This window comes from Hippocampus guttulatus, chromosome 11 (assembly GCF_054856545.1).
Source record: "Hippocampus guttulatus isolate MCC_2025c chromosome 11, RoL_Hgut_1.0, whole genome shotgun sequence".
Classification (NCBI taxonomy): domain Eukaryota; kingdom Metazoa; phylum Chordata; class Actinopteri; order Syngnathiformes; family Syngnathidae; genus Hippocampus; species Hippocampus guttulatus.
In genome coordinates this window covers 6,724,076-6,868,254 of record NC_141271.1, presented here as the reverse complement: position 1 = coordinate 6,868,254, position 144,179 = coordinate 6,724,076, and the positions used below count along the sequence as shown (strand labels likewise).

At 41.5% G+C, this 144,179-nt stretch overlaps 4 protein-coding genes and 2 long non-coding RNA genes across 13 annotated transcripts in view; 4 read left to right on the top strand and 2 right to left on the bottom strand.

Annotated features, from left to right (window-relative positions):
* LOC147197920 (uncharacterized) overlaps positions 1-14,314 on the top strand; it is a 40,130-nt gene extending 25,816 nt beyond the window's left edge. For 3 of the 4 annotated variants that reach the window (XR_015102347.1, XR_015102349.1, XR_015102348.1), the window contains one exon: positions 5,262-5,493. This is a non-coding gene — a long non-coding RNA (uncharacterized LOC147197920). Of the gene's footprint in view, positions 1-5,261; positions 5,494-7,935; positions 8,018-12,696 lie in introns of those variants that run through there. The other variant, XR_015102346.1, reaches the window with a different exon arrangement.
* A 23,214-nt stretch (positions 14,315-37,528) lies between these two features.
* kdm6a (lysine (K)-specific demethylase 6A) lies at positions 37,529-86,785 on the bottom strand. 4 transcript variants are annotated; one of them, XM_086123127.1, is made up of 30 exons: positions 86,312-86,785; positions 86,092-86,155; positions 76,388-76,496; positions 76,255-76,304; positions 75,812-75,870; positions 70,463-70,583; positions 63,820-63,874; positions 63,366-63,400; positions 60,217-60,310; positions 57,514-57,640; positions 56,687-56,785; positions 56,059-56,278; positions 55,696-55,836; positions 54,925-55,017; positions 54,748-54,825; positions 52,189-52,296; positions 51,727-52,104; positions 49,541-50,376; positions 46,083-46,212; positions 45,845-45,950; positions 43,614-43,819; positions 43,432-43,484; positions 43,283-43,351; positions 41,740-41,888; positions 41,540-41,654; positions 41,273-41,460; positions 41,037-41,178; positions 39,448-39,574; positions 39,192-39,362; positions 37,529-38,358 (listed from the first exon to the last, which is right to left on the bottom strand). In XM_086123127.1, the coding sequence occupies exons 1-30, from the start codon at positions 86,491-86,493 to the stop codon at positions 38,332-38,334; spliced, it is 4,332 nt and encodes a 1,443-aa protein (XP_085979253.1). In that variant the 5' UTR covers positions 86,494-86,785; the 3' UTR covers positions 37,529-38,331. The 4 variants fall into 4 exon arrangements, with proteins under 4 accessions (XP_085979253.1, XP_085979254.1, XP_085979255.1 ...); XM_086123128.1 differs by lacking the exon at positions 54,925-55,017; XM_086123129.1 differs by lacking the exon at positions 55,696-55,836.
* fundc1 (FUN14 domain containing 1) lies at positions 86,405-91,378 on the top strand. 2 transcript variants are annotated; one of them, XM_086123131.1, is made up of 6 exons: positions 86,405-86,494; positions 87,536-87,597; positions 88,052-88,205; positions 88,785-88,860; positions 89,722-89,850; positions 90,707-91,378. In XM_086123131.1, exons 2-6 carry the CDS (start codon positions 87,579-87,581, stop codon positions 90,782-90,784), a joined length of 456 nt encoding a protein of 151 aa, XP_085979257.1. In that variant the 5' UTR covers positions 86,405-86,494; positions 87,536-87,578; the 3' UTR covers positions 90,785-91,378. The 2 variants fall into 2 exon arrangements, with proteins under 2 accessions (XP_085979257.1, XP_085979258.1); XM_086123132.1 differs by having other exon boundaries at positions 86,477-86,494; positions 87,539-87,597.
* A 227-nt stretch (positions 91,379-91,605) lies between these two features.
* Positions 91,606-106,080, top strand: efhc2 (EF-hand domain (C-terminal) containing 2). The gene is made up of 15 exons (XM_086123824.1): positions 91,606-91,703; positions 93,349-93,537; positions 93,613-93,763; positions 94,252-94,475; positions 94,583-94,834; positions 97,593-97,700; positions 97,813-97,951; positions 99,444-99,609; positions 100,199-100,341; positions 100,454-100,650; positions 100,741-100,874; positions 101,240-101,434; positions 104,041-104,133; positions 104,323-104,422; positions 105,418-106,080. Exons 1-15 carry the CDS (start codon positions 91,662-91,664, stop codon positions 105,538-105,540), a joined length of 2,256 nt encoding a protein of 751 aa, XP_085979950.1. The 5' UTR covers positions 91,606-91,661; the 3' UTR covers positions 105,541-106,080.
* On the bottom strand, positions 103,845-112,244 carry LOC147197916 (uncharacterized). The gene is made up of 4 exons (XR_015102275.1): positions 112,176-112,244; positions 111,645-111,713; positions 110,092-110,183; positions 103,845-104,416 (listed from the first exon to the last, which is right to left on the bottom strand). It is a non-coding gene; the product is annotated as an uncharacterized LOC147197916 (long non-coding RNA).
* A 2,150-nt stretch (positions 112,245-114,394) lies between these two features.
* ndp (norrin cystine knot growth factor NDP) lies at positions 114,395-137,550 on the top strand. Its single transcript, XM_086122909.1, has 3 exons — positions 114,395-114,562; positions 130,730-131,175; positions 136,678-137,550. Exons 2-3 carry the CDS (start codon positions 130,966-130,968, stop codon positions 136,900-136,902), a joined length of 435 nt encoding a protein of 144 aa, XP_085979035.1. The 5' UTR covers positions 114,395-114,562; positions 130,730-130,965; the 3' UTR covers positions 136,903-137,550.
* Positions 137,551-144,179: the final 6,629 nt, after the last annotated feature.

The window sequence follows — 144,179 nt, the reverse complement described above, 5'->3', positions numbered from 1 at the left end:
ATCTCCAAATATGGGCAGGTTTTCACCCAGGTACTGTGCACGCTGCCTCACAGCAAATGCCAAGAAAACCAAGTGCAGTTTGAAAAGGACTTAAGACATTTATGTTGTTAGAGCGCGACCGAAATATTTATGTTGAAGACATTTACCCGGACGCAGATTGGTTAAGCCAATAATGTTGTCACAGCGTGACTAACATGTTTACGTTGAAGACACCTATTGTTTTCATAACTAAGATATTTACGTATTCGGAACTCGAGATTCACGTTGCCGTAGCGCAAATAGATTAAAAAATACATTCATTCGCCGTGTTGTAGATCACCTCGGGAAACCATGTTGTCATAGCTTGACGAAAATATTTGTAGCTCATTTGACGTATTGATGTCAATGTAGCTCACCAAAGATTCACATGCTCAACTGAGACATTCACTTTGTGCTTGTGCGGAACTAGACAATGGTCGTAGTTCGACAAAAGCGTCCATGTCAGCTTACTGACTGTCCAGGTTCTCTGTGGTGCATTTCGACACCATCGACATGGTGTTAACATTCTGGATGGAGGCAGGTCAGGCTAGGGCAGCCAGGTTGCACTGCAAACAGAGTGTGCATTATGGCATTGTAGCCTCCACATCGCCTTTTGTTGAGCCTAATGAAGCAGATTTATGGCTGTCAGGGTGCACCTCTGGTCCGAGCGTAAAATAGCATGACCTCCAAAAGCTGACGGATGACAAGAGGGATTTTTTCTGATTGTGAATCTATCCATTTCTCGTCTCAATATCTGTTTCCATCCCGTTTCTTTTTGCCAGGCCTTAAGAAGCAAAAATCAGCTTAAGGAAGAAGTTTACTTTTTCTTGGTCAATGTGCCAGCTCCTTCCCATCAGTCCAGCCCGCTGGAGGGGCCCGGGAAGGGGTGTCTGTAGGCCGGGGTACGAGGAAAGGGGCTCCCTCTGGAGACTCCCCTTGGCTCTGGGCTGATGTGAGTGTCTCATGACCACCACTTGGAGCCGTTCTGGGTTTAGTTTTACAGCGAGGGATTTAATATAAGCGACAAAGAAAGAAAACAGATTTCGCCAGCCTGTGTGGCATCGACCATCTGCTTGATCTACTATTCTGGGATAGTAAAAACCTTTGGACGGGGAACAGAAAAGGATTCTGTCATCCTTCTTCCACCAGTCAGCCTCGAGTGGACCTGAATATCTAATTGCTGATGTCTCTTTCTGGCTGCTGGCCTGGTGGCAATCCTTGAGAGCACTTTGTAGATTGACTCCCAATTTAACCAACATTAACGCTGACATGTCACGGTATAACACCACGATACGTTTTCATTTTGAAATACAGCCTGTTTTGTTGAGCGTCTGTGTTAGCATATGCTGTATTGTTTTGGTTAATAATGCGACTCTTGAGGCACATGAGATGCGTAGTAAATGTTGTGAAGCGTTAGCACAAAAGTGTGGACACGCTGCGTTCCAACGTGACTGTCATGTCCTTCAAGAAACAACTCACATTAATGAACGCCGAAGGCTTTAATTATCGGACTGTATGTACTTGACCCCAAAACAGTCTTTTGCGACAAATGTGTCGATGATACCACCCTAATAATAAATAATTGTACAACTTCAGATATAATGATGTGAGGTACACAATGGTACATTACACTGAGGTTTCCTTCATATGTGGATTGGTATAGCCTTGCTAATACATAGACCTGTCCTATCTAGCCTAACATGTTGTTTTTCGTCTACTACAGTACTTCATCTTCAATTATCCCGAACCACTTTGGTCCAAATAATAGCGAGAAATCATATTTTTTCATTGTTATTACATCCCTACAGCTGTCTGCAGCAAATCATTGGTAGCGGTTTAATGATTGATTAATTAATCTTTGCAAATTTAGTCGATGGCGTGAAATTGCTCTCCAATTAATCGCGTCGTGAATCAGTCCAATCAAAATGGGAAGCATCTTTTGACCATAATTTCCAGAGGTACCGTTGGATTCCACTCATATATACAACATTGGCATAGAACTAAGAACAATCCTTGAAAGCAAGGACAAATGACCAATTAGTCCCTCAAGGAAATGTGGTCATCTCCTAGTGGCTGCCACACAATTGTGGACATGGATCTGTAAGAGCACGTGTTATTTTCAACGCATTTCACATTTAATAGGATAACGCGTGGTATTATTGTAACCCCGCAATGTCCGTCGTAGTGTCCCCCCACTGCCACTACCTCCTATTTGATGAAACAGTGGAGCGCTTTGGAGATGAAGTGTACCACATGCAGTCGAGAGAAAGGGAAGGCATCCACACCCAGCTCACGCATCCTCCTACACACCCACACACACACACACACACACACACTCACTAACCAGTGTCGCTTGCAACAAAAATCCAATGTACGTTTGCACGCACACATTTTTGACCAGTGGTCACCCCCTACTTTGAGGCTTAGGCAGGGTAATAATTCACTTCCTCTTTGCTTCCCCCACAATGTGCTCTCCTGTGTGTGTGTGTGTGTGTGTGTGTGTTTGCAGCAGTTGCAGTTGTCACTTTGTGAATGCGTGTGTCTGTGTGTGTGTGAATGTGGATGTGGTCAGGCCCAGTCATCTTCCAGGCAGCTCAGAGGAAACCCACATCAACTGCCATTCACCACACTCTAGGAATAGACCTGCCCAGTGCAGGCAGGAATGGAATGGCATGCTTGGCCCCGCCCCTCTCCAGTGTGCAACTTGCAGTGCATCACAAAAGTTGTTATTGTTGTATTATTTTGGACCGTCTCATGGAGCTTCTTGAAAACAACCTGGGTTGTAATATCGTCGGTGTCCGATGCAAATATCCAAATTATTGCAAGGCTGTTTTAAACTGAAAAAAAATCTTTATTTTTCAGGGTTTTTTTAAAGCGATTTTCGAAAATGTTCTGACATCATTTCTTTTCTTGCATAATAGCTTACATTGAAGGAATTCTTGTTTCACAAGAAGTGACTGCCCAGTACAGTAAAATCTTGGGATGTAGTTTTTTTCCTTTTTTTAAACAAGGAAACAGGAAACAAAATGTAAAGTCAAAATTGGTCAATTTTGTTGTCTTTATATCCCCAAATATTATATAATTTTATAGTATATGAGTCTCTTGGTTTTACAACAGTAAAGTTGACATTAGAAGCACAAAAATAAGAATATATGGATGGATGGATGATAGATAGATAGATAGATAGATAGATAGATAGATAGATAGATAGATAGATGGATAGATTGATTGATTGATAGAATGTATACATTGTATATACAATGTATACTATTTTTGTTTTGTTTTATTTAAAAAATAAACGTTTTTTTTACGTTTCCCCTAAATATTATTTTTTTAATTTGTGACAAAACAAGACATTTTTTTCAATGATAAATGTAATTTTTGAATACATCAAGCCTTCATTTTTCCTGTCATGAAGAAATTCAGTTTTTTCAGCAGAAAATTAAACAGAAGCAGCACATTATGGAAGTATGAAAAAAAATTCTCCCCGTTGCCTGCGTAGGTTTCCTCCCACATTCCGAAAAAATGCATGGCAGGTTAATGGGACACTCTAAATTTTCCCAAGGTGTGAGTGTGAGTGTGAATAGTTTTTAATTTGTATCCTTAAACTACAAAGATTGTGTGTCTTTGCATTTCAGCTAAAAAAAAAAAAAAGTATTTAGAAATACATGTTTGTATTAGTCTTTTTTTTCCCCTGTTGAACCTCGACCTCAAGCCACTATCACAACTCCACTCGGCACTTCCAGTGGAAAAAAACGGGATTGTTTCATGTGCCGATACGGCGGAGGTGTCACCATCACCAAAGCATGGAAAGAAAAGTCCGAGATAAGACGTAACTAAGAGATTAGAACCTTTATCTCTCTCATTCCTGAGAGCAAACTCAACCTCGACGATCTGGTCGAGTTAATATCACACCTGAACCTGCAGTGCTGACGATATCTTTAACACAACATGATTGTAAGGCATATTTTCTTTCTTCATCTTATATATCTCCGTATCTTGTGATTTTTGTTCTTTCTCTTGGGGATGAGGGCGGGTGCAAACAATATTTGAGAATTTTCTGGGTGAAAAACACCACTTTAAAATGCAGTAAGACAGCCCTGCAATGAGAAAATGCTTTTACAGCAGCGATTATGATTAGTATCAAAATTTTTTCAACCAAGTAAAAGACCACTTGAGACAAAATATCTCTTTTAGAATGGTGACCTGGCCAGCAAAGTGAATAGCAGCAGCAAAAATACACAAACATGATATAGAAAAAAAAAAGCATATATTTTTACAACAACTGTCATGAATATTAGATAGACTTATGTAGACCAAAGAAAAAGTGACTCATGCTTTTCATTAGACAGTGACAATTTGTAAATGTTTGATGCTAATAAAAGAAACAGACTAGCACCAAGCCCCGCTGAATCCCATTCAGTATTCATTTCCCACTTCTTGGGAAGGACAAGTGGCCACGTTGGTCATGTTGGAAACTCCTGAATTGGCATCAGATTTTTGTAGATTCGTCTCTTTTGGCGCAATCCTGCTCACAAATGCTAACACACTGGGTCCGATCTTTGGAGACAGCATTGCAAAAAAAACAGTGGATCCCGGTGTTTGTGCGAACACAAGGCTCGCCGCGCGTGTTTGCCAATTCGGCAGACCGGTCCCCACCAAACTGGGCGGGCCGGTGCAGTAGAAAGAGTGTCTTGGAGGTGCGCCTGATGGGATGACAGTTTGGTGGTAGAAGTCAATCTAAACCTTATGCCTGCTCAGACAATAACTAATTTGACAGCTGCTTGCTAGACAGCTGGTCTAATGTGACATTTTTCATTCATAAACATCTGAACAGCCGGCACCAAACACTCTAAATCATTGCACTGGGTGGTACATGGTGGTGATGAGGAGATGGCAAGGCTTTGGGGCTGGCCGTCACAAACAAACAAATATGGGTGGTGGGCGGTGTCCAAGTGCCCACTTCATGGCGTAAATGCTCTTCCGCTCTGTCAAAACTCTAGAGTGTAACTAGCACGCCGCATTTAAAGGGAATGAAAGAAGCCATTTTGATTGACCATAACTGACTTTGTGGTAACCACTCCCACAGTAGTGTAGCCCTCCTTCTCATGGATCCGCCGACCTGAGCATGTCTGCAATATTACCAATATTGGATCTCCATGTGGAGTCATGCCACGATTGTGATTACACTGTCTGCCGGTAACATTTCGGATGCTGACCGATCTTTTTGTGCTTTGTTTCAGCTCAAACATGGTCAAGCATTTCCCAGGAGTTCCAAAAGAAACCCTTTTGGACACAGCCTTTAAGAGAGGTAAATATTCACCTGCATCCTCCTTTTTTCCGTTAAGAAAAATATTTGTTGTTGCTTTTAAGGTACAAATAAAACTATGTATGTTCTATTTTTTATCAATTTTTTTTCCATTTCATATACTAAGAAGTATAATGAAATTTTGGAGATTCTTAAGTAGCATTATTGTTTAAATACCATGTCTTCCAAATTTTGTGATTAAAAAGTTTTTTTTAATCCAAAAACCTGAAGAAAAAATTTTGATGGTAACATTTCTTTCATTGTACACCCCTGTAATGGATAATATCCAACGTTAAAAAAAACGTGTCATAATCTTTCTTTTTTTCCATACAATAAAAACAAGTGGGTTTTTTTCAGGCTAAAAACAATAAAAATATTTAGACAACATTTGACAGCAACAGAATAGATGACAACCTACATAGTAAGAAGCAAATACCTCCAAAGGTTTTTTCTTTATTTAAAATTTTTAAAAAGTAACATTTTGGAGACAGCAATTATTCGAAAAGCAACCAAAATAAGAAACAAAACAGTGACTTCCAAGGGTCCACCGTTGAAGGTGTTCGCTTCGAGTCTTTTGGCATTCCACATTAGCCACGAAATCTTCTTTCTGGTATTCCTACATTTGGCATTAGCGTGGCGCAACAGTGCAGCGTGACAATGACAACGTGACAGAAGGAGAGCCTTAATGGCTGGAATGTGTGTCATTTGAGGAGAAGGCCAGGCACATTTCGTCCTTAATAAAAGCAACATTGGAATCAAGTGACCGTCAGCTGGCTGCCATCTATTTGATCAACGTGGCAGTCACGAGCTCTCAGGTATGCGGCGTCGGGCTCCTCACCTATGTGTACGGGTGGTATTTTATTAAGGCCGGCTCAGTGCTTCCATTATGTGTTGTAGCTGGAGCCGGCACGGCCTCGGGGCTAATGGGAAAGAATGACAGGAATCTGCGACTGATAAAGCCATGCTTGGAGATGTTCGTCAGCGGATAATCTCCCATATCCTTCCGTGCCCTCGGGCAGCGCTCCATGACTTGTATTAAAGGGATGTTCCGTGCTCTTCTCCTGCAGACGGACTCGGCCCCCGGATGTCTTTGCGCACGGCCGCCGTCACTTGCTCAGTAGGCAGTGTAGATCCTGTGTAGCAATCAGCAGCTACATCTGGCTACTGGGTCTCTGGCGGCTCGCCCTACTTCCCGCTACGTTCCGAGCCTCCCGATTGGCCGCGCCATTGGAGAGGTGGGGCGGCGGGGGGTAGTCTCCATCTTGTGACCCCCGCAGACAGGATGTTCTCTGTCACAACTTTTCCACCATCCTTCTTTGAAGGCTTCCTGTTTGGCCTCCAGAAGCTCATCGATTTGCTTTGTCCTGAACCTGGCATACAATGTAGATTTCTGTGTGCTACAATTCTACAGCTACATTGTCTGCTGGGTTTCTGGCTAGCAATATAGTCAACAACCGATTCATGGACCTCGGTAGCATCGTAAATGAGCAGAATGTAAGCTATCTGTGATGTCACAAAATAAAATCATTCCACTAATAAAATGAAATATTGAACATAAATTCAGGGTGCTGGTTTAATTTGTTCAAGTGCAGGTCTTGTTTGGAATCCATTAAAAATGAAAACTTACACACGACAGCTCGGTTTGAGGTCCGCATGGTTCTACGTGGCAAAATTACATCATTTCAGCAAACACAATGCTTCGTGTGGTGTCCACATTGCCGACGTTTTTTGCATGGCGCACCCACGGACATTTTTGTTCAACTTCTCTTGGTAGGGCTACAGACCCAAAAAGGTCAAAAACGCCATTTTTTTGCAGAGAAGAATAACAATTCTGACAGAAACATTGGGGCCCTTGCAGCAGTCACTGCTCGATCCTAATAACATTCATAAACAGCAATTTTTAATCAGAGATGGCTTTATGCATCCCGAAACTTATTTTTAACGATTATTTAAAAATGCCTTTTTTTCTAACACATCATAAGATATTTTTATTTTTGGTTCAAGTTTGACCTATAAATGATTGTACAATACTGATTTTACCATTTTACACAAATTTATAGCAAAACATTTCAGAATGTTGCTGAACCTCACCTTAAAAGTGGATTCAACCCCAAATTTGTCTTGACAGTACTTTCTCTGAAGCATTCGGGTTAATATTGCATTTGCGGAATATGAATGAAGCAAAATCCACGCATTTTTGTCCATCGTAGGGTGCAGCCATTTTGCCATTTGCTGTCGACTGAAATGACATCACAGTTGCTCAGAGCTCAGGTAACAACCACTCATGGCTCATTTTGCCAATGTCACATGACCAAACTCAGAATATGGATGGGCTGCAAATGGCCACTGACTCTGGTGTCATTTTCAGTCGACAGCAAGTGGCAAAATGGCTGCCGCCTGCAAACGAGTGAATTTTGCTTTTTAATTCATATTCCACAAATATTAATATACATATTAATCCGCATGATCTGTTTAGACTTGTGGCGGCACATCCAACATATTGTAAAGAACATTTTTGGGGTGCCCTCCCCTTTAATTCAATTATGAATTATGAAAATATTGCGTAAAAAGACATTAACCAGTGTAATGTATGGGTTTTTGGATTTCAGAAATAAACTTCAGTGGTAATTGGACTACAACTATAACGTTGCTTCATCCAGGAGAGCAAGCCAATTTCAACACTGCAGACTGGTCAGTAATTTGTAAAAATATCACCCGCGTGTGGATCAATGTGTCGATTTGTGACAACATGTAAAATGCACAAAATTGTGACAGTTTCACATCATCTCATCATATATACCTACTGTATATAAAACTTTTTTTTTCTTCCGACATTTGCTTTTAAAAGGAACATGTCCAATTATTGGATTGGATTGGATACAACTTTATTGTCAGCACATTTTGCTCGAAGTTCGTTTTCCCACCAAAAATGCGGCCTTTGATGCTGACAAATGTGTTATGTAATTTAGAGTCCTCTCAGGGTCATTCAAAATAACATATGAGATAAAACACTTTTTTTCTTTTTTTTCTTTTTTTTTGCTGATACAGTGTTTAATACATTATTCGACCGCTGTCATCAAAATAAGAAGAAACCATCCAGCATTTTAAAGTCTTTTCATGCGTACTCTTTTAGTTTCAGTGAGCACTCTACATTTTACCATCTTGAATAGGAATGAGGGATTTCAAGGTGAGCATATTTTTCTATTTAGGAAAAATGCATTTTAAAATTGATTGACAACATTCATCCGGTCATGATATTTTAGCATTGTTTAAAGAGCTCCTACCTATTAATAAATGAATGACACTGGTCAACATTTTTTTTTTTACTTCTACATATATATATAATTATATATATATATACTGTATGTATGTATATATATATATATATATATATATATATATAATAATAATTACTGAAACAAAAAATTGTGGCAATTGTCAAAGCTTTTTTATTCAGGATACCTGTGACACAAATCATAATTTGAGCTTTTGGAGGTTTTATTTGGATTCTTTTTAATTGCATTGTTGCCAAACACACACACACACACACACACACACACACACACACACACACACACACACTCCAAAGATTGCCCACCCCAGATCTTAAAATGGATTCACGTGCCTTCCCAAGATGACAGAAGGAATAGAACCAAGCGTGGAGAGGAATGAGCACAAAGACGAGCGGTTGTCTGTCAGGAGGTTGCCAGACGGCGGTCATGTTGGCTCCTATTACCACCGCGACGTCTTTCTTGCACACACGTACACACACATGCAATAAATCAGTAGTTTTTGGTCACATATTTCCTGGAAAAAAAATTATAGAAGTTTGCCTTTTTTCCCCTCTTAAAAATAGCTCATTTTAATTTCACTTACATGCCAATATAATCTGGTGCTTGTTTCATTGTATTGCACTGATGTTTACAGCTGACGGTGGCTTTCGCTCTCACAACTCCCAGAAAACAAAACAAAACCAAAAAAATAAAAATAAAACTACAAGACAGCAAGCCAAGACCTCGTGCGCTGTTGGCCACTGAGCAATAAAAGCGAGCGAAAAAAACAACAGCAGATGAAAATGAGTCAATTCAGCGGGGAGTCAAGTCAGCACTCTGTAACAAAATATATATATTGCGACACAGGCAAGGGAAGAAAATAAGGACGACAATTTTGAGATGTGGAAGTTTGTCAGGTTTTTGTCAGACTCAAATTATTCGGAGGAAAGGAAAGGTTCAAGAAGTTCATTTCCCAAAAGGGAACCCACCTGAAAACTCTGTTTCGAAAAAACATGCAGTCCAGTGAAACACATCTTTTTAATATTAGGTAGGGGAATCATGTTTTTATCACGATATACAGCGATTAAAAAAAGAATGGATGAATTGGAGGGCAGCTTGTGGCATCAAGAGGTGCTGCGTTTGCATCTCAGTTCAGGCCCTTGCCTATCCAGTTATCATGTTCTCTCTGCCGTCCTGTCACATTTCAAACACATGCACGTTAGGTTCATTGCATTTGCAACTGGCCATTGTATTGAGTGTGAATGGTTGTTGGTGTAAAATAAGCCTGGCAACCAGTCTGAGATGCCCACCGCCTCTCTCCCAAAGTCAGCTGGCCAGCTCACCCGCCACCTTGACCAACTAAAGAAGATGGAGGGATGGAGCTTCTATATTCTTGGTTTAATATTGCGCATCTTGTATGTTTCTGACCAGACCTGGCGCACCCAAAAAAAAAAAAAAAAACGGTCATGCCCACCAAAAGCCACTCATATTCATCAAAAAAGACCCACTCATCAAAAAAAAAAAAAAAAAAACTCTCACAAGTACAAAAAATGTCTCATTCACCCCAAAAAGAACATTTCACTGACCCCCAAAGCTCTCACATTCACACACACACACAAAAAACCCCACACAAATTCCTACCTCTCATGCTAACATAAAAGTCTCACACACACACAAAAAAAATGTAGCCCAAAAACTTCTCATACTCATTGAAAATGGGAATTGGGAATTTCTCCATTGTGAGACAAATAAAGGTTTTATTATCTTATTCTTATCTTAAAAATAAAAATTAAAAAGCAAGCACCAAAAGAATGTCATGCAATTATCAAACTCTCCCACTCATTGTTGAAGTCGTTCTCCACTATTTTGATGATGATGATGATTAAATTGGTCAGTGAACTGACCTGATCAGGATCAGGATCAGGTCAGTGAACACTTTAAGGTGTGTTGTTTATTTTTGGGACGCGTGTGTGAAGTGTGCATGTGTTTGGAGGATATTTTGTTTTAGACGTACGCCAACGTCAAGGCGACACGCCGAAACAACACAAGCATGTTGGCGTTAATGTCCGCACACTCACGCTCCTTTGACAAAAGGTCACTTTTACACCGTGACGTTGTTGCGATGCTTGCGTGGCACTTGCTTTCTGTCATCTATGACTGAAATCGAAATAAATCTCAATTATTGTATAGTATTCTGGTATTTTGGAATAGAAATATATGCATGTAATGAAATTATAGTCGGAAAGAAGGGAAAAAGTAAAGAACCCAGTAAATCTTCGAATTACATACCGTATCTATGTTTGCATCACTATGTGGTTTTATATACGGTAATAAATAAAACATATATCATTCTTCAAGCCGATGCAATTTTAAAAACCTGGCTATCTGAATAAATATTAAATGTACTTTCTTTCTGTAAAGTCGATAGTTGTGCTTTCCACTCAATAAATTCTTATTACAAATTACGCTCCTGAGGATACAGTGGAAAAAAGAATCCATTAATTGTCGCGGGCGTACTATCCCAACTGTCTCCGGGCAGTAGGTGGGGGTGCACCCTGAACTGGTTGCCAGCCAATCGCGGGGAAAGAAGAAGAAATCATAACAAATAAACAAATAAATACCTCTGTGTCATTGTTCATCAAACCTGAGCATTATTGTGTTTGTCAAGGCCGAAGTTGGGTTGTATTGTATTGGAGTGCAATAATAATGTGAAAAAATAATAATAATAATCTCGATCGAGATCCAGGTGACGACGAGGTTATTATCGTTTATATTATTATTACTGATGTTCTATACTGTCATTTTGTTATATCATATTTCTGGTAAAAATGCCAATAATAATGTAGTGTATTTCAAATGATAGTATTTCACAGAGCCATAACTCAGGTCGTTTTTAGAAATTGCATACAAACTGTACAGCTGGTGAACTTTTTTTTTTTAATCAGTATTTCGGAACTGTTGAGCCAAAATGACCCATGTGAGTCCAAGCCAATAAATGAAAAGGTCTATTAAACTGGTATATCATTCCCGGTACTTGAAGGATAATTCAAATTTTGGGAGCAGGGCAGACTCGTGGTTTAGTACGCCTGCATTTACGCACATTGTGAAAAATGAATGCCCCTTTTCAAAGTGGCATTGCAGGGTTCAGATGGAAGGCTTGGTCCTGCCCCAGTCCTTAAATGGTTCTGCAAAGAAAGAGGGAGAAAAATGGTTTGTGTGATACTAAATAATCAACATAGTTGACCGCATCCTTGTCTAAACAATCATCCCTTTCGCTTAGTGAATGCGCTACCTTGATGACGCACAAATACACATCAAACGTTCACTTTGAGTGCGATTTCGCAGATAATCAGGCAACACATGGTGAGGAAGGTGGATCGCGGCACGTCTTCATACCCAACACGCTGACTCACCGCGCGGGCGTCAGGCAATCTTTACCCAAGATGACAAAAGCGCAACATTAAAATGAAACCGAATCTCAGTCTGAATCGGATTTTTGGGCTCTTGGTTGATTGCGTGCCTTGTTCTTGCTCGACAATTGGCAGTGGTAGATATGGGAGATATCGAACATATTATGACTGCTTACCTTTGGTCACTTTATTTTGAAATGACATTAAAATGAGAAATGCAACTAGGAGTCCTGCTCTACAAAATTATCAAATGTAAAAAGACGCACGATCCTGATTTTTGTACAAATGCACATGCCACATGTGAAGTGAAATTTCGTTGCACGAATGTGTAATGACAATAAAGCAATCCAATCCAATGTAAATAATGAGGCATATGTTTCTGAAAGAAATTGATTTTAAAAAATACATTGAAAAAAAGAGCTGCACTGCAGTGTAGTTTTGTTAACATTTATTGTTCAGATCTCAAACGTGAAAAACAAAACCCAGGACTGATTTTTGAAAACAAATCAAATTTGTAATATATACAGTATATACAGTATATATACATATATATATATATATACTGTACTGTACTGTATATATATATATATATGTATTATATATCTTATTGCTGTAGGTGAGTAGGCGGGCGTCAAATATCGATGGATAAGAAATGTCATGTCGTCATGTGTTCTACGACTAAACATAGCGTCCTTCATCACCGTGTGAGACTGGCCAGGTGACCTCTGGGTATCTCCGCGGAGTTTAAGCGTCACTTTTTTATGCCGCCTCCTCCCTGCCAAGCTTCCCAGCAGGAACGTGACCCCGCCACCGCCGAGGTCGACGCCACACTCTTCGGCTTGTGTTGTTGCTGATGCCGCAGTAAGTGAGAGCGCGAGATAGACAACTAGACTGCACGTCAGCAGTCACTGTTAGACAGATGGACTGACAGCCATGACCTCGTGTCATGTGACATGTGACCATCCGGTCGTCATGGGGACGCATCATATTGACTGCACAATGAGGAGATGGAAATGGAGAGCGCATGATACTCTTCCAGCAGGCCTGCACACACATTTTCAGCATGCGAGCTACTTAATATATATCAAGTCCAATGGATCTACCTGCTTTATTTATTTAATTCATGATAAACTTGGAATTCTTAATACGCATTTTGTGAGAGACAGAAAATATAATAGGGCCCTTAATACTACAGGAAGAAAATTGGGATTATGTGATCAGAATATTCCCAGTGAAAACGTTATAATAATGGCAGAATACAGTTGAAATGTAACATATTTTGTCAAGAAAATTCCTCATAGCATGATTTAAAAAAAGTCATCCTTTTATGGGAATGGATCCATCCATCCATTTTCTGAACCTCTTTATCCTCACAAGGGTCGCGGGGGTGCTGGAGCCTATCCCAGCGGTCTTTGGGCAGTAGGCGGAGGACACCCTGAACCGGTTGCCAGCCAATTGCAGGGCACACAGAGACGAACAACCATCCGCGCTCATCCTAGGGACAATTTAGAGTGTGGTTTTTGGAATTTGGGAGGAAATCGAGGTACCCGGAGAAAACCCACGCAGGCCCGGGGAGAACATGAAAATTCCACACAGGGAGGCCGGAGCTGGAATTGAACCCAGTACTGTCATGATTCGGTTTAGGGACCAACAGGTGGCACTGTAGGGCTCCCCCGGCAGCTGCACACCTGTTGGTCATTGGTAATTAGGGTTTTAAAAGGACTCCCAGCCCGAACACTCAGTCTCGGGTCATTGTTTGCTCTTGCTACTGTCATGTTTGTTTGTTTGCTGTTCCTTTGCTGCTGTCATATTTGTTCTAGTAGTGTTTTGGTTATTGATAGTTTTTGTTTAAGTCATGGTTTTTGTTTGTTACTAGTGATGGGTCCATGAGGCCTCATGAGGCGTGTCGACACAATGACACAATGTGTTGATACTGTGCTGATACTGTGTCGCTGACCACTGCCACCTGCTGGACCTTCAAAATCCCTGCAGCCAACCCACTTGACAGACTGAACAGACTGATTTGATGATGAAGTGTATACAATGCACTACCTCACTCTACCCACAATAGCCACAAGCGCCATTGTTTATGTTGTTGTTTATGCTGTTTATATTGTTTATATTGTCTATACTGTTCAGATTACATGTCTTTTTTATACAGTGTAGCTGCTATCCTTTCTTAGCTGTGTGTGTTTAATGCACAGCATGTTTGCATGCATATATGCACTGAGCATTGAGAGGAAGAAATTTCATCTATGCTGCATGTCATACATAAAGCATATTTGACAATAAAGATGACATTGACCCTTGACAATATCATTCACATCCATGCATTCATATTGTATCATTCAATGTGTTTCAATAATGTGAAAATTATGTGAATGAGGATGCTTGTGGGCTTTGTCTTCACAAATTTTGATTTAGAAAAATAAGATGCTCCAGTGTTTTAAATTTCAGCCTGTTGCGTTTAATGCATGCTATTTCCCCTGTTGTGGAGAACACACTCACAATGGAATAAGACATGTCAAAAATCCGAGAGGCACTTGGTGAGACAAGGAGATTTTAATAAATACCTTATTCTCCAAAAGGAGATCAAAATGGCTCTACACGGCGGACAATTTGTGTTTGTCCGGAAGCTGCTCCATAATATTCACGTACTGTAGCAACATCACTCGAGTGAAGCGCGTCTCAGCAGTCGATAGTCTGCTGCTCTCAGCTGTGCGCGCGTGAGCGCGAGCACGTACTCGCGGCGCCGACCCAACCCACGCCACATATTAAGCTTTGAACTAACTACGACAACAGCTAAGCTAGCCTAGCCGATGTAATGATGGTCAGCAGACAAGGTTTACGTTTTATGTGACTTTTAATAACAATGTGGCAGAGTCATCAAACATCACTCGCAGTCACTTTCTGGAACTCCCCCTTATAGGCGGGACTTCTCAATCAACTGGAGTATGACGTACAGTACAAACGTTCATAAAGCACTTCTCATATAATAATAGCCTATTATATGACAGCCGACATGACGCTCGAAGTCAGACGGACACATTTTTTCTGATAATCAGTGTGTTTTCCGTATTGCCCAAACATATATTTTTATTCGAGCGAGGGTGAGGTCTGGCTTGTTTCGGCAGTCGGCATCGTGTCGCCAGACGCATTTCCTTAGATACACTGTGCGGGCTTTTGCTGTGTCAACGCCCCCTGCACTGAGTCGACGCCCCCTGGACTAGGTGGCGCAGCCTGGACTGTGCCAAGCAGCCAATGAAGTCTAAACTGCGCCGGTGCAGTTCACGTGTCAATTAGCAGCCTGGACTGTGTCGACGCAGCCGATGCAGTCTAAACTGTGTCAATCACGTGACGTAATGAAGCAGCACATGCACCGACACGTGGTTTGCTCTGTGAGCCCGGCGCATGCGTCAACGCATCGGTGTCGCTGGACCCATCACTATTTGTTACTTTGGACTTTGTTTTGGATTTAGCTTTCTTGTTTTAAATACAATTCGTCAAGTACACCCTGCTCCTCCCTCGTGCCTGCTTTTTGGGGTCCATCACCACCTCGCAAACTTGACAGAATGACCCGACCACCACCTGGACCCTGCAGGTAGTAAGGACTGGTCCCTATTCCACCATGTGCCTGGCGAAGCGCGTTTGCGGCCGACACCCTTTTCCCTTTCAGGCAGCGCTGGTGATGCTGCTGTCCTGTTTTAGTCTCGTCAAGCCGCATCTACGGTGGGCCGAGCCCCGTCCGCGTCCACGTTGAGCCGAGGCTCGTCACGTGTCTGTTCGAGCTGAGTCACATTCACGTCGACGACGAGCCGTGCCACGCCCACGTCAGGCCGAGCCCCTGTTCACGTCCAGCTGTTCCATGTCCCCAGTTACGTCGAGCTCAGGCCACGCCCAGCCAAAGGATTGCCGTCGCTTTTGTTCTTGTTCCCTGGCGAGGTGAAGGTCACCGTCGCTTTTGTTCCTGTTCTCCGGCGAGGCGAAGGTCGCCGTCGCTTTTAGTTCCCGTTCCCCGGCGAGGCAAGCCTTCTGGACAACTTTGGGACGTCTGGGATCCGTCCCTTGAGGGAGGGGTACTGCCATGATTTGGTTTGGGACCAACAAGTGGCACTGTAGGGCTCCCCTAGCAGCTGCACACCTGTTGGTCATTATGTAATTCTTAGTTGTATAAAAGGACTCCCGCCCGAACACTCAGTGTCGGGTCATTGTTGCTTTTTGCTGCTGTCATGTTTGTTTGTGGCTGTCGGTATGCTGCTGTCATGTTTGTTTTGGTCATGTTTTTGTTATTGAGAGTTTTTAGTTTCTGCCATGCATTTGTTTGTTACTTTGGATTCGTTTTGTTTTCATGACTTTGTTTTGGATTTAGTTTTGTGTTTTATCAATACACTTCTTCAAATACACCCTACTCCTCCCTCCTGCCTGCTTTTTGGGGTCCACCACGCAATGTGACAAGTACCTCTGCACTGTGAGGTCGACGCGCTAACCACTGGACATACAGGCTGTCCTTTATGGGAATGAAAGTGTCATTTTGAAAATAAACAACAACAAAAAATCTAGTCACAACGTAACAAGGACAAAAGTAATCATATTTGAAGAATATTAACCCTTACCAATAACAATAATTTGTAACCTGATAACATGATAACTGTAGTAACCACAGTCCCTGAAAGGATTAAAACAATATTACGGTAGCGAACTAATTGGAATTTATGGTCGAAAACGAATTATAATTTTTCTCCAATGGTTTGGCTCATTACTTGAAACATAAATGACATTCTTAAAAATCAGCATGTATTGTATTGTATTGTATTAAAAGTTTAGATCATTTGGCCAAACAGTCTTCCAGTGTGCCGCAACAATACAGCTTGCGAGAAGAAGCTCATCTCTCTCCCAAAACTGTTCAAACATGCTTCAAAACTAGATCCTTTCCCATACCAGGAGTCAGTACCACCAACATTGCAAAGATCCTTCCTTCTCAGTTGCTTTTGCTCCTTCGCCTTTACGAAGTGCTTTTTGCCAACACAACCTAGATGGTTCAGCACAACCCCATAAATCACCTGCAAAAGTTCATATCTCTCCCAAAACAATTTACCCATGTGTCAAAACTAAATTCTTTCATCATATAAATAATAGTCAGTGCCAAAATGCAACACTCCTTTGGCTTGTCTCAGCACTGCAAGTCAGAATGCCATAATGTTTTGTCACTGTGGCAGACAGAATACAGTGATGTATAATAATGAAAAGGAAAAAAAAGGATTTCACAGTAAAAGCAGCTTCCAATGTTTGATGTCACACACATTGCACTCATCCTGCAAAAGGAAATTATAACCACAACTGTGGAGAAAATTAAAAGAAAAAAACGTATTTTGTACGCGTACAAAATATAAACACAAACAAAAAAATAAATGACCAACACAATAAAATCATGCTGACATGTTTTGGGGAGGTGAATCACAGAACTGAGAATCAACTCATAAGAAAACATTGATCTGTTTCAAAGAAATAAACCAATGGAGAACTGTAGGAGAATAAAACTGTAGTTTTCCAAAAATCAATTCCTATTTTCGACAGAGGAAAGTCAGGTAGCACATGAAAAGCCGTTTGTCATGTTTTGTAAGGTGGTAGTTGTTAGGAGGACCCCAAAAAGCAGGGAGGAGCAGGGTGGATTGACCAAAATGTATTTTACAAAAAGAGAAACCATAGTACGTGGGAGAAACAAACTCCAAAAACTCACTCAAATAAAGTCCAGCAAAATCGGAGTAGCAAAAAACCCAAGACAGAAAACAAAACATGACGCGTGCACACAGCAACAAACAAACAGCAACAATGACCCGACACAGAGTGGTCGGGTATCAAATCTTTAAAAGTTGCACTAATTACACCATGACCAACAGGTGTGCAGCTGCAGGCGGGGCCCTACAGTGCCACCTGTTGGTCACAAACAGATCCATGACGCTTAGTAAAATGTAAATCATAATATTGAAAGGAAAAAAAAATCATTTGGAGAAAATCATCCCAAGAAAATCACAGTCAATATTACAAGATTCATAATGTATTACCCATACATATGCTTGGAGCAGTTTTTGGCATAATAAGTTGTAATCGGCAAAAATGTTATGAGGAGTCTTCTGTAGTCTTGATATTTGACAGGGGTTTTTTTCAGCGTTGCCTTCATCTTTCATAGCATTTAGCTAATGTTAGCATGCCAATTACTTGATTTTAAGATTGTAACTTTTTCCTGTGAAAAAAGGTGATTGGCTGTTTTCAAATCCTCGGAACAGTGTGACTTTCTTTCGCAATTTAACTACCGGTAATTTTGTTTTCCTATTGTGTGTGGCCCAAACATTGGCATGTGGCTAAAAACACCACCAAAAACACATTCTGTGGCTCATCTAGCTAAAAACAAGTCAATAAAAACATGGCCCATTACACATCAGCCTCTGAGCAAGCTAATTTTGCTAACACACAACCATTTTACGGCAAAGAACCATTTCAATTCAAGAATGTTTTTCATTTTGGAACATGCTAAACATCCATTTCCATTTCTTTTTCGTAATATTTGGTTGAGGTCATTCACGCTGTGAGGACCAAAGCACTCCCTTTTATATCGTCGCCATTGCTTCACCTTAACCTCACCTTTTCTTTGAGAAAACACCAAACGAGGTGTGCAGCACCGTCTTTGTGTGTGCCCGTGCGGGTGTGCGCGTGCCCGTGTGTGTGTGTATCTGTGTGTGTGTGTGTGTGTGTGTGTGTGTCTCTTTGGTTTTGAATTTGTCACCTAGCAACAGCGTGGACAATGCAACATGCTTTTTGTATAAAGACACCGAAACAGTGAGAGCGATGTGCGCAAGTGTCTGAATGTGTGTATGTGTGTGTGGGTCCACTAATAAGCTGAGCACACTTTTTCCACTGTTTCCACATTTGCTTTACTTTCATGTGGAAACCTGTCACACGTACACAACTACACACACACACATACACAGTGTAAATTCTTCATTCACAGAGGACAGCACTTCCTGACGTTGCATCATTGCCGATGAAGACGAAGAAGCTGAATGGAAAGTGGTGATAAGCAGTTGGCTGTTGTGTCAGAAGGACACAGCGAGTGACCATGAAAGTTCCGTGAGTGTTAAAATGGGGAAAACAGATCCTGTTAGCACAACACCCTAACATTGAGGGTGGTGCAATCATTGGTGAGTTTGACCGAAACGCGATCAGAAGTACATTCAGTCTTGGTTACAATGGTTTCAGTAAAAAACAAACAAACAATCCAACTTATTTTCCGCACTTTAAGGCGCACCTAAAAGCATTCAATTTTCTCAAAAGCCAACAGTGCGCCCTATAATCCGATGTGCCTTATATAAGGGGTTTCAGTCTCTTTGTATTCCCCATGGAGTTGTTTCCCTGTTAGTGTTCCTTTGCCATCTAGTGGTGATTATTTTCAGGAATCAATTGTAACCCAAAGGCGTTCTGCCCGACACTATTTGACATGTGCATTCGCCAACATACACTCAGACAGACAACAATATTGTGAGCTCTGCGCAGCCATAATGAAACGAAGGTAATACCAAAAGCATCGTTAACTGCTTGCTAAACGAAGGAAGGAGTCAAGCAAGATATTTAGCTCCTTGTAGATATGAGCCCATGAGGTTTGTGTGCCTTTTTGTTGAATCAATTGTCTTCAGAACTTTTGTCTTTCATTTATTATTTTGTAATGCCATTTGTATTTATATGTTTCATGCCCGTGTTTGTGACCAGTTCTCATGGCTTTGTTACAGCTGCAGCGGTTGTGAAGGCTCGATATAAATAAGGCTGTATTGCATTGTATTCCCTTCAGCACAGTGCAATTGCAGCCACAATTGAAGCTTCTATTCAATGTGCCTTAGAATGCGGTACACCTGTCTGTGTCTTATGTAATGTGTTGTGTTATATTATTTTGTTATTTGATGTTAACTGTTCTGTAAAGCACTTTGTTACAGATGAAGCGAAAAATATTTATTGGGTTGTATTGTATTGTATAAAGTACATTTTTGTCAACCTCAAAGACAAAGGCTTTGATGAATAGAGCATAGATGTATTTGTAAAAATGTCGAAGACAATTCAGCTTTCAGTGAAGTGAACCTCATTTTATTTGATGTTATCATTCCATATTAAGATTTTCAAGGGAGAAAACTGCTTGAAGTAAGTGAGATGCTCTTAAAAGACAAATTTTGCCCTGATTTGCGATATTTAATGTCGCTTAGATTTTTGCAGCATGCATACCACGGAGATATAAAATCCAGGCTGCTAATGCCGCCTACTCGCCGTTGTGAGAGCAAAAGCCACCGGCGGCCATCTTGCATTGCCACACGCTTAGTGTGCATCACTCGAATACAATGATTTGTTGGCAGCATTTTTGCATTATTTTCTGTTTCCGTGGCTTCGGCCGCGAGAGGTCACTGGCAATCCAGGTTATTAAATAAATCCATGCGGTGCAAACCAACCTGACTAGAGGGGCTGTAAAACAGCGATAAGATTAAAGCTGTTTCTCCATTTTTGCGTTCTTTGATAAGCGTGTGACGGAAAGGAAAAGGTTAAATGTGAATTGCGAGAAGCGGCAAGCGAGGGGAAGGGGTAATCGGAAAAAGAGGAAGATCTGGAGGAGCATTTATCCCTTCTGCCCTCCCACTTCTGCGAGATGCCCATCTTTTGGCGCAACGCTTTTGCTCTCACTTCTCACTTCCTAAGAGTTGCTTTCATTCATGAGCGCACACGCTAGTGGGTGGTCCGTCTGGGCCCAGCGATGCCTTCTCTATTGGACTGTCAGAAGCACTGACTTACATTATTTATTTATTTATTCATTTTCATTTATTTTATTAACCTTCATTGATGTCGGTAAGGCAATTGAGAGCAAATTCCCATTTGCAATGCTGATCCTGCTGCTGATGAAATGAAAGCACTGGCAAGGAGCAGGGAGCCGGCTAAAAATGAACTAATGCAATAACAGACAAATACTTTAGTGTGTGTGTGTGTGTGTGTGTGTGTGTCATATGGCTTATTTACACTTTGAAACAGTTCATATCTCTACGTTGTCTCAAGTTGTTACATCAGTGTGTTTTTATGATCTTTTCAAATGTACAGTATATTTTCCATTACATTGCTATTTTTCTTCATTTAAAACTTGACAGAAATTGGGGGCTTTGGAGGCGCTGCAGATTAATTTCACTCCACTTCAACTCAATTCAGCGTGAAACATTTATTTGCTGTACCTGTAAATTGAGAACATCGCAAACTTGTACCACCATAATTGTTGTAAAGCAATGGTTCTGAACCTTGTCAGAGGTGTCGAACCCAACCAGTCTATGTGCCCATTCACCGAACCCTTCACTCCTGAAAAATAAAAATATGATTATTATTTTTACAAATTCAAGACATTAAAAAACACATTTATTAAAAACAGAAAAAAGTAAACACAATTAGTATAAATATAAAGTATACGTTTTTTAATCGTGCATAAAATTAACCACCCAGTGATCGCCAAGCGGGTGTGTAATAACTAATTGACACGTTGAATTGGGTGTGCCTTAAACTCCATCGCAGAGGCTCTGTCGAACCCCTGAGAATGATTCACCGAACCCCTGGGGTTCGATCGAACCTAGGTTAAGAACCACTGTTCTAAAGGGTTTATTCTCTTTAGTTGATCATTTTTCTCTTAGCTGCACTGCTTCGAGTACATGTATGAGGATATTGGACTTAAAAAAAAATTCACTCATATTTCAGACAGAAAGTGGCAATTTAACCTGTGTATGGCCTTCAGAATCAGCGGTGCTGACCGATGTAACTTAAACTATTAGTAATGGCACTGTTTCTTTAACCCATAAGATTTGTGTCACCGATGTAAATAATGTGCATATTTAATCTTCTTAGCAAGCCAAGTTGCATAAGCAAAACTGTAGCAATTAATGTGATGGGCCATTCCAGACAATTTTGACTCGATGTGATTGATACCGTGTTCTACTGCATGTTTCGCAAGCAGCTACTTTGTTACTAAAAATCCAGTTCTGCTTGTTTCTTAAACAGTCGGAGTGGCGCAGAGCTTGCTCGGCGCACATTTGCAAATGCTCCCTTCGTATTGATACTTGACGAGCAAATATGATACCCAATCGATGCTTGTGAGAGCATCGCTATATCGATACCATGGAATCGATACATCCATCACCACTGCACGCATGAATACATTTAATAATCAATGTCCCTGTTGAGCGTGCTGTATTTTATTTTATTGCACACAGTTGCATACTGTTACCAAATGCGTGCCAGCGCCAGCGTTCTGCTTTTTCTTGTTTGCCCAAGACTGATTTTACGGTTACACCGCTACCGCTACAGACGAGCTTCTTTCCCCTGCGCTGTTAAAGCCCAGGAGTAAGCGTTTCCCACTTCCTGCACCGCGCTGAATCAGCCACCAAGAATGTACGAGCACTGAGTCACACTTCCTCCTGGACATGACAGCGCTTCCTCTCGCTTGCCAACTGATTTAGACTCTCTCTCTCTTTCTCTCTCGCTCTCTCTCTCCCTTTCACTCCCCCGCCTGACTTCCTTCCTCAAACAGTTCACAAGGCGACCCAGAGTGGAACAAGTGACTCCCGCTTGTTTGCTGACGGGCCGCAGGCCGACGGAGCGGTGTGCCGTGGTTAAGGGGCGGGGGGTGGAATCAGTCACCCGTCGCGGTCATTGAGCGACTGAGTCATTTGAATTTAATTTGCGCCGACTATATTTAGCTGTCGTCTGACCTGATGATCATTCATAGGGCGGCAACAGATGGCTCTCTGTTGCGTCGCACAGGCAAACAAGCGACGAGCCGTCGACGTCCACCGGGTGAACTTGAGTGCGGCCTTCATTGGAAAGCACACAAACAGAGCACTCAAATAGTTAATGTACAATGAGGGCATTGATACGTTGATTGTGATACCATAAGATCCATTTACCTGGAAACATGGGCAGTATTCTAAATTGAAAGCCGTGTTTGTGGAAAACTGTGAAACAGTTTTGTGAAGTTCACGAAAACGCACGTCAGTTTCTTTGGAAACTGAGTTGTCTTCCGTGTAAAAGAGAACACATCCGTTGTATTTTATGCTAACTAAAGCATGGATGTCTTATTCCATGAAGCCCAAAATTGTCAGATTTTTACACACACACACACGTATGTTAGCTCCACTGAACTATTAATTGTCTGTTTACGTAAACATATATGGTGTATTCATTAAAGCATTAATTGCCGTCATATTTTAAGAAAATATGTATGATAGCTTAATTGCAGTTGTCTTGATCGAACCTAAGGTACATAATTGTCTTAACAAAAAAAACAAATTCTGTTCATCGATGACTAAATGTTCTTTGATATTCAACAAAACAACCTCTTTGGTTCACTGAAGCATGTAATTGTTTTCAGTAGTCACGGTAACATGTATGTTCGGTTCATAGTATATTGGAAATTTTCTTTGATGTTTACAAACATACATTGAAGACCACATTGTCTGTTTCAGAAAAGAAGGACAATCGAATCCTTGAGGCTCAAATGTGATGTTTTCGAAAACGTATATGCTGGGTTGATGAAATGTGAAAAATATGTGCAGTTGTTTCATTGAACTCGAAATTGTCTTTTGTGTTTACGAAAACAGAAGCTATACCCGAGCACCTGTTCGTGACAAAAAAAACACGTGACGTGATTATTACAGATCCATCCATCCATCCATTTTCTGATCCGCTTTATCCTCACAAGGGTCGCGGGTGTGCTGGAACCTATCCCAGCTGTCTTCGGGTCATAGGCGGGGGACACCCTGAACTGGTTGCCAGCCAGTCACAGGTGGGCTACATTAAGTTCACTGAATTCTGAAGATTTATGAAACCACTTTGCCATATTTGGTTCACTGAAAACTCAAAATTTTCTTTGATCTTCACAAATTACCTTAGTTTCTTTCAGTAGTACATTACAAAAATTTCAGGATGGTTAACAGAGGCCTTGTCTTTGGTGTGTACCAATGTACAGTACATAAACTAGGTCAGTGGTATATTCCCCATCAGGATACATATACTATACCTGACAGTATATTGATTTTGACAAAAAACATTTACGGTATAGATTCACGGAAAACTCTAAATTATCTGTGGTGTTACAACTCCATTAGGGTCACTGAGAAAGCTGACATTATCTTTGCCATTTATGAAAACATACCTCAGGTTCCTTGAAGATTCTAAATGGTCTTCCTTAAAGGGAAGAAGAATTTCTTTCCATTTTTCTTTCCAATGTTCTTTCTTTGCGAACATCACATGACCAAACTAAAAAAAAAAAACAAACAAGTGAATTGTGTTTGGTCTACCTGAACCATGAGCATCTGTGATGTCATTTTCAGTCGACAGCGAGTGTCAAAATGGCCGCCCCGAGATGTGTAAAAACCTGTGGATTTTGCTGCTTAATTAATATTCCACAAACGCTATATTAATCTGAATGCTGTGTTTAGATTAGTTTTGGGTGTACTGAACATATTATAAAGAAAATTTGGGGTTTGACTTCTCCTTTAATGTTTATGTAATACATACACTGATAAAAAAAATAAAAGCTCTCCCCTCTCTCAAATAAAAAGTGGACCATGTTCCGGACAAGCTTTTTTGTGTGAGGTCAGTGGAAAGTTTACTTTGTGACAAAGGTGTGCTGCTGTGCTGATTATGCAAACAGACCACAGCCAGTGCGCGCGCGCACACACACACACACACACACACACGGATGCATGTACCTGACTCCCAGGTGACGTCACGTGTGACAGGTGCTCGTGTAGATAGAGCGAGACATGAGCTAAACAGGATTCTTGCATGTGCATGTGTGTTGTTTATTTACACAAAACACTGTGGTTGTTGGAGAGTGCATCACGGGTAGCTCCTGATGATGTCACGCCACCATGAGTGAGGAAAATGTTGTGCAACACTTGCGTCAGAGAGGACAACAACAGGTCAGCGGTGAGGGTCTGGCTAAACCCTGACGACCAAACAACATCTGTCAGAAGTAGACGACAGATCACACAAGGCTTAGCCGCTCCATGATAGGTGGAAAGTGCAGAACCGTCGCTGGAAGTTGGCCTTCAGGGGAGCACATAAAATGCACAGGGGGGGCATTTATAAATACAGTATTACCCTCCAGACAGTACTAACATTGCTTCATGTGTTTGATGATCCTATAATGTATTCACACAGAAACTGATCCACATGGTCAATCGTCTTATTTTGTAAATGGTGCCCGTTACGACAACCGCCGGAAGCATGATCAAAGACAATACTAACAATACATACTTAGACCCCACTTTGTGTACGTCAAAGCCGCATTGGATGTTGCCAAAGTGAAGTGATCTGTAAGATGCCTCATTCATTTGCTCCTTGGAGGCGTATCGTCAAGTCAGAACTCATGAGTTAGGACTGACCCATTACTTTTGAATATGTAGGCCACTCCAACAGAAATTTACAAATATAATTAGTTGATTTTGTGGCTAAGATGGCCACATCCAATATGGCGGATGTGTTGCCGTATCACTTCGAAATGGCCACCTCGCTAATAGGCAATATCTGCTGTAGAAATTCAAATAAAAAGTAAGAAAAGAAAAAAAACAACTTCACCTAAGATGTCAAAACTGTTTGTGGCTGCTGTGTTTTCTTTTCTGTGTGGAACAGGTGCAAATGGCTCTCTAAGTTGTTGACCCCGTTTTAATATGTCCCTTCTCTAGCCATACTGTGAGTGCGCTGGTCTACCACAGAGTTCTTGGCTCTTGTTATTTACACATTTGTACAGATTTTACAGACATCTCATGCTTTTATTACACAAAGCCACAAAAAAAAAGAAAACTGTGCATGACTGTGGTGCGCCAACATTTTTACAACATATTCATCACATATCACTTCTTCTATATATTTTTTTCATGATCGCTGGGATAGGCTCCAGCACACCCGTGACCCTAGTGAGGCTAAGCAGTTCGGAGAATGGTTAGACAGAAGATTATATTGGTGTGGGTGTATAGGCTAATTGTACCTTCTTGTTTTTAAATCGTGGATCTTGTTTATCGACGTCTGGACCGCCCATGGAGACAGGCGGGGGGAAAGTACCACAGTTTCCTGCAATGCCAGATAAAAAACTAGATAACCAAATATGATTCTAATAGTGACATATCACACTGTAGTACGTAATCAAGAGTCAGTGTGGAGTCAAGAGTAGTGGAGTTTCCCTGGCAGTCCGGCCACAGCAGCACCTGCCCGGTACGTTTCCATTACTGGCTCATGTCCGCAGCTTTTATTTATTTTTTAATTTAAATATACTTGTGAGTCAGATCCTAGTCATCATCTTCATTATGCCTCATGGTGACCTTTCCCCTACTTTGCTGCCGTTACCGCCGGTGCCACGTTCTCAACTACACAAACATGTTGGCAAAAAAAAACGCAGTGGGCTCATTTCACCACTGGTTCAAATGAGCAACGTGAGTCTGATGAATGAATGAGTGACTCAGGAACAATTTTAGAAGGACATGGGAGAAGGTTGCCATTTGGAACACTTGGAAACGTGCATTCGTGAGCCATGTGAGTGCACAGTATGTCACTGCCACCATGTGGCTCACCTCCAGGAGGCTGTCACCCATTCACCCATTCATGTCAATGTTCTGTACTGCCTTTGTCGTATTACATTCGTATACAGTGCTACAACGAAACAAGATTTAACTATGTAGCATTTCTTCAGGAGGCTTTCACCATATTTTTTTTTGTACTTACACTGCTGGCTCATTCATTAAGTATACCTTCCCATCATCTATCTCTACATTTATTCATCCATCTATTTTCTGTCATGCATAGACATGCAAGATAACTCACTGAGAGATTAGCAATAACAATCATAATAATAATACAATGTGTGTGTGCACATGTGTGTAGCCTCAAATATCAGAGCTTGTTGAGTCAGCCTTGGATGAGACGTCACTGTTTATCTTACTATCCACAATCAGGGTTTCATGAAATAAAATGTGCATACTGTATACACCAGGGGTGGCCAACCGGTCGAGACGAAGAGCTAATTTTTTTACTGAGTTACTCCAAAGAGCCACATCTTACCCTTCCTCGCGCACGCGCGTGCACACACACACACACACACACACACACACACACACACACACACACACACACACACACACACACACACACACACACACGCACGCACGCGCACACACTTTTTTGGCCAAAGATCAACTTTTGAAGCGACCAACTTCTCACGAACGACCCGATCACGCACGTGCAAGCATACACACACACACACACACACACACACACACGCACAAGCTATGCACTCAGGCGGGTGCCCACCAGTGCACTTGCGCACATATGCACGCACACCACGATGAGCAACAGTCGGAACGGGCCGAAAATGAATGAAAGCTCAAGATACAAACAAACAAATCTTTTTATTTTCCCACGCATTTCCTCCTCCCACCCCTTGTGGTCGACTTGGGACCAGTTCGCTGGCTCCCGGTTGATTCTGACCGACGTATTGGGCACCGCTGCCTTAAAATCTGAGGTAATTCGCTGACTAGCTTAGCACTTAGCGCCGTTGTTTGCGCTGGGGCGGTGATGCAGTCATCTGATTGGTTGCTCTCTATGTCAATCAAGTAAGGGGATTGATGATAGGCTGAGTACGTTCTGTGAAGTTGGCGCCTTGTTTGAATGGCATCACCGCTGCCGAGGCGTTTTTGATGCTTGTTGTGTGAGAGCCCGGGAGCCGCATTGAACCAGCCAAAGAGCCGCATGCGGCTCGCGAGCCGCCGGTTGGCCACCCCTGGTATACACTAACCTTGTTCAACACATTCAAAATGCACACAGGAACAAATCTGCTTAACATACTAGATAATGCACCCCCCCCCCCCCCCACCCCCTGCCCCGGCCATCCAATCTATTGCAGTTATTCACAAGTTAACAGCCAATCTGATTAATCACTTTTACCAACGTCATTTTGCATATGGCCAATTGTCGGCTCATTCATTCAAATACTTTCTAAGAAGCACAAATAACACAAGAATCTCTGAAATTCTAAATATTGCTCTTAAATTAAAATTGTTCCTGCTAGCTTTATGAGAGGGGTGAGCAAGTTTGGCATATTCCTGCATGTTTGCATGAAACGCTGAGTGTGGATGGTATGATAAAAAAAAAAAAAAGATTGTTCGGCCATGTGTGCTGAGATATGAAAATAATAAGTAATAATAATAAGTAGAAATAACGTTTTAGAGATGTTTTGGGGAAAAAGTTAGAGAGAGTGGACTTACTGTAAACAGAACTTCGTTCGGCCAATGTCAGTCCAGTGACATTTCCAGTGACGTTTTTATTCTTTCCTCTCTCCAGATTTGATACGAGCTACACTGCAATTGTTCTGCTGCATAACATTAAAGACATAAGGAAAAAAAAAAGCTTCCTGGGTGGTACTTGAACCTGTGACGCCAAGGAATAAAGCCACACCTCTGTTGTGACAGCTCTACCCACTATAAATTGGCGGTTTTACTGGTGCAGAATTTGTACTTGTGGACTGAGTGTATAAGACCATGTCAACTGGTGTGTGACATAGTAAATAGTACTTTCTCAATGCCGGTTGGCTGTCATCGACGCGCCACTGCCACCAAAGAAGGAGAAAAAGAAGGATCTGATGGGACTGTCAGATGGGGTTTTTTTTCACAATTAAAAAAAAAATCTGACCAACTGTCATTTAGCCATGATTGGAAGCGTGGTTGAAATAACGACGGTCTGATGGAGTAGCTAACGGTCCTAAAATAGCGGTAAGAACTGTAATTTAGCGATGATGAATGTAAACTAACGTTTACAGTTTTGGTTCGGCGAGAAATAATGACCTACTGACGATGCCAGACTAGTGGCATGGCTGTTGGAGAAGGATGGACCGGTAACATTTACTGACGTGCCCACCTTTGCTCATCATGTTGACATGCCGCACCTGTGATGTGGATGGATTTAAATGTGACACACATTTAGAAAGATTGGTGAATAATATTTGAGAGAAATGTTCCTTTTGAGCATGAACAAAAAGTCTTACATTGGATTAGTTCAGCATATGAAAAATTGGAGCAAAAACAAATGTTGCATTTATTTTGGTGATACAAAAAATATTTTAATCTCATTCAATTGGTAATTATGTGTTATTTATTCATGTAATCGATTTTTTTTTTGCATTCATTTATTTTTGGCTGAAAGACATGAGTTGGACGTACAGTATTTGCCTTCCCATATAAAAGCAGGTTGCTATTATGCAAAGGATGCGGATGTAATTGCAATGCAGTGTTATGTTTTTAGAGGTGCTGTGGAGGCGAAGATAGAAAATTTGTCAAAATACCAAAAGTGCAAAAATTGAAAAAAAAACATCAATGATCAACATTCTCCCCTAAAACTGAACGTAACCCTTGGCAGACAGCTGACTGGCTGTGCGACAAACAGCCACAGACTTCCTAATGTTATGAAGATGAAAAATGAAGCACGAGGGAATTTCAAAATGAAAAGACAGCGAGATTTCAAGCGACAGACCACAAATACCACAATCAATGAAAACATCTCCTTCTGCATATTTTCATCACATGACTCACATTTGCACAACGAAAGAATGCATCAATTCAACTTGCGAATGGAACTATTCAAACACTAAAAAACACGTGACGTGATTATTACAGATCCATCCACCCATCCATTTTCTGATCCGCTTTATCCTCAAAAAGGGTCGCGGGGCGTGCTGGAGCCTATCCCAGCTGTCTTTGGGCAGTAGGCGGGGGACACCCTGAACCGGTTGCCAGTCAATCGCAAGGCACACAGAGACGAACAACCATCCGTACTCACACTCACATCTCGGGACAATTTGGAGTGATCAATCAGCTTGCCATGCATGTTTTTGGGGATGTGGGAGGAAACCGGAGTACCCGGAGAAAACCCCCGCAGGCACGGGGAGAACATGCAAACTCCACACAGGAAGGCTGGAGCCGGAATCGAACTACCTCTGCACTGTGAGTTTGATGCGCTAACCACTGGCCCACTGAGCCGCCCCATTATTACAGATGCATTATTAAATCAATATATAATAAAATATATAAATGGATGGAAAGATGTATACAAATATATATATATATATTCCTTTCCAGGGCGGCCCGGTAGTCCAGTGGTTAGCACGTCGGCTTCACAGTGCAGAGGTACCGGGTTCGATTCCAGCTCCGGCCTCCCTGTGTGGAGTTTGCATGTTCTCCCCGGGCCTGTGTGGGTTTTCTCCGGGTGCTCCGGTTTCCTCCCACATTCCAAAAACATGCATGGCAGGCTGATTGGACGCTCTAAATTGTCCCTAGGTGTGAGTGTGGGTGTGGATGGTTGTTCGTCTCTGTGTGCCCTGCGATTGGCTGGCAACTGATTCAGGGTGTCCCCCGCCTACTGCCCGGAGACGGCTGGGATAGGCTCCAGCACCCCCCGCGACCCTGGTGAGGATCAAGCGGTTCGGAAAATGGATGGATGGATATTCCTTTCCATACATTTTTTTGGGGGGCGGGGTATTTTGTTTTCTTTTTATGTCCTATCTTGTCCTTTATAATGCGCAAAAAAGTAAATAAAAGCTCACTAAGCCACGGCCCTTAAAAATCACACGTGCAACACACTGCTTCAGCTTCGGCAGTAATTAAAATAGAATCTGCTTATTTCGTTTCACTCTCTTTTATTATGATTAATTATGTCCTTATATAATACATCACATATTGCTCTTTTTATTTAACCCTTTCGTGCACCCTGTAAACTGATAACATGATAAGCTGTCCCTGAAAGGGTTCATTGAAGAACTTTTTTTAATGCAACCAAAGAAACAAACATGGTGGCTACAAACACATTTTACAATTACGGCGACACAATCCAGGATCTGTCTGACAGAGAAATAATATCTGTTAATGTTTATTTAGAAGTTATTCGAATAAAAGTGTAGGTTATAAATTAAACCCGCAAAATAAATGGAGTAAGTGAACATTCTTTAACTATTTAGCGAAATTCTCTCTCTCTCTCTCACACACACACTCTTGCTTTATTGTGAGTGCATGTGTGCATGTCAGAAGATCACAAGATGTTCATCAAGTTAGCTCCATGCTTCCTGTGACTCACAGCTCCAGCGGCTCTTGGACTCATCCGTAAGGAATTTGGGTGACTTGTTCCGATGTCCGCGCTTCATTGGCACACACACACACACACACACACACACACACACACACACAAACAATGAGGGTGACTGAGAGGGACACTTTGAAGACACGTTGGCAGTGAGGACGGCGAAAGAACTAACTCCACAAGCGTCTTTCTTTTTTGTAGTCTGTGTCACTAGTTAATCCATTTCTTTTTCTCAATAACTGGAGCCTTTTCCAGCAGACTTTGGACAACCAGGCAGGCAACACTTTGGACTGGCTGCTAACCAATTTCAGGGCATGGATAGATAAACAGTCATTCGCACTCACATTTACACTTCTGGACAATTGAGTCATCCATGAAACGAACATGCGTATTTTTGGAATGTGAGCGAACCTGCAGAAAAGCCGCGCGAGCTCAGGGTGTACGTGTTAAATGATGTTTGTCCGAGATTCAAACCCAAAAACCTGCAGTCACCTCGCCAATTCTGAGGGTTCCCAATATGCTCCGGTATGGTGGCCTTTCAGGGACAAAAGCATTTGGTGGCTAAAAGTTGAACTTGTAAATGAGTTAGTCAGTTATCAGGAACATAGCAAGCAGAACCAGAAGTGAATTTGTATAAAATATTGACTAGGTGTTATAAGATAAAATGTTTTGACTGGAGGCTGAGTTGTTCAAAAATTCAACTAAATTGTGGAGTAAACAGCCTGTCATAATAATGATCCCAAGTATGCACTTTCAAAGAATGAGTCAGAGTATGTAACAGTGGTGGATCCAGACGCACATTCCAATGCGATCCATCACTTCCACAACTGCGACTGTGGTTTCTTCGGCCGAAGAAAATAAAACTAAATGAAAAGAAGCACTTGACGGCGTGCAACTGAAGAATGATAACTTTGGATTTCCTCTTCTCAAATCAAACCGCATGTTTTTTTTAATTTGGTTTTTTTTTTTTTCCTTTCTGGCCAAATCCTGCCTGACTCATGCACTTTGACAGTGAAAATAAATTGAAAGGGAAGAAACAGCACATGAGTCAAATGTGTGACTAACGCAACTGGAATACACACCTTGAGATGGATAATTGTGTGCCTGTGCGTGTGCGTGTGTGGCATCTCCTTAATAACTGCAGTGACATCTGCTGGTTCCATGGCCCACCACGTGTACGCTGTTATCAATTATGGCGTGTTTACATTGATGGTCATCACTTCCTGCTTCCTGTGGGATTCCACACATGGCCTTCACCTGTCCACACCCACCTTCCCAATCTGTTCTGTTTCCTGTCTGAAAAAGCCCCGTCCTGACAGTAAATTCATTCATTGATTTTTATTTATCTGTATTTGTATGTGCATGTATGTTGATGTGTATGTATACACGATATATATATATATATTGTATGTCTTTTTCCTTGACCCATGAGTGTGTTCGTGTGTGTTGATGTTTATATTGTCAATCTATTAAAAGATGCAAATATTGTAAACAATGTATTACTTTCATAACAAGTCTGCCGAACGGCTGAGAGGTCCTGGGTTCAAAGCTTGACCCCTCCTGCATGTGTATTTGTATGTCCTTCACATTCCAAAAACATGTGTGTTAAGTTAATTGCAGGTTTTAAATTGTCCAAAGGTAAGAATGTGAGTGTGAATGTTCATTTGGCTATCCTGAGTGCAACCAAGGTGTCGCGGTGGACCAGTGCGTCGACCTCACAGTGTAGAAGTACTGGGTTCAATTCCGGCTCCGGCCTCCCTGTGTGGAGTTTGCATATTCTCCCCGGGCCTGTGTGGGTTTTCTCCGGGTTTCCTCCCACATTACAAAAACGTGTGTGGCAAGCTAATTGATCACTCCAAATTGTCCCTAGGTGTGAGTGTGAGTGCGGATGGTTGTTCGTCTCTGTGTGCCCTGCGATTGGCTGGCAACCGGTTCAAGGTGCCCCCCGCCTACTGCCCAAAGACAGCTGGGATAGGTTCCAGCACCCCCCCGTGACCCTTGTGAGGATAAGCGGATCGGAAAATGGATGGATGGGTGTAACCAACCTTTTTGAAATTAAGAGCTACTTCTTCTGCACTGATTAATGCAATTAATGGGGAAGACAATCCTTACCTCACAAGCCATTTCTACATAATAAAAAAATATTTTAAAATTCTGACATTGTTCTTACTTCAAATGAAACATAAATGTGATACAACAGAAAGAAAAAAATATTCTTGCCAATTTCAAATAAATAGGCCTATTAAAATAACAACTCACATTTGCAGATTCAAGGTGCTGCAACTATTCTTATTTTAAATCAGGTAAACAGTTAACACACAGAAACAACAAATACAGTACAGTTGTTTCATATAATAGTCGAAAATAGTTTAGTGCTATTTTCGTGACAAAGTCAGCTCTGTGTATATATATATATATATATACTGTATATATACTGTATATATATATTTTTTTTTTAATTTCTTCCTGTTGGATCACTTATAGGTTGATATGATAAATGATTGTGTCCATCCTCAGAAATGTAACATTGGCAAGGCTGGATATGCAAAATCATGTGGGGCGCATCTTAGTGTCAACTTCTCACAATCAGTCCTTCGGATTCCCACCAACCAGTAAAATTAGATGAATGCTAAGCGAAGGTGAACAATGCGGGGAAATGGCTGAGATTAAAATTCCATCTAGTGGCTAGGAGGGGAAGTTATGGAGGGGGGGGGGGGCATTTTCCCCCTCTTTACCTTTCAAGTGCAGGTAGCCTACATCACTTAACTTCCCAGACCAAAAGGGAGAGATTTGACTGCATAGCTTTTTTACGGCCTGCATTTATCTTGTTTTCTTCAGAAAGAGAACCCCCCCCTCCCCCCCGCAAAAAACACACACATGAAAAAAAGCCCTTCAACATCTCTGGAAATTGTGTAATTCCAGATATTTTTTATCAATTTATTATAAATGATTCTGTCTGGGTTAAAAGTTTACATCCTATTTCTAATCGCCTTGCGGGCTGTAAATGGCCCACTGGCTGCAGGCTGCTTGTTCATCCTTGGCAGAAACCTTCAAGCTTCTGGGCTGATACATTCTTGAAAATCTTCAAACGAAAAAAAAAAATCCGTTTTCTCTTGAGTCATGATAATGGAGGAAATGTTAAAAAAGAAAAAAGAAAAATGAGAACATTCAAAAGGGATCACACATCCATTAAAGGCAAGGTAGCTGTCAGTCTGTCAGCTCAACTGTTAGCAGGCGCGCTAATGAATTAACTGTCAAATGGGGGGCGGACGCCTGCTGGGCTTGTCGAGCAACCAGTCGTCCCACGCTTTTCCTTTCTTTAAGCTGCACACAATGACCGCAGAAACAATACATGTCCGCAAAAATCACACCTCAAGTTTCGAGAGAAAGAATAAGAAAACCTTTATTCGTCTCATAATGGAGAAATGGAAGCGTGGGATATGGCACTCAACGCTCCTGTGAAGAAATTATAAATCAATCAGTCAATCAACTATGCATATTTGCTCTCAGGTGTTCTTATAACATAACACACATCATGCCTCATTTGTACTTTTCTTGTTGGATGAAAAAAAATACAAAACGGTGGCCTGATTAAAACAATGTCATGTTATTGAAACACGGTGAGTGCTAGGCTGCTTTATTATCATTCACGGGACGTAGCTTACTCCATTGATCCATTTTCAACAGTACCTGTCCTCATTTGGGTCGCCAGTAAGATGGAGACCAATTCGAGCTGACTTTAGAGGAGGAGAGGTACACTCCGATATAGGACCTGAGTTCATCTCAGGACACACACAATCTGGATTAAAAAGAATTCAGACTCACATTCACACCAACAAACAACGGAGAGTCTTAAATGAAGCTAACATTTTAGATTTGGGAAAGACGCCGGATGGAACTAAGAAAAGCTACAAGAAACATAATGGTGGCGGGTGACCCTTTATGTACCACTTTCTGTCCATCAAATAGTACAGAAAGAAGACATAATACTTGGGTGCCAGGTCGTTATCTAGTCAACGTGCTATGAATAATTAAAAAGTACAATGCAAGTTGACAAATTTTTGTTCCACAAAAGATGCAGTTGAAGCCAACAAGCCACGGTTTTGTTCGCGTGATTCTTGTCGTCTGACTTACCGATGTTGACGCCACACTTGCCTGGTAAAAGTTTATGAAGCTGTTGTAGTGAAGGCTAAGAAGATTGCAAGACAAAGTGTTTAGTAAGTTAACAAGTCTAATTGAAGTAGATAAATAGACTGCCTGTCAGATTAATTTGTGGGGTCATTTGCCTTAGTGTAAACCGATAACTTAGAAGACCAAAACTATGTCGAAGAAGCCTGACTTGGGTGCAGGGAGATTGGGTTCAGTTTCCACTCAGGGAGTGTGTGAATGTAAATATGATTGGCTGTTCATCTTTAAATGTGCCATGTGAATGACTGCCGACCAGCTCAACGGAAAGTTGAAATATCGCTCGATGTAAAACTGGTCAGTAGCTCAAAAATAGTTGAGGACCCTTGTTATCAATGGGTCACATAGTACCACTACAACTGAGGCGTTTTGTTTTGTTGTTGAAACGATCCAACCATTTTCTTGATCACATTTCCTCAATAGGTTCACTGGTAAGCTGGTGCCTAGGCAGCCAATCATACAATTGAAATATGAAATTGTAAGATTGTATCTCAGAGTTTATAAATGTTAGGTTGAAGGTTGATTTTGTAGGATTCAAAAGAATTTATGTGCTAGGGTGTGGACACATTCACATTTTATGGATAAGATTTGATCAAATGATATGATTCCATTTCTATTAATTTGTCTGACTTATTCATGTCATCTATATTGCATGATTTCAAGGTCGGAAATATTCTCTGTTCCTCTTTTCCAAACTGTCACTTGTATGACTCCCTCCTTTAATCTCCTGGATATTAGGAGGTTATAACATTTATATTGCCCATTTGAGCAACAAAAACACAGCCCAGACAGCCGCCTACTGCACGGGCCAAGGTGAATACAAATAAAAGAAAATCAAAATCAAACAAAAGACATGAGAAAATGGGTATTGCTTCCCGAGATTTGATTTTCACAGCATGCTTATGGGCTCCAGACTGTTGAAAACAGAGCAACGGCATGTACCCCAGAAGCATTTCATGAAGATTTGCATGTCATTTGCATGAGGCTGACTGAAATTTTCAGCAAAATTTGCCGGGCTTCAGAATGAGATCATCTTTAAAAACTTTAAATACCAGGAGCATGAATCATTTTCAGACCCACTATAACAGTTCTACTTTCTCTTCATCAGTTATCTGTTTTGATTTGTGGTGCGACTGTGCCAGAGATACGAGTGATTGACTGTTTCCACATACCCCTCGGGGTACGCATACCCGTGTTTGGGAAACACTGTAATAGTATGTTTTAATATGAAAATGTGTATACAGCGTGTGTGTGTGTGAAGAGGTTGTTCGAATAAATTCAAAATTCAAATTCAGAATGGGCTATTCCAAAATCAATGACAAACATCAGAGATCCTTCCTAAAAACAATTAGCATCTGTGCCCGTTTCATTTTATTAATATAATCAGCAACACTCGCTGTCGCACAATGACGTCAGTTAGGAAAAGTGGAGTCCTGCTCCTATCCTTTTGCCATGTTCAACAGGTAGCACCTTTTCATCTCTCCTTGACCCGATGACATAGTCGACCAAAGATGAAGGAAAGGTTAGACAAAGGTATGGAGAATTGACTTTCCGAAGAGTCCCTTTTTCACTTTTTGTGAACCCTGAACTTTAATCAGATCTCAATTCTTTTATGTCAAATTCAGATTTGTTTGAAGGCAACATGAAAAGTCAGTGAATGTCAAAATATATTTGGTCCTTTGTATGGCTTATTACTGACTTTTTTAGCCAAAGTTTTGGAATTTTTTACAATACTGTCCATCGAGCTAGAGAGAGAGCAATGTATATCGCTATAGCTAGCTATATCGAAATATATCGATTACTGATGGGAAATTTTGAATACAGTATCATTTGAAAACCATCTTGCTTACATGGTAATATAATCAAGTTTCCATCCGTCCATTCATGTTCAATACCTCTTGTCCTCATTAGCATTGTGGGTTTGCTGGAGCCTATCCCAGCTGACCTTTGGGTAAGCGGAAGTGTGAAAACATTGGACTGCTCCCCAGTCAATTTTAAGGAACAAATACACAAAAACATTCACACTGATACAGAACATTAAGATCAGAGCTGTCAAACTCATTCAAACCCAGAACATCAACGGTGAGGTTTATGTGCCAACCACTACTTTTGCTGCACCTGCAACTTATAATACTCAAAAAAATATATATATCTCAAATATAAATAGAGACAATTTATTTATCAACGCATAAAACATCCTTCACACAACAAACCCAATTGAAGATCAGGTCTCTGCACAATGCTGTAAGCACTTTTATTTCTATACAAAACATATGAGGAGCTCTGCTTTAAAAAAAAAAAAAAAATCACAAGGCTCCTTTAAATGTAATGGCAGGTATTCTGGAGGAAAAAAAATGAAAGCATTCCATCAACAAATATTTCCAAGCAATAAATATGCATTTATAAATAGTGTACATTTACATCAACATTAAAAAAAACACACTAATGAACTCTATGTGCAACCCTTTTTCTCAAAGACCTGGCCTTTGTGTCTACAAATGATTTATCAACATTGTTCCAGCAAAATTAGGGATTAAAAAAGGGACACGTCGCAAAGACTGCATCACTCAACTGTTCACATTACAAACTTGTTCTTTTGTTTGAACTAACGTATAAAAAGACCAGCTAGGTGATGGCAAATGGAACAAAATAAGAATCAAGAACAAAAGAGTCAGTAGTCAGATGATTTGGAAACCTTATAATATGTACAGCGCTCGGACTCCATGTTGGGAATCCAGCAGTGGAACAGTCTTTAGGAGGAGCTGCCTTCCCCCTCCAGTCCACCGGGGGGAGGCCAGTTGCATAGACGCGCAGCTTACGCACAGCTAGCTGCCTTGGGGGACGCTACAGAGCGTGCTTTAAGAGGACTGACGGCTTACTTCCTAAATGACGGCAATGAATAGATGCGTGGAGAGACCGTTGTGGTTGAACAATGTCCATAAGAACTTTATCATAATCAAGACGAAGAAGGCAAGGGACTCGCCTGTGAAGAGAAAACCGCAACTCATCACTTGAATGCTCAACGCGTGCTGTTGAAAGTGTTCAGAGGCAGAAGAGAATACAACAAAACGGTGGCTTTGATAATGATGTAGCTCAGGAGCTTTCAAACCTTGGGTCTAGAAGACCCCTGAGTGGGCAGACATTTTTCTCAAGCCCCCTCATAATAAGTTTTTTTTGTGGTGCTGCTTTTGTTGAGCATGACTTCTGATTTCAAAAAATATCACATGCAAACATTAGCCGCCCCTGTGGCTGGGACTTAGCTCTGTACGCTGCAGTATTATACTTGTCGGTTTCCACTTTGCCACAAGGGCTCCGTTTCTTGTTGCACTCAGTCTCCCCTCAGATAAAATATGCCTCCTTGTTGGTGCTGACTGATAGGATTAATGTAACATGGGCTTTGCGGTTTCCATGGTTTGACTACAGAAGCAGTACTCGGGATCCAAGTTTGACCACAGTGCTGGGATGCAAGGTTTTGAGAAATTATGAATGGCAAGCAAGGTTTGTGCCACACAGTACAGGTAGGCACACTCATTTACTGCCACAATTGACTGTTTTGCATTTGTTTTACATTTATGACCAACTATTGTAATTCACTGCTAACCTTCATTTAAAGGGCAAGTCAACCCAAATATGTTCTATGAAGCCCCACTCGTCGAAACACGGAATCCCGATTAATACTGTGTTTTGTGCAATATTGAGATATTTTGGTCATATCACACAGCCCCAGTAACTGCACGCCCCACCAAAAAATTGTAATGAGAAAGCGAGCACAAAGGAAAAGGGGCTTTTGCACCTCTCTCTGTGAGAGACACTTACCAGAGTGAAATGGTCATAGACCTGCATGAGCTCTTCAACCTTGTACTGCTCCAGCACCACAAAGTTGTCCAGGTTGGGGCTCCCCCTGCGGGCACAGTCCTGGCAGTGCACCACGTAGGTTTTCCTGCTGTTACTCTCGCTGGTTACGAAGAGCAGGTCATATACTTCCACCTGTGTGGACAAAGGAGACGCAAGTTATGAACCAAGCAGACACCGCAGGTGGGGGATGAAAGACAACATGGCCCGTGTGGTTTACCTCACAAATACTGCAGTAGTGCGCAGGTTCATTCTGGGTGCGTCCGTGCCACATGAGCTCCTTCCCTGCAGCCAACAGAAGTTCTCGCTGCATCTGACACTGCTTCAGAGTCCGCAGCAAGCAATACCTAACATGGACACATTGGCTCGGGTTACAAATAGCCCAAGTAATCTTAAAAATGCGGTTGCGATGATTTAACTTTGGTGATTTCAGACTTTTCTTCAGCTGCTTACATAAAGCCGAAAATGGATTTGCAGCATTGAATAAGCAAAAAAGTGCTTCATATTTTTGTAATCATGAAATCATTTATTACGTTTAAGTTTTGAATTACTTTTACTCCATTTTATTTCATTAATGTAGTGAATGAGGTTTAGTTAAAATACATAAACAGTAAATATTTGACCACATTAAACTCATAAATAACAGAATTCCAGAAGAAAGAATTGAATTTCCAGAAGGCCCCTCGAACCCAGCTCTTCTATAAACTCAAATTTGTCAATATGACAACCAGAATTATATACTGTATAAACACTCTGTGTGTGTACAATGACTATTAAGAAAAAATACATGGACCATCTCCATAAATTGATCATAAAATATTGTTTGATCATCTTAATTTTCCATTTAAGCCGTTGCTATCCAAAAAAATAATAATAATAATAATAAAACAATGCTGCAAATATTGTAGATGAAGTTTGCTGAAGAGCACTTGGAGGTTCCACAGCACAACGCCACGTGTGGAGGAAAACTGGCATAGCTCACCAACATTAAAACCTCATCCCAACTGATAAGCATGGTGATAGAAGCATCGTGGAATGGGTGTGCGTGCTTCCCTTCCTCAGGACTTAGACAGCTTGCTACCATCAATGCAAAAATATGTTTACATGTTTATCAAGATATTTTGCAGTATAAACCGTAGCCATCAGTCCAACAGTAGAAGTTCAAAAGAGGTTGTGTGTTGCAACAGCACAATGATTCAAAACACAGAAGCAAGACAACAGAATGGCTTCAGAAGAAGAAAATGAGTTGTCTATAGTGGCCAAGCCAAAGTCCTGACCTCAACCCGTTTGTGATGCTGTGGGATGACCTCAAGAGAGCTATTCACACCAGACATGCCGGGAATGTAACTGAACTGCAACAGTTTTGCAAAGAGCAATGGAACAAAATACATCCTCATTGTTCTTGTCTGATTTGCAACTCCAGGAAATGTTTGGTTGAGGTTAATGCTGCCAAATGAGGGTCAACCCATTTCACTTACTTTTTCCTTCCTGTCCCATGTTATGCCCGGGAAGGATTTAACCAAAGTTTTACTTTTAATTATTGAAAAAAAAAAGTTACATTTTGTAAAAGAGAGTGAAAAAAATTAAGACACATCGGCATGGTGATACTTCAAAGTGTTGCACCTGTCAGCTGATACATAACAGCACAATAGTTTAAACAGTTATAATTTTCAGCACATTTTAACCCCTGGGAATGAATGAATTCCAAACACCACAGGCCACTGCAGGCAATGCACCACAATCGTGTAAATATCACATCACCATGAGCTCAAACGGAAAGGAAAGGAAAGGTTTTTGACAGGTTCTCACTTGATCATCTCAAAGAGCTTGTGGTCAGACACTTTGATGTTTCTCGCAAGGTTCCAGGAGAGGTGGATCATGGGAACAATGGACTTGACGCTCTGCAGTTTGTTCCACTCGTAGCGCTCCACTGCCAACTTGTACTGATGGGCTGGCGACATTATTAGATAAAACACCTCCGTTACAGCTTCAAAAACACGACCATAATTGGGATCGACCAGTCCTGTTGAGAGTGCTGCTCTCACCTGTGAGAGGTCCCACATTCCACGCAATGTTGTTGCACCAGCCAATAGCCTGCACCCAGTGGATAGTGCCCGTGTTGAGCCACACCAGGTCCCCGGGGCGCTGGATGAAGCGGTACACAGGCACGTTGGTCGCATACAGGTCTTCCAAGTCCGGCCACCAGGAGCCCATCAGGAAGTTGATGTTGTTCCTGTCATGGAATCCTCCAAAAGTCAGCATGAAGACTGTAATCAAACTTCGAGCAAGCAGTAAATTAGCTTCTGACGCACCTTTCGCAGAAGCTGTTGATGACACCCCAGTATGGTTCAGGCACAGCAAACCACTCGCAGTCGCCAGGGCCGATGTTGATGTTCACAGAACAGAAGTTATTGTTTTCTTGGTGACCTAAAATAACCACACGAGCGCTTATTATTATCAGAAGTGACCAAAAATTACATGTGATGATTTATTATCCTAGTCCCATGTGTACCTGGTGTCCTGCTCCCCGGAACCTTCATGTAAAGCTGCACCGTGTTCATGCCCAGGATGGTGTGTCCCACATGGCTTAGCAAGTTGCCGGCTGATACCACCCGGGCAAAGGCCGGCAGCTTGGTCAGCTCCTGGAGCTGCTGCTTCCATCTAAAACCGAGGAGAACATGACAGAAAGAATAAGAAAACTACAAATGCATAGCAAGAACAACCACAATGAGGACCTCTTCGCATTTGACAATAAAGTTGTACTTGACTTGATATCCATCCATCCATTTTCTGAACCGCTTTATCCTCACAAGGGTCACGGGGGTACTGGAGCCTATCCCAGGCGTCTTCAGGCAGTAGACGGGGGACACCCTGAACCGGTTGCCAGCCACTCGCAGGGCACACAGAGAGGAATAACCATCCTCGCTCACACTCACACCTAGGGACAATTTGGAGTGTTCAATCAGCCTGTCATGCATGTTTTTAGAATGTGGGAGGAAACTGGAGTACCCGGAGAAAACCCACGCAGGCACGGGGAGAACATGCAAACTCCACACAGGGAGGCTGGAGCTGGAATTGACCCCGGTACCTCTGCACAGTGAGGTCGACGCGCAAACCACTGGACGACCGGGCTGCCCTCTTCGCATATGTGTACTCCAACACGCAACTTAAAGAAAACCCACTTAGGGTGCAATTAAATAATGGTGAATACAGGTCAACTGAAACTCTTTGTTGATGTTTTATCTACTATCTAAATAAAAATAGTTGCTACTTGAGCTCATTTCAATTTCTTCAATACCGGCAGGTATTTGACAAAATTGATGGAAATACTATTTTTGGCTGTTATATTTATTCCATTCTCTTTCAGGCTTTTCCAAATTAGGGTCATGGGCAAGCTGAAGCTTATCCTAGGCGACACTGGGCGAAAGCTGAGGCATTCCCTGGACTGTTGTCAGCCAATCACATGACACAAAGAGTCAAACAACCATTCACACTGAGATTCACGTCTATGGACAACTGATTGCGCTTTTCCATGAGCCCGGTTTCTCACCGAAACGGCCTTGCTCCAACCTGAGTGGTTGCTTTTGCATTACACCTTTTTGGGGGCAGAGCGCTTACAATGGAACGCTTTTCAGAACCATCTTGGAGGTGGTTCCAGAGCACGAAACCGTGCGGGGCCAAGTTGTCACTGTCATCTGATTGGCTGCACATGCCAAAAGAAAATTCGCTCTGCGAAGGTAGAAGAGATAGCACTTGGGAGGGAGACTGACTGACTGATTGTCCATGAATCTGGAAAGTTATGAGTATTGATTTTATCTCTGACTTTAATTTATCCTCGTGGACATTTGTGGTGGTAGTCTTAATTTAGCCATATAGACTCATTATTTATTGTGTGAGGCAATGATGTGACATGTTGGGGAAAAAAAAGGGGACATCACCCAAAAATCCAAATTGACCATGAGGATGTATGAACCGAGCCACAGTTGAAAACAAGATTCTCAGGGTTCCAGTGAGATACAATAAATAATATTTAACATGTTAATTTTTCCACATACTTCTTTTCATCCGAGAGGTCTATGTTGGTGCCAAACTTGATGTGCTTGAAAGGACATTTCCTCCGCCGACTGACACAAGAACACCAGCGTTAGCAACAGGAACAAGAAAGTGGTTGGGCCCATTAAGGCGGGCAAAGGAAGACACCTACCTGTCAGATGAGGCTGCCTCTGCTTCCATCTCTTTCTTCTTTTCATTTTCCTCCTATTTCGGAAAATCAATATCAACTAGAGCGTACACTTTGTGGACAAAAGTATGTGTCCCGACAGGTGGCCTTTCCAATGGTAGGAAATGAAAATGGAAGACAATTTGGACGAACGCGTTACTACTGACCCGTAGCGACTCTTGGAATGATGAAGCCTGGTACTGGGCGTACTTGATGATCGTGGTGTGTGAGCGGCTGCTCTCACAGCGCCACATCTTGCGGCTGCCACTGGGGTCCCAGTTCTCATCCGTGGGCTGGGCCAGCTGGGTGCGCACTTCCACCAGATGGTCGGGATTGGCCTCCACAAGTGTCTTGGTGGAGAAAAGGCCCAAGTCTATACAGAACGGAAGGAACATGGAGGCACAGTCAAGCATTGATATCTGCATCTGTTAGCTTTAAACCACAGAGTTTAACATGAAATTATTTTTTAAATTACGTACTAAAATCAATGGATACTAATACTTCAAAAAATAAATCAATCACAAAATTATTACAATATTTACTTCATACTGACATTCCAACAATTCACACATGCCGATTTTTTTTTTTTTTTTTAAACAACTGCAGCAGTCCCCGTGAAGTTTTTTTAAATTCTATGTTGGACAAAGATCTAACTAAGTTCACAGTTGTTTTCTGCACATACATTATATTATAGTATGGCGATTAAACTGTCGCTCCCCTTGTTCCTCACCGCTGAGATGTATCTGTTAAGGCTAGTGGTGATTAGGATTAGGCATTAGCTTTAGTTTTCGGCTCACATCAGACTCGTCCAATGGGTTCCCACTGCGCATGTGTGAGCACAACTTTACTGGAGTGGACCGGCGGAAGAACCAGTGTGCCATGTCTCCATTTAGCGTGTTGTGAAAATTGTCACAATGTTTGGGCAATGTGAATCTTTTTTTGTTTTCTTAGATGGGGGTGGGATGGCTCAGTGGTAGAGTGATCGTTTCCCAACACAGAGGTTGATGATTCGATCCCCGGCCATTGCGACCAGGTCAGAGCAAGATACAGTTGCTCCTGATGCTGCGTCATCAGGAGGTGAATGAGGTAACAGTATAAAGCTACGACTGAGGCAGAAAACCACTATTTAAGTGACAGCCCATTTACGATTAACATATCCGTAAAATCAGTGGGAAGACTGTGTTACGGACCATCCGTAACAGTTGGCAGCTCTGCTTAAGCCTGTACTGTTCTGCGTATGAAATGTACACAATAGTGGCGAAAAAAAAAATGAAACAGCCGTCATAGTTCAAAACAGGTGGTCATACGGTGGACCTGACAAAAACTACTGTGAACTGTGTACACCCCTTTGACCGTTCCTCCCTTTATTTTCTCTTGGAACCACCCCTTATACGAAGCATTCAATTTTGGCTCACCATCACTACAAGTCCGGGTGGCTGCATGCTGATGACAATGAGGATGCGTTTTAGGCCTGAAATTCACTTCGTCATAACAAAGCCCGTAATTTATGTTCCAATGCACATTCAGGGTATGAATGATCTACACTAGGGGTGTCAAACTCAATTTTGTCACAGGCCACTTTGGAATTGCCCCCGGACAGCCGTGATGACAGTGAAACCAAATAAATGTTTGATCGTCTCCTCATATTATTACTTGGACACAAATAATTGATGGTTTGGAAATCAGTCAACTATAATAGTTTGGTCAATTATTGTTCAAGTAAGTATAAACAGGGCAACAATATTATTGCAAAATCTCAACGTTATTTTGGTACAGATTCTAGCAAGGATCATGGAGGTTGACGCATGATTTGCTTTCACGGGCCACATAAAATGACATGGCGGGCCGGATCTGCTCCCCAAGCCTTCAGTTTGACATTTGATCTCCACCTTTCATGTCATGAAGCATGGCTTCCTTTTAAATCACTGTCTTCATTCCCAAGTTTATGTTCAGGGAAAAAAGGGCTTCCAAAACAGGTTTTAATGGGTTGAGTAAAATGTAAGCTTGGCAAAAGGCTAAAATCATGACTTGGTAATTCATTACTATTAGTTTAAATAAAATACTGTATTTGTCTAATTCAAGACAGTAAATTGTATAATTTCGTACATTTGGATCATGTGCAGGAGCCAAATCGTGTCATCTGTAGAAAATGTTTGAGACCCCAATTCTGAGGAAGATCATGAACAGCATGGTTCGATTCTCCTCTTGATAACCTCGGACATGCAGTAACATTTGTTCCCAGCAGGTGGTACTGTTGCCAGATGTGTCAAATACAACCACAGCACGCCATTTCAGACACATTACTGCAGTGTCCATGAGGATAATAAATGACGGAGATGGTAAAACAATTTAGGACATTTAAATACATTTTTTAAAAAGCCATTAGGTGGTTTCTTACCCAGTTTGAGGGCTCCTGCCAGGCCCCTGATGACAGTCACAGGGTTGGCAGGGTTGGTGCAGAACTGATGCAGAGGAGGATAGAAGGCATCCCTCTTGTTTTCCAGCTGTGTCAGAGGTATCAAAGGATTTAGTCACCACTTAAGACCCCTTTCCAGGGAGGCTATTGAAGAACTGTTTGGTCAACATTACGGCATAATATTGAAGCTATGTTTTTGTCAATGGGGACTTTGACTCACGTAAATACTGGGTGTCGGTGGGTTGAGTTTGTCCTTTGGCAGGGGAGGGGATGGTGTGCTCGGGGGTCGTGGCGGCGGGCACTTGTCCAGGATTATGCTGCTTGTCGACAGACCGTTCTTGCCCAGGTTTCTGAGGCATGGTGAGTTGGGTGATTAGCTCACAAAGGAAATTGCATGAGTGTGCAACCAAAAACAGCATAAATGTAGGAGAGATACCATTTGGTGATATTGGCGTTGACAAATGTCAAAAAGTATGGTGACGGTGTGACAAAGTCAATGATGTGAGGCTGTATGGACAGATGTGAACCTTAATTATATGTGCAGTTGAAACACGAGGTTTACATATACAGTCATACCTCGGTTTTCGACCATAATCCGTTACAGAAGGCTGTCCGAAAAGCGATTTGTTCGAACTTCGAAACTATTTTATTAGCCCATGATTAGGGGCTAATATAACACTATCCAGAAATAACAAAAAACAGTCAGATTTGCGTAAATCACAACAAGCACGTCTGCTCACAATAAACGTTACACTATTTGTTGTAAGGAAGCCGAGAGGAGTCGAGTGGCGTATTCGGGTTTGCTCAATTTGGTCGAAAACTGGTTTTCGGTTGTAATCTGAGGCACAAAAATCTCTCATTTCTGGTCAAAATCCGATTTGCTCGATAACAGAGATGTTCGAAAACCAAGGTTTGACTGTATTATGTAAAAATACCACCCCCCTCCCCCTTTCACACAGAATTCCTGTTCTAAATCAATTAGGATGATCAATGTTATTTCTATTTGCTGAATGCCAAAATAATGCAAGAAGGATGTTTTGAAGACAATGCATTTATTACTTTTTCGGGAGAGTAAAGTCAGAAATTTACAAACAGTACAATGATTTGAGCTCCCCATTTGCCATGTTGCCAATGACGAGATGAAATGGGGAGTGGTGTGCTCAGTATTTTTCATATTCGCCAGTACGGCGAAGGCCCAATTTGTCCGTCCAAATCCCCCTGGCAAAACCCGCGTTCAAAAGTTATCCCTACAAAGTACAAATGTCCGTCAAGAAGTACGTAATATAAATAATCCTCAACTTTTCTTCGAGGCCAGTTATGTATGATTGGTGACAGTATCAGCACAACATTGCTTGTTAAATAAAGTAAAAAAAACAAAACAAAACACTGCTTGTCAATCTGATGAAGCAAAGTTTACATAGGGTAGCGGCATCGGGCCAGCGGCATAGAAGCGAGGGTTAGTAAGCAAGCTCCTTTGCTGGAATCCTGAATAGAAGAACGCACAACTATTCGGTTGGTTTCTGCACAAAAAAACCCCAACATAATTTCTCCCGAATTGCATAAAACATCTTTGAAACCCCCATCCTGTGTCAGGAGAAAAAAATATATACAAAGAGAATCAGGCTGAGTGGACTGTGACACAGCGAAACAACGGGGGATGAGTCGCCATATCAAATCGAACTTGTTTGTGTAAATTCCCCTGGCTTTGACACTTGGAGGACAGCAGCATGTTTTTCTGTAAAGTGTGTGGAAAGGAGGAAATACAAAATGCAGTTTCGAAATGCTAATTTAATTTATTAAGGCACCAAAAAAAAATCCAGAACTACATGTCCCGTTGTGAAAAATTGCCCCCCTTCCCGTCTTGTTAAATGACAATGAAGTAACTGTGACTAACAACAGTTTTGGAAACGCTGAATTCAATTTCACAGGTAACACCCTAGCACATTTGTTGAATCAAGAAATCTCACAAACAGAACTATCAGACAAAGTGAAGTCGGCTACAAGATCTAAAGAAATAAACGCATCATGCCACGACATGAATTCAAAATGAAAGTAGCAAAAAAGTGATTGAAATCTATCAATCCACAAAAGGTTACAAAGCCATTTCAAAGACTCTGAGGTTTCAGCAAACCAGTGTCAGAGCAAATATCCACAAATGGATAAAACGGAACAGTGGCAAACATTCCCAGGAGTGGTCGACCAGCTAAAATTACTCCAAGAGGGTGACAACAATTCATCCAGGATGTTATAAAGGAACCTACAACAACACCCAAAGAACTGCAGACCTCGCTGGCCTCGGTTCAAGACGCTGTTCACGACTCTAGCATAAGAAAGACATTGTCCAAAAATGGCATCCATTCCAGAGTTCCCAGGCAAAAACCACGGCCGTCCAAAAAGAACACAAAGGCACGCTCACATTTGCCAAAAGACATCTTAGTGATCCTCAAAACTTTTGGGGAAAAAATTCTGTGGACTGATGAGTCAAAAATTGAACTTTTTGGAAGATATGTGGCCCGTTACGTCTGGGGTAAAAATGGCACAGCCTTTGATAAAAAGAACATTTTGTCAACAGTGAAGCATGGTGGCGGCAGTGTGATGGTCTGTGGCTGTTTTGCTACCTCAGGACTAGAACAACCTGCCGTGATTCATGGAACAAAGAACTCTGCTGTCTACCAGAAAATCCTGAAGAGGAACGCCCGACAATCAGTTTGCACCCTCAAACACAAGCGCTCTTGGATCATGTACTGTCGCAGGATGATCTGAAACACACCAGCAAGCCCACCTCTGAAAGGCTTTAAAAAAAAAAAAAAAAAAAAAAAAAACTTTTGGAGAGGCCAGGTCAAAGTATGATGTGACCTGAATCAAGCAGTTCATGCTTGAGAACCCTCCAATATGGCATAGATAAAGCAATTCTGTGACGATGAGTGGGTCAAAATTCCGCCATAGCAATGTGAAAGACTCATTAACAATGGTCACAAAAGCTTGATTTCAAACATTGCCGCCAAGTGTGGCACAACCCATCATTAGATTCAGGGGGCAATTAATTTTTCACATTGGGAGAAGTTGGTTTGCATTTTTATGTGTCTAAATAAACTAAATTGGCATTTAGAGACTGCATTTTCTATTTCTTTGGGTTGTCTCTGTGATAACAAAATTGGTTTGATGAACTGAAATCTTTGTATGTGTGATAAATATGCAAAGAACAGAGAAATCAGGAAGGGAGCAAATACTTATCCACGGCACTGTACATCATGACACTGAGAAAACATGCATGCCAAAATAAAATAAATACTGAAATCATGAATCACATTAATATCACAATAAATCTTGTTGAAATAAATATTGAAATAAATACTGATATGGATAAACAGGTATTGACAGAATTCCTGAAATAGCGAAATAAATGTATTTAATGATGTATTCATCTACTTTTGGAACTCAAGAAATGATGAATGTGTTTAATAGGCTAACCATTTATTAATATACGTACAATTACTGTTCCAAAATATTCAGAATAGGTAAATACGTTTTATTTTTATTCGTTTTTTTTTTTTTTAAATCAAATAGTGTGAATTTCTGTGTGTGCGCAGGCTAGTGTCACTTCTGTCTTTTTAGATGCCATGTTCAGGTCGAAATGTGTAACCACAGATGGGAGTGGAAAAATAGGGAGGATCATACCTGCACGCTTTGAGCACATCGCTGGAGCTGGGATAAATGGAAACAGAAGTCCAGGGAGCCAGGCCAGCGGGGGCCAAGTGTCTGTGAAAGGCCCCTTCAGGAGTCCCCACCTTTTGCGGGCTACGAGAGTCCTCCTTCCCATTCACTGTGGGCCCCTGACTATCAGTCTGGCTGTTAAGGCAGGAGAGGCTATTGCTGGAGTGCACAGCAGTAGTGGTGGTGGTGGTGGTGGTGGACATTGGCGAGGATGCTAAGACGTGGTCCGAAACAGCATTGGCAGCATCCACATGGACATTGTTGATTTTCTCTGAGAAAGGCCCTCCGTGGTTACTACAGTTATTATTATCGTCATTCGTGGTGGTGGTGTTGTTGGCTTTTCCCTTTAGCAAGGCTGAGAATGGAGGATTGTCTAGAGTGGGCGCACCGGAGGCTGGAGAGCCAGGTTTGTCCGTCACCCGCAGTTGGATGTGATTAGTCAATCCCGGTGCGGGAGTGGCACTGGGGGGGTTTGGGATTATCCCTGTGGTGGTGTCGGGACCTAATGGCAGAGTGGCAGCTGCTCCCGTGTTACCCCCGGAAGGCGCATTGTCTTTGGTGTGGAGCCCTGAGGTAGTGGTGGAGTGGGGAGGCGAGGACAAGTGGTTGGGGGTGGACCTGGGGGACGTGGGGGATAAGGAGGAGGCGGAGGACGAGGCAGTGCAGGGCCCAGAAGAATGTCCCACCTGATTGAGAATAGCCGAGGAAGAGAATGAGGTCTGAGGGAAGGAGGAGGAGGAAGAGAAAGGGGGTTCTCCATTGGGACCGGCCGAATGTGAACCTGGACCTTTGTGAACCACCTGGACAAAGAAGAAACACACTTAATCAACCGCAAAATTGAACAAATCTCTCCCTTGAATTCTGAAAATATGGAGTGGCTTGGGTTGTTTTTGACGTTTTTCAATTCCTGAATTGCGAGTGAGGTTTGGGGAATTCGACATGTTCAAACTACCATTATGTAAGACCTCGCCATACCTCACATTAGATCAGTTCAGCGCACACCAAAGGATAATACCTTCATGTTTGCGATATACAGTATATACAAAAAATATATATTTTCCCCTCTAAAGGCGCATATTCCAAGAGGAGTGGAGTAGCCTCACCACATGGTAGAGAAGACTGTACGCAGAAAGTTACATGCTTGCAGTCAAAGCAAGAGGACTCTCCATACCATATGCAATGTCACACATCAGCATTCACGGCCTGATTCAACAGACACAAAATCAATTGCCCAAGCAAACAGATGTGGAAGATGATCTACCAACCATGCTAAACTGTCATGCATTTCACTTTGCACATTCTGGGAAGAGTTGATACAAATAGATTAATTTAACCAACATAAAATTAACAGAGCGCAAATCAGTAGGATTCATGTTAATTTACCTTACGAGCATATCATTAGCCCTGCAGAGGTCTAGGTCTCTTAATTATGACTTCTGTCAAATTAGTTGCTTGTTTTTTACCAAGTGACAAGTACAGTACATGCCCTCGACCGTAATTAATACATCCAGGGGGTGTTTTACTCAGTGTAGGCACGGTTGGTGTACTGCTCCTCATGGAGGGGTCAAATGAAGGAAATTTGTGTCTTTGAGGTGTCTTGATTTTAGTTTGAACACTTTCAAAACTTCGAGTAGGACGTTTTGCCAGGGAATGAATGGAAATTAAAAAAAAAAACGGACAAAGCAATGACGGAAGTGGGTTTCCGTCAGTCACCTTCATCACTCGTTAACTGACTGGAGAGGGAACCAAAGACACGCGACTGAATGTTGATGAGATGACACGCGTAAAAAAAACAAAAAAAACAAATAGGCATGTAAATGACAATTTATCGAGTCCAGAAAAAAAAAAAAACAATTGTGTCCATTTTATTTATCGAACGGTAAGTTGATACAGTAATTATCGTGAAAGGCCTACTTCAGGTTTCTTCCCAAGAGGGAGGTTTTGCTTGCCTCCCTCGCCTCATGTAGGGTTCAGTTGAGGCTAAGTTGGTCTTTTAATAAGTGAGAAGTGTGATCTTTGACGTGCTTCATGTGTTAAGTGCCCTGAGACAACTTTGTCATGATTTGGCGCTCTATCAATAATATTCACTTGGATTGACGAGTGTACCCTCTGCCCCAACAGAGGCACAAAAAAAGAAAATGGTGGTTTACCTGAGTGTTAGCGTTGCTATGTGGGCTCCTCCATGTCTCGTCTGGATGAGCGGGACTCGCGCTGCTGGTGCTTGGGTGACTGACGCCTGTGCAGTTGTGAGGTAGAGAGTTCTGCTGCGCGTAAGGCACGTTTCCGTTACTTGTGCTGCCACCTCCTGACACCGCAGCGTGGTCCCCTACTGGGGACCTGGTGTCGAGCGGCCCAAATGAGGGACTTGAGCATGACCCGTTGGCCGTGGGCTGAACAACACACGGCGGTCTGATGGCTGCATGGGGGGAGGAATGGGGGAGGCCTTCACGGCAGTTGGGGGGTTTGGCCTGAGGACCATTAGGAAGGCTGGGCTGCAGCTGGGCACCCGCCATTGCCTGCTGCCTCAGCTGACAAGGCAAGATGGAAAGACTGAGAAATTCTGAATTACGTGCAGTTAATTTTTTTAATATTGCAAAAGTCAAAATGTGTACCTGCTGCTGATGCTGCTGCATGAGTGAAAACTGGTTCTCCAGCTGATCTAGCATCTGCACCTGGAAGGGCTTGAGGATGGCTCTGTTGGTTCGCAAGTGTTCCAGAAGCTGCACAGACCACATTTTTATCCCTTTTCATGTCAAAATCTATACAGACATCATATTAGAACATGAAGTTAAATGAGATATTTTTGATTGTACTGTAAAGATGCAATTTGCTTTTTCTGCCACTAGGGGACCTTTTGTCAACATGGCCAATAGATGATATGTCCCCAAGTCGAGAGTAGCCATCCAGGTCAGGAAAATGTCTTTCAGCCAACCAAAATGTGTACTATCATTCAAGTCAAGTCAACTGTACTTATAGAGCACTTTCAAACAGCCATCGCTGCATACAAAGTGCTGTACATGGAGCAATTTAACATATACAATAAACAGTAAAACAAATCGGTAATAAAGATGGTAGAAAGCACCAAACAGTAAAACCAAGAACAAATCTAAGTCATGCTGAGTCGAATGCCAAAGAATACAAGTGAGTTTTGAGGAGGGTTTTGAAGATGGGCAGATTCACTCTTAAGCAATTTGAAAGCACAAACTAATAATAAAAGAAAAGAAAATGTCAAAACAAATTTGAGAGTATTCCCTTCATCCGTTTTATAAATCTAGGCTTCAAGACCTATTCAAAATCATAAAAATAAATAGGACAACATAATACCTATTTCACAGCCATATTGGCAACAACAACAAAAATCTGTGAATTTGAGTTCATTTCTCGAACGTGGAAATGTGGAATGTGTGCAGGGTGTAAGAATGCTGTATTTTAAATAGGCTACTCACACGACACCAAAGATAACAGGCCAAGTCCAGGTGTGAAAAAAATTGGCAAACAAGTTGTTTTTTTGAAAATCGGTTGCAATGTTTTCTTACATGAATTAATTACTTATTCCATGGTGGGAATGCGGGGATAGATAGACTTGAAAAATAAACACTATCAATCAGAACTCAACAATGAATTAACAAAGTTGAGATCAGAAACAGTCAACTCCTAAGCTCGAGGTCCACAAGATATCGAAGCTGGGCTGGGATGAAAGCGTGCAGCAGCACTGGCACATAGCTGGCTAGCGGAAGCTACTGTTGCTTCCTTTACATTAACAGCTTGCTGGCTGCCTTTAGCTGCTTCTGCTTCCTGCTCGCGAGTCGCTGGCTATCTTACAAGAGACCGATTGAAAAACTCTCTGCAGGGAGTTTGTTCCTTCCCTCTCATAGAGGTTAAGTGCTTGGATGACTTGGCATGGGACTCTAGCATCTTCATGCCTATTGTATTCAGCCAAATTTTGCATACAATGCAAAAAGCCTCAACCATATAGCTATCAACCCGTTTGCGCCAAAGGTAAAAGGATCGTTTATTCAACCAAGCTTCGGTGAATTTATATTTCCCCATACCTCTAATATGAAATGTGTGGCTAGGTCAGAGGCTAAAGAAAAAAAATCCTTTGAGTGAAAATCTTTGTGCTTAAAATGACTGCGTTCAATTCATTAAAATGTTGCTGTGGAAGGTAGCACACACTGATTCTTTTTAAATACATGTAATACTGCACATGACAAAGTATATACAGGGTGTCCATAAAGTCTCTTTACCATTTCAAAAATTTATTAAAAATGCAATTGATTAGATATTTTATTCAGATTTGTTCTATTGTATTCAGCATTTATTAAAGTTTTTTTAACCTCTTTTAATACACTTCTACATGGGCACCCTTAGTTGCACAAAGCACATCAAGACGGTACTCGATTTTTTGCCATGTTCGCTGTAGCATAGCCTCATCAATTGTGGCAATGGCATCAGTAATCCTTTGCTTTAGGTCAGTAATGTCCCTTATCTTTGTTCGATACATGATATCTTTAACATAGCCCCATTGAAAGAAGTCCAGGGGAGTGATGTCTGGTGAAAGTGGCGGCCAAGGAATTGGCCCATCCCTTCCAATCCAACAGTCTGGAAATGTTTGATTGAGGAACCCACGAACATGCAGCCCCCAATGTGGTGGTGCACCATCTTGCTGAAAAATGATGGTTGGTTGAAGGTCATTCAGTTGTGGTGCCACATATTCAGTTAAAATGTCACGGTACACATTTGCAGAAATTGATGTCTCGTTGAAGAAAAATGGACCAATTATTCGATTGCACATGATCCCACACCACACGTTCACCTTTGGGCAGTGTGATAAAAACCTTTAATAAACACTAAATACAATAGAACAAATCTGAATCAAATATCTAATCAATTGCATTTTTTAAAAAAAATTGAAATGGTAAAGAGACTTTATGGACATCCTGTATATTGTCCAAACAGAGATTTTACCCAAAATATAAACAGTGAGGGTCAATAATATGTATATATAATAATATAATTATAATTGAAAGGCATTATTATTATTATTATGTTTAGGAAGAAATGTACACGCTGCAGTTTTGAGGCAAGAAGTTGTGCAGGTTAATTTAAGAGCAGGCAACTGAGGACCTCTGGGATTGAAAGCACAATGACTTAGCACATATCTCTCCAACCTGGAGCTTCTGCGGCGTAAGGTACCAGCTGTGGACCGGATGTTGATTGGCGCTGTTTGCACATGCGTCTGCAACACTCTGCACACAACCAAAGGAAGAAAAAGAGGAAGTCAGTATATTCGCTCAAACTGCAAAGTGTGTGTGGACTGGGGGCTAATGTGCATCTCTTGGCATTACTTTGGCTGGGCTGGCAGTGCGTTTCTTTTTGGCAGGACTGGCCTGTAGGTCGCTGGGATTGCTGGTGCTTTGGGCTCCCTCCCCCTTACAAGCCTACAAATCCAGCAGAAAAACAGCTTGCGATGACGCCCAAATGCGTTTTGGCAGGCAAACCCCGAAAAAAAAAAGCAACAAAAGGCAAAAAGTCCACTGAAGTTATTTTCAAAAGAGAAAGGGAGAAAAATAGACACGGATCCTCTGCATACACCGACTACATTTACATGCTTACAAATAAAGATGTATGAAAACACTCTGATTAAAATACAGCTTGGTTTCACACCTTAAATCTTAATCAGAACTATTGATTAAGGTCTTAATCAGAGTCTTTGTAGTGTGTTTGTGGAACGATGCAACAATAATATTGCATCAATGTGATTGCATGGAGTCGGGTCTTGTGGCTGGGTAAAATAAATTGTGTTAAAAAAAAAGGGGAAAAAAAGGTCTGTTCCTGAGCAGTATAATGACATTGCATGGGGAATATTATGTCTTGCAGAGCAATTGCAATGCAAGACTCGTACATCTTTACATGGAGTGCAGTGGGCCATAATAAGATGCTTGTCATGCTCCGTCATCATTTTTGCATCTGACAGACCCTTTAAAGATCAACACCTCACCGTCCCCTCTGAATCTACACCTCATTCCGTCCATGTCAAGATGCAAAGTAGACTACTAGCGCTACTCATTCTGATTCTCTGAGTGGCTGATGTCTCTCGTAGGAGCCGGATCTCTCACCTGCTGTGCCTGTGCAGCGTTCAAGGCCCCCTGCCTGGACGTGAGCTCAGCAGGGATGGGCAGGCTCCACGCCTCCTCAATACTAGGGAGCATTTTACTCTTATTCTGCAGACTACCTGGCTGTAGGTTACACAATTGAGCCTAGGAGAAATTGCGTCAAGACACACGTTTTAGTGTGGAACCGACAACACAACACAAATTGGGGAGAACAGATCACAAATGTTTTGTGAAATGAAGATGCTTGATCATTACAAAATGATGAGATGATTCATATCTTGGTGCTCAGATATGAAAATGATTTCGACTCGCTTTCACCAAATGACTCAAGAACTGGGTTGCGTGCAGCTTTTACTAAAGGAATACCTGCAGCAGCTTGATGCGTTGAGCGAGCACAGCGGTGTTGACACAAGCCTTGCTGCGCGTGGCATTGATGTAGCACTTGATGGCGTCATGCGGCTGTCCGCAGCTCTCATACAGCGTGCCCAGGTCCATCCAGGCGGCGGCGTGGTTGTGGTCCAGTTGTACAGCGCAGATGTAGGCTTGCAGCGCATCCATAGGCTGGTTCTGCTGCTGGTAAAGCACCCTGAAGACAACCACAAAACGGTGAAACTGCTGCTAGGTTTCTGAAAACGCTGATTCTCAGAATAATGAATAGTATAGATTTGTAAAATCCCTTTTGTACAACTTTTCTTTCCTCTTGTATTTTTCTGTATGAACGGAACAACATGAAATGTGAGGGACAAAGCCAACTCTTTCTGGATTTAGATGTGTCCGAAAATTGGCAGGATGATGCCTTATGAAGGGCTATCCTGACATAATGATGTGAATGTGGGATACCATGTTATTGTGTGAAGGCACAATAATAGGTCAGGAAATCCCTTGCTTTGCCATCTTCAATACAAAAGGGAAAGGTACATTTTGAATTTCCTGTCATGAGTCTGATGCAATAATTCTGCATCAAGGACAGTATAGGTAGTTTCTTCTTGCTCACCCTATGGAGCACCAGGTGTCAGCGCTGGCCTCAGACTTATCGATGGATTGACGATAGGAGATGAATGCATCCTGCACTTTGCCGATACTAGAGTAGCATCTGAAAGAGGAAATGGAGGAAGATGATGACTGACTATATTATGATGAAAAAAAAAAAAAGGAAAAATAGATTAATTTGGATACTTTGAAAATGCAAATATTGAGCTTTGCCGCTTGAACTAAATTGCGCTTTCAGATGTTCTTATGTTCTGGTGATGAAAAATGAGAACTCACTAAATTAGACCTATTGTACATTACAGTAATCCCTCGTTTATCGTGGTTAATGGGGACCAAAACCACCCGCGATAAATGAAAATCCGCGAAGTAGCGACCAATTAACATGTCTTTTTTTTTTTTAAAGTCCGCAAACGGTCCGCGAGAAGCTGCCAAAGTCAGCAGAACAACAGCAAGTCACATAGAGCAACATATACAGTACTGTACTCCATGTATATGGATTTTAAAAAATAAAATTTTAATGAATATGTTTGAAAAAATCTGCGATGCACTGAAGCCGCGATAAACGAACCGCGAAATAGCGAGGGATCACTGTACTTTTTTTTGACAGACACTTCATGTATAATGTTAGGTGAGATTAGCCACAAGCAAAAAGGCTCAGTCAACTTAGCTCCGAGGATCATTGGGACACACAAACACCTCCCCCACGATAAGGTGATGGCTCTGACAACACTGTGTGGTATTGAGGTACTTCATACAGGTACAGTAATTGTATTGAAGCAAGATTGTGTTACCATGACAACACTTGAGTTTAAAAGCTTTTTTTCTCCTCACCTGCCAAGAAAATACCAGGACTGGCCAGAGTTTGGGTCTGCTTCTAGAGACTTCTGCAGACACTGGATGGCATAGCTCTCCTTGGTGCCTTTATCCCCAAGCTGTTCCACCGTGTGATGCATCCAGCCTACAGGAGAGCAAAGAAAACAACTTAAAACCTTGAAGAACATTGTTCACATTGAACTTCGGCAGATTTCGAGCTGGGTGGAATTGATTGCTCTCAAAAAAGATGGCATATTCCTTCCAATAGGGCTGAACAATTAATCGAAGAAAAAGGGATTCATTCGCAGAACGGCATGGTGCGTTCCCAAGTTCCTGATGTTCTGAAAGTACCCTGAATGCACCATGTTCCCTATGTAGCAAGCGTGGAACTATGTGATGTTCCTAAATACAATATATACAATACATCCTGATTTATATGGCGCTTTCACAACAGCTGCAGATGCAACAAAGCGCTCCTTTAAGCTCTTATGACACCCCAATGGAGTATACTGTAAAACTTAACACACAAAAATAATTACACACAGTGTATACATTCAAAACATTTGTCATTTTTAGAACACTGCTTGATCTAATGCTAAAGTCAATGTCGTATCCAATTAAAATGCTAACGTGAAATTAGCGTCGACTTTAGGAGCAATATTCCTGAAAAAAAATTAATCTTCACACAAACGCTGTGGAAACACATACACACATTACGAAAAGACACATTACCTCAGAGTGCTATAAAACAAAATAGCATTAACAAATAAGACCTGCTTTCATGTCGAATTACACTACAGGTACCAGAGTGCTTTTACTGCAAACAGACCACTACTGCCTCATAATTACTACTCTCCAAAACCTGTGGCGAGATCCACCGATTGCCATGACAACCCAAGCATGCTAGATTGGTAATGTGTTTTACTAGAGGGTGGGGAGGTTGCTGCTGTCGATGGTGCGACCGAGAGAAGAACCATCCATCCATCCATCCATCCATCCATTTTCTAATCCGCTTATCCTCATGAGGGTAGCAGACATGCTGGAGCTTGGGCCACTAAGCGAGGTACACCATGAAGTAGTTGCAAGCCAATCACAGGGCACACATAGACAAACAACCATTCGTGCTCACAATCATCAATCCTAGGGACATTTTGGAATGTTCATTAACCTGCCATGCGTGTTTTTGGAAAGTGGGGGGAATCCGGAGTACTCGGAGTAAATCCACGGAGGCATAGGGAGAACATACAAACGCAACAAAGGAAGGCCTGGAATCGAACCCTACAACTCTGCACTGTGAGGCGAGCGTGCTAACCAGTTGCTCACCGTGCCACCCAGAGAAGAACATAGAATGCTAAATATGGCCGTCGATATAAAATACTACATCCATGCTTTATCGGCTACATAAAGCTTCCTCAGTTGCCAAGACATTCCTGATCAGTTCTGTGTGAGTAGTCGGTTTTAATGGTTTAAAAAAAAAACATTATTCTGCTTTGGAGGGAAATGGAAATACATATAAAAATGACAGAAACATCACAAAGCAGCCCTTCAAAACGGCTTGACGAAAATGTATTGTTTTATTTTATACAGTGTGAAATTACAATTAATCCACCTGTTTTTTTGTGGAGAACCCAGCAAGAGAGGATTGACATAACCATATGTTCTTTCAAATATCAACAAGGGATCACAGAATCAGATAATTAGATGATGCCAGCGCCAATTTCTGATTTGTCTATTAAAATATTTAATTGCTTTCAACACAATACAGCAGGAAGCTTTTGAAAGACAAAAGTACCTGCCTGTGTAAATGTCTGAAGATGGCCAATTCTTTAACCCAAGCTTTTATGACTGCACTACCTCTGGAAAATTGCAATATATGCACAGGATACATTAGAAGGGGAGGTCAACTCCAAAATGTTCTTTTCAACACCAATAGTCGAAACACAGCATTCTGATTCATATTTCATTTGTGGAATATGAGTTAAGCAGTAAAATCCACCAAGCTTTTAGCCATCTCAAGGGGCAGCCATTTAACCAGTTGCTGTCAACTGAAAATGAGTTGGTCAGGGCTAAGAGAATGACCAATCATGGCTCAGCTTCAGAAAACTGGTGAGCCCTGATTAGTCATTGGCACATTATTTAGGCACACATTGCCTCTCTAATCTCCGATTGAAGAGTGTGGCGCACGATGATTTGTTTCGACCGAAAAATAAAGGCATAAGATGGGGCCAGAGAGGGAGCATTTTTAAACAGATAATTTTAATATTCAACCATCAGGTCAATCAGACTATTTTAAAATATATGACAGTGTTTTATATATATATATATATATATATATATATATATATATATATATATACACATACACACACACACACGCACGCACGCACACTGAAAACTATGTCAGCGGTAAGTTGCTACTCACATACAGTAAGTGCCTGGGTGAAACCTATTCCACATTCAAAAACGCTTTGGAGATATATTCATTAAAAAAAAAACTTTCTTCACAATTGCATTGTGTTTATATATTCAATAAAGTCAATAAGTAATGGCATTATCAAGTATCGGTACATAGTAGCTACGTGTGCTCAAATTTAATCACTTGCTCTCAAACTCAGTTTGGAGGGGAAAAAATGGTATTGGTGCATCTCTGCGACAAATAAACTACCAAAGTGTCACTTCCCGATTTTCATCCACGTGACTGAGGTATCCAGTGACACTCACCAAGCTGTTGCAGTGTGGTCGCCTTCACCTGAGCAGGAAGATTCTCCGTCTGCAAGAGACTTTCATAAGCTTCTTTCGCTGCTCGGTACTTCTTCTGCAGGAGAACAGACAGAGACACGGACGCCGTTCCAGTCAAGACAGGATGGTGTGTTTTATGACACGAGGCATACAGACAAAAGAGCTCCTCACACTTGTAATGACCGTCTGGACAAACAAACTTGGGAGGGGGAAGGTCATAGAGGAAAAGGAAAGACCAGACTCAAGACGGCTAGACCATTAAAGTGTGTGATTCAGTCAGGTGGCCACTAACATCACCATGACAGGTGTATATGAAATGTAAAATGCTGCTTATTTTGACCTTACTAACCTGGCCCCTGGAATAAAGAAAAAATACCATGCAGATGCGGAGTATTTGCTTATTGACTAAAGTGGAGGAAAACACAAGATGATCCAAATGATTTTCAGCCCTATTTTATGTCAGCAAAGGTCATATTAACTGATGGTTTGAAAGCACAGGGATCAAAATCACGGCCAACTGGCTACATCCAACCCGCCACGTCAAACTCAAGGACTTTTGGAAGATGTTATCGAGCCCATTTTTTGTTTGAACAAACATAAAATTGAAAGTTAATGATTACCGTATTTTCCAGAGTATAAGTCGCAGTTTTTTTCACATTTTGGCCGGGGGTGCGACTTATACTCTGGAGCGATTTATGTGTGAAATGGTTAACACATTGTACACATCACATGTTATTTTCACATTAAACCGTAAGAGGGTGCTCTCGGCCTGTGTTGATACTTTCCACGTTGGCGGTCACTGAGAAAAACAACTGACGATGACTCTGACGGAAGCGACGTAGAAGAGGAAGCGTTGCATCTTCTACCTCCGGAGTTGGCGGAGCATGAAGATTTAATTGGATTTCATGATTTAAAGTGACGCTGATGGTTTGGTAAATTTGTTAGCATGCATTCACAGTTCGTTGTTTAAGCATCACGTAACATTAGCATATCGTACACTTATTCAGCTTGTTATTCTCTAGTTTTATTTTTATTTTAAATTGCCTTTCAAGATGACATGTATGTTTTTGGTGTTGGATTTTATCAAGTAAATTAACCCCAAAAATGCGACTTATACTCCAGTGCTACTTATGTTTTTTCCTTCTTAATTATGCCTTTTTTGGCTGGTGCGATTTATAATCCGAGCGACATATAATCCGAAAAATACGGTATTTGCCAAAAACAATATAGTTCATCAGTTTGAACATTAAATATTTTGTCTTTGTCATGTACTGAATTAAATATAGGCTGAACATTATTTGCAAATGGGCGGCACGGTGTTTGACTGGGTAGCACGTTCACCTCAAAGTACAGAGTTCGATTCCAGGCCCTGGCCGTCCTGTGCGAGTTTGCACGTTCTCCCCATGCCTGCGTGGGTTTTCTCCGGCTACTCCGGTTTCGTCCCACATTCCAAAAACATGCATGGGAGGTTAATTGATCACTCTTAAAGTGTCTTTTGGTGTGATTGTGAGTGTGAATGATTGTTTGTCGGAGCGCCCTGCAACTTGCTGTCAATGAGGTCCCCCCCAAGACAGCTGGGATAGGTTCCAGAACGCCCAAGACCATCGTGAGGATAAGCGGTTCAGAAAATGGGATTGATGGATGATTTGCAAATCATACTATTCTGTTTTTATGATGAACACAACATCCCAACTTCATTAGTTGGGTTGGGACACTTTTCTGTTGGTTGGCCGGGAGACAGCAGCACACGCTCGCTCAGTGGTGGCAGTGGCCGCTGCTGCCGAAGCAGGCAGGGGGAAACCAGGGGTTAGCCGACCTTGCCACGACCTTACTCGGAGGGCATTAGAAACACTACGTTCGCCAGAAGGCCCACCACCGGAATGTCTGCCTCCGTCACCACCGGGCTAGGGGAGCTGCTGGTAAGGCAGTGGTGGGGTGGCTGGGTGTGTCCCGGGGACGTCTTGGCCTCGCTGTTTCATGGCATAAGTATTCAATTTGGTGAATGTGAGGCTTTGTTTAGCGCTTTGGGGATTATGGTGTACATAAAGCACTGTAAAAGTACACTGGTTTTACCACTTGCATCAAATTGGATTTGTCAAATGTCTGTTTCAGAAAAGTATAAGGAGTACGCTAATAGCAAATTGGAATTTCAAAAGTGATTAATATATCCTGGGTACATCCTTGCATCGATCCATTTTCCGATTCGCTTTATCCTCACAAGGGTCGGGTGGCATGCTGGAGCCTATCCCAGCTGACGTCAAACAGTGGGCGAGGGACACGCTGAACTGTTTCCAATCGCAGGGCACACATAGACGAACAACCATCCGCGCTCACACTCACACCTAGGTACAATTGTGTGTTCCATTAGCCTCCTATGGAATGTGGGAGGAAACCGGGGTACCCGGAGAAAACTCATGCTGGCACGGGAAGAGCATGCAAGCTACACACAAGGAGGCCGGAGCCGGAATCGAATCCTGCACCTCTGCACTGTGAGAATGACACGCTATCCAGTCGACCACCGGGCCGCCCATCTTGGGTACAGTATACTGCAATAGCTAGTATGTAGCTAATCTATAGCTGATCACCCATTGCATATTTTCTCGATCGGAAGCAGTAACAGTTATGAAGCAAGAAGAACCAAAAGCAGGATAGAGCGAAGAACTCGTCTTAATTTCAATAGCCATTTTCTGAATTGGGAGTGTAAGTTGTCACAAATACCGTTAATATTATTGTGATACACAGGTATGATAAGCACTTCAAAATATATTGATAAAGCCACGTTTCACCGTTACTGAAACGGCAACAGAAGCTGTGTAAAAGAAAACGGCTGACTCGGGGAACAGTGAGGAATGCTTTTGGGGGAGGAGGGAGCCGGATTCTTATAAAATATGTATTCATGTGTTGTGTGGGATCGTCTGAGTAGATGTATTACACTTGCCTTCCATTTAGCGTGACCATACAATATCAAATTGCTGACAAAAAGGCTTAATTAGAGAATGTAAGCCCATTTTAAAATATTCAAGACCAAATATCTTCAATTAAAACACATCATCTGGTGACTAGCGTATAGCATTCAGGTTTTTTTTGGGGGGGGGGGGGGGGGGGGGACACCGAAAGGTTGTGCCTCTTACCTGAATCTCATACAAATGAGCAATGTGGAACTGAACTGTGGAGAGGGAGAAACAGAAGCAGAACAAAAAATGAATGAAAATGTTCTTGTTCAAAATCAATATTACATGCCCACCCCATGGAACTCGCAGTGGGAACAAATGGCATCCAGCATGGAGGGCAGATAGGAGGTACAGAGCGGGACAGGAGGGTGTATGAGTGTCGACATGTGATGTGAAAAGGCAGTCAGCATGTGCAGTGTGCATTTGAGATTTCGCAGCTCTCTTCTTCTGCTCGTCTCCTAGGCAACACCATTTTTAGGGAGGATACGGCAGCAGAGAACGGAATAATTTCCTGACTTTCTCATGTTTTCTCCATGTTCTCATGTTTTCTACATGTCGTGTAGGGAGGAGACGCTGCATTGATTGATTCATTCATAGCAAATTTGCAGGAAATGGTGAGTGGTCAGCGACTTACTTTCAGCCTTGGACAAAGTACAGAGGGTCGAGTCGATCAAAGCCAGCTGAAAATGCTGCAGAAAAGGGGAGGGGGAGAGAAAATTTCAATTTCAGTCAACCCCTTGTTAGGGTACTCACTGCAGTGTTACAATACCTAGAAGAGTGGAGTTACATACTGTAGTTGGTTGGCATCAAATCAGCGCTCTTTTACGTTTCCTATGTTATAACTTTTCAAGATTATCAAAATCAATTCAAACTACAGCATGATGGGAAAGGTACATTGTGTGTGTATGTTGGGAGGGTGCTCACGACTAACATTGGAATCCACTGACTGGCAAGACCAGCTTCTTCGTTTACAATTCAATGTTTTGAAGAGTACCAAAGTATGCTAACTGAATTACAGAACCATAACAAAATTAGGGTACGGTGTTTTCAGGATGGTGAAAGGAACCACTGGAATCAGTTGCTTGGTCGACAGACTATAAGCTCCTTGCATTAAAGGGTACCAATACAACCAATCTCAACCAAATTAACCTTTTGGGAGGCTACAATTGGGTTACCAACCACAATGGTATAGAGAAGGACGGCGCGAGACACACCTCAATCTTGTTGGTTGACAAACAGACTTTTTTCATTTCCACATTAAACATTTTGAAGGATACCACGCAGGTTTGCTGAGTGGAGATCAGAAGTCACCTCAGACAAGAGTACAAATGATCCCAACATTTGGCACTGTCCTTTTAGGGCACCAAATTTAGAACATTTTCATGTTTACAAGTTACAAAGTAAAATTATCAAAACGAACCAATCCAAAACACACAATTTTTTTGTCACCTGTTGTTGTGTTAATGCCCAAAGACAGTATATAGATTGGGTGCCACAGAATCAACACCTGAAAATGAATAACTGACCTAATCTATACCGATTTTTACCACCCATTGGTTGGGGAACATACTCCAGTGATATGATATTGAAATGCTGCCAAAGACACACCAATTGATGGACTGTCACAGCTCTGGTTTAATTTTATTTTTTTGAAGCCCAGACTGTTGGGGCACCAACCACAATGGTGCAGTTCCTAACGGCTAGACCCTCTCTTCGGTACATTACTGAAATCACAATTCATTGAATGGACCAAAAGTCCCACGAAAACCATACATCTTGTACAAAGTATTCCCAAAAAGTAGAAGGTAACAACAGTCATGGCTCACCTGTTTACTGGTTTTGGTCATGAGCCCGAAAGCACTGTGATGTCATTTTGATTTGGCAAGTGGTAAAATGAGAGATGGATAAAAACAGGTGCCTTTTGCAGCTTGACTTCCCCTTTCCAAAATACATGTTTTCCATGTAAAATGTGTGAAAATGTATGCTGCAATAAATCTTTTTATTTTTTGGCCACAATTTTTCAGAGTTTTTATTTTTGTTGCCCGGCCATGTTTTCATTATTATTACGGTCCCCAGTTATATATTAAACATACCAAAATATGGTCACTGATTGCATCCTATTGAAACTTCATGTACTTTAGCGTCCTGGACACCAACAACAACACAGTAGTGACATCAGTGAGTAAAAACAAAAGGCCTTCCATAACAGACCAGATTTGTTCGGCAACTGCGAACACGCGTCAAGAGAAAGTCAGCCATTTTGGCTCCGGTGACTGTACTTAAAACTCCTCCTTGTGTGTTCACCCCACTGTAAACATATGTGAACCAAGTATACAGGAGAAATGGGCACATTTTGGAGCTTTGCTCATCGCGTGTGGGTGGAGAATGGTGAATGGTTCGAGAAATAGCCATGAAAAATCCACCCAGCCAAATTTGGCGTGGGGGTTTGGGGGCCCCTTCATCGCTGCTTTGATGGTTTTTAGAATTGCCTGGCGGCGTGTATCAAATCCTCTGGAGAGAGGCCATAAATGGCCCACATGCCGTAGGCTGCCCACCAATACGTTAGACAATGCAAGCGTGGTGCTGTATCTGGGTCAGGTGGAGACAGAATACATTCTACTGGCTTCGCTCACTTGCCACTCAAGATTCACAGTTACACTCCGTATCGCAGATATTGAAACGCCAGGCATTTTATTCACAGAAAGGCCCGACAATGTCACAAGAGGCAGTGACGGCCACACAGATAATCAACAACCGGAATGCATGAGGGCCTGCGTCACCCAGCACGTGTGCACACAGAAGCGTGCACACACCAGCCTTAAATTGCCTCACAGACTCACAATGTTACTTGTCACAATCAGACATGCACAAAAGTGTTACCTATGTTACGGCGGCTCGTCAGCCTCCCCCAGGAAGCCTTTGCGCATCCTCCTGCAGATCCCTCCCGTCCTCACCTTCCTCCTCCTTCACACTTTGGCTGATAATGCGGCACTGACTGTTAGCTTGACATTCCACCTCCCTCCTCATATCTTTTGCCTTTCTCTCTCTCACTCGCTCTTTTGCTCACTGCTGTCTTACTTCCCTTTGCCCCCTCCTCCTCCTCTTCTCATCTACTCTGGTGTCAGTGATTGCTATTCAGCTGCAGTGGTCGGTGCAGCGAGAGAAAGAGATGACACAGAATATTACCTCAAAGGAGCTACACCAGCTCTGGTTTATTTCCCTAAAAATAAATGACGCACCTCATGCATCTCATTTGTTACATGAACTGTCACAATCACTATTACAAATGTTAACCCACGAGACATAGCACATATACCGGTACATTTATTCACACTGACAAAACGCAAAGCTGTGAGGAATGCACTGTAAAAATATCCTGAGAACAAAACTTCAATTTCATCACCATTCCGGAAGCAGAGGACATTGGCACATTTGGGAGCTGCTCCATTGGAAAATTCTCTTTTTAGTTTTAAATGGTAAATCACTTCCAGGATCCATCCCATCACTGTGGCCGAAGGCAAAACCCATGAAGCCTTTCACCAGCCTTGGTGCAGTTAATTCCTGCTGCCTGGGACCTCTGTCACCATTTTGAGCTGCTACCCCCCCTCTGTTAGATGGCTACTTCAGTCGTCAGCTTCCATCCTGTTGGCTCAGGTGATCCTACTTTTTCCATCTGCCACGTTATGGTGGATTTTGCTCCTCCTTTTCTGCTTCACCTGTCACAGCTTGGTGGCCACCTCCAATGGTGGCTCCTTTCCGGCTTAGGTTTTGGCAACACCCTGCTCATCTGTGCAACTCATCAGGCTTGGCTGTCGGATTCCTTCTCTGGCAGTGACCTTCGCTTCAATGTGGGACCACAGACTTGTTTGCCCTCCTCGCTGGGTCGACCGTGGTCTCTACTAAGAACTTGATTGCAATTCCGTGGCGTTGGACAGTATCCTGTGTTCTGCACTCTTACTGTTATTTCATTATCATTTGTTTGTGTTTATTTTAACTTTAAAGGGTCTTTAGGTGTCCAGAAAAACGCTACATAAATTTGATTTACTGTGATTAACCACAGAAGCTAAAGTAGCCGGTGTCCTGCACATCTTGACTCCAGGTTCCATGCTGTCATCTCAAACAGCACACAAAGGTGGACTCAAATGCAAGACAAAAGTCATACAAGAACCAAATCAAATTTCTTTGGTCACAAACGGTAATCAATGAGTGACAACAAATGTCGAAAATGACTAGTGATCTAGCGACGTGTTCTGATTTCACTTCAACCTTCAAACTGTTGAAAATTCACAAACTCCAAATGTTGCAAGCTTCAACGTGCTGTTTAACTTGGGAGATTCTGCCGTATGGGGCACACACTTGTTACCTCATCTTCCATTAGCTAAATAGACACTTGCTAAATGATGGGAGTCCGTTTTATACAGTATTGTGACGTCATCATGCAACATTTACAACATCATAACTCAGTGTGGTTACAACTAATTGAAGTCACTTGACACCTTGGAATTTGATCCTGCACCATCGGTGACAAACTGTACAGTATTTGTGCTTAAAATACATCCATGCACTCCCTCAGTCCAACATCCCATTAACTGCAGTCTTTTCGGAGTGTCTTGTTTCAATCCAAAGTACTTGAATCCCATGTGCTGGCTAAGTGGATCATTTGCACAATGTGCGTGCGTACATTTGATGTGAAGGTGTGTGATGCTGGCATTGAGTCAGAACTCAGGGCTACATTCAAGGCTGATCAAGGAGATGCAAGCACGTGCCAACATGCCTCGCTCGATAAAGTGCAGCCAAGGTGTTTGCACGGACACCGTTATGCACTATTTCCCTGTGTTGTTGTATTGATTTACAGGTAAAAGCAAGATTAGCAATAATGATATTAAGTCTATGCATGTTCACGGTAATTTTCTGGTCTTGAACAAACCCGAAATGAAGAAGGAGCATTTTATATCTCTCATTTGATCTTGGTTCACTTGAGGTGGGTATACACTGTGTGCTCGACACAAAATCTAAAAATTAAAGTGATCACCAATGAGGTGCGTAGATGTTCATGGGTAGTTTCAATTTATTGCTTATTTAAAAGGATACCAATTAAAGTATTAGTGTTGTGGAATGTTTTAGTCCTATACTGAAATATTCTGCTCAGTTTTTAAACATTGTTTTAAACAATGCTCAATCATACTTCACATGCAGACATAAATATATACATATACATACAGTACATAAATATACTGGACACATATATATGTACCTGTATACACATACACATTCATAAATATACACATTGGCACGTACGTGCGTGCGCGCGCACGCGCACACACACACACACACACACACACACACTTTAGGCCAGTGGTTCTGAACCTTGTTAGAGGTACCGAACCCAGCCAATTCATATGCACGTTCACCGAACCCTTCATTACTGAAAAATAAAAATCTGATTCAAGAAGTGTTTCTTCAGTCTTGCCGGTGCGAGACTCGAGTTGCTCAACTTGGCATGGCAAATCATGCAGATTGGATACAGACTGGATGCTCCTTAAGTAATTGACATTAAATTAGACTCATTTAATTACTGTTGTACTGCGATAAGAAAAACTGTTTGCAACCACGAAAACTGTTGCCGAATGAACCCTGACGAATACTCAACATTCACTACGTTCACAAACACTCGCAAACCTTTCCGCATGGTGGGATATGGACTGAAAGGCTGACAAAGAGTAGCAAAACAAGCGACACATCAAGCAAGAAGAGAGATCGCTAAGCTAATGTGAAAGAGTGTGAAATGCTCGAAGGCGGAGAGCAACCAGCTATGAAAGGCAAATTATCAGGCTCAGAAAATGTCTAGAGAGAGAATAACAGCTACACAGTAACCACACACCCTCAAACCTGAAGTGAATCACAATAAATTACAATAAAAATATTCCAAACCTGCCCGAACTGCACTGAAATAATCTAAATCCCAAAAAACAATGGCAGAACCTTTACACTCAAATTGTGATCTTGCTGATCCAAACTCAATCCAAAATCCAATGGTGGTCGAACTAGACTTTTAAATTCCGATGCAAATAATCCGACGGTGACTTTGCTTTGTACAAAGTCGAGAGGATAATATGAGGCCTAAGATCAAGTAGCAGGTAGTTCCCACCGGGATACATCTAGACCAGTGTTTTTCAAACACTGTGCCGCGGCACACTGGTATTGTCAGTTACTCTTCCATACCGGCAGGTAGCAGCAGCTAGCTAATAGCCTTGTGCTTCAAGACAGGAGAAGTTTCTGGCGCGAGGCAATACAGCGAAAGCTATCTTTCATTTGGATTTACTTTTACCGGAGATGCAACGGCACCAACAACTCCGTTGTGCTTGTATGTGGCGAAAAGCTCTCCAACAGCGCTAAGGTCCCAAGAAAGCTTAAACTCGATCTCCAAACAAAACACCCTTCACTTCGAAACAAAAATGTGGAGTATTTTGTTCGCCTGCGTGATCACACAGAGAAACAAGCAACGTTCATGAGCCCGGTAAGCAAGTTAAATGTCGCTGAACTTGTGGCTAAAAAAAAAAAAAAAAAGTCCCAGTGGCAATGCAAATGAGACATTCTGACCCAAAGCGGCTAAAGAAATAGCCTGACTGCTGTAAAAACTAATAACAGAGAAAGACTGAGAGCTGTGGAGGAACAGCCTCGTGTGTCTTTCATCGATTGCTGCCAGGATATCAGATCTGTGTTCATCCAAACCATTTATCACACTGAGTGAGAATAAATATGAAAGATTATAAAATATTTGATTGATGTTTATTTGATTCCTATCCAAGGTGTTATAACATTATTCTTCAATGTTAAAAAACAATTATAATAACAATATAACAATACAATATAAATTGTTTCAATAAGTTTTTTGCCCCATTTTCAGCTAGTGGTGTGCCGCGAGATTTTTTCAATGAAAGAAATGTGCCTTGGCTCGAAAAAGATTGAAAACCACTGATCGAGATAGTGATTGTCTGGACATCTCACTACTCAGCTGTCAGAGGACGATCACAGTGGGGGGCTTCCCTCAGATAGATGAGACAGATGATCAAATTGGTCTTTGCTTATCTGGGAGGTGACAAGGCCTCTGCGACTGCACACCAGGCCAACGCGGTTTTATCATACAACCAGACATGCAGATAGCATAAACCAAAGACAAAAAAAATAAAAAACATTTCCTAAGTGCAACAATTGTTGCAGGTTGTATGAAGGAAGGATAGCACAAATTAAGTATCGATGTAATAGAGTGGCTGTACCTTTAAGCTGGACTCGTGGTCTGTGTTGACTTTAAACATGAGTCCCAGTCGCAGGTGAATCTCTTTAGCTCGGGAGAAACTGGGATCAATGTAGAGCACCTCCTGAAATGCCTTGATTGCCCTGCAAAAGATGATGCGTGTTGATTATCAACTGGTAAATATGTTGCAGGATCACCGAAGAGATATGCGAACAATATGCTTCGCATTCGAGATGCAACAATTGATCGATGATTCGGTAACTAATTCATTATCAAAATTATGAAAAGTATTTTATAAGACAATTAAGTAATAGCTCAGAGATAGTGTTTAACTTCAAACGTCCAAATCTTTGGAATTTCAGTATTCTTGGATTTCTGCAGCGCTCCATGAAAGCAGACTTTTTATCTTTTTACATTAAAAAAAGGTATTCATAAGTCTGCTAAGCGAAGCAAAATTTGGATAAATTAGAATAATAACAGAGCTGACATCCTATAGAAATTCACTCTCAGAACATTTTACCTTAAATGCTAATCACGCTAAAATCAACGCACTGGAATTGCACAACTTAATATTTGTACTTCAAAGAATCATTCACCAAATGATATCTACTTAGCACTGACATTTCAACAATGCACATACACAGATGCACAGTTTTTTTTTGTTTGTTTTCTAGTCTTTTTTTTTTGTAATGCTGTTTAGCTCCTTCGGGGTTGCTAATTATTTGAGATCTCAAAATTCCATACTTTTTCTAGACTCTAATTTCCAGACTTTTCGTGGGGGGAAAAAATTGAAATTTCAATTGCCATCAAGTTGCTATTTATATATTCTGTCAAAAACATCAATTAATGTAATTTTGTAATATAATATCCATCCATTCATTTTCCGAACCGCTTAATCCTCACGAGGGTCGCGGGGGGAGCTGGAGCCTATCCCAGCCGTCATCGGGCAGTAGGCGGGGGACACCCTGAACCGGTTGCCAGCCAATCGCAGGGCACACAGAGACGAACAACCGCGCTCACACACACACACGTAGGGACAATTTAGTGTGTTCAATCAGCCTGCCATGCGTGTTTTTGGAACGTGGGAGGAAACCGGAGTACCTGGAGAAAACCCACGCAGGCCCGGGGAGAACATGCAAACTCCACACAGGGAGGCCGGAGCTGGAATCGAACCCGGTACCTCTGCACTGTGAAATTGACGTGCTAACCACTGGACTACCGGGCCGCGTAATATAATATAATTAAAGCAAATATATATTTTTAAGATTTGTGTGAAGAATCTTTTCTCACGTGATATGTACACAGGAAATGAGTACGGTTTAGCGTGGACACATAACGGTTAGATGTGCGCGACTGAAAGTGTCGACCATCACATCAGTCGGATGAGCAGACGCAACCGAAGGTGCACCGAGGTTTTTGTGGTGATACTTTTGTACAAGCTGTCGGAGATTGGACCGCGATCTTTTCCTTCTTTGGAAATGCGCAGCCAGTTATTTGTGTTCATTGTACATTTACGTAAACCTATTATGTACGTCAGTTTGTTTTTACTTTGCTTTGCGGTATTGTAGTTATAACAGTTCGATGGTGAAATTGATGTCGTCTGTAAAGACAGAGCCATAAAATTCATCAGTGACAAAAGACCGACGGTGTTGTGGTATATATCCCAGAAAGGAGTGACAGAAATAATTTGGGGCACGAGTAAAGAGATGTACAGGTATATCATTCTCAAATATTATATTAGAGTTATATGCCATAAACTCGGCAAATAATTTCTAGAAAATTAAGGATACGTAATATTTCGAAAATATTTGAAATAATCTATTTATAGACATAATGATGTGGCACTCCTACGGGAATGTACTTCATCGGCAAAGATGTTTTTACCGTAAGTCGAAATTGTTTGTTTTCTTCCATGATCGTCGTGCAATGACAGAGGAATACTGCAATTCAAATGCAATCCATTGTTATTTTGTTAGTTTGGCTATTGTGTATAATTTAGAATATGTTATTTTGATCATTGTCAGAAAAATACTGTTGACGGTCATCTGTAATTTTGATGAAAATAAAATTCAGATTATTATAGAACAATGTTGTTGATTAACAAATGTATTTAGTGTCAATTGCATAGACCATTTGGGGGGCGGATTAAGAAATACTACACATGACGAATGATTTTGAACACCGTTTAGGCATTAAGACCTCATGATGTCAGCACTGTCTGTCTGGATAAGTGACTGGATTTAAGGTCCAAATCCCTGAGGTGAGAGGCTTATAACAATGCCATGACATGCTGATGTATATGAAAAGTGGGAGATTGATCAACAAGCCGGCAGCCATTTTACACACTGAAGACAAATTTACAAAGAGATCCGGCGTTTATCTTCCTGTACTAAGTATGCATATTTTTGCTATTTACGGGCCGGCCCAGTCCCTGTACCTCACGAATCATGGCTGATTGGCTGTTCTCTGAGTTCTGAGCAACTGTGAAGTCATTTTCAGTCAACAGCAAGTGGCAAAATGGCCGCAGCTTCAGAAAAAAGGTGAATCATGATTGGTTGGTACCCGAGTCCTGAGCAACTGTGATGTCATTTTCAGTCAACAGCAAGTAGCAAAATGGCCGTCACCAAAGATGGCTGAAAATGGGTGCATTTTGCTGCTCAATTAATATTCCACAGATGCAATATAAATCAGAAAATAGTGTTGAGACAAGTGGAGGCACATAAAAAATATTACTGTAAAGAAAATGTTGGGGTTGACTTCCTCTTTAGAATGTGCACTGCAAATTACTCGTCGTGTTTGTTCCATCACAGTTTGTGCAAGTCAATTTCATTCCAGATTTTAAACAGGCTGAGACCTCCTTTTCTTGCTGCACCCAGCCACAATGCATATTTGTGTAAATGCTCAAAATTAATTCCAAAACAACAGAATGCGGACAAAGTAAGCCACGAACCAAATAGCAAAATTCTGCCATTGTCCCTTCACTGCCATCTTCAGGCTCCTGTGTCAATCAAGCAGTCTCTCTCAAATTTTTGGGCACTCTGAAATGGGCTGAAAGCCTTACAAAAACAACAACCTTCCATAAATCACTTCTGAGTTTTTCACGGGGTGAATTTTAAAGCTTACACCATTTTTATAGGGCATGCAACCTTTTAACATAAGTGCCAATGTCCAGCCCAATCAAGGGTCCCTTTAAAATGACCCAATCTAACTTTTGTCACAGCAATGGTCCTTAAGGTTAAAAAAAAAAAAAGAAAGAGCTGTATTTCTGGCGTGTTTCATCTATTATCCTCACACTAACAAAACACACACCAAAGGAGAAACGTACTGCAGCTTACAAATAAACCTCCTTGCATTTGTCGCTGTAACAACAACAACGGCATGTTAGCTGGAAACCCTTCTTAGGCAATTCGCACGCACGCAGGCGCACACACACACATACACACGCACGCACACACTTTGAACTCATTGCTCCCATTCCCTCCACCTCCTCTTCACGGACCCTCCCTCTCTTCCATCGCTTTGCTCCGCTATCGCCCTCTCCTCCCACGCTGGCAGAGCCTGAAGAGAATGCTTGGGAAAGCTCAGTAGTGTCACCAAGTGCGAGACAAGACTGCAGCTAAAAGAGGAACGAGGGTTATGGTCACATTGCAAGATTCAGCTACAGCTTTCTGATATTTGTCAGTCATTCATTGTATGGGATGATTTGCACAATTACAAAAAGAAGACCGCTTATCTCCAGAACTATGAAATTCAACTCTCACATTCACACAATCCAAACATGCAAATAGTAACGTTGTCGCCATTGCTACTGTTACCGTCCTAGCAATTACTGCAATAACATCCCATCGCCTCAACTTGGTCTTCACAGAACAGTGAGACGCAACAATAGCCCCTTTTACATGGGCTTTTCAAGGACACACAATGATGTAGTGGGGTGGAGGCGGCAAGCATTCCACTAATATTCTACCATCAGATGAAGTATTAGAGCTGTAAGAGAGCTGGGATGGTACCCATGTACATGGTAAATTCATGGGATGGCAGGAAAGGGCTGGGAAGATTCAATATCACTCATTGCTCTCGCCACGTGTCGCTGTCTGAAAAACAGGGATGGCCCCAATCTTTTTTTTTTTTTTTTGCACATGGGCCTGAGTAAGTCACTTGAGTATCTACTGATAGAGTCCCGATCAGATGCCACAGCAATGCATTACAGGAAAAATAAACCCAAAATATCAAAACCCTGTTTTATTTTAAAAGTGCAGGTATTCTTTATCTGATGTTTTCAAATGTAATCTAATAAGTATTTATTCTAAAAACGTATACATTTAGAACATTGCATCTACTCACAGACGCTGACGTGTTTAGGTCTTCACTCTCGCGACAAATTTGTGAAAATGTGACGCGAATCAGCCAGTCCCTGTTCATTTTATTTTCGAAGAAAACCAGAGAACCAGTAAATATTCATCAAATATCCACATGCTGTCCTCAGTTACGCCTTTCCTCTATATAAGCAGCGTGTCGGCACAACAGTCAGTCAAGCGGACCCCTCATCATCAAAGTCACACAACAGTATTCACAGATTTTGCAACTAAAGTGAATGCACAAGGCAACCCAAATTATTGGGCGCTTCGTCCATTTTGGAGAAAATGTAAGACTTCAGTGCGCCTTCTGGTTGTGAAAATATGGTACCTTACATTTCCATCACATACTGACTGCTCCAACGTCAACATAACACAATCCTGAGATCATGTTCAATTACTAATTTCCATTAATCCATTATCTGACCGCTTATCCTTAACACACAAAAAAATATTGCAAATTAATCACGCTGTCATTGATTAAAATTCATTAATTAATAGTAATACAGTCCCTGCTCACCTGCGTTAACAGCTAGTGGCTAGCAGCCGACGGGACTACTTTTCAAAAGCGGGTTAATCAGAGAAAATGAATGTGCCCTCTAACTGCTGACGAGACACAGTCCCAGTAGGTTTCCAGCCAATAAAAAGTGTCTCTTTTTTCTTGTTTTCGAAAATCATTGAAATTACGGCCCGAAACCGAAAATGTACCATAATTTGGAGTAATTTTCCTCAGAAGATTTTCGGGCCCATTAGGCCATCATTAATGCCGAACCCTGTCAACATGTTATCCATAACTTTGACACTACTATGATTGTGTACATGCTAATTTCTTTGTGGCAAGCAATTTATTTCATCATGTTGAAACTGGCTAACGCGTTGCTTCAAAAGATGATGATTGGCCCGACCAGACATATTCATATGGCAAGATTTATTTGCAGGATTACACTCCCGCACTGGCGAAAATCCACTTGTTCACAGGTTCATATAGAAAAAGAAAAACATTAGTTCGTACTTACCACTGAAATGCATTGTAATGGAAGTAGACCAAGCCGAGCCCGTATAAAAAGGCAGCATTCTGGGGGGGAATACAAACAAAACTTTCTTTTAATTTAAATTAGTGCCATTTGGTTTCACTTGAAACAAAAAGCATAAAAGTGAGCATTCGTGGTGACGGTAATAATTCAGCCACACCGGGGTTCTAGATGTCCAGGACAAGGACTGATTTACAGTTGTGAGTTGGGACACGCCACTTAAGAGATTTAAAAAATCAATGTCATGTCGAGTATTTTTAACGAGCAAGAAGTAGGAACTGAGTTGAACTGCCCGAGGGAGGATCTGTGCTTCCTCTAAAACCTTCACCATCCCTGGCCCAGGTGGCAGCTTGTGCTGCGTTATGTCCATAATCCAAGCGGAGTCCGCGCTCATGAAAAACAAAATACTGGCATATCTGGACACTCACCTTCCAATAGTCCGGCTGTAAACTGAAGTACCGCTGGTATGCAGATAATGCTGAGAAAAAAAGACAGATGCAACTTCACAATGGTCAATGGAAAGAAAAGCAGGTTGTCCAAAACATTACACAAACAACAAACCTTTTGGATAGTCCTCCAACAGGAGGTGGAAATGGCCAAGTTGACAAAAAATATCAGGATCTACTTTCCCTTCAGCTTTCGGGATGAGGTTGTTATAGCAGCTAACAGCCTAGATAGGAGAAAAAGCATTTTTCGTGTTAGTGGACCAAACTACAATTGTGACCAAGAAATTAGACTGACGGTCATAATAGTGACGCAATTTCAACTACGTACAGTATGTCAGCAAACTGTGCACCACGTCTCACCACTATTCTACCATAATACAAAGGTGCCTTGAGAGACTGTGCCGTGAAAAAGTATGTGCCCCCTCTTGTTTTCGTTTTTTGCATATCTATCACACACAAGGGTCTCACATCATCAAACCAAATTTAATATCACTCAGAAACAATCCAAGGAAATATAAAATGCAGTTTTCAAATGACAATTCAATTTATTAAAGCACAAAATAATTAACCTTTCTAACCCTAAAATGGAATTGCCCCCCTTGTTAAATCTGAAAGTCACTGTGACTAACAAATTTGGGAAAGGTGAGTTTAATTTCACAAGCCACACCCAAACCTGATGACCACCATACTTGTTGAATCAAAAAATCACGTAGATTGAATCTGTCCGAGAACGTAAAGTAGGCTATAAGATCACAATAACCAATGCATCATGCCACAATCCAAAAACATTTCAAGAAAAAATGAGAAAAAAAGTGACTGAAATCCATCAGTCTGGAAAAGGTTACAAAGCCATTTCCAAGGCTTTGGGACTCCAGCCAGCCATTGTCACGGCCATTATCCACAAACGGAGAAAAGTGGGAATAGCTGCAAACCTTGCCAGGAGTGGACGACCAACTAAAATTACTCCAATACCCCTTTCCCACTGAAATTCGCGGGTAGTAGTGATCCGTGGCGACACGCAACCAATTGGCATATTGTCCCTTTCCCATTGACCAACAGAAGGCGATTCTGCACCCCCCCCCACCACCACCCTCTCCCATCACTTTGCGTCTGGTTACATCACCACGCTGTGATTGCGTCGATGATAGTGCGACAGATTTCTTGATGGTAAACAAAGCAATATGGAAGCGAGTGTTCTTTCTTTTATCATGCTTTTTACCGTCCTAAAAATGGCCGAAAAACAGCGGAGGATCACCTCTTTGCTACTACTGAGACAACAGCTTAAGGGGCGATCTCCTAGCTTTGTCGTGGGGGCGTGCTATATACGAGGCCGATGTCGCGCGATGTTATGACTCATCACGTACCGCCCTACAGTATGTCATCACGTAATTATCGGGAAGTCCCATGTTAGGCTTTCACACTGCAAGCGGAGGCGATCCGAGGCGATCACAACCTGCCTCTGATGGCATGCTGGTGGACATGGATCGGCACTGGCCAGTGAGCCTTTCCCACTGCCCAAAAAAGCGTGTTTACCCGTGTTTTTGCGGCAGTGGGAAAGGGGTACAAGAGTGTGACACCCACTCATCCAGAAGGTCACAAAAGAACCTACAACATCTAAAGACCAGCAGGCTTCAGTTAAAGTGTGTCCATGACTCTACCATCAGACATTTGCCAAAAATGGCATCCATGAGAGAGTTCCCAGGTGAAAACCCCTGCTGTCAGCAAAGAATACAAAGGCTTGCCTCACATTTGCCAAACATTTTGATGGTCCACAAGACTTTTGGAGAAACGTTCTGTGGACTGACGAGACAAAAATTGAACTTTTTGGACGGTGTACGGCCCGTTACTCCTGGCATAAAGATGGGACAGCATTTGATCAAAAGAACATTATGCCAACAGTGAGGCATGGTGGTGGCAGTGTGATCACTCATCTTCCTTGTTGATGTACTTTTAATTTTCTAGGCCACTACTCCCAGCTGACGTACGGGACGCGAAAAAATCATTTCTTGTTTAGCGGTGTGTTTAGTATTATTTTGTATCAATTCCTCTCCATACTTTTATTGAACAGGCTGCTATTTTGTTGTCAATGTTGGATACACTCCACTTTAACACGGGTCCAGTGAAACCTCTGTGAAGTCACCCAATCACTTAAATCCGTACTTTCAAGTTAGGTTAACTTAGTAATTAGCATGGCTTCTGCATCTTTCCTCTGTTAATTACTGCTAGTAATCCCTTCATGAGAATGATACTTGTAAGAAATGTATCTTAGTTGCCGCCATGAAGTCTGTCTCCTACCTGGTGGCAGTTGTGTGACATAAGAATGTTAAGTGAAAGCTTTCGCTCAGCGAATCAAGCGCTGCCGATCGCTCTTACTGCTTGCACATTGCTGAAAGTGCCAAGGCGCATGTCAAAGGACGATAGACACGATATGATTTTTTGTTTCAGGATAGACAATTTTCTATCGTCTGTCCCGAGGTCAGGTAAGATAAGATAAGAAAACCTTTATTAGTCTCGCAATGGAGAAATTCCCAATTCACAGCAGCAAAGTTATGAAAGGAAGAAGTAGAACAACAAAATATAGGAGCTGCTGGAAAGGCAGCCACTCACGCGGCGCCATTTTGAAGTCAAAATAACAAAAATAACACAACACAACACATAGGACACAGACAGTCGTGCAATCTTCACCACTTTTCTGCATACACTTTGTTGTCTGAAGCAGTTATAGATGAAAGAGGAGAGGATCAAAGTGTCCTTTCACCAGTGGATCAGAGACGTCATGCTGAAAATGTGCACACGTCTGCTACAAGCTAAGTTTTGAAAGCAAACACAAAGCTGTAGCGTCCATTGACGAAAAGAGATTAGTTCATTTCTCCTGTCCCACATAATCCGCTTCAAACTCCAAGCCGCAACTCCCAGTTCCAAATCCGCATCAACGCTCCGCGCTAACGCTCCTTTCTTCTCATCGTCGGCTGCTCAAGCCTTACATCCATCCAATCGCAGACCGTTCAACAGCACCGATCTCTCCGCTGAACAAAGCGGGGCTGTGAAAAATGCTGCCCATTACAGGCGCAAGACACAAGCGCCCCGGGACAGTCCAGCAACGACAGTGAAATGGCGCCGACATTCCTCCCAGTCAAAAACAGTGCTGGTATACCCATGCTGCCGAGAAGGCGCAACCACCGAGCACAGAGTCTCCTCCTATGTATGTAATCAGACATCAGCCAGAATGTGCATCCTTTTCAGATCAGGCATCACAGTCTGAAAGGCAGGTTTGCATCATATTATGTATTTTGGGGGAAATGAGTCATGACTTTTGGACTCTGTTACACCAGTTAGCCATGACACCGCATCACACACAATGCTTCTGTTTACTTGATGGATAAACTGGATTACCACAAGTGCACATGTGCTTCACAGACATACAACTAGAGGGAGAGGCGGAAGGCAAGTAGGTTTCGAGAGAAAAACAAATAAATAAATACATACAGTACATAAATAACATACACTATTAAATTAATTGTCGATGATTGTGATCATCGACATAGTCTTGGCTAGTCGACGTAGTCTTGGCAGCTCTACTTGAGTATCATCAACGTTCGTTAATAGTGTTATATTAGTCGGGTATTTATGCCTTTGGATCTCTATAAAATCAACAGCAGGGGTCACCAACATTTTTGAAACTGAAAGCTACTAATTGGGTACTGATCAATGCGAAAGGTTAAAGGTTTGATACGCACTTCTGAAATAAGTTTGATGAACTACTGTTAATCGTGTGTCATTAATAATTCATGATATTCAATTATGTGAAGACACTGATCATGTTAATGATATCCCACGACAATTTGGAACACACAAATACCAACAGGCAATACTTTATTTCTAGAAATCTCTGCCAGTGTTTACATTCTCAAACAATCACTTCAACACCATTCTAGAAAATGTCCCATCGCCGGTAAGCTATTTTTAGAACAGTCAATCAGGCTACTCCTGGTCCTTGAGGGCTACCTGGTGCCCGCGGGCACCACGTTGGTGACCTCTGCTCCACGTCTGTGAAGTATATAAAACAATTTATTCGTAGTTGTGGCACTTATTTTTTCAACATCATCCCTCCTCATTCTGCCTCGAGCCCTTGTTCAAATAAACCAGTCTGGGAAAACGAAAGCTGTGTTAACAAATGACTCACTGGTACTTCTGAAGTCCCGTGCAGCGGCGCCGTATTACCTCCTACGTCGTGCAGCAGAGGCTTGAACTCTTAAATTGACAGTAACCAGACCAACATTACTGTATTTCAGGCGCCTTTCAAGATCTACCTAATTTGCCGATATCAGATCGATACAAGTGACTTTTTTCCCCCAATGTCGGTCTAATATTTATCGTGCAATCCTATAAGTGACTGTATTCATTTTTTTTACAATGCACATTTTCAGCCTGCAGTACTTTTCAGTGCACGTTATGAAGCCTTAACCAAGAGTCTCCTAGAAGCCTTTATTTTATTGAATTTGTATCTCCCATGTGTATCCAGCAGACTGACATGGAGCAGTTCTTTCAAGAAAGTAAAAAAAAAAAACTAGAAGGTGATCAATGTACAATTTCACGCACTTGCATGTTCAGCCAAACTGTACGTTTGTCTATCTGTACTCATTTGTGTGCACATGCCATTCCATATCGACATTTACTTTATCTTTTCATTATGTACAGAATAATGTCTAGGGTTTACATTTAATAAGCCACCCAAAACAAAGTATTTTGTTCAAAAATCTAATAAACCTGTAATTCTAGAAACAGATCTGTTTATGATTTTTGTTATAATAGTAAAGTTGTATTTGGTTGGGACAAATCAGAGTACTGGGACTTCTTCACTCCAGGTGTTCACACAACTGTTAACATTATAAATTTAAAAAATGTATAAGTCATAGGTATTCATCTTGAGAAACTGGAATTTATTTCTATCACTTGTTGAAAAAAAAAAAAACAATTACATCCCTAATTATTAATATTGAAGTTGTATTTTCTAAATTTTTGATTACTCTTCTTATTAATTGAATTAATAAATTATATATATGGTGAATAGTGGCGTTAATGACAGGCAGAAAACGTGTCTGCTCTTCCACTGGATGGCAAAAGGTACAATCACCCCGTGTATACGACTGTAGCCATTCATCCAACAGAAAAAGTCACGGCACCGTGCAAGTACTGTATATCAGCTTCATGTTCAATTAAACACATATAGATTTCTAACCGAGTAACATGTGTGACTAAACTGAGTGAAGAGCAGTATTTCAGTATTCCTACTTTTTACTAGGACTGCACAACATATCAAACAAAATATTGTGATAATGGCCTGTGCAAGATATGCATATGGCAAAGACATGGAATTGAATACTGACTTTGACCAATAATTTGCAACCTGAAATGAGCATCATCATCCAATAGGTGAACTGTATCTAAGGGCATTATTAAAACTGAATAACTTTAAAATTATACTTATGTAGAAACATTTAAAATATTCTCAGTTATGACAATTAACCAGCTATGATTACATTAAGCCTGCTTAATCTGCAGCATGAAAGTGTCAGGGTCATTCCATACCAAATCACCCGGTAGGTTGAACCAAGCGGATGTAGATTTTAATGAAACTTGCTGTACTTGTTGATAGTGATGGCACACCACTCAATCTCATATTTCAGGTCAATCAGAGGAGGGGTTTAGGAGCTACAGCCAAATAATTTTGATTAAGAACCCTTATAACTCAAGAACTACTGGGCCAATTTTGACAATAAGCGTATTTTTGGAAAGGGTATTAATAAGGAGTCCCAATCTGTAATCATTTATAAGATTGGTGCAAAACTTGACCCTTTGACCAATAATTTGACCTTGTAATCATGAAATGTCATTTCTCAATTGTTATATGAAACATAAAAGTTGCATGTACATTTTATTGTTTAGCAGCAACAGGGGCCAAGGTATCCATACCCTCGGGTTTGCAATTATCATTCCCGAAATATTAAACTTTCAATTTATATGATATGAATATTCAATGAATATGTATTTAAACTCCTTATTGCTTCTAAACAAAAAAAAAAGATTACCGATATATTTCAAATGTGTGATGGTCACATGAACCTCAAGGTCAAATTATTGGTCAAAAGGTCAATTTGTGCAGCAATTTTTTTTAAATGACTGCAAATTTGGATTTGTTGTTGAATTAACTTTCCAACAATAACCGTTTTGTGAAGACTGACCCAGTAGTTTCCGAGATCCCAGGGTTCAAGGAGTGGAGGCCACGACCCTTTATGTTGAATTAATTAGATATGTATGGAGGGAGGGATGGATGGAAGAAAGTGAGATGCTAATGCTAATGCTAGCCTTCCGCCGGTGGTGAAACTCATTCCCATAGAAGTCAAAGCCTGTGCATGTGGATTGAATATTCGTTAAAGATTGAAGATTCGTTGATGACACGTTTTCACAAATATCGACTGATAATTACCGGCCATCGATCGATTGGAGCATCCCGAACAATCACCGGATTTTCTGGACCATAAGCTGCTACTTTTTTCCCCACTCTGTGATGTGGTTTGTTCATCAATTTTTATTGATGAGCTTCAGGCCACCAATAGATTTACCCATAGTCTTGTCACATCTGACCAATGAAAGTACCAAACTTACCAAAGTGGACCAATGAAACTGCCCAAGTCGGGCCTTATCCTAAATATTCATCAGTCATTTGCTGTTAGAGCATGCGAGTTGCCTGAAATGCGGAGATCTGTGTGCTTAGCGGTACGCACCTGTGCAGAAGCGAATACAGAGGATATAGTTGAGCGAAAATAAGAATCCCGAGTTGAGTTTTATGAGCATGGGGAATGAGTGCCATAAATACAGCCATCTCTGTTTGGCGATCGACTCCCACCATCACTGGCAAATGACGAGAGGTTTGGCCATGGAGCGACATCTCCTGCGCCTCACACAGGATGCACTGCCATGGACTTATGTGCAATACTGCCTGATGAAGCTCGTCAGTGAACTGGCCTCATGTGACAAAAAAATAAATAAATTAAAATAAAACTGAGAATGGACACTGTGTAAGTAGCTGCGGGGGTTGTTTTGTGCGGGGTAGTGTCAAGAGGTGCTTAGGGCTGGACGATAATGGAAAAAATAATAATCACAATTATTTTGATTGAGATTGAAATCACGGCTATTATTATTCATAATTATTGGCAACCCTAGGATGGATGTTTTAAAATGTAGAAATGGTTCAGCAGACACAGAATCCAGCTCCTTCCATGACCATCTTGGTCCTCAGACATCAACCACCAGTAGAATGAGCTAAACAGGAGAGTGCAGAGGAGAGGGGCCAAATCGCCGGATGATTTTGAAAGATTGTGCAAAGTGGAATGGGCCAAGACTTTTCTTTCTGTATTCTCCCATTTTGCTCCTCATTTTTTTATTTTGGTCCTGTATGATTTTTCAGGGGTAAAGGACCATCGGGGGTACAAATTATGAAGGATAACCCCCATGTAGTATTTGAGGCGTCACCAAAAAGGTGATATCACGCCATTGCCCTGCGAATTAAATAAAGCGTTGTCATGGCTGAATTACTGATGTCGCCACAAATGTCACTTTATGCTTTATGTTTCAAGTCGGATTAAATTCACATAAAATATTAAGACAACAACACAACTGTTTCTCAAAACAACGTTGCAGATTCACGGACAATTATCATTGGTCTCCCTTCCAAGCACTCCTCCCCACCTGAAATATTGGGCTTTTGATGACGAATAAGTCGTATGTGTGCGGCTACGCGTTCATACTGCAGATGCTTGAGATACATTTGATTTATATCAACTTACGAAAGAGACACTGGTCAGATTTTAAAAAATAGGAATTTTACTGTTTACCCTGCATGACAAAATCAGATATGAGTTGCACATGTGTGACTGTAGACCAAGTCATCGTTCATTAAACCCCGAAAAAAACACTTATGTTGTGGAGCTCATTAATTATAATGCAGATCAAGGCGTGTCGCCTCAGATCCCCAAATTAGATGTACCTCCTCTGGCCTTACGACACTAGTGATAGATGACAAAACGAGCCCCTACACGAGGGACCATGTTCACCTCTGTAAACAATGTGCCATGTGATGTAGCACGTCACACGTGCTTTGTGCATCACATCATGAAAATGTTCCATTCACACTGTAGGTCACATTTGTGTTTGCAATTTGAGCAACTACATAAAAAGATTTAACAAAAAAAAAAAAATCTGAATTGGGGGTCACACCCTGCAGTGTGCATATAGCCTTGGTCAATTTTATGCTTTGCAAGCCAACATTTGAGTTACGACACCACTCAAGTGAATTGAGGGGAAACAATGGGAGCCATGGGGGCGATGGGGGCGATGGCAGCCATAGTCGCCAATGGACTTGTCTGCACTTTCAGCCATTTTTTGCATGAGACAAACCGTCAAACACACAAATACAAAATTAGAAAAATCACAAGGAGCAACGCAGACTCAAGCTCTTGACAGCCCTCACTAGGCCAAACATGCACACAGGAATTAAACACAGGAATACAAACAGTAATTGAACTTTATAAAACAAGTTTGCCTTCATATTATGTTCAACTGCCGTTATATTATGTTCAACTGTTCAAGCAGAACAGGGGTTTTATTTAACACTGAAAACTGGAACAGATTAATGGCCTTTCCATTCATTTAAATAGAAGCACAGACATCACAATCGTGAATGCAGATTGGTATCAAAACAATATTATCTCAGCTCATCCTCCAAACAGACGCCCACAAACCACATGTTGAAAGCAACATCGGGTCAAGGCAGCCCAGCCTGGACTAACATAGTTTAGGGTACACAAAACTGCACCACGCCGTTCAAACTGCACGCCACTGATTCGTGCGTTCATCGAGATTTTTTCATGATAAACTTAATATCACGATCTCATCTCTTTATTCGCTAACGTGATTAGCCCTGCTAGCGAGGCTAGTTAGCTTGGAACGTTCGCCAAGTATATTCATGCCATCACCTCCGTCTTGCCTCCTCACATAAGACCTTTACTTTTGGTAATACGTTCAAAATTGCATGAGCTACCTGTATATATTTCTGTTCTGTTTATCATGTCGACTCAGCGCGTGTGTTAAGAAGGCAGAAATGCGCTACACACCGGTAGCGGCTACACGCTAGCATTAGTTAGCTGACGCACCAACCAAAATGAGCTGAGAACTGTCAACTTTGCGTGTAACTTTTATTTGATTTTGTAATTTTCAGGCACATTTACATTTGAAGGCTTTTCATCATAATGGTTCTGCACTTTGCAGCCAAGTAGCAAGCGTTGGATGATTTCTAATCTAATAACAAGCGAATTGTTGGCTGTGGGTTTTACGTTTGCCGAACATGTTTGTCCCTCTTAATTAAAATATGTGTCGCAAAAGAAACATTATATCGCTTTGGATGCCACGATGAATGACATTTAAATGTGAAGATTCATATTACGCCTCGTTCGCTAGTTCGGGATTGTGACACTATTAAACGTGGCGTCAATAAAAACATATTCGGTCTTTTATAGTAATTGCGTTGTGTGGGAATACACATTATGACGAATGCATGCGTGGGGTGATCAAAATAGGCATTTAATAGTCAAAGTTGGACAAATTCACGACTGTGCACGTCGATGCTAACAACATTAGCTGCGTTAGAAACGAGTGGTGTTGAGAGGTCGCTGCCACTTTATCTCGGGAGGGGATGTGCACTACTAACGAGAGGAAATAATGAAAAAGAGGCGACCGTGATGTTACACTGTGGTGGCATACCTTTAACAGTAAGGCCTTCGTTCTGGCGCCATCTTCTTGAAGCCTATGAAATCCAAACAGTGAACTGCAAGTAGAGGACACACAACACAGGCGGTTCCGTATTACTTGAGGGGGCATTCGTGTTGTGTTGTTACAAACTGCGTAAAACACATGCACAAGGAACGAAGAAGGTATTTTCCACAACAACAGCAAAAAATGTAAACACCACACTAGTTCCAACCTGTCAATTGCGAGCAGGCTCTCTTTCTCTTGTGTCGTAAGCGTCGGAAAGTCCTCCTCGGTTTCACTCGCTTTTGCCGACGCCATTTTCTCCTCGTCATTAGCGGCGGCGCTCAGACTCCGCGCAGCAGCCGAAGAGGAGGCGACGGCGGCAGCGACGAGCGACACTCCGCACGATTTCATGGTGGGCAAGTTGAAACAGCAACGGGGTCTGAGCCCAGCTGACGAGACGACACGAGCAACGGAAGAGTTGCACACCTTGTTCGCAGCAACTCGCGCGGGGCGTAGCGTGTTTTTCTTTCCAAATCCTCAAGGAAACGAACCCTTCAAGTTAGCTTCCACCCGCTTCATTTTAACAGCGTGATCCCCGGCGCCGATGTGTGCATAGTGTGGATGCAACGTTGGCTTTTTTTACGACAGGGTGTAATTTGATAATATCGTAAACTTCCCCAACCATCGGCTCAAAGTTGTTGTAATTGTGTCACACTGGCAAACGCACGCCGCCGCTGTCGGCACGCCCTCTGGGCGCCTTGTCCAATCAGATGCGGGCATGTGCCGTCACGTGACTGCCCCTGCTTGACGTTTGGCGAGCACGCAGGCGAACGCGCTTTTGGCAAGAAAAAAGTCCATCCCTCGATCCCCCAAACACCCGCGATTGGTTCCGCCCTCTGTATTGTTATTACGTAATCCTATATTCGGGAGTGTAATTGGTCAGATTAGCTGTCATCAAAAGGCGAGAAAAGGGGAAGTTGAGTTCCGATTTAGCAACCACTTTGTAGTTTTTGCGATTGGTGGATAGATAAACGGTGACGTCATGAACCCCGCTATCAGAATGGTCCAAACTACCAATCTGCATTTAGTGTTCAAGTTTTACTTGTCTTTACACTATGGATAAATGTTGCATTTCAATTACGTGGAGTGAATCACACAAACTGTCACAAAACAACGCACAAGGTCTACATTAACCACAATTCACCTGGGTGTTATGTGACGTAATATCTGACTCCTTCCCTGAAATTCGGACTTGTGGTTGTGAATTTTGGGAAAATTTTGCTCTTTTCTTTGATAACATGGTAGTTATAAGTAATAGCTAAAGACTAACAACATAAATTCACTAGACTATCAATTGATGTTGTTATCCATTAAAGCTCAGCGAGTCTGTTCAAAGTTAATATATTTGGGAAATAAGCAGCCCCGCTTCGCCCCCTTACTTTGAATGTCAAAGTAGTCCAAGTGACCACGGACGTGAAGGCATCTGAGGATCCAAAATGGCGAAGCACAACAAGGGTAAGCAACCTGTCAAGCCAATTTCCCCTTTTAGCACATACACATGAACATGAAACGTCTTTGGGTGAAAAGGTTTATAAGTATATGATTGACTTGGTCATCTGATTTTGCATCCTGTCAAAATCCACACATTCTCTTTGGAGTACGATTACGCCATGTTGGCTAACTTCTTAGCCGTACGTCGTAAGGATGCTAACCCATTGTTTTGTCACCATAACTTTTCATTTTCAGTTAAGAATGTTGTCAATTATGCATGAGTCTTTATTGAATCGCGGTATTTGCATTCAAGGGGGAACGTCACCACCATGTGTTGTCAAGTAACGCCACAAATATTCAAGTTGAAACAACCTTTGCGACTGTTGTCGTGCGAGCGTTACTCTTAGACTGGTTCAAGCACGAAAGGCGGTTCCTGCCGTGCTGACTCATGTTTTGAACACGTTATTCATATTTGTAGATCTGGAAGAGGAGATCTATGACAAGGTCGTCGATCTGACAGAGTACGCCAAACGTCAGCGATGGTGGAACCGCCTGTTTGGCAAGACGTCCGGACCTTTAGCAGAAAAATACTCCGTGGCCACACAGATTGCCATAGGAGGAGTCAGCGGATGGTAATCAATACATTGATGTGATTTTTTTTTAATGTCATGTCATTGAATGTTTCATGTGGCTTTTTAGGTCAGCCCAGACCTTCAAAATTGACTGGCGGTACATAAACAAATACTGAAAGGGCCTATCCAGGTTCTAATTTGGGCGGAAAAAGCCATGCTAACTTTGATTATCTTGCAAACACTTGCTTTTATTGTGAATCGTTTGGAGATGCATTTTACACTCAACACAACGGCTGTTCCCCTGTTGTGTCAAGGTCACATCTTAATTGGCTATTGTTTAGTTCCACCACACAGTCAAAAAGTCCAAAAGGTTGACCACATATACAAGTACAGTCATTGCCATTTTAAATACTGAATAGGTTTATCATTCATGATTGCCATCCTGTATATTTTACAAGCAAATGGGCTATGAAAAATCACTATTAGAAGGATAATTCCTCAGTATAATCTTTTCAGCATCCAATAATATCACCTTTGCTGACTTTGAGTGGAAAGCAATAATCAGGCTCAATTTCGTCCTGATTATTGGTCTGGATCTACCCTGCTTAACCTTATTAAATTGTGTGTGTTTCATGTCAGGTGTGCAGGCTATCTCTTCCAGAAAGTTGGTAAAGTTGCTGCCACTGCTGTGGGCGGAGGACTTCTTTTGTTACAGGTATTCATTCATTCCCTGTTCTAATTGAGCCTTTCGTGGAAATAATGTGTGTTGACCCAGTTCCTGAGTCAATATTGTTTTCCCTTTCAAATCAATCATTGTCTGTGTGAATGTATTTCAAGGTGTGAAAAATAGCCGTCGCGACGACTTCCTGTTTGTGACATGCTTATACGACCATGTAATTAAGAGCCTTTTATACCTTTAAATGCATCACTCTGACGAACAGGTGTGACCACTAAACTCACAGAATATAATTACAACACAATACAGTTTAATCGAGTTCCACACTATTCACAATGTGACAATACGCTGGCAGCAAAAACGCCATTATGGTTGTTAGATGTTCAGTTTACAAGGTACCACATAACTCTACTTAACATTGTGCTTCCTCTACTTTCGAAAGTAGACTCAGAAGCGCAATGGTTGAACTTTAAAATACTGTGTTAACATGTTTAATGAACAACTTGTTTATTCAGCGACAACCGAGTAGTTTAGGCATCAAGCATGGTGTCCTGTTGAATTGGTAACAGCTGCACAGTGAAGTCAATGGATACATTTATTTTCATGCGAGTTGCACGTACACTTTTTGTTGTGTATTCTTGGGCGTGATTAAGCAGGACTTGAAAGGCCCACAGTACAGCTGCAGGCGTTATGTACTTTGCGAAGCGAACAGCTGATCGATCGGTTGTGGTGTCCACGGGATCCAAAAATGTAACGACCATGTCTGAGAGCCATTGTTTCACCATTCAAAGGGTCATTTTTAGGGATCAGTGCGTTCAATTTTGGGCTCACTTGTCACACAGCTGGACTGTGTATTCTGAGATCCACCCACACGTGTTTTCTGACTTGTCTGCCCTCTAGATAGCAAACAACAGTGGCTACATCCAAGTAGACTGGAAGAGGGTTGAGAAGGATGTGAATAAAGCCAAGAAGCAGATCAAGAAGAATACAGACAAAGCAGGTCCAGAACTGAACACATTAGTTGAGAGGGTGAGTTCCTGAAACACACACACACGCACACACACACACACAGAACAAGTCACACATCAGCTTTATAATGTCTCATTCATTCATGTGGTCCACTTGCAAAATGAAGCACGCTCACACCCAATCATACTCATACTCAGATTGAGGTTTATATGATGTAATAGTGTTATGAGAGGAGACCCCCCCCCCCCCAACACACCTGAAATGGATGTTACTGTTTTCTATTGAGGAGGAAAAAAAATGTCTGTCCCTGTTGGGATCTCATTACTTAGGCGGAGTTAAAGTCCCAACGAAGATTTGGGTAAAGCATCACTTCACTGAGCCCCCCCCCTCCCCCCAACCCCCAGTCTTTGACCACAGCTGCACCCCTCGCTGTCGTGCACGAGCAACTTTCTTCAACGTGACCTTTCGTAAAGGCTTGCGATTATGAAACTGCATAATTGTAATAAATAGACACGGGGAGTGCAGTCCAGCTCGAACAAAATAGCAGCGCTAGCAATATGATGTGAGCATTTGCACAGTAAACAAATCAATGTTATCCACGGCTGATATGTTGGTACCATGAGTCAGTCGTCACAGTGTTATTTTGACACTACATGTTAAAGTCTTATTTTTGGAGATTTACGCTCAATTAAAAACAAAAAAGGCTTGATACCTGTCGAATCAACTTTGTATATTGATGTAAAATGCGTGCGTGCGTGTGTAGCTCCCCGCTGTTTGAGGAAACTTCTGCAGTTATTTGATTAACATTGATGTTGGTCAAGCTTAAGAACCAAGCTTGATCATCTATAGTTGATGATGATTCCTTTGTGTGGTGCTTTGGGTTCTACTAAAAAATTCTGATGCCTGTCACTCTCAGTCCACAGAGTTTGTGAAGAAAAACATTGTGGTCACGAGCGGCTTCGTCGGAGGCTTCCTGCTCGGTCTGGCATCCTAGGCTCAGACGGATGACTGAACACTCCCGAATTGTTTTGATGCGTCGGGAAAAGGGATAAGCTGTTGCTCGATGGATCATCAAGCAGCTGACGGCGTGTTTCCTGTAGCTAGCTGTCTTTTCTGTATCGGCCGAACCCCTTTTCTCTTCTATATGTAAAGATACCCGACCTCCACTTAAGGAAGCACGATCATTATGGGTGAATACACTCAGTTCATGTGCCAGGTCAAAAGTTTGCACTTCTATTACACCGGGGTGTACTTCTTCATGTGAGCCAATATTAAAAAAAATAATAAAATTAATCTGTGGGGCCTCACGTTGGACACTCCTGTAATACAAATAAAAGAGGGGAAAACCTATTATAATGTTGCAACATTTTATTTATTTCCCACCAACAAAATGTTCTCATTGTGGCAGTGCATTGTGTCAATAAAAAGTTAATCATATTTGAAGTGAATTTTCATGCTGATTGGTGTAGAATTATTTTTGCCCTGCAGTTTTTTTGTATGCTTTTTAAGTGAGCAATAAGTGAATCCAAAAGAGATCACAGACTACTCATTATAATCTTTGAACAAATAAAAGTACATTTGAACAAAGGTTGAATTGTTTGGTCTGTTGTGCGATTCATTGCAATTTAGATCAAACTTTGTATCCAAACGTAAGTACATTTTGAATATGAGTTTAACGTTTGTTCTGTTGATGTTGTATGGGAAATTGTAGTTTAGAGAAAACTGGATACAAACGTAGACAAGTCGTGTTTGTAGGTGCCTGCTATTGGAAACCAATCCAGGTAACCATGGTGACCGTCAACACTTGAAGGGATACGTTGGGGACAGCGATAAGCACGTTTTGCGAAGTAAAAAAAGCGCACATTTCCGACATGGCGTTACCCTTTCTACCCGGGAATTCTCCAAATATAAACGTAAGTACTGTGACGTTTGTATATTATTCTCTGTGATACATAGTATATGTGTGTGGATGTACATGTAATGTAACTTTGGAAATTAATTAAGCCATTCTGTTGAAAGTTACATTTGGGTTGATATCCACCGACAACATGAACTAATTGTATTTACCAGTTAAGTCACTTCACATCGTTTACGTAATTTAGAAAGGGTTCAGAACGCAGGTGGAAAAAAGGTGAAAGAAACATTGTTAGGGAGAAAAAAAAGTCTGAGCTGCATTATTTTAAAGTAACACTCCGGTCTCACTGAAAAAAAAAAGGAAAGCAGTTCCAGTCAAACGTTTGAACGTCTCAAAAGAACCCTGTGTTCAAACTTTCCTATCCCGGTGAATGAGGGTGTCTAAACATTGCAAAACTTGGAACACAATGGAACGCAAAGTTCTTTTTTTTTTCCATGTCACCTGAGGTCTCCGTACTTTACAGCTCCATGTACCACCAGGCACAATAGTAAGGAAAAAAGGTCAGTTCACATTGTAAGCCACTTTGGCTGTTTGAACATTAACACAGAATACTGCTCATAAATATTCATTCATCCATCCATTTTCTCATCCGCTTATCCTCATAAGGGTCGCAGGCGTGCTGGAGCCTATCCCAGCTGTCGTCGGGCAGTAGGCGGGGGACACCCTGAACTGGTTGCCAGTCAATCGCAGAGCACACAGACGAAGAACCATTCGCGCTCACAATCACACCTTGGGACAATTTAGAGTGTTCCATTAACTTGCCATGCATGTTTTTGGAATGTGGGAGAAAACCGGAGTGCCCGGAGAAAACCCACGCAGGCATGGGGAGAACATGCAAACTCCACACAGACTGGAAGGCCAGAGCCGGAATCGGAAAAAAAAAAACTTCACTTCAATGCTGGTGAAGTAAACTATGTTGAATAAGAATGCAATGTAAGATAGAGTTAAAAGTTCCCGTTCACTAGCTTGCAAACATTTTATTGTTACTGTATCTAGATGTACGGTATTTTAATGAACGTCTCACTCTCCAGAAAGAATGTTCAAAACGTTTGATATCCAGACCCACTAAATGAAAGTTCCACTTTAGAAAGTTCAGGATAACCCTAAAATTGACTCTAACCTTTACCGAGCTTACTTTGATCTCTTACCGTGAATGCAAATGTCCAATAGTTCAATATGTCACTGCTGTACTTTTTTGCACAACTTGCTGTTCCCGAGCGAAGCTGAGCATAAAAAATTTACAACTGGTTCTTGAATTCTTCAATCCAGAAATCAACCTTTGAGTTTCCTGGTTCAATTAGAATTGGTATTTAAAACATTGCTGTTCACATTTCAACATCATAATACCAAGATGACACCTAACAACTGATCACCTTTACCTTGCCATTGCATGGCTTGAAACAGGATTTTCTCAGAGGTAAGTGGCCACTTTAGATTATCACTTAGTGTCATCAGCAGGTTGCAACAAAGGTACGGAGAGACTGGAAGATTTACTGGAAGAGACACAGAAAGGCATAGAATTGGATGTCGTTGGAAATGTATTCATCAATAAAAGTCTCCACAAACGTTTTATGCTTGGTACTTTTTCTTCACACTGAAATTCACCGGTTGTCACACCTTACATTCTGTTCTTTGTGTTCCAGTTGCTGAAGGAGAAATTTCACAAATCCCAACATTTCGACTACTCGAGTGGGGTGCCTCTGCTGGCCGGAATAGAGAAGCCAGGCATCGGAGGTGAGTTGTTGCTGGGACAGCGGATCAAACCAAAATCTTCCGTCTATCCCAAAGTAGCAACCGGTGGTTTGCCGTCATGGGTTGCCTTTGACAAACAGGTGCGTCGCCTTAATTTTGCATCACAAATCTACAATTTTGTATTGATAAACTTCCAAATGGCATCCACTGTGCAGGCCCTGTGTTTTGAGGCGTATTTCCAGGAAACGGTGCCAGACATTCCCAATGAGACCAACAGAATCCGCAAATGTAAAATCTACTTCTACCTGGAAGATGATACCATACAAGTGGTTGAGCCAGAGTACAAAAACAGCGGAATTCCTCAAGGTGGGTCAATTTTGCTTTCATCTCCATGGGAAGAAACGGATCTAATGGCTTGCGCAAGTATGGTGGTGGCAGCATCATACTTGGGTCTGTTTTTCTTCCGCCTCAACTGGGGCCTTAGAGAAGGTGGATGGAATTATGAACAGTTCTGTCTTCCGCTTCAAAGTGGGAGAAAAAATGTCAGGAACAGCCAATTAGAACATGTGAACTTTTTTTTAAAGGTATTAAGAGGCACTTTCGATAGTGGCAGGTGGATGCTCATTCCCATGTAAAATGAGTTTGAATGTGATTGGTTACTTCTGTACACAGCCACATACCCACTTAGAACAATGTGTGCACACATTTTTAATCCAAACGTTTCACTTTTCAGTTTTTGAAAGCGTTATTCCCATCTCAAAAGTAGAATCAATTAAGATACAGAGGTGTTTATTTGTATTTACAGTATGTACCTATATATAATATTTGATTCAACAGTGGTTTTATGTTGCTAGGGACTCTGATTCGCCGCCAACGCATCCCATTGCCACCACCCAAGCAGGAGCAGTTCTACAACGTGTTCCACTTTAACCTCAACCAGCAGATGGTACTGTTCGCCCAAACCTTCACGGTGACCAACTGTGACCAGTTCACAAGGAACTTTCTCACTAAATGCGGAGTGATACTCAATGACCCCGTTGCTGTGCCCGAAGACCCTTACCGTAGCCTCCGGGAAAAGGTTGCACCCTTTTATATTATTATTATTATTATTAGTGAAATGTTTGAGTTCGTTGTTGATTCAGAGCATACAGAATGTACGGAAAAGTGGAAATGCTGTTTTCTCAGATGGAGAAAAGCATGAGTCCATTGCGGCCGTATGAGAGGCGAGACACTCTTAAACAGTTCTTGGAGTACGACTGCAAAGTCCTGCGCTTCTTCTGCTTCTGGGATGACACCCAGGCCATCTACGGGGATCTCAGAGAGCTCGTGTTGCACTACTACCTGGCCGACGACACAGTAGAAATCAGGGAAGTCATCCCACCAAATTCCGGTCGAGCCACAGCATCCAAATTCCTACGTCGAAGCAAGCTACCCAAGGTGAGCTGTTTGAGAAAATGATGAGTCAAAAAAGATAAAAAGACAATCTGTTGATAAGAAATGATGGATGGAGCACTCCAGAACACTTGCTGACCATATTCACAAGTGATTTTTTTCCTCAATTAAATAGAAAATTTTTAAATAATCCATAATAATGGCATTCCGGGTACACACATTTTGCCCGTTCCCGACCAAGGACATCAAACGGCCGACAATATTATTAGATTGTCTGAAAAGATCATCCTTACGTGTGAGGTGTGTTAGAGGGAAACTTGATTGGGCTGACCATTGGCACTTATCTAGTAGGTCTGACTGTAAAAATGAGGTACCACAAAAAAGTCTGTAGTGATTAAATTTTTATTTTTGTGTGTGTGTGAAGATTTTTAGCACAAGTTGTAACACCGCCAGTTTGGGAGGAGACCGCTTGCTGGCCGCCTGGAGGCACAATTTTCCATCTTAACCGCCACACAAGTGTAAAAAGAAGTTAGCCATTGGACAACGATACCTATAGGAAATGTGTTTTTTTTTTCTCACAAATCAGAACAGTTCCTTAAATAATGTATCTGTGGCATGCTTTCATAAAAATACAAGGATCAAGAATTGGCAACCTATATTTATTTCATGCCTTTTCGAAATTGGATGGTTTTAGAGGCAGCTCTGTCTCATACAAAGCACCAGCCCATGAATAACACTGACTAATGTAACCACCCTCACCCCCACGACATCCACACACTTATCGTTAGTGACCATTATCACACATAAATGCATCATTTCATCACCCAGCCCCTTATCAAAATATACTGAAAGTAGTGGTGTGGTTCATCATGTCACCAAACACAAAAGCTCCCTACCCCCATGTAAATAAGTTAGCCAAACAAAATTATATTATCAGAAGCAAATGCTCGTAATACTGTTAGGGAATGCTAATTCGTTCTAACACTGCGGCTCTACTTACATTTTGACTTTGACAAGCCTGTGTTGCGCTTTACCCAACCTATCTGGCAAGTCATTGGCTGAGAAACTCGACGTGGGCGTGCTTATTACGTAAATAAACCCTTTCGTTTCATAACAGTGCTGCAAAAGTGCCAATGGGTTATCTTAACAAACACATTTACAGAAATAGGCAAATAACTACTTGGTTGAATTGTGTACTTAGAAGCCACCAGCCAGGATGGAAATGCACCGGGGATACGCTCTGGTGTCAATTCTGTTCTTCTCTTATCATTGTAGTCATTGAGCAGCCAGCACAAAGACGCATGTGCTGCTTCCATTAACAATCATTTACATTATGTAAACGTTAACAGCTAATTTGAACAAATTGCCACGTATGGTCAAGGATAGATGCAGCCACCAGTAGACTTTCTATCACTTTATTCGACAAACGGTACCAAAATAAATGCAAGTACATTCACAGAAGAGCAGTAACCGCAAAGCAAATCACTCACAATGTTCATCCTTCCGGTTGGCTTACCTCTTCCCGTCATTTTAGACCTAATTCACTCCGACAGTCCCACCCCCCTCGAGCATTTCGGCTCTACCAGCCGAGTGCCTAATTCAACTTGAACGACAGCCAGGCCTCTGTCATGTGTGTGTGCTTTCATTTTGCTAACTTTATTCGTCTGTTATTAAATGTCAACAGCGATCCAAAGGTTGACCAGAATCTTCCATTCAATGAAAAGGCAGCAAGGCATCCTTGAAGCATTTTAATCCCCACCACCCATGATCATTTCTTTTTTTTTTTAAACAGTGGTATAAAGACATTGATTCCTTTTTATTTGTTACTATTATTCTTGGCAAAAAAAAAAAAAAGTAATTTTGAATGCTTTTCCTATGTGAAAAAAAAAATCTGTAGCGCTTGTTCTCATTCGTGTCACAGGTGAGTTTGAGGGCTTTCCCAGGGAGGGCACCCTGAACTGCTTGCAAATCAAGCACAGAGCACACACAGGCAAATGATATTTCACCCTCACACACACACACACACACACAGAAACCCTCATCCTAGTTAAATTTTCCTTCTCATGCAGTCTGCAGCCAAAGTGGCGCACTAGTAAGCACATCTGCCTCACGGTTCTGAAGTCAGCCCTGTGGAGCTGAGCAGAATTGAAGATGCATAAATGGAAGAAATCTTTGCAAGTGTCACCCCCAAAAACTGATAGTGATGCCCCCATGAAATTTGGTGCTTCTGTTTGTCATAGCAGGACACATGAAAAGGTCTCAAGGCCCAATGCCCGACAATCAACAGGAAGTCATTTTGGTTTGAAGCAGCCAATTTGGGGGCCAATTCCTGGAGTCGTACGTTGATGAATTCCAAATTACAGTACAGTACCCCTACTTGGAAGCAAGACCAGTCTATCTCAAACTTTAATGAGCTAATACATATATTTGATATTCTTTTACATTTAGTGAAATCACAATTCATCCATCCATCCATTTTTAACATCACTTATCCAAAATAGGGCCCCGGTGGGGTGCTGGAGCCTATTCCAGCTAACTTTGGGCAAATGGCAGACTGAACACCCTGAACTGGTCGCCATTCATTTGCTGGGCACATATTGAGACGACCAACCATTTACATCCACATCGTCACTGAGTGGAAACCGATCCCATGCTGCCCGCTCTCAATTCAGGCGAGAGTACCACCACACCATCAGCGACTCGAGTAAAATAGCATTTAGTGTATATGTCGCTGGCAGCATGGTGTCAAAGATTGATATTTTTTCTCTTTTTGGTAGCTTTGTTTGTTATCATGTCTCCACAGCATGCTTCGAACCAGTTGAACCTACCCGGAGAGGTGACCGACCGCACTGTGCTTAATGTGCTGGCCTCTACCAGACAAGGAGACCGCTTCATACTGGACAGCCTCAAAGTATTTTTCATCATCATCCCGATTAGATTTATTCTTATAGCCAAAGTAAATCACTTTTTTTTTTTATGTCATATTTAACATATTCTCAGCCAATGTTTCCACACTCCTGCAGACTGGAGCCATCCAAGAGGAGTTTTATAAGGATTGTGATTTGACAGTCGGCGGCGAGTTGAATGTGTGGGGCAGGAAAGTGATCATCGCTGACTGTGACGACTTCACCAAAGACTACTACCGCTACAAGTATGGGATAGGTAAACAAAAAGCAGTAGTCTTTTTCATCCATTGACATCTGTTATTTATTTATTTATAACTTTTATATTTGCAATGTTTAGATTGAACCACTGGAGGGCAGTAAGCGTTAACATGCATGTCACTCGGACAATCGACCATTTTCCAACTGAGCAATAGCCTCCTGACTACCAGTAGTTCAAATTTGTCCTCTGTAGAGGACATTTATGAACTAAATATCTCCCACCCAGTGCATCCAATCGCATTAACTCCTTTTGTTACTCTAAAGAGGACATTCAGTGCTTTCCAATGATACCAAATTTGTAGGGGTTAGAAAAAGTAAGAAAATGGCTTCCCTCAGTGCAAGCACTTTTTATGGGAGGGGAAAAGTAATACTTTTTATCAAACACATTTTGTCTTGAAATGCTGTTGGCATTTTAATTATAAGACTCTTATGAACACGTCAAAGTGTTGTTTGAGTTGTTTTAAGTGTATTTGAGCCTGTTTAAAAAATGTAGTGGGATTTCAAAAATTTCTTTTGGAGTTCACATAGATTGGGGAATTTCAAAATAAATGTGATTGGACAACATTTTTTTCCCCTGGTAGTCAGGAGGATAGTACATATTATTTTGAGCGTTAAACTGTATTGTGGCTCCCATAACTTAATTTATCACTTTTTCACCACAATACGGGTGAGAGAAACCAGAGGAAGAATTGTTATGTAATATCATTTGTACCTTGTGGTCCTTCTGAAGTATTATTCTTTCTTGTAATTTTGCCACTTTTTTTAATAAGTAGCCAATAGATCAAGGCTCGAAGTAACGTTTCGTTGTTTGAGGAGCGATTTTGCTAAGAAATAACTTAATTTGAGGGGCAATTTACTCATTTTGAGCACAGGTTAATCCCATGAATTTGACACATGGGTTCTATTAAACAATAAATACATGGCAATGTAACTGGGAGGTTGACTGTAGGCCTCCAGCGATCGAATATTTCAGTATTCGCGTATCCTACTGAAAATTCTATAGAGTAATACATGTATTCAGTTCAGTATTCATTTCTTGTATCCAAAAACATGAGGCATTAAAAAAAATAAATTAAAAAAGGTATAACAGCCTCTGTGCAACTTCACTTGAGCATCGAGCATTTTAGAAATGCGCATAATAATACAGTGGGTTCATATCTGTGTGTTTAGGAACTTAGACAAACCTACTCGGCAACAGGCAAGCAGCCCCACAGCAGGAGTAACCCAATCCAGGCTAGGATGAGTCCGCTACCCTGGGCAAAATGTTGAGGCTCTCCTGCATTAGTCACAGTAGTAAAGCAGGCAGAGTGATGCATGCATGATGGAAGTTGCCGTCTGACTCCAAGCAGTCACAGGTCGTTGCGGGGTTAACGTCCGCCCTGAATGCCGTGCTCCCTCGCGGATGGATTACCTCGGAGCCTCTGATCATTTCAGCGCTCCTCCCAGGGTTTGTCTTCTTTTAAGTGTCTTCTCCTTCTTTCCCCTCTCAGAGGACTTTAACCCGGTGAAGTACAAAGCTCCCGTAGTCCCCAAGCCCCCCAAGCTTGTACCTCCTTATAATGGCTTTGGCTCAGAGGAGGACTCACTAAGCTCTTGCCAGCGCCTGCTGCCCAAACCCCCACAGAAAGATCTCCATAAATTCATGGAACATGACAGGTTGGATCACATTACACACCGCATTATTCGTTGTTTCCAACACAGCAGACTAATATTAAACAATAGTGGCAAAGTGTTACTATCGTTCACATATCACTACAGTATGTGTGTGTGTGTGTGTGTGTGTGTGTGTGTTTAGGAACGCAAATACTATATATAAAGAGACAAGATGGGCACTATAAAAAATAATGAATGGACAAGTATTGATATTATTATTCCATCCATCCATCCATTTTCTGATGCGCTTATCCTCAAAGGAAACCGGAGTACCCGGAGAAAGTCCATAAAGGCACAGGGAGAACATGCAAACTCCACACAGGAGGGCCGGAGCCTAATTCAAACCCGCACCTCTGCACTGTGAGACCGACGCGCTAACCAGTCGACCACCGGGACGCCCGGACATTATTATTATTAATTATATTGAATATTATCATATTCATCTGTCAGGAGTTTGCATGTTTTCACGTGGGTTTTCTCTAGGTACTTCCAGGTGCCACATTTAAAAAATGTGCATGTTGGCTTAATTGATAACAAAATTGTTCAGGGTGTAAAAATGAGGGAAATTATGGGTTTTCTTATTTATTCACAGATGTGGCCTTGAGAGTAATGTGCTCAAGTACTTTGCCAAGATGGTGACCAACAGTCAAGTGGATAGCGAGAGGGAGTTCATCATCTCCTTCTACCTGAGCGACGACTCTATCAGCGTTTTTGAACGCTCTCAGAAGAACTCAGGTTCGGACTGTGAGCCAGAACACAAACTACAAACTGACCGAGTACATTAGGGTTGCGATGAACTTCTGCGAGTCTGCAGCTTAAGACCTTTCTCTTCTTCCTGGATCATTAGGTGTGCTCGGCGGCATGTTTCTGGCACGCGGTCGCGTCAAGAAGCCGGGCCAAGAGTTGTTTAAGAGCGAGCCCTCCGAGTACTTCATCGCCCAAGATTTATACGTAGGAGCGACCCTCTGCCTTAACAACAGGTTATTTCAGCTGCTGGATGCTGACGAGTACACCTTGAACTACCTGGAGCAACATGCTGAGCAGGTTTGGGACCAAGTAATGTGTCATATATAAATGATGAGAGCACAGTCAATGAATTAATTAATTCCATATTGTGTGTAACTGTCTTAAAAGTTTCCCAAAGCCAATTTTGGCACCATCTTGGCTAAACTGCGGTCAATTCCGGAGGAGAAGCAGCGTGAGATCAGGAACTTTCTGACGCTTAATGATCCAACCAACACTGGATTTGTCACCTTTGAGTTGTTCAGGTATCATCTCAGAGACAGGAACCCCTTTTATACTGTTTGCAAAAGCTGCCATTTCTGTGTCTTTTTTTCTGAGTACTGTACAAACTGGGTTCTGTATCAACATCGCGGAATGGGGTTTGGGAAGGCTTCAGACAACTACAGCAACAATTGAGCGATGAACCAAGGTCACTAATGTTGGACTTAAAAATCCTCAACTTCCAAGGGGAAAAAAAAGTTACAAAATGACAAGAATAAAACAGATCAGGGTCTTCCTGCTCTTAAATTATGGATAGGGTTCATGACTTTTTCCATACATTACATTCCATACATGCAGCCTAAATTAGAAGTTGAGTAAAGCTCTTTTTCCGTGTTTGACTATATCACAGGGGCCTGCTGATGGCAACGGAGTGCGGGCTGAGTGAGCATGAGGTTCTGGTGCTGGGTCGATCTTTCTCTGAGCACCAGCAGCCTGAAGCGGATGTTGGCTTGATGCTGGCTGTGGCCCAGGACGTCCTCAAGAAGAAGGACTTTGACCAGATCGCTGATATGACCCGAGTGTTTGAACACCACGACCTCACCAAGTAGGGAGATACTCATATTTTGAGAAGAAAATTAAACAGCGTGACATGTATAGTGTTGCATGAAACCGAAAACTAGCTGAGGCAGAAGCAACAGCACCTCGGACATAGTTTATTTGGCACCTATGTCTTCAGAAGGGACATACTGTATCTGATCGAATATCAACAATTTCACATTACATTTGCAGAAACCATCAATATGATATAAAAATGCAGTAGAATGGCACACAATAGTGACACAAATATGATCTGGAGCAGTTTAGAATCAATATTCATCTAATAACATTGGAAAACATTTTCATTCATTGAATTAATAGAAAATACATCACACTCACCAGAGATGCTGGTTATTCAGTGCAGTGATGTAAACGGAGGTCACATCGGACGTGTTTGGCTGCTCAAAATTGGCTGGAACACGTTTTTGCTTAGAATAACTAATCAGAGGACAGGAAAATGCGGATGTCAGCTGATCTCTGACAGTTCAATCTGATTGGTGAAAAAAAATGTGCCGTTGCTCATAGTTTAGGGCAGATGACATTGACATGGCAACACATACACGTTGAAATCCGATTGGTCAGGAAAAACAAAGAATCCAACATCCATTTACGCGCAGAGAAATGCTCCAACATGAGGAAAACAGAGTATTGGAGAGATTATGGAACAAATATGAGAATTTAGGTTGTAAATGTAGGTCAATTCTTGTGATAGTGTTGACCGCCCACCACTGGTATGTTGCAGCCTAGCAGTCCATTTCCATTTTGCCTCAGTTGCCTCAAGACGATAGGAAGCAACAACCTAGAACAATCATGACTATTCCACAAAATTCATAACCATTAATTAATAGATGTCAAGCTCTCGTTTCGACTACTGCATCACATGCCAAGTAGTGACCCCCGCTTTGTTCTCACGACCGCAGCTCATCAGAGACTCACCCAGGTATTTAAAAGCTTGGGATGCGTCGGTAACATGTCAGCCTCTTGGCCCACATCTTTGAACAAAGCACACAGGTGCTGATTTGCAAGTCCTCAGTGAGCATCTTTGTTCGAAATTGCAGAGTGTGATTGAGGCATAAAATACACAGACAATAGATGAACAGGCAAACGAATACTTGCACGAGCACACACACATTGGCGACACACAAGGCATCAATCGTGCAGTCGGTGGCCCCCAAATCTCCGAGCAAGCATTAGTTCCAGCGTAGGGAGTGGAGCATTGGAAACAGATGGACCCTGAAGACAAGAAATGGCATGTATTGTGGAAGAACACACACACACACACACACACACACACACACAATATCTATGTCACCTTCCTCATTTCCTTTTCACCCTTTTAGTGCACTAAATCAGTAGATGTCAATCTTAAAAAAAAAAAAGGACAGTCGTCGATTGACCTGCTTTTGCATCATAAAATGAATTTAACTAACTTTGTGGAGTAACAGCACATGAAAAAAAGTCACGGACAAATCATAAAGATCATATAGTTAGGTGATAGAAGTTCATCTTTGTAGTATGAGGTGAAACCCGTCGTTTTTACTTAGCAAAAAAGTACAAAAATTTTTTTTTTAAATAACTTAAGAGACAAAATTCGAAATGAACAATGACAAGGTCAAGCAGCCGTGTTTGTTCATACTGTGTGTGTGTACTGAAACCCCCACGGGTGTCGATTGTTGTTCCTCGTGGCTCTAACGAAATGGTATGGCAGGAATGGGACTCTAGATTTTTGGCATTACTGAGTGTGAAACAACTGGCAGTGCAGGACGAGCTCCACACACACACCATATCACAAGAGTTAAAGTGGATTTTTTTTTTTAATGGACGATTTTTGCTTGTATGCTAATAGAGCTCAGGAGTGCCTGCCCACCGAGCACATGTGAAATTACACACATCCCTATTTCTAAAATACATCTGGAGGCCAGCCATTCTGAATTTCCTGAATTTTTATCATGCAAGTATCATGCATTAAAGTACTATCAAATTAAAATGGTAAGCAGATCTGCAATGTCAGCACAGATTGGTTAAACACCTTATCAGGCTTTGCTTCAAATAACTGGCACATACTTGAATGTTTCCTAAAGCTATCATAGGATTGTAAGGAGATTTTTGTTGACCTGTGCAATTCAACATAAAGTGGTGTCTCCACAAACGAAAATACTGCGAGACTTCATCTTCTTAGCGGCTTACTTTTCTCTTTAGAGTCTGGGCTGCTTGAGAAAAAGTAGGTGCTCACCATGTTGAAGTGCCCTAGATTTGCTCCCTGTCGTCATGGTAATGAAGGCCGTGCTCAGCATTGGCCAAGCAGGAGACACGAATGGGGTGAACTGTTTCTTATTTTCATTAGATAGGACTGCATGCTCGGCTCAAAACATCCTAATTTCAGCAAGCCAAAAATTAATTTGCTGCAATCTTAACCCTTGGGGGATTTTAATAAAAGGAGAAAGTCACAGACATGTTATTAGAACACCCGGGAACTGTTTCAAATGGTGAAAAAAAGCACAATATGGCTGCTTTAAGTTACTTGGAGGTGTTTTTTTTGTTTTGTTTTACTCTAAATCAAAGAATACAGATATTAACTTCTCCGTAAATTCCTGTGTTCCTTTGCTTCTTCAGAACAGGACGCACTTCCATCAAAGAGGCGATGACCATCTGCAGAACCTTCCAGATCCCCCTCTCTGACAACTTGCTGACATGTCTACTCCAAAAGTATGACCTGTCTACGTTGAGGCAGGATTGATATGATGCGCTTCTCGGATCTCATTTGTACCTTATGTTATGGATGCGCGCGCGTGCGCGTGCGCGTGCGTGTGCGTGTGCGTGTGCGTGTGCGTGTGTGTGTGTGTGTGTGTGTGTGGGTGTGGGTGTGTGTGTGTGTGTGTGTGTGTGTGTGTGAAGGTTTGCAGACGGGGACCAGATAAACTACAACACCTTCCTGGATGGCATCAACTGGTTAAGTCATCCTGCTCCCCCGGTGATGCCTGACGACCTCCTAAAAGTAAGGCAAAGCTTGGTTCGTGAGGAATTTACAATCGTAAAGTCGTTAAGACTTTTATTTTCATTCATTTCTTGTTATTTGTTTCTGTGCTTGTCCGTCAAAAATTCTTCATGTGGAACTGGTCCTTTGCACACAAAAAAAAAAATGTCAGCTGAATAGTGGCAGCCTTGGATTGACCCATTTGCAGATATTTTGTTTACATATATTCATCATCGGGTGTGGGAGGGGTAAAGGAATATGGGGGAAAACAAACAAGCAAACAAGAGAAAACCAGAAAGATTAAACTGGAAAAAAAATCTGTGCGGGTGACAAGCCCCGATAATGCGAGTGTCAACTGTACATTCCTCTACACCTTTTGCGCATTACATCACAGCCTTCGTAGGAACGCCCCCTCCAGCTTGACGGATGGCAAAAAGACTATTTATACCTGTTGGAACCGTTGAAACTCCTGTAAAGCGTATCGTCCTGTATTCATTTACATACGCGATTATCTTCTAAAATGGTCATATCTTGCCGTGCGGTCGGATGTACTAATAGACAAGGGTGCAAACCAAACTGGGCTTTTTCTCACATACCTACTGATGAAGATAAAAGACGGCGATGGATATCAACAATCAACCGAAAGGACCTGGCAGCCATTAAAGCATTAGAGGATTTGCAGCGATTATTTTTTACAGGGTTAATAGATCATTGTTCATATATTTTATTCATCATTAAATTACTGTATGTTGCTTTGATATCTTGTCATATAAAATCCACTCTTACCACACCTCAGCGCAAAGCATAATCTTGGAGGACAAGCTCATAAAACATAAATCAGATGTTTGACGCCCTTGATCGAGAAGGGCGAAAGTTGGATCAAAAACAGGCCCGGGAAGAAATACGTGTAGGTCAACAGAGGATAAACAAAATACAGAAAATGATCTATTCATGTATTTTTAACTTTTCTTCTCATACTATAATATTGGGGGATTTTTTTCTCCTGTCTTCCCCAGTTCGACGTGAAGCTGCGGCGTGATGCCAGCAGAGTGAAAAGCATCAATTACTCCTCCCTGGTGGAGAAAGTGTTCCCCGGCGTCTCCAACACGGTCGATCCGGAGAGCGCGGCATCAGCGTAGATGGTTGTGCTCAATAACACGCGCAACAAAATGTGATGCATGAGCGTGGGAAATTTTTTTACATCACACACACGCTTTTTAAAAGTGTGTTATATCAGGCTAGAGCTAGCAACACTGAGCTGAATTTATGAGATAGACAATTGGCTACAGCGGAGGATCACTGCTATCAGCTCACAGCTGTGGAAACAACAGGTACTGATGAGATGCGACAGTTTTATGTTATTTTTGTAATGTCTCTGAATCAGTGGCTCTCAAACTCTGTGAACCATAGCTTGTGCGTCCGCAAGGTCCTATGTCAGGACAATGAAAACCCCTGGTATGATTCTGACCTTTCATCATCTTACATTCCTAAAGAAAGGTTTTTTGTTTTTAATAATAGACATAGTATTTCAAGATGATGTCCTGTTTCTTTGACCTCAACTTATGAGTTGAATTTGTTATGACCAAGCTTGTAACTCAATTTACTTATAAAAAAAAAAAGCACATTTTAAATTCCTGTGGCATTTAGACATGATGTTATGTTTAATTAGCATTAGGAACGTGAGGGGATGGGGGGGGGGGGGGGTGTTCTGTGGACCCAAGAAGTTTGAGGACCCCTTGCTCAAACATCAGAGTGGAAGCTCATGTCATGTGGAAAGCTGGACATTTTGTTGTAGTTGGTTGGGGTTTGCAATCTCATTACCGGTAGTAGCAGGTGGCATAATATGGATGCCCAGCTCATCCTTGAAAATGTGTGTGAAAAGTCTGAATCGGAATAGACCTCATCATTAATAAAGTTCAAATGAAAACCAAAGTGATCAAGAGTTTTGTGATTCGTTTGCTGTGATAAATGAACGAGATTAACCAATGCCTCTTTTTTCCCCCAGCAAAAACAGGGGCGGGTGTAGGACAGCATGGACACGTGTGAAGATAAGCGGATTAGAAAACGGTTGGATGGATGGTTTTGGTCCGCATAGCTTTGATTAAGGTCTTCTGGTCATCCATTCATTCATTTTCCGATCCACTTTACCCTCACAAGGGTTGTGGGGGTGATGGAGCCTATCCCAGCTGTCTTCGGGCAGTAGCCGGGGGACACCCTGAACTGGTTGCCAGCCAATCGCAGGGCACAAAGATACGAACAATAATCCACGCTCACACTCACACCTAGGGACAATTCCGAGTGTTCAACCAGCCTGCCATTCATGTTTTTGGAATGTGGGAGGAAACCGGAGTACCCGGAGAAAACCCACGTAGGCCCGGAGTACATGCAAAATTCCACACAGGGAGGCCGGAGCTCGAATTGAACCCGGTACTCTGCACTGTGAGCTCGACGCGCTAACCACTGGACCACCGGGCCGTGGTCTTCTAATTATTGTAAAATAATGTTTTTCTTTTGCTTATTTTCGAAACCTACTCATTACTTTTAAATGCTTGTCAAGTTTTCTGTTAATGTATTTAAATATTGTTGATGTGTGTTCTTTTAGTAATTTTGTGAGCTACCTTTGTTTTCTCTGCTTTGCTTCTGAATGCCGTGAGCCGTTTGTAAATGTGTGTCGGTGTGATGTCTTTGCTTGTGTGAACCACGTTGAGTTGTCTTGTGGATAAAATGTGCGATATGAATAAATCTCTTGTCTTGCCTTGCCTTACGGTACATCACCTCACGGTGAAACGGTCTGCAGAAAATGCAGTTGTTTCATAACCCCACTTGAGCCTTGGAAGAGGAGCTTCATATGATTTTTCGTCATGAATACACTTTCACCTCTATTTTGTTTGCTGTGTCCTTGTTGGTTCACACTGTGTGTGGTGATACAAAACACAAATTTTCCACCTTAGCGGACATCTGTCTAGTCCTGATTTGTTCTTCTCTGATCTTTTTTCATTCCATTTGGACCTAAACTGCCTCTCGTCCTCCGGCAGCTGTTGTCTCATTTACTAAAATCCTGGAATTTTTCAGTACAAATTCCAGTCAGGGCCGCACGCCCACGGGCCACCGAGTGTTGGACTCAAGATGCGATACGACCCTAGCTGGCTAATCCCGCCATGACGATGGGAGGGGGGACCAGTCAGGACATCAGTGGGACAGCTCTGGTGGGTCACATTGCTTGCACCCAAGGTTGTACTTGCTGTCGTTACCTTGACTGCCAAACATTAGAAACATTTCTCAGGCAGATGCAAGGCAGTTTTACACAACCCACACTTAATTCATATTATACTGTATATATTACAAAGGAAAAACTCCATGACAGTATCAATCAAAACCAATCCTTATTTTTTGATACAGCTCTTGTAATGGATGCGATTACATTGTCCAGGTGTCGCTAATGTCTAAAACAGCCTTTCCCAAAACATGGTCCCTCTTTGATGCCCCACAACTTCCCCCTTTCCAAAAATTCCGTTTGTGGCCCATATCAGTACCATGTTTAATCGACAAAACATGATCAAATGCAACACCGCTATGTGAGTTTAAAGTCATCCAATGGATTTTGTCTGGAGGTGTTCGACCGATTCATTCATGCCAGTAATTCCTGAACATGTTTTTACAATTATAACACCAGATCAGCATTACACTTTTTATCCTGTGCACGCAGCCCAGAGAGGGTGCTCGCGTGCGGACTGCAGTTTGGGAAATTTTCTTGAAGTAAGTCAAAATGCGTCCTTGAAGGTGGTTTGTCTCCTGGTTACAGGCTTCTTCCTGCGGGCCCACCCTTTTCCCGCCACATATGGGATTCACATTTGGCTGATTTAAGCATTCTGTTAATGTGATATTATGGTGCATTGTTTTAAGCCATTTACTTGTTGACCTGTGTGTGTTTGTGTGAGTGAGAGTTACGACGTTTTACTGCGATAATGATAATGTCAGCAGCAGCCATGTCTGATGATGCCTGGAAGTGTCATTAGACCCCAAACTTTGCTTGTACAACTCTACAGGAGGCTATTGCTGTTTTTGCTGGTGGAGTCGCAGGGGCCATCTTCTCATGGCTGTAAATCCCCCCACCCCCCATCATCCAGCTCCTGAAAGTGTGTGTGTGTGTGTGTGTGTGTGTGTGTGTGTGTGTGTGTGTGTGTGTGTGTGTGTGTGTGCGCGCGTGCGTGTGTGCGCGTGAGGCTAGAGAAGGTGAGAAATTTGAGGGTTGGTCGAGGTCATTCAGGTGATTGTGCATCTTAAACTTTTGACCCGCTAAGCTCCATTTAGCACCGCCCTTTATTTCCCCCGAGAATTTGGAGCTCGCATACCAGAAGTCGCTCACGTGTGCACTTCCATCTCAACAAACAATTTTGACGACTATTTTCATGACCTCCACTGATTGCAATTTGTTAGTTCGTTACAAAGGTTAATCATAAACAACACAACTCATTTCCATGAAGGTTTGTGGTACGGTGGCAGCGTGGGCCCATCAAGAAGCCATTCATTTCTGGCAAGGATCTGGATTAAGGTACAATCATTTATTTGATTTTTTTTGTTGTTGTTGCCACCCACTTGCAATGGATGGATGTGTAAATTCAGTAGTTGGACCTGTATTTTATAATCAAAGAAGTTAACTATTCTTTAAATTGACAGTGAATTCTTGATTTGATGGACTAATAGGGGTGTGGAGTTATCCGTTAGAACCAATTGTCCGTTAAAATCAACATTGATTCAGACTGGTGTTTTAAATAAATAAATAAAGATAAAACTGCTTGACAAATGGTGTGTCGCTGTTCCTCTTTTTTTTCATCTCCATTACAGTTGCATTCCATAGATACGGGCTTGACCCAAAAGCAACTGTATACCGTATAAAAAAAACAGTAAGTTCAAGAGGCGTGCACACGTACGACATGGCGAAAGCTAGATAGGCAGATAGGACACGCTCCTTTTGAGCTGCGTGCCTGCGGCAATGTACAGCTAATGTCCTTGCTCTCCATGACCTTTTCTGCCAACATGGCCATCACACAGTGGTTAGTCTGCACTAGTGTGCTGTGTATTTGTGACAACAGCGACACAACCCAGAAACACGTTGTCTGTCTATTGTGTGCACCACAGCGCCATTTACAGGTGCCCAGGCCATTGACGAATGGTGGATCAGGAAAAATGTTGTAAATGGGCCACTTCTTACTGTCAATATGAAACGTGAGCACAAAAGATAAAAGAACCGGGTGAAGTAACGATGGAGGCGCTGATACACTGCTGGTTTCACAAGGTTTCACTGCCCACCTTCACACAAAGCATGCACACTACCCACATACATACAACACACATTGCGTTGCCATTCAGACTATGCAACAATGCAACAATATTTTAATGGCTGTACATAGTTATTTTCTTATTATTGATTATTTTCTTATGATTTAAAATTAAATGTGACCAAATAATTGACTGAGTTCAATGAATGAACTTTTTCCATTGTTTTACATCTTTCCCACGGAAAACACGAGTCGCTTTTGTTTACGGATTTCTTTTAGGATACTTGAAAGCATTTAGTTTACCAACACCCCACAATCTGCAGTGGTACAGGCCTGCCTTTTTGCATTTGTCATATACAGGTACTAACATACGGACGCAATCACAACTTTCAGTGTGTGTGAAAAATTCACCTCCACTCCATTCGCTTTGTGATGATGTGACTTATGAGTCTGGCTGTGCCTTCTTCCTTCCTTGCTCATTTTCTGGATTCCCTCCGATGCACCTAAAGAATGCCAAAATGTGTCAATGTAAGTCTTATTTTGGGAAGCAAAAGAGCAAAAGACCGCAAAGACATCCAAAAATGTAGACAGAAGGTATAACAGATAATGTGATGATTTGGCCTCCGGCGCAGTTAAGTGTCATTCATGAAAACCATTTATCATCTTTTCTCTCATTTTTAATTCTTCATCTTTAGGGTGTCTCTCATCACATGGAGCCATGTGAGGATAATGGATGAAGTCATTATATTTGAATGTCCTGCGGGCATCATTCTCGAATGCACATTGTCATATGCACTCAGAGGACACTTCATTAGGGTATATACAGTAATCCCCCGCTCTTTCACTGTTTCGGCTTTGTGGCCAAGGTTACTCACTACCCAAATTTGAACACATTTTTTGGGATTGGAGAATCCATTCCATTGTATCGTGACATCTCTAGAAATATATTTTTCTGAAGCACTAGGAACGGTATCTTCCAGACAGCCTGGTGGAATTCTATCTGCTCAAGTTTTGTATCTTCATTGGTGGAGCAAGAACAGTGACTATGGAGTGAGTTACAGTCCTTTTGTTTATGCAGGTGTTTGTGTCGAGAATGTGTTGAAAGACTTTGAGAGTTTAATTGGGGAAAAGAAAAACACATTTAGCGGTGGACATGGGGGTTACAGTTTTTAACCGACACAAAAAACGGGAGATTCCTTGCACCACCCAATGAGGCCCAATTCAAGGGCTATATAAAAAGATCACAAAACAGCAAAACACACACACACACATATTTATATATTTATATATATATATATATATATATATATATATATATATATATATATATATATATATATATATATATATATATATACACAGTATATAATATAAATTCATATAAAATAATCGTTTTTAATGAAAAAGAGCAAAAAACATCCCTGTTGTTCATGAAACATGATTTTATAAAACTACAAGGATCTGTTCACAAACAATTATAACTTTGTGAGAAAAGCTTAGGGCTTCTTGTTTTCCCCTCCACATTCCTTATTTTTTTCTTTTTCATGAAAGAAAATTGGGGCGACGGATTTTGGAACCTCATCAGGCCTTTCTATTCTCAGCCCCTCTGTTGTTCATTGTTTTTATTTTGTTGTTTTTTTTTTTTTAATGTTTCTTGGACAAATTGTAACTGTTAGATGAATTTTGTTGTCCTGTACTCATACATGTGCAATGACATTAAATTTGATTCCGGGCTTAAATGAGGCCTTGTGTAATTCCGGTAACTCGATTAAAAAAAGAAATAAATAAAAAATACTCAAGCGCAAGCGAGCGCGCGAGCAAGCAAACAAGTGCTCAAGTGCTCCATACAGGTTGACGAGAGCCATCACATTACTTTTTAAATCCAGGAGATGAAGATGACCCCACACACTTTGATGCTGATAGCCTGACACAGGGGCCGTTCCAAATGAACAAATCAGTCTTACCCAAGCATTGTTGCTGTAGCCGGCAAAATCACTGTGTTCCTGACGTCGCATCGTCTCCGAGACCAAAACCTATGTGATGGGGCCAGATTTGTCCAAAAACTTTCATAGAAAGGAAAATATCGTGCACAGTTTAAGTGTAAGAATAAAATGTTAAATCTCTAATGATGAAAACCAGTTGGTTGTGCATTCATCCATCCATCTATTTTCTAATCGGCTTATTTTCACGAGTGTCCCAGGTGTGCTGGAGCCTATCTCCGCTGTCATCGAGCAGTAGGCAGGGGACACCTTGAACCGGTTGCCAACTGCAAATCCTGAAGCAGTTTGCCGTTCAGGATTCGTGGTTCAAAATTTAAAATTACCAAGCGTCATCACACTATTTTCTGCTCACAGCCATCATTTACTGTACACGATATCTACCGATGGCTATAATAGCCATCCAGCAAAAATTTGGGGATTTTATTCCTCAAATCTCAAAGATGATAAATTTCATTTCAATGGAGGGATTGTTCCAATTTAGCTTCATTGACTTACCTGTGTATGCCGTGTTTTTCCATTCATCTCTCCAGTGCTCCATTCTGCTTGTCAGCCACGCCCACCTCCTAAGACGCTCAGCTCACCTGGGCACACAAGTTTCCTCAAATCAGCAATCAGCCACGATTTAAGCCTCTCCTGATCTTTCACGCTCACGCGAGGCTCTCCAGTAGAGTGTAACTCCTCTACAACGAAATCATGTTCGCAGCAAGAAATTTTTCACAACAGGGGACTTTTCACTTCAGGTATAGCAAATTTATCTCAGATGTAAACACACGCACACACATACACACACACACACACACACATGCATACGCACATGCACACAAACCTACGTGAACTCTTTATTTTTATTCCAATAGTGCATAAGTATGAGCATACGCTTATTTGACACTTCATATAGCCAGTGTAGAAAGAAAAAAAGGGAAAGAAATTGTGAAATTTATGATCAGCATTCACTTTCACTTACATCAATTACTTGCAATTTTTATTGCTTTCATCCTGTCTTCAAGCGTTAAAGCTTTTCTTTTCTTCACTCCTTGGTCTGCAAAGGTCCGTTTTTGAAGCCATTTTAGCAATGCAACGTTCGTGCTGCGTCTGAAACTAACAATAACAAATACTTTCTGTGCTACTGTGCTTGTGTAAGCCACTGTGGTGTTTGCTGTTGCCGTTTCCGAGCTAAGCAGTAAGAGTCGCTGGAGGCTGAGGTTGGATTCGATTTTTGCGGAAGGCTTGTTTTCATTGTAGTGAATTTCGTTGCGATGCAAGGGCAGAGAAAAAGATTTCGTATTACGCAACAGGGGGATTTTTCATTGTAGGGGGACCAGAAAAGTGGGAATGGTTTTAATGAATGAAGATTTTTTCACACTAGGGAGTATTTTCGCCCATGTAGGTTTCGTTGTTGAGGAGTTTCACTGGACTCGTTTGGACAGACCTCATGTTGTCGATTCTGCCTACATTTGAACCTCCTGGCTTGTCATTTTCCTAGTTATCAGCTGAAGCACATTTGGTAGAGCGTGTTGTCCTCTGACAGATTCATTGCCAACTGTGTGCTTTTAAAGCGTTCTTGGGGAAGACACTGAACTCGAAGTTACCTCCAGGTTGGCATTTTCAATGAGAAACTGTTATCAATTGCTTTCACCCTGTTCAACAAAGAATAAGTAAACAAACAAATGAATACCTCAGTCTTCGTTCTCCTCCGATTACGAGTCCTGCCTTGGCCTTTCCTGCTTCCTGCTTTCTGTTTGCCCGTGACTTGGTTTCGTCAGATGTTGTGCTGCAACCACATCGCAGTGACAGTTTCCCTATTGTGCTAACTGTGGATTGCAGACATTAAACATGACCAATGATGAATGTGGTGTGATGTACTGTATTTGGGATCTACCTCTCGCTTTTTACATAGATGCATTGTGCGGCCATACTACTCTGAGAAAATCCAGGGTCCATGGTATGGTTTATACTTGGAAGGGAGACCAACTGGGACTACGAGGTACCATAAACGTACCTATAAGTCTGTGGGTCTGGATTGCAAGTCAGTTTTGGTTACTCAACATTTATGGTACATTTTTACAATACATACATACAGCCATGCGGGAGATTGCCTGTAGGGATAAAATATCATATAAGGGTATGTACTTTATAAAGCCATATGTTTGGATACAGATATTGTTTAGGATCTCATCAGACTGTGCAGATGTACTTAATGTGCCTGGTGAGCGCAATTGTTCACACATGGTCCTAAAATGAAATATCCACAAAGTGAAGTTGACCCCTCAGGTTACAGTTTTACGACTTCTATTCAAGTGTTCATGTAAACTCCCAGCTGGAGGACTTGGAAATACAAATTCGAGTTACAAGCCAGGAGTTCCCATCAATGAGGTATTGAAATTCCCACTTCTCCTGCCACCCTTCACCCATCCCACCTGCTGGTGTTAAGACTATGAAGGAGTAGTTGTTTTTAAACAAATAAAATGCTTTTAGAACTCTGACCTCGTTTAAAAATAATAATAATAAATTAAATGGACTTTTGGTCTCTTTCTACTGATGGCTTGGAATTACCATTTGGCACCACAGGAAGCATGTCACAGAGCATCAGCTGCTGTGTCAGGGGCGGGGCGGGAGGGGGAAGGCAAACATGTGATTGGCGGTGTCACGGACCACATGTGGCAAGCCATGCTGGCAGGCAGCAGCAGCATCCTCCCCGACTGACGCTGTTGCCTTCTTTCGGGTATGAACCGTGAGAGGCGGAGAGAGAACGAGAAGGTGAAGCGAGTGTGGGAGAGGGAGACAGGCAGAAAAGCACATGAGTAGAGAGCAGCTGAGAGGAGAGGAACAAGAGTCGGACAATTCCAGTCTTCCATGGTGAGGATACTCGGACTCTTGTGAAGGTAAGACTATTGTCAATCTTGGAAGGTTAAGATTTCTCTTCTTGTCACTTTTAAAGAGGCGGGTAGTACATGACGACACGCTGGATGTGCGCATATGGTGGACACTAAAAAAAGCATGTTTCTCCACATTTTGTGCAGTAATGAAGTTGAATTTTTTTTTTATTGTATTTCATCTAATTTTTACACCCTACATTTGAAAACAAATATTTTTACATTATACTCCTTCCTATTTTTTTCCCAAATCCAGAACATGAAGACACAGAGTTTGTTTGCCTTGAGTCTTTAAAAAAAATTACAGCATTTCCAAGAGAGGTCATGCTTTTTTATTGGATGGAACGAAATAGACTTTGCCTGAACCAAATGTAAACCAGGCATTTCCAATTTTTTTTTTGTCTTTTTTTTTTAATCTGAAATGTGAAGTCAACATAACACTTAATTGAACGAAACATAATAGTGTTGTTTATAGATGGCTTGCCTAAACCAACCTGCACATGATCAATGTCCTATGAAAAATGACTACGGTATTGCCCAATGTATTGTTTTAGAGTAAAATAAAAAGCCCAGCGTGAAGCATTTCATTGTGATGTTTTTCATTGGATACCATGCAAGCATGTATCTCCAACTTGTTTTCGGGTTTTTTTCCCCCTCTTGATCAAAAACATGGAGTAAATATTATTTTGTGTACTTTGGGCTTTTGCCCAAATAAAAATAAGACTTACAGTATATGTTAATGGATAGCATTGTTTGTAACTGTCTTAAGTATCTACACGTTTTTTTCCTTCATATCCAGAACAGGAAGACAATATTTTTGTTGTTTTTGTATTTAAAAAAACCAAACAAAAACAATAAAGGATGGTTTACATGAACCAAACAACAAATATCGTAATCCAAGATAAAACATTTATATCTGTATTGTGTGATTTTCTTTTCTCCTTTTTTAAAAATGTGAAGAAAAAAACATACGTTGTAGAGTTGATGTGCATGCTTGTTACTTTTGCACAAGCACGTTTGAAAACATGCATATGGTGGCTGTCCTGTATGAATGCAAGTCATTTAATTTTTTTGCCCAAAAAGATTTTACTTATTTTGTTACATTTCAGAGTAAAAAAAAAATGTAAATGCTGTTCATTGGACAGATGGTTCCTATGAACCAACCTGCATATCATCTCCATCCTATAAAAAGCACGTATTGCTTCATTTAAAAAAAATGTATATATATATAGAATATACTGTATATATACCTGTATATATACAGTATGTTCAGTATTAATATATTGTAAAATGTAATGTGTTATTTTTTTACAAAAATAAAATACATCGAATGACATTTGACAGCCATGCAAGTTGCTCTTTAAATCTTGCAAGCAAAGCAACTCCACTGCTGAAATGGCTGAAGACTGCATTGTGACTGACGTTCTCTTTTCCCACACGTGAGGCCATTACATTAAGGTCGTATACGATAAAAACCCACCCAAAAAAATGACCACGATCAACCTCAGATGTTTGCAATAGATTTCTGCAGGATAGGTAGGGTTCCCCACCAGAAATGTGTGAAATAGACACGGACTTATATATGAATGGCCAAACAATGCCACTTATTCGCCATAGTGAGATGTGAAACCACCAGCGGCCATCTTGTGTTGCCGCTCCCCAACTCTGCCTAAGTTGACCGCACTGGTTTCCCTTCGGCATTTTCTGACTCTATGGTAAAAATGCGATGTAGTGTAGCATACAGTTGTACCAATAAGTCTGGGAGAAATGCTACATGCAGGTTTCATCATACAATGTCTTATAATGTCTTATAAAGATATGTTCCGAGTGCTAAAGATTCATGTTGTCAGAACCCAACAAAACCCCATCAGGAAAAAGTTGGCGAAAAAATGTATGGGAAACCTAATGCAAACTGTAAATGTAACCTTAAATAATATACCGGTACTCTGAATGGTCGATGCAAACAGCGAAGGTCGTTCTACGAGAGGCTCTCATTCACTGCATACGAGGATCCTGTCATAAAGCATGCACTGATAACACCCAATTGAACAATTCAAATTCAGTTCAAAACTGATCAGCTCATCTGCAAGTTCTGCAGAAGCCTTCTCATGAACCTGATCATTTGAATCAGGTACCCTGAAGGAGGGAAACTTCTAAACCATGCAGGCTAGTGGCCCTCGAGGAGCGGATTTGGACATTTGGTCTGAGGTGTACTGTATGCACCATGCGATTGCCTGGCAACCCTGGCCAGCTCGCACCAAAGTCATCTGGAATAGGCTCCACCTCAGCTGACTCAGTCAAGACAAATGCAACAGATAATGGATGCTTTGATCCACATTGCACGAGGCACAAAAAAAGGATATTTTGTGATTTGAGTCAAGACGGTTTTATTGTTTTCATGTCACAATATAAATAGCGCTTAATTTCTTTTTCTATTTATATCACGATTAATACTGTTAAAATGATAAAGCCTGGCGACAGACTATTTCTAGTGTCACTATTTCTTTCATGTTCAAATTGTCTTCCAAATGTGAACAAATCGGATATTCAGTCTCTCTCTTTTGTTGGACCTTGGAGGTTCCACTTGAACTGTTCCCCCCCCAAGTCAGACCTAAGTCACGAATTTTAGGAGTTGGAAATCTTTGGCTGAAATTTATGAGAAACTTCATCATGACAATTCTTGCCTGTTCATAACTGAAAAGTCGAGTATTTTGTGATTGAGCAAGATTGTCTCACTTGAATTAGGACTTGGAGAACTCCAGTCATGACTTGCTTGAAACTTAGCGAGGACTCGACTTGACCTGCTTGAGTTTTGCCACAGCAGTTCAGCAATTGCTTGAAACTTGAAGGTCAAGACTTGAGATGTACTTATGACTTGCTCATACGACCGTACGCATCTTATTCCCACCTGTGATCTTTTTACAGGGACTTTGGAGATGCAAATATGTGTGTGGTGTCAGCAAAGTGTGAGTGCTTGCAATTGGGTGGAAGGGATGTGCAGCAGTAATGAAGGTGCTCGCCTTTGGCCGAGCTGATCCGTCTAATCCGGCAATGGCAAGGAGACGTGTAAGGAAAAGTGCAGGTCGCGCAGCTCACGTGGAATGTGAAGTTAAGAGTGGTGTGAGTGACCTTAGGGGTGAACATCTTGCAAGTGCGTGTGTTTACGTGCTTCACGTTATGATTGACTTCTGCTGACGGAGAACAAAAAAGGACCTTGGTAGAATAGGCAATGAGAGAAATGATCATCGATCAAATCTTAAAATGGTCTCGCCCCGCGTTTTCGCTTCGAGCTGCTCCAACCGTACACTCCTGCCCGGCGCCGCAGGTCAACTGACCAGCTGCTCCGGGAGGTTCCGAAGTCTAAATAGAAGCTGAGAGATGAAAGGGCTTTTTCTGCCGCTGCTGCCAAACTATGGAATGACCTCACACTGCACATTAGACAAGCCCCTTCACTGCCCATTTTTTTTAAAACCTGCTTTTTTTTTTAAATTTCTCGGATTTCAACACAGTATCAGAGTTGAACGCTGAGTTTAATGTCTTTTGTTTTTATTGTTTTTTTTAAACTTTGTTACTGTATTATTTTGATGTTATATTATGTTCAATTGTCTTAAGTTTTATGTTCAGTTTTTATTGCCAATCAGAAGCATGTCGAAAGTCATGTCCGCAAACGTCTCAATGACTGGACTTACTAAACTGCTGGGTCAAAAGTCATGAAAAATAGCAAACCCAGCGCAGTTCAGTACGCACTTTAATATTTTAGGTTTGATTTGATGCACTCTCATCTTTGAAGTCAAAATCGATTTTTCTATTCAAATGAGGTTTTGTTACACCCCTAATAAAGGGGCACCCCCCCCCCCCCCCCCAAACAAAAAAAAATGGAAAAACTGGCCTGGCTAATCAGAAGCATGAAACAAGGAACTGCTGGAAATGGCCCAACATCAACAATAGCAGACCAATATTAAAGTTGAAGTACTAAAAATAACAGACTCACAAAAGGAGAAGGGACAAGCAACAAAAAACATTTTTTTGGTCAGTACGCTCCAATAAATATTTGAAGTTATAGTATTTGAAAAATACAACCAATTATGTTTCAAATAAAGAAGTAGTAAAATGGTGTAGTACAATGAACCCCCCCCCCCCCCCCCCAAAAATCAGTTTTTGTTTGGTTGGTCTTCACATGTGACAGGAAGGCCAAAAGGGACAAAATCCGTTTTTATAAATGCCCGTTTATGTGGCCTGATTTCCCCAGTGTGGGACAAATAAAGGATATCTTATCTTATCTTATCTGATATAAATGTGTTGTATCATATTAGATTGTATAATGTTCACAAGGTCCCACTCAGCAATGCTCTGCAAGAACTGCAACACTGGAAAAAAAAATATTTTCCAGACTGACAATCTGGTGTGGTACGATTAAAAACGAACAACGCGCCTATGATAGCTTTTGCTTGCTGGAGGTTGGAGGCTTTAATGTGAGCCTTGATCTTGTTTCATGCCCTGACTTTAGCCTGCAGCTAGGTATGTGTTATTGGTTGTTTTTATATAAATACTTCTCCCTGACGTGGATGAGAAAAATTGAGGTGGTAGAATCCAAGATGATGAGAAGGTGTGTGGTAGAGCACACTTGGTATCATATCTGACAAGAATCTCAACATTTCTAACAGTAGATGATGACTACAACTCTCAAGGCCCGACCTTCTTTTATGAATCTTTGATCGCCAAATTATTCGACATTCGAGAGGGTATGATGTAATGAGGTTCGTGTTGTTGTTTGACAAACATGATTTTACTTGCGAGTACTGTAAACGTTTGCTTCAAAGGTATACCTCTCCAATAAAAGACAATTACAATAGGCATCTCAATATATTTTCATGTGGAGCAATTTGGTTTGATTCAACACACTCACATCTTTTAAATCAAAACTGATTCGAGCTGTTTTTTGGCCATGCCCCTAATTAATGGAATGTCAAGGTCATTTCGGAAAATTGATTTGATACGGCAGTAGATTCAGCTTAGTCAGGCAATCTAAACTTGTAAGTCACTGTACATACATACTTCAAATTCACAATCAGAGGAATCTGCAAGAAAAGATGATCTTGGAAGGAAACCTGCAAATGACTCTAAAATAGCCACTTTAGAATAAAATAGACGACTTGTGTACGTTTTTCTGCGTGGTTTCTTGGGACATTTTAATGGGTCTGCTTTTGAAAATGTCAAGGTCCTTTGTAAATCTTGAACCGAGGTCTTGTGGTGCGACTCATTTTAAGTTTGGATATGGGAAAAGCCTCAAATGGTGACTTATTTGACCTGTAAAGAAACAAATCCGGTTGATCAACAGGGTCTAAAATAGTGACATTCAATACAGTGCATTGATTCGGAACAAAATGTAATGCTAACAGACTCTTACCTTGCAGGGATGCCTGTTGTTTGTCTTAACGGGACTTAGGGACTTGGGGTCAGGGGGGGTGTTATATTTAGTGAGGCGCTTAGTTTTTTAGGAGGTTAGCGTGTGGGAGGGCCACTGTAGAGAAAGACTACATTTGTGTGTCTGTGTGTGTGTTTGTGGGTGTGTGTGTGCATGTGTGGTGGGTTGGGGTGGGGGGGGGGGGTGCTGGCGTCAGTGGACAGTTGAAGAGCTTGGCACTCCACATGCCAAACCGTGTGTGTGTGTGGATGTGTTTGTGTGTTTAGGACAGGTCTAAGAGTCTGGACAATCCAAAATCCCAGACCCCGCACCCACCACCAATCCCATTCCACCCGACTCATTCCACTCAGGAATCTGCCCTTTAGTTTATTAAAAGCTGGTGAAACAATGGAGGGAGGTGAGGTCGGGAGGAGGGCGAATAGAATATCGTGACGTCAACGGAGGCCCGTTGCGACAGGGGAACAAATCATACAGCCGGGTGATGGTGTCCTTGTGAAAGACAAGCACAGAGGTAAAAGGTGGTCTTTCGGGGGATAAAATAGCAACGTGCAGCTGTCCGTTTTCTGCCATAAAAGGCAGTTTCAGCAGGAATCGACGTGGCAAGTGACACTCAGTCATGTTGTGTTAAAAGCAATTGCTGATGTTCCATAAGTATTGAATCGTCACTCCCCCGAAAATAATGGCCTACGTCAATTTTTCAGGGGGGGAGGGGGTTCAGAAAACACAAAAAAACGGAACCAAATTTGCATTCGATTGCAACTATGAATAATTTCATCTCAGGGATAGAAATGAAAGTGGCCCGAAGGTCGACTGGTTCGAAGGCCGGGTCACAGCGCAGACGTGCAGGTTCCAGCTTTCCTATGTGGAGTTTGCGTGTTCTCCCAGTGCTGACGTGGGTTTTCTCCGGGTACTCCGGTTTCCTCTCACATTCCAAAAACATGCATGGCAGGTTAATGGAACACTCTAAATTGTCCCTAGGTGTGATTGTGAGCACAGATGGTTGTTCGTCTATGTGTGCCCTGCGATTGGCTGGCAACCAATTCAGGATGTACCCAGCCTACTGCCCGAAGACAGCTCGAATAGGTTCCAGCATGCCCCGCGACCCTCATGAGGATAAGCTGATTTGGAAAATGGATGGATGGATAGAAATAAATGATCTGTTTCAGAAAGGATGTAGCCAATTTTAGCAGAGGCGGCTTTGGTCAAAATATGACTTGACAAATACCTCTCTTATTTTGATGGTTTTTACACATGAACATTTTACATATTATTGGAAGAGGCTGACAATATGTGAGGCCAATCACTTACTGTATGGCATGCTGACGTCATCTAATTACCTGATGGCTGGATGGCTGCCAGTGTTTCATTTTCGCCCAAATTTTGCCAACAGTGCTCTTGCTTCTGTCTTGGCCCTGACAAGGACCTGGAAAGGACCTTTGTGTGAAAGAGGCTATCATGTTGTGTGGAGTTTGCATGTTCTCCCCGGGCCTGCGTGGGTTTTCTCCGGGTACTCCGGTTTCCTCCCACATTCCAAAGACATGCATGGCAGACTGATTGAACACTCAAAAAAAATTTCCCTAGGTATGAGTGTGTGCGCGGATGGTTGTTCGTCTCTGTGTGCCCTGCGATTGGCTGGCAACCGGTTCAGGGTGTCCCCCGCCTACTGCCCGAAGACAGCTTGGATAGGCTCCAGCACCCCTTGTGACCCTAGTGAGGATAAAAGTGGTTCGGAAAATGAATGAATGAATTCATGAATAATTTGTATTGTATTCATAGCTGTCCGACGGTAAAAAAAACTGTTCCCAGCAATTGCCAGCATCAATTTTTTGTAGAACACCTAGAATGTGAAATTACATCATAGTCTAGATCAGGGAAGCCCAAACCTTTTTGGATCGAAGACTTTTTGATCAACTAACCTCCCGGGATTTACCCTTACTGGCGCGCGCATGCGCACGCACACACACATACACACACACACACACACACGCACACACACGCGCGCACGCCATGATGAGAAACAGTCTGAAACGGAGGCATGCGACGCACTTTTGCAGCCTGTTAACTATCGTAGCTCACACGTACCGTTTTAAAGTGCTTCCCTGGGCCCTCCTAGATTCCTATTCTTTGCCCGTGCCCTCGGTGAATTGTACACGAAGCAAACTCTAAATGAGAATCATGACGATAAAAGATAGAGCGCAACAGCTCTGATCACAAGCTGCAATTGCAAACTGCTGAGCGCTAACAACTTCCGGTGACGTAATCACGCGCCACCGTAAATTTAAGATTTACCTGCTTTATTTTATTTTTAAAATATTTTATTAGTGAAAATGAGACTGATAAGATGATTAGGGTGCAGTGTACATGAACACAAAAATATATTACTAACATGTACAAAGACACACAAATGGTTGTTTGTTTGTTTTTCCTCCTCGACACTCCTCGGATCTACTTGGGACCTGTCTTAGATCTACCGGTAGATCAGGATCAACCTAATGGGCACCCCTGGTCTGGATTGTAATTACTATTGTTATTTATTAACTTTCAAATGTACTATTTCTTTTTTTTTTAAACGGAAAAAGTGGTGAAGCATACAACGGACATAAAACGTGAACACATCATTTTTCAAATGCTAGGTTTTTGTAAAAAAAAAAAAAAAAGACACCAAGATAAATCAATTCAAAACTTTAGCCACCATGTGATTTCTAATCTGTTCTTAATTGTAACGAATATCTCTTTGAGAGGAGGAGGAAAAATATACAACTGAGGTAACGTGAGCACACACTCATAACTGAGCTTCTGGCTTTGCACAGACTGAGTTTTGATTTAGTTTGGACTTTTTTCCGTCAATTTAAATTGTTTTTATTTTATTTTGGGAAAATGCTCCATTTTAATTTTACTTTTGATTAGTTTTATTACATCAACGCACACCATTTAAAGCTTTTCCTGCCATATTTGCTTTCTACCAGAAGACTGAAAGTTTTGCGCTAACACCCACTGCTATTTGGAGTGGTCTATTATTCCCTTCACCATGACTAAGTCTTCAGTTCCAGCTGAAGAAAAACAGCCCCAAGCACAATGCTTCGCTGGAGTTATGGTGTTCTTTTAGTGATGAGCAGCGGCAAACATACCTTTTGGAATTACGAACAAAAAGTTCAACTTTGGTTTCCAAGGACTATCACATTTTCACACATTTTGTTTTGTTTCATCCTCTGTTGACAAAGATGTTGAAAGGAAATGTAGGTATGGAGGAAAAGGCTTTCCAAGGGATTTATCTTGGTCTCTTTTTATTTTATTTTTTTTGAATTCCTAAACAGGGAAGACTTGATTTAGTGGTTGGTTGCTTGATTCATTTGCCATCTCAGAGAACCTCAGCCTAAGCCTCTTCCAATTTATCCATAAAAAGATTTTGTTCAAAAAGGTAAAATGTCAAGACCTCAAGAGTCCGCATCAAAGCACTTCATGATGCTGAATGTGCTCTTCTCTTCTTTTTGACAGGTGGTCTAATGCGTTTGCTTCACACTGTACATTGGACTGTGCAGTCGCTTTGTAGTCTCTGTTCTTGGATTGTGTAACGTTGCGACAGACAAAACTATTAATAGTGCGGATGATTGATAGAACACAAGATGAATTAGCTGTCTCTGCTCCGTCCAAAGTCTAAAAAAAAGTCTTAATAAAGAGGCGCAAGTGAAACACTGACATTATGTGTCTAAATGGGACACTATGACGCCCCGTTCCACACATACACGCGCACGCGCACACACACGCATATGCCACACTGGTGCAGCCATATGTCGTGTGCAAGGGAAGTTCACAGTGAGCGCATGGATTCGTTCCACACAGCAGGGCGCACATATAAATATCCGCAGCCCACTTAACTCATGGATTTTGTGTTGTCACATTTGCAAAGCCGCACTTGTCAAAAAGTAAGTTGTGTTTGCTACGGGGGCCCCCTTCACATTGCTGGGATGTTTACTGGATGGCGCGTGGGGCCGGCGCGGTGAGTCGCAGCTTTATCGCGCGGGTGGACCGGCCGGCAGCTGAGTATGATGAGTGCTTGACCGATGCAGCCAAATCTTTGAGTGGCACTCTTGTAGATGACTTGGGCATGTTACATGTTCTCTCAGACTTATTGCTACGATTTTACGGCACACACTGTGGTATTTTCACCATGGAGACAGAAAATACGCTTAGCGTTTGGCAATGCAAGATGGCCGCCGGTGGCATCCCTTCTCACGACTGCGTGTAAGCGGCCCATCATAAATAGGTCTGTTGGCTAAAACGCTCACATCTGTCTCGGACACCAGGTGCTGGTTGGGACTCAAAACCCTTTCCACCAAAATAAACTTGGCCATGGCCAATGCTGTGCTTCATTGGTGCTTAACAAGTTCTTACGAAGAACGTGTTTGGTTTTCCACCGGCAAAGAGCCAAGTTGGAGCTATGTCATTACATTATCGTAAAGCGTCCAAACGTCACTGCTTACGTTGACATTTCCCCAAGAGTGCCTGCACCATTAATAATAATAATAATAAGAAGAAGAAGAAGAGTGGCCCAGTGGTTAGTGTGTCGACCTCACAGTGCCGAGATGCAAGGTTCGATTCCGGCTCTGACCTCGCTGTGTGGAGTTTGCATGTTCTCTCCGTGCCTGCGTGGTTTTTCTCCAGGTAATCCGGTTTCCTCCCACATTTCAAAAACATGCATGGCAAGTCAATGGAACACTCTAAATTGTCCTTAGGTGTGAGTGCCCCAGTTTGTCAGTTTACTTTACTCATTTAATTCAACATCGGTCTGAGAATGAAAACCCCCCAAATCCCACGATTGATACCTCCCTCAAAGATGTCACACTTGCAAACTGGCAAGAAACCGACCCAAAATAGTCGTGATCAATGTTGTGATTCTTTGAGGCACTTTGGAATGTTTATGACTAAGACTACTACTCATGTTTTTTTTCCAAAAATGTGGGTGCCAAGTCAGTCGATGGAAAGAAAGCCGGCAGAGTTGATGCTGAAACGTTTCTTGTAAAGTATGATGACTACTACTTCTACTATTGCTACTTGCTGGTACTTTTATTACCCAACAACACTCCCTAGACCCTCTCGCAACAATTTGCTTCTCAAGGTTAGAATGGTGACTTGCATTCCTGAAGAAAAATAAGTTTTACTGGTCGACAGTTATACTTGATTCATTTACCACTTCTCCGAGAAGCCCCATGAGCCGCCTCAAATTTGGCTATAAAAAGGTTGAAGATGGTAAATCGTCAAGAGCTCACTGAAAATGAAAACACTTCATGACTGTAGAATGTTGTCTGAGAAAAACTAGTCACAACGGTCTTCTAAATTTGGAAAGCACTGTGTTATGCAAGACAACATTACTATGAACTGGCTGGTGGAAAGTTTAGGATCCTTTACATCAAAGGTCTCGTTAGAATATTTTTGTGCAAGGTACAATATTCTACAATACTTGTGGATAGAAATGAAGACACAAAAGCAAAAAGGAAAATCAAAAGGAGCTGCATTCCAGTAGTTGTTATTAGCGCCCGGCTGTGTCAGTGTGTGGCGTCTTTCCCACCGCAGCCTCCCCGTAGAGACGTCATTGTATCTACTCGCCTTTGGTTTGAAACAATTTCTCATAACTTGGTAAGCTTCCCAAGCAGAGGGATACAAGGACGGCTCATCTTGCGGCTTTGTGGTTTGGCTCTCCTAATCTTTCTTAATAATGCAAGACAGGAGACCACCCTTTGGCCAAGTGTTATTGAAAAGAAAATGAAGCGGGATTGGCAAATGCTAATTTTGTGTTTGACTTACCATCTGGATGTGACAGTTAAATATGTTTCATGTTGTTTAACGAGGCCAATGGCCTGCGGCCCTTTGGCTTTTACTTGCAAATTAGTTCTGGGGGTACCAGAAATTTCACGCAAGTCCGTTTCAAGAGCAAACAGAGAATGTCTTCGATGATCGGCTCATTTCATGGAATCATTCATGTCGTATTTTGTTTCAAAGAAAAGTAGCAAAGACATGTAGAGTGCTTGGAGAGCTGGGAAATAAGAATCAGACTCGTACACTTTGAAAAAAAGTGGAAGCCTACCACTCTGCCCAAAACATATTGTGTGTTACACAGAATTATTGACATACCACTTGGAAATCTCAAGGTCCAACCTCAAAATGCTCCTGTCAATTGTAAACAAACATGACTGACCATGCAGACAAGGAAGTATAGTTTTTTAATTTCTTCATGAGAGACCGGTAATGCCAACATCCATTCATCCATCCATTTCCGACTCCGCTTTGTCCACACGAGGATTGTGGGTGTGTTGGAGCCAATCCCAGCTATCTTCGGGCAATAGGCGGAGTACACCCCGAACCGGTTGCCAGCCAATCGCAGGACACACATAGACAAACAACCATTCGCTCTCACATTCACACCGAAGGACAATTTAGAGTGTGCAATCAGCCTGCCATGCATGTTTTTGGAATGTGGGAGGAAACCGGAGTACCCGGAGAAAACCCACGCAGGCCCGGGGAGAACATGCAAACTCCACACAGGGAGGCCGGAGCTGGAATTGAACCCGGTACCCCCGCACTGTGAAGTCAACGTGCTCACCACTGGACTACCGGGCCGCCCATAGACAGAGTGATTGAGCCTGAATTATTGAGCCAATTTGAATGTTTTAAATGTTCTGTAAATCACTTTGTTACACCTGCAGCTCTTATAAATATATAAATAAAGATGTATTGTATTGTACTGGGCCCGGTAGTCCAGTGGTTAGCGCGTCGGCTTCACAGTGCAGAGGTACCGGGTTCGATTCCAGCTCCGCCCTCCCTGTGTGGAGTTTGCATGTTCTCCCCGGGCCTGGGTGGGTTTTCTCCGGGTGCTCCGGTTTCCTCCCACATTCTAAAAACATGCATGGCAGGCTGATTGGACGCTCTAAATTGTCCTAGGTGTGAGTGTGGGCGTGGATGGTTGTTCGTCTCTGTGTGCCCTGCGATTGGCTGGCAACTGATTCAGGGTGTCCCCCGCCTACTGCCCGGGGATGGCTGGGATAGGCTCCAGCACCCCCCGCGACCCTAGTGAGGATCAAGCGGTTCGGAAAATGGATGGATGGTATGGATTGTACTGTACAGTATTTGAGTAGATGGGAGTTGTTGTTTTGACTTATCCCAATGCGTTGCAGCCATGTTAAACATATTTGATGAGCAATGCAATATGCAAATTTTGCCTTTCCAAACGCTTTTTAAAACGTATTCTTAATCAGTTGTGTAATAAAACTGAGCTACGACTAATTACAACCGTCAACAGACAAGCAGAGGTCAGCGAGTGTTTGTCGAGCGTTGGAGTACCGTTTGGCTTCCAGTTCTCTCTGCTGATAATGAAACTGTCATCTGTCATCTTAATGAGAATTTAAAAGGTCATAGGGCACCTACACAATATAGACATAGTGGGCAGTAGGAGTCAATTAAAGCTCAGTGGGAAATTTCCATGTGTTCCCTCCTGAGGCTGAAGGCTCATTTACTCTCCAAAAATAGATGCATATGTTTTGAATACTGTCATCGTCACAAAAGCACAGGAAACTTTTCAGCCCAAATCAAAGATTTTGCTGTTTTCAAATCTTTTTTCCCCCCCAACGGCTAAGATGGTGGTAAGACGCTAAGTTACTGTGAAATAAGTCAAAGTAAAGCCCATGTCTGGTTAATTTTAGATGATGTTTGAGGGTCATGATAATTGGAGATCATTGCCAACAATGTGGATTACTGAACAGAAATGAGGCTTCTGTTCAAGCTTGTTGACGCAATTGCTTTTATTTCGGTAGATTTCTACTTCCTGTTTTTTGTTCACATTCTTGTTGGCTACGTTAGACCAGATACATTATTGACCGTTGACATTTTTTTAATGAACAAAACTTCTGTGTTAGCTGTTGTGCATTTAAGTCCATCTGTTTTTGCTATTTCACAAAAGGCAACACTAAGTGGAAATATAGAGTGCTACGTTAGCCTCTCGCGCTAACAAGCTCGTCGCTAAATTGGCTAGGCTCCATCTGAGTCCGTATGTGTATCTATTATCGAGAGTAAACAAGCCTTCTGCCTACTATGGATTTCGACAACCCAAGTAGTGAACAACTTCTGTATCTTAAAACCGCATGTGTCGCTATTATTTCGCTAGTGCCTTGTATGTTACTACTTGGCCATTGCTCTATGCAAAACTTCATCACACAGACACAAAAGCTACCTGAATGACCCTTGAGTTCTATACCGAAAAACGCAAGCAAGGCTAACGGCGAGAGCAGAGTTTTTGTGTCGAGTTTCGTGTAGAGGTGACAGCGCTGAAGGTGCTGATTGGTGTTGGCTGTAATCTATCTTGCAGCTCATGTTCAGACATCCGTGTAAGCGCTCATTTGAACAGACCACACACCTATTCTGTTTTTCCCTCAAGCGAATGGCGTTCGAATTGAAAGATTTGGGCAACGAGGTGTTATTATGGTTTCATGTGAACTCGCTCGAAGGGAAAATCAACGAATTCGCAGCAGGGAGTGTTCATAAAAAAGCAGAATATGCATTGCCATTCAGGTGCCAAATGCTGAAATTCTCCCCCTCTGTATAACATGATACATTTGCACAGGCAAACAAAGGACACATAAACTTCATTATTTACCACTATCGTTTTTTTTAAAGGTCCCTTAAGAGTAACAACCTTGGTGGGTTGGACTGTGGAAAACAACATGATGACAAATGCGCTGGTTTGGAAATTATTGCGATCATAGAAAGCACATCATCCTCTCATACCAAGGAGCACACTGAAAAGGGGAAAAAATATACTATGAGAAAATTAGAAGTATATTGTTTAGGGGGAAGAAGAATATATATTTGGGGTAAAGTTGCATTTTTATTGGGGGAAAGTATGCTTTCTAAATAGTCATCAGGAATTGTCATTTATTGAAAATAAAAAGTCTACACATCCTCATAAAACAACCATTAGGAATGGCTTTTCGAAAATTGCACACAAGCAGTGTCAGACCCTCCTGCCCACCTCCCCATTGAAAAACATATTTGACAAATATATACATCAATGGCAGTAAACTGGGGGGGGGGCACAGCTTGACCTTGGAATGGACAAATTTCATTTCTGTTTCCTATGGGAAAAATAGACTGTAAATTGAAACTAATCAAAAGTATCAACATAAAGCTTAGAGACCTAAGCCTCAAAACTCAGTCACAATGTGCCCCTCTCTAAGACCCGAGACGTACATGCAGCCCACTTCTTAATTCACAACACATTGCCTATTAGCACAGCAGCCTCAGCTGAACTAACTGCAGCTCTTAACTCTATAGTCTGGAGGACAGTAAAACTGTGATTTTGGAAATAGACCCTACATAAATACATGTGAAAATATGCTGCCCGACTCAGTGGAGGTTTGTTGCAGTCGAGAGAGGTCTTGTTGGGAGAGCGATTTGTTTTAATGAAAAAGTCCTTCCCGTGGAGAGGAAAGGGCCTGGCTGCGGGCTGTTTGCGCATGGCTTAGGTTTCTGCGCCATAATAAAAAAGCATGGACGTGAGCGTCAAGGGGGGGCGTCCGCCTACGGAGACGACAGGTTTCCCGATGCGTCGCAAAGTTCATCCCAAGTGCAGTCTTTACTGAAGAGATAGAACTGTGCTGTTGAGCAGCTGTTCAGGAGTCTTAGTTGTCATGTAAAAAGTGAATGTTGTTGGTAGTTAAGCCTAAAAACAACCATTGTTCAAGACCGTTCCATGTGAAAGCCACATGGAACAATGAATGTGGGGTTAAAATCGATACACGACTCTGCAAGCATTAGAGGTACGATCAAAGGCGTAACAGGGGTGAGCGGACAGCGGCTGTGTGAAAAGGGAATGCTGGAAAGGCGTGTGAAGTGTCACTGTCCGAAAATGAATTTATGTCACACCAGACACTGACATTGGTGTCATCTAATTAGGTGTGGGCTGCTTTGTTACTGTCCTAGTTTGCTGAGTTCTGTGTAAATAGGTCAGGCAGATACATTCTAGACCTTGAGTTATTTGTGGAGAACTTTTTCTATTTTCTTCATGGGCTTAGTAACTTCTAGAACACATAGATCCCGCAAAATTACCCCATCAGAGTCGTGGAAGAAGGTCCTTCGTTTATCTGCCTGCATGTACTTTTCATGAAGAGCTTCAGCGAAGGCAGGAGTTTGCTGGAATGTGTGTTCTTTCACCCAACAAGATGGCTTCCCACAGTCGGATGATTAGATGATGTTTAGTGTGATGTATAAAGTAGCTGGCACAAAAAAAAAAAAAAAACCTCAAGAGCAGTTGAAGTGAGTGCCAGGTGTTAAAACTCCCACCATTTTCCCACTATTCTGCTATTTACCATTTATGCGGGAGATGGTACAACATGACCAAGGATGCCATATTTGCATAATGACTTGGTTCACTCCATCCACACCTGTGCTTCTTATTCATAATAGTGCTCCAGATTTTTAAAAAATGGACAAATCCCAACTTGATGAAGCTGTGCAAAAGAGGGTACTGAGACTTTTGTGTAAATTGTGTCATGCCAGCTGGCTATTGTTTTCATTCAAGTTGCAGATTTGGGCGGCCCGGTGGTCGACTGGTTAGCTGGTTAGAAAAAGGATGGATGGAAGTTGAAGATTTCCATCTGACTTTTGATCCATATTTTTCTTTTATTATCAGGTCAAAGTCTTTCCATTCCAAGTTCTGATGGTAGACTGTAAATGAATTATGTTATGTTTTTGTCCCCAACCAGACAGTGGTGGATCAAGATGATTGGAGATGGAGAGGACCTCTGAAGGAAACCATCTTCCAAGTTTGGCTCTCCAGCGCACTGGATTTGAAGATTCATTGTCCAAGTAGTAAGCAGCGAGTGGGATCAAGACATCGTCATATATGACGCCCTAAAGTCCAACTTGTGCAGAAAACCTGAACAAACAGAACAGTGCTGGAACACCTTGTAAGGGCCCAGAGCCTGAGGGTGGTCCGACCATGAAAACTTCAATCACTGTGGTCCCGCCCTCCGGCCTGCTGCTGGTCCTTATGTGCTGCCCCCTGCTGGGTTTAGCGCAGTCCGCCAGCAGCAATAAGGCCAGCGACCATGGCCGCCCCTCACACTTGAGCGATTCAGACCCACAACGCTGCATGAGGCATCACTTTGTTGAGACAATCAGCCACCCAATTTATAAGTGCACCTCCAAGGTAAGACAGAAAGAATGATGGAAAAACTCCACTCGTACGTTGAGATTCTTTACCGTGGTCACGAGTTCCCTTTTGGTAAAATTGCTTAGTTACGATAATACAATCAGACCACTCTGGAAAAAATTGCGTACCCAGCATCCGATTTGCAAAAATAGCCAACAGCAGCTCCTGCCAACACAACCAAGGGACACCGACTTGGTCTTGCATTTGAATGAAAAGGAACATCCAGAGGTTATGTTTTCTATGGTTTTGGTTGTATGCTCAATCAGGGGTTTAAGAGAGGGCAGATCCGACACTTATTGGCTAGGATTTGTCTTAGGTCTTCCCGAGTGCAACTCCCAATGCGGTAAAAAAAAAAAAAAAAAAGAATGAAACACAACCTTTCAGTTACTCAGAGCAACACCTTCTAGACAGTCTGGAAAGTAGATTGACAACCAAGGGTATAATAAGTGGTTGCTTACTCACCTCACAGCACAAAGGTCTCAAGTTTGAGCCCGTGCTTACGTAGGTTCTTTTTTGGAGTACTCTGATATCCTCACACAGTCCAAGGACACGCTTTGAAGACTCTCAAGCCCCATTCGCTGCTGTTGAATCAGAAAAGGCCAAAAATTGTGTCATGTTTCATGTAAAAACTTTTTTAAATGAGACTCGAAGTGGAACTTCTTGAAAACACCAACGTTATGAAAAGTTCTAATTATTTGAAAGCAGACAACGTGAGCCAGTATGTCACGTAAGAGAATACGCTTGATAATGAAGTGTAGATTTACAGTGAATGTGAGATATACATTTCTCCCAAAATGAAATTCCCAACTCAATACATATGGTAGATTATTAATAATTTGGGTGAGACCAGGAGAATGAGACATTGTTTTCAGCAGGGGTAGCTTTTTCTAACTTTGTTGGCTGGCTGCGAAACTTTTCAAAACTCCTAAAGAAACAAAAATGTCACTTTTAAGCAGATTGGTCTTTCTTGAGGAAATCTGGCAGAAGTTGACAATGTGAGTGTTAATCGCAGTCTGTCTTGAGATTGACGATCACGCCAGGTTACAACCCAATTGTTGCCCTGAATAAGTGAGTCTCTGGCGTCTTACTGTAGTTAAAGACATAAAAGGAAGATAGCAGAGTCAAGGCTCTTCCTAAAAGGGGATAAAAATGTGATCAGTGTATATGTTAATATACAGATACGGATTCTGAAAATTTCCGTTTTTTGTCCCCCCCCCCCCAGAATGGTGCTAGTCTACTCGAATGCTTTCATTTCCAAAGTAAATGTGAATGGATGCTGTAACTTTGAGCCGATGGGTCAGCATTTGGAGTTGGTGAAAAAAGTAACGCAGGAATACAACTCTGAACACAGTAATGCCACTAAGTAGAATGATGATTAGACATTAAGCAGACATTGTATTATGGAGATCTACAATAAATATCATTGAAAATTTCGTGGGTTTTTTTTTCTGCCGTTATTTTGACATATAAAATGCTTTGGTATGTTATAAGGATTTTTTGCTCTTTATAAGGATTTTTTGGGTAGTTTATACAGGTTGGCGCTCCGAAAAGTTGACAGGTATGCATATGTATTATTTGCCCTCTGGCTGTTGACTGAAGAAGAGAGAATGTCATAAGGAGCCGTGTCATGTTTTTGCAGATTGAGAGAAAACGTGACATGGTACCCAGAGAGAAACTGTGGTATCGCATTACAAAGTCTGGAGGGGCACAGTAGTTTATAAGAATAAAACAGGGCCTGTACGAGAGCTGTAGAATGGTGGGGAGGTGTTCTGTTTGTGTTATAGAGGATTTTAGGGTGGGGGGGGTGGGACTGCATTGGGGGATCTGCTCTGGGCCCCTTTCTATTTTGTTGAGTTGAGGATAGGATGAAATCCCCATGGACCGTGATGTTCACAGGTGATAATCTGGTCTAAAGTCAGAGCAAAACACAGGTGGAGGAACAGAATAGAGAGTAGAATGTTTGAAATGCCATGGACCTGATTTACTAAAACGCTCAAACAGTTCGCTCTCACAGATTATGCACGCTGGTGGTGAGCTTGATTTACTGAGATAGTAATCCTTTACAAAGAGCCGCATTCGCAGGTGCTGGATTGTGTATATTGTATACTGTATATAAATTGCATATATTACTGAGTTTCAGAAAACAAATCGGTCGCTAATTTTGGGGGAAGGAATCAACTCACCCCGATTGAGCGACAATTGGTCGTGTCGGCATGTGTTGGCCCTGCTTATCATTGTATTTAAAACTTGGGACAACACACCCAAAAAACTGCACTGAGAGAGGCCAGCACCAAGTGTCGCCGCGTCCTGAAATAAAACAGACACATAGAAATGCAACTTTAAAAGAAGTTGTGTTGTCGGTGATACGTCATGGCGACTTTTTGGGACTGGCTCCAAGTCAGTCGTGAGCGCATTCAGAAGTTGGCTTTGCACCGATTTGATCAGCTACATTGGATCATTTTGCATATTTTGTCACTTCTGTCATCCCTGGTGTCTTCCAATCAGCTACCCCAGCCATCAGTTTGCTTGTATTTAGTTCCCTGGTTTCTTTCTGTCTTTCACTACATTTATATGATGACGATCTGAACAAAAAGACGCAAAAGAGGCGTCTCGTCTCCACTTTTTATTTTGCGTTTAGATGCGCATTTATCAGTACAGTAAGACAAGAATGTGTGGAATTCTTTTGTGCATGCGTGGCTACAGATTTTGTAGCTTCAATGACACTACGTCCAAAAAATTAACAAAAAAAACATGGATCGCAGCATAGTATGCATTCAGGCTTAAAGAGTAAGTCACACCAGATGGCCAGTGTAGGAGGTCCCCATATTGATTTGTGGTATTTATAAACAATTTACATTATAAATGTTCAAATCTGCCCTGACAAGATTAATATTTAAGTCTTAAATTTTATTTTAAAATGCATTTATGATAAGTGTCGAAAGACTCTATAATTTTAAAAAAAAACAAGTATCCCCTTGATGATAAACGAAATCCACAAAAGACTCAATATTTTTTGAAATCGAAAAAATTATGTTCAGTCAAAACGGTTGCCTTTATTTTACTTTCATTACAATCAAACTTTACTCTGAAATTTCAGTTAAAAATGCACTTCCAATTAAGTGGCAAAACCGTGTGACATTTTTATGCTCAGCAAGGTTGTGGGTATCTGCTCAATGTTACTGTTAAAGTAACTTGTGATCTAACTTAGTTACTTTTGAAATAAACAGTACAATTACTTCTTTATTTTTTTTTAAAGCAAGTAATCAGTAAAGCAACAGTTTCTCCTTTCAGGCAACTGTGGCAACACTCAGTGTCGCTCAAGAAAACAGGTATTGCAGTTTGACAGCCTGAGCCTCGGCCCGGAGCAAAGACAAAAGGTCTTAAAGTGGCGACAACATGCCTGCACTGTGTCTGCGTGTGTGTGCGTATCCTAGACAGGCTTGTGACAAAGTGGGTACACGGGTGGCGACACAGCAGCTGACAGACAAACATGACACAGGAGTCCGTGTCGTGAGGCGACAGGAATGCAGTGAGCCACAAAGCAGAATGTCGGTCTGATGGACAAGGAGGTAATCAGGCATGCGTGCTGCTTTGCGTCACACAACTTGACATCCTCGGTTGGAGTCGCACGCGACGCAAAGACGACGGAATCGTAAATTAGCCCCACACACGTGTCTGAGTATGACCCCAATCTCCTGGGTCAACCCGTCACTATTTGAGCTCACAGGTGCAAAGCTGCAGCCGGGGGAGTCTTATTTGTTATTCCAAGAAGCCATTTCTTTTTCTCATGCTCTTGAGCTGCATTCGATTCGGCTGGGAAATGTTGAAATCCGCTCGAAGATAAACAAAAAAACATGGCGGACAAGCATGATAATCTACTACATGTATTTGTTTTGACTTTCAGCAGACCTGATAACAAACCTGGACATTGCACCACAAGTTCCCACCCTCACTCTTAAATCATGATGCTGTGAGTGGGACTGATCCCACACCCTCTGCACTACAGTCAACCTTGTGAATAACTACATTGCCAATAGCCCACCCCAAACTAAAATCCGTTTTCTCTGCTTTAGGAATGAGTCATGGCCTGCAGAGAAATATGGGATGTGACAGGCCACGAGGGCCAAATGGCAAGCTACATTTGAAGGCCGCTTAGTAATGCTAACATGTTATTACCTAAATTCCTACGTCAAACATTAAAAAAAAAAAACACCCCCAATATTACAAGAAAAAAGTTGTAATTTTCTGTCATTGTCTTTGCAGAGAATGAAGTCATACATTATAAGAACGTCTCACTATTGTGAGAAAAATGTCCCCATGATAAAGTTGTAATATTACCAGAAGACAACTGTAAAAATATTTGTAGGGGAAAAGTTGTTATATTGTCTGTGCGGGAAAATAAGTAAGGTCATTAACTTGAATGAGGCCTTTCAACCTGTTTCACAGAAAACATCTGAAACATAACCAAACCAAAAATGTATCATGGGTTGTCACAGTATGCCAGAAAGCACAGTTTGTTGTATACATACTATACTTAAACACAACTTTGCCAATAACTAAAAGATTCTCAACTTTAAAAAAGTATACCAAAGAAAAAAAAAAGGAAAATACTGTACTGTAAATATTGACTAAGCTATAACAGATTCAACATTTTCATTTTTGGAAAGTGGAATAATAATAGGTTCTCTTCTTTTTAGGAAATACAGATAAAGAGACAAGTGCAACTTTAACGGTGAGACTGCTATAGTGGATATATAAAGTCGGCATATTCCTATTGAAGTGCTAGAATTTGGTATGACACAAAAAATTAGACCAAGACAAATAATTCCAAAATGTTTTCAACCATTAGTGTGATCTATTGACAGAAACAAACCAGGGAACTAAACAGAAGCAAACTAATGAGACAAATGAAATGAAATGAAAAGAAATTATTTTCGAGAAGGGATGTAAAAATAAACAACTTAGACAATGTGGTTGCAAAAGTATGCACACTACCTTAGAAATAGGGAGGTGATGTTTTCAGAGTTGACCAATCAAAGTCAAATTCATGTTAAATGGGAGTCCCCACCCATCTGCCACCACTTAAAGGGCCTCTGGTTAACCCCAAATTAAGTTTAGTTGTTCTAGTGGGCTTTCCCTGATATTATCTCTGTTGTTTATTTTTACTTCCCCTCGAAAACTTTTTTTTAAAATTCAAATTAATGCTGAAAAAAGAGAGAGGATGTTTAAATTGGTGCTTGTTTTGGTGTTTTGTTTTGTTTTTAATGTGCTCCATTGATCTATGTTCACTGGATGCCTCGGTTGACTCTCTGAATGTTCCGTGATTGAAAAAGCTGAATAATGGGCAGTTACATCTCTAAATTGTCGACTGTTTCATCCCTATTCAACACTGTTATTTATTTTTCCGATTGTTGATCAAGAAAACTGGGTGAAATTCCCCAGTTTCCTTTATTCTGGACAGCACAGTGAACAGCTTTTTTCTGTGTTCCCCGCTCCCAGATGGTGCTTCTGGCACGCTGCGAGGGCCGCTGCGGCCCGACGACGCGCTCCGACCCGCTCATCTCCTTCAGCTCGGTGCTCAAGCAGCCCTTCAAGAGCACTTGCTCCTGCTGCCGCCCGCACACCTCCAAACTCAAGGCTGTGCGCCTGCGCTGCGCCGGTGGCACTCGCATCACTGCCACGTACCGGTACATCCTGGCCTGCAACTGCCAGGAGTGCAGCTAAATTGAGCGAAGCAATTTTGGAGTAGGTTGGGGGTAATTCCCTCTCTATTCCAGACCCTAAAAGACTCTCATGTGGCAACCGGTTTTTCAGAGCCACCTAGAACTGATTACAATGTTCTCCATTATTCTGCATTCTGCATGACAACAAAACAACTTTTCTCATGAAAGAAGCTTAAAAAAAAAGTCACCTCATTTGAAGCTCAAGCTTTCATGGAGCATCTGCACTGCAATTGTTGCTCCAAACCCTGACCCCGATAAATGTGTACCTACTTCCAATGCAGGACTTCATCTGGTGGCGCAAATCACAAGAGACATTGGCATGCAAAGACGTCAGCTAAACTATAAAAAGAAGAAGAAATAAAAAGACAGATGAAAAAAGTCAGAAGGTTGTGTCTGCATCAGGGTGGCAATTTTGGACTCTTCACAGACTGTGTGAGGTGCTTGTTAAATGTCGTCTATTTGAATCTACGGTTCACATAATATCACACTGGATTTATACAAGCATCCTCTGTCACTTGGAAAAAACTTCACACGTTCTTCGTGAAGTTCCTGCTAATCTGCTTCGAAGAATATTGAATATCTATTCCTCTTGTCCCATTTGTGGTTTTCTCCCTCCATAAAACATTAAAGTAACATATTGTCATCTACAGACTTGTGTTCATTATTAATTTCACGAAGACTTCAATTAGTTCAATCACTCAATCCTTATAAAACAGATAAGTTTTACAATTATTCAAGAAAATCAAAAGTGGGACCTAAGTAAATGAATAAATTGAGTTGGCTGAGCCCTGCAGTCACTGAACGAATTCAACTCATAAGTCAAGTTACCAGTGTATAACCAAATATACATAGTTATTTTATATCTGCCAAGCCAGTTTACATCATCCTGTCGTAAGACAAATGAACTATTAATATAACGAATTTACCTGCTTTGGTTATTTCAAGTAAATTAGCTAGCTAACCATCCAAGCTATTTCATATGCTAGCTAGCAAACCAAATAACCATCTGGCTTGCTAGCAACGAACAACTGTAAAACTTATACACGTATATAAGCAGCAATTTATTGGGCGACAAAATTAAATGGTTTTGACTTAATTTAGTAACATGTTAAATTACCTGCGTTGGTGCTTTCACAGTTTAATTAAAAATACAAGGAGACATTAATTGAAATAAGACAAAGTTAAAGTACCGTAATGCAATTAAAAGTGAGTGAAGAATTGAGACATAGCATGTTCACCCCCATTGTCATGTTACAAGTTCATCTGCCGTTTGCAAATATTGATGCATACTGTATGCTTCACATTTTGTGGGATTAAAGTTACTTTTAGGCAATTGAATAGGTCTCATCCAATTATTCTGACCCACAATGAAATCATGAATACGATATGAATGATTATTAAATAGGATCAATATGCTGTAGTTGTATAATCGTTGGCTCATGAAATTATTTCACATTTTAAGGAAATATTTCGTATTTTAATTAGCTATTAAATGACAGTACCTATATTTTTCACGTATGGCACAATGTTCCATCGGAGTCATTTCAGTGAAGGTCATTTCAGGCTCCTTGCTGCTCTCTGCTGGCTTTATGGAGTATTGCACGCATACACGCACACACACACACAGCAGTGTTGTAGTATTGTGCCCAACTGAATACACCGCAACGGCCCGGCACCAGTGTTCTATCGTTTATCTTGCCGTCCACACTTATGGAATGTGCAAACAAACACCTTTACATTTCCCATAGGAACAGAGTTCAAAGGGACGCTTTGTATTTCCTGTACATATGTTCATATATATGTCACAAAATGTAGGACCCCTGTACATGGTCCTGTGCATGTGAAAGTAAGACATTTTCTCTCATTAAAAATAAAAATGAACGAGGTGCGTCGCCTCATATTGTTTGTGTCATTGATGCGAGTTTCATTTGTTTTATCGGAGAAAAAAAAGTTCTCTTGATGCAAAAGTAGTTGAACCCTTTCAGGGACAGCGGTTACCACAGTGGACAGCTTATCATGGTATTAGTTTACAGGGTGGATGAAAGGGTTAAACCTTTCAAGTGTCCCAAACTGCAGGGGGGGGCAACCACAGCACCCGCACCCCATGCAATAGAAGTTGTGTATACTTCCAGAAAGGTCCATCCACATCCCAAATTTGAAAATATTTCAAATGACAACCTGAGCTGTACCTTCAATCTCCAAGTTGGGTGGTTTTCTGTTTCTGCAATATCTGTCATGGCATACTCGGAAGAGGCTGACATTTTTTTCAAGGATCCCGCAGGATTCCTGCAGAATGGGAGTCAACTTTACCTATAATCATGGGACGGTACAGGACAGAAAGTTCACGTGAGCAGAAAGGAACGGAATTCCAGTAGTAGGAAACAAAAACCCCTGAGAGAATCCATGAGGATGAAAGGGTGTGCGCTATGACTGCTCTGAACGTGATGAAAATGAGGGATGCCGCGAGGATTGGCCGGTAAAAGTGTACTTCCAACCCACAATGGTTCACAATGGCTCATCGGCCACGTTACGTCCAATTCTAGCAAAACACCAACATAAAGAAAACTCCATCCATGCGCACAGTGAGACTGCGTTTTACGCTAGACTTGCACCTGGCACAAAAATAGGGGCCTTCATGTCAGTGGTGGTTCCTGTCATGTAAAAAAAGAAAAATATGCGGTAACACAGAGTGTGGTGTAATTGAGTGGTGGTGGTGTTAATGAAAGCAATGAGTTTCAACACTTCAGCAGCGGGAAGATGGTACCATAGAGGCATCTTGCTTTCAAGCAAGCATCATCACTGCTTCCAGTTCTCAAGGGCATCGGTCCCCAATTTGCGGAACCTATCGACATGCTCATGACTGAGCTAATCTGGCAAACCAATGAATCAGTTCATAAAGTGATTCAATTCCGATGATCAATCATAATATTTGAACAAGTGGTTCACAAATGACACATTACTTGAGCGCTCTCCTCCCTTGGTACACAAATGTGCAGTGACACATTTCAATTCAGCGCGCTTATTATATTTTCAGTGTGCAAGTGCACTAATGTGCACACCTGGACTTAAACACTTTTCCTCTTTTGCAAGTAAGAAGCTTTAGTGGCCTAAAGCCTGTATCTCACTGAGCCGTGAATTTTTTTGCGCACGTTACGAATTTCTGTTTTTTTTGTCAGGGTTCCTGAAAGGCAACAGTTGCAAACAGTGTTTCTTGTTGAACATGTTCAACATTTGTTTAACTGTTGGCGAATATCTGGTGATCGTCTTAGCTTGTGTTTGCAAAGTGATGAAAAATTAACATTCGGCCCATGCGGAAACACTCGCCAATTTTTTTCTGCTCAGTGAGATACAGTCTAAGTCAAGTGCCTTGAAATGGTGCAACATTTTATTTCACCTGACATTTTCATGCAGTTCCAATATACGTCAAACAAACTAATCGCGTTTTGTATTTTTTTTCTTTCTTTTATGAATCACACATTTATGCAAGTCGTGTCGCTGTTACACTCGTCAGACTTGTGTCCTATTCGCTGATGATACAACTTTCTACCGTTGTGGAGAAAATATGAAACAGCTCCTGGAAACTGTAGAAAATTAATTAATTAAACAAATTTAAAAACTGGTTCGACAGGAATAAATTATCACTAAATTTGAAAAAAATCTAAGTTAGTTGTTTTTGGCACGAGACTAATCAAACACCAAGTTAAAATAAAGGTAAACTCAATTGAAATAGAACGAGTTAATGAAAATAAGTTTCTTGGACTAGTAATAGATACTAAACTATCTTGGAAGCCACACATAGACAATGTTAAAAGAAAAATATCCAAAACTGTAGGGATCCTCCACAAAACTAAGGATGTGTTAAATAAAAGATCATTGTACACATTAAACTACTCATTATTGCTTCCATATATGACCTACTGTGTGGAAATATGGGGAAACGCTTGCAAAACAAACACACTCCCTGTTTTAAAACTACAACAAAAAAAAAGCAATCCGAATAATCAATAGATCTAAATATACAGAAACCACGAATCCACTATTCATCAAATTAAACACAATGAAATTCTATGACCTGGTTGACTTTAAAATCGCCCAATTAATGTACAAAGTACATAATAACCTCCTTTGCCAAAACATCCAGAAGCTTTTTGAAATTAGAGAAAGCTGTTATAATTTAAGGGATACTAACCTATACAAAAAATCCAAAACAAGAACAAACATCAAGCAAAGGAGTGTATCAGTAATAGGTGTCAATCTGTGGAATCATTTTGAAACGGACCTGAAAATGAGTAAATCGCTTGTCGAGTTCAAAAACAAATTCAAAAGATTAGTACAAAAAAAACTACACAAATCAAAGTTAAGCTGATAAATTTGATATATCTCTAACATATAGGAATACATCAGAATTATGAATATGAGAACATCGATATAAAAATATGCAAGAGTGAGTATGTATATACAAACCGAGAGCTGTAAAGAGAGATTAGAATAGTACACATAAGGATAAAAGCATTGATGATATGTTGATTTTTCTTTTATTTTTGTATTGAAAAAGGATCAACTCATATGTTGCTACAGAACAAGGGGTAGGACTAGATAAATTTCTTATTTCCTCCTACTTCTTTGAACATAGAATTGTGATGATGACTGTTTTTTCTTTTCCTTTTTACAATTTTTGCTTGCTTTCACTTTTGTCAATTTATTGTTGTATTGTTTTATATGTTCAATAAAATAAACAAAAAATAAAATAAACAGACAAACAAACTTGTGTTGAACCAGTGCCCACTCTGTGACGGTGTGGATGTGAATGTTTTTTCGTCCCGCTATGTGGCCTGCGACTGACTGGTGACCAGTTCAGGATGTACCCCACCTTCTGCCCAAAGTCAGCTGGGATAGGCTCCAGTATGCCTGCGACCCTCGAGAGGATAAGTGGATTAGAAAATGGACGGATGGCTGGATGGATTTATGCGAGTCAATGTCACCATAAGGTTCCTTTGAGACATAAATGTTTAACCCACAAAAAAGTTTAGATTTTCCATTGAATTAAATAGATTATGGGCTCATAATAGGCATTTTGGACACACACACACACACACACACACACACACGCACACGCACTTGCTATTTTAACTTTCCAGAATAAGTAAACATTAAATTCAAGTGCATTTTTTGATTGGCTATTACATCTGCAACATTGCCACACTGCACCAGTGATCCAAATTTTGAAAACAACAGTCGCTGATCACTAATGGAAGCTAGTTGCCGAAACCCACACACTGTATGACAGATCAACTTGGCCACGTCGTTTGCTATGTGCGCTACACTAACATATGAGAGCACATGATAGTATTACAATTAATCCATAAACTACTAACTCACAAGTAAATCCCTTTAGCCTTCAAACGCTGACGTCAATAGTAAATTCTAATCAAGTTTAAACTGCAGAGAGGTTTGGGTTTTTATCACTTTAATGTCACTTTTAGTCACTCTAATGTGTGACTTTACACATTAGTTATCTGTAAGAAATATTAAATCTCAAATTGCTCTGTCATGAAAATTTATGAATCCAAATATTCAGTTGATTTTCTCCGGGCACTCTAGTTTCCTCCTACATTCCAAAAACATGCACGATGGAGCACTCCAAATTGTCCCTCGGTGTGAGTGTGAGTGCGGATGGGTGTTTATCTCTGTGTGCCCTGCGAATGGCTGGCAACCAGTTCAGGGTGTCCCCCCGGCTACTGCCCGCAGACAGCTGGGATAGGCTCCAGCACATCCTTGACCCTTGTGAGGATAAAGAGGATTGGAAAATGGATGGATGGATGAATGGATATGCGGTTGATGAACATTGAACATGAAGATATTTTCCAGTCCATTAATTAACATTTAATTAAATATTTGTTTTTTTAAATCAATTTCACAAATATTTAATATTAATTCCAACCATTAGGTATTTTTTTCCATCCATAAAGTAAATATTAGTTAGATCTAACATTCACAAATTGTTACTGCTTTACACCAAACAGCAAATGTTAAATATAGTTGATCCAACCTTTGAATTCAGTAATTGTATTACTTTGATCCAAATATATACTGTGTATATATATATATATATATATATATATATATATATATATATATATATATATATATATATATATATATATATATTTTTTTTAATATCAAGCAATTTGTCAGAAATGTAAAAATGGGAAATTTGTGAGTAATAATGCTGGTAAATATTTTATTCCAAATTTTGAGTCATATTTTAAAATATCCTTAAATCAATTGGTAAACATTACATGAAACATTCGCTTAGCTATATTATGTTCCAAAATATTGAATATACTCATTTTTGTGAGTGAAGATAGGCCACGCAGCTATCCACGAGCTACTTCGAACGTCGTCGCACTCGAGGAGGCCACAGAGCTACGAGGAAGTGTGAGTTGCTACGCATTGCAGAGCGGAAAGAAGGAGCAGCAACAGCAAAGTCAACATTTCTCTCGTGTGAAGCTTTCCCACATTTGAAAGTAAAGAACAGAGCGAAACATGGTGGCAGCGCGTGTGTAGAAATTGGCGACGTGAAGAGGGGGTTGGACGAAACGCTAGCTCGTTAGCACGGAAGCTAACCGCGGACGTTAGCACGGAAGCTAATTGCGAAAAGTCGCTACGCAGCTGGAACCCACCACCAGAGACCAACCAGCCGAACGCCAGCGAGCGTGAGGGAGCCGGCAACCCCACTTGCCACGTTAGAAACACCCAGCAGCAAGCCCACTGGACACGTCACAAACTAGCATACAACTGGCTAGCAACGAGACCCGACAAAATGCCACCCAAACAGAAGCAAGACACAAAGCAGGATGAGGATTTCCTGACCCTCACTCAAGTAAACGAATTACTCCAGCAACAAAAAGAGCTTTTTACGGCGCTCTTGCAACAACAACAGGAAAATTTCAAAGGATTTGTCAAGATGATAATAGACTCAACAAACTCACGACTTGACACTTTTACCAGGGAAGTCCAAGAAATAAAAACCAGCATCAACTTTACCCAAAAAGAGGTAGACGACATTAAAAAAAATCTAATCTGTCAAACTGGCCATTCCAAAGACATGCAAACAGAATTCTACAAAATATGTGACGGCATGCTTGTATTAACAGACAAGATGGACTACTTGGAAGGACAGTCAAGAAGAAACAACTTGGTAATTGATGGAATTGAGGAAAAACCGGGAGAAACGTGGACTGAAACAGAGGAAAAAGTTCAAAAAATCCTCAAGGA

Coding starts and splice junctions, on each gene's coding strand:
- kdm6a (XM_086123127.1), bottom strand. CDS start 86,493: ATGAAATCGTGCGGAGTGTCGCTCGTCGCTGCCGCCGTCGCCTCCTCT. Junction 50,377..51,726: donor ATAGCAACGCTAACACTCAG/GTAAACCACCAT, acceptor TTCTTTGTCCAG/GTGGTTCACAAAGGTCCAGG. Junction 43,352..43,431: donor GAGGCAGCCTCATCTGACAG/GTAGGTGTCTTC, acceptor TTCTTGTGTCAG/TCGGCGGAGGAAATGTCCTT.
- fundc1 (XM_086123131.1), top strand. Junction 88,206..88,784: donor ATAGGAGGAGTCAGCGGATG/GTAATCAATACA, acceptor GTTTCATGTCAG/GTGTGCAGGCTATCTCTTCC. Junction 88,861..89,721: donor GAGGACTTCTTTTGTTACAG/GTATTCATTCAT, acceptor TCTGCCCTCTAG/ATAGCAAACAACAGTGGCTA.
- ndp (XM_086122909.1), top strand. CDS start 130,966: ATGAAAACTTCAATCACTGTGGTCCCGCCCTCCGGCCTGCTGCTGGTC. Junction 131,176..136,677: donor TTTATAAGTGCACCTCCAAG/GTAAGACAGAAA, acceptor CCCCGCTCCCAG/ATGGTGCTTCTGGCACGCTG.
- efhc2 (XM_086123824.1), top strand. CDS start 91,662: ATGGCGTTACCCTTTCTACCCGGGAATTCTCCAAATATAAAC. Junction 100,342..100,453: donor ACGCTCTCAGAAGAACTCAG/GTTCGGACTGTG, acceptor CTGGATCATTAG/GTGTGCTCGGCGGCATGTTT. Junction 100,651..100,740: donor TGGAGCAACATGCTGAGCAG/GTTTGGGACCAA, acceptor CTGTCTTAAAAG/TTTCCCAAAGCCAATTTTGG.